Genomic DNA, 144,179 nt, shown 5'->3' on the forward strand with positions numbered 1-144,179 from the left:
CTCTCAATTGAAGACTCTTTCGATACATATTGATCATCCCGGCTAAATGAAGAAGAGTTGTTTGATTAAGTTTATTAGCAAAAGCTACCATTTGGCAGTAGCATATCACTGACCAAGCATCGAAATTCAATAATTCCTTGAGTGGCCAAATGGTTAACCAGCGATTCTGTCCAAGAAACGAACATTTCGACCATTCCCAATTTACCAGCGAACATCATTCCATATTTTGGAGATGGGCCATCAAACCAAAGATCATTAGCTTCCATTCATGCTAATAGGACAACCTGCTCCAAAATTATACTTATTCTTCATAACACCAACCATAAATTAACAAAACCAATCAAATCTAGATAAAAAATGTATATTATAATCTAAAATAAAAAGAATATATAAATATCTCAGATTGGTACAAAAAGCTGCAATAATGAATGAGATAAGGTTCGTTTAATAAGCCAAAAACAATCTTTATTTATTTATTTAAGAATAAAGTTTGTTTTCTTTTGCTGTTTATTTATGGCCGAGGATGTAGGCAAAAGTAGCAAGTTGTATTAAAGAAGGCTTTTGTAGTAATTTCTGACATGTATTGATTAATTTGTAGTAATACAGTATTAATTACTATACAATGTTGTAAATATGTATACTCATAACCTTTATTCCAAACTTTTGCTTAAAATCTTCGATGAAATCGCATACGGAAATTGTTACTAAACATAATTATAAGTTACATTAAAAAGAAAAGAAACAAATAGTAAATTAATTTTAAAAAAGAATAATTTATTTTAATCAGAAACAACAAATTAAAAATTGAAAAAATGAACATCATAACCTAAATTTACCTAAGGACCAAAATTAATGAATCTTGTTCCTCAAAAATCAAAAATTTTAAATTCGCCTAATAAATAAATTTTGCTCCTAAAGGAAATAAAATCTTAAAAGCATGCAGGTGCATTGAAATCTCTTATGGTTACAAATGCGATTGAATGAGCAACGATGTTAATGGGTTTCAACCCATCAACAAGCTTTGGATTCAATTCTGGTATCTCCAACGAGTCTGAAAGTTCTAGTGGCGTTCCGTTCAACAATACAACATTGCTTAAGATGTTTCCATCTTTTGGAGTCAAATGATACTCTTCTCGCTCTTTATGTCCTTTAAATTCAAAATTTGGACTCCCACCATTTAAATTTAGATCTTGGAAAAGATCGATTTCAAAAGAGGTATTTTTCGATAAGTTGATGAAAACGAAAGAAACCCCAGGCTGCAATAAAAAAAAAATTAATAAATGAAAAATTAAAATTAAAGTTAATCGAGACGACCAAAATAATAAAAATTACCTCCTTTTTGGAACAATGAGAATATACACGTAAATATGGAGAACCCTTATGCGTGACTGAAAGAACTTTGCTCCCCATAATTTTATGCCACAAAAGAGCACTGCAAAAGATATTTTAACAAATAAAATTAAAACAAATGAAATTAACAACAAATATAGTGGAAAATATATGAAAGGTACCTGTAATAATCTGGATTAGGAACAAATGTGGTAGTATTAAGAAGAGCATAATTGCCCCCGGTCAAAGCCTGTCTACAATAAACTTTGTGGTTATAAACTGATGTCATTCCCAATTGGTTCAAATACTTGTTGGAGTCATAAGTTAATCATTAGATTTTAACAGGGACTCCAAAACAATCAACAAATAAAAGATTTAAAAAACACTTACCAAAAGCCAAATGCAAATGTATACGACACTAATTGGCCACCACTGTTATAAGCTCCACCCGATTCACTAACCCATGCACCAGACCATGGTGCAAATTTGTCAATAGCATTTGAAACATCTTTAAATGTTTGAGCAATTTGAGTCAAGAAAAATGGATCTTGAATACGACGAACCACATCCGGGTTATTACTTGTATTATTCACCAATAAAATTAAACAAATCATGGGAACGCAAATTAATAAAAAATATATTTTTTTTTAATTGATATGTAGATAAATACCAGGTCCAAGATTATAAATATGATGTGTAACTCCATCAATAACATCATGTCCTGAAGCATCCAAAAAAGTATCGAACCATTTCTTGTCATAGAAACCTCCCGGGCCTAAAATCTTTGGTTGAGTTTTAGGATTTGGATACATCTCTTTTACAAGATTTTTAAGTGTTGCCATATCTTTTGCATATTGTTTAGCTTCAATCTTAGCACTAACTCCTGATCCACACAATTCATTTCCTAAAAAAAAAAATGAAAATTGCATTTGATGAAAGTCAATCGTATATAAACTAATTTGAAAACATATAAAATAAAAATATTAATATTAATCAAATACCTAATTCATAAGAGTCAATTTTATATCCTTTGGAAATTGTATAACTCATGAGATCTCGAGTATTATGTGAATACCAATCACCAACCCAAAGAGTCTTTTCAGTTTTAGACTCTGTTCTTCCGATAAGAGCATTTAAACCAAATGTAACTTTGGCTCTGCAACATAAAAATAACATTAATAACTCATATCATAATTACTATTTAAAAATAACATAGATGTCTTAAATTTATACCTAGTTTGATTGAAAAACTCATTGAGTTCATCCCATCTCTTCATGTCAAGACATCCAGTGAAGAAACCAAATAAGAATCCCTTATCTTGTTTTTGGAATGGTTGACAATTCTCAATATTGTTTCGAACGTTGTACACCACTTCATCTTGCAAAGAACCTCCAACTCTATTTCTCAAAGGATGAAATGCTGAAGCCATAATTTATTCACCAACCTTAATTAGCATATTAGTAAACAAAACATTCATTAGAATAACTCCAATACTCACCTTTTACAGCCTTTTTAAAAATCTTTTCTTCAAATCCTACAAATAGAATATAGAATACAAATTAATAAACATCTAAGTAAATAAATCATCTTTATCAATGTATACTCAAAATATAAAATAAAATCACCAAATTAAAAAGTCCAGCTTGACCCCACGGCATTGATCGTAATCACACTTGTTTGTAGGCCACCAATTAAGGGTAACACAAATAAAATCTTCATCCGTTTGAGCAATGGAAGTTGCTCCTTCAACCACAACTTCAACTTTTTCAGCTTTTGAGACCAAAAGACATGACAAAAGCACAACGAAAAACATTATACTTTTGAAATTCATCATTGGAAATAGCAAACAAAACTTGAATAACTTGATATGATAAAAAAATATATATATTGAATCAATTGGCTATTTATAGATTAATAGTACACTTAGAAATTAATTCAAATAGGTTAGGGTTAAGATTAAATTGAAACAATTAAAAGATTTATTTGTATTATAACATTTGGAAGCGATAAACAATATCAGCAATCTGATTAAGATGAAAGTTGTTTGATTATTTTAACTAAAATTATCCTAAGCTTTTTAGTTGGGTTTGTGTTTTATTTTAATTAAAATTGTCCGAACAGGATAGAGTTTTAGTTGGATTTTATAGATGAGAAAAAGTTCAAATTGATTAGGGAAAATAAACCCACGTCGGCATGTTAAAATCCATGCGGCTGAGCTAAAGCAGCCATGTCTTGCCTTGATTCAGAAAACCTGCGTAATTTATTTCTTGGATTCTTTTGCTTATTTTTTATTCTGTCGAAAAAAGAACATTTCCACCATTCCCAATCTACCAGCCAACATCATCCCAGATTTTGGAGATGGACCATCAAACCAAACACCATTGGCTTCCATTCATGCTAATAGGACAACCTTCTCCAAAATTTTACTTATTCTTCATAACCTCAGCTGTCGCAAGCCCAATCCACCATAGTGTTTCGGCTTGCAGCGGTCAATCCATATATTTAAGACCAATTTTAAATTAATTAATAATTTCCATCAAATTATTTAGGGTAAATTTCACTAATCACCCTAAACTTTATTTTAAATAATATTTTGGTCACTCAACTTTCACATCTTACAAAGCAATCACTACTGTCATCAGATTGTTACAAAATGCTTATTCAACCATTAAGTGTCATTAATGGACTTGACGTGGCGTGTCAATTTTGTTAAATAGTGGCATATTTAGCATGAAAGTTGAGTGGCCAAAACATTATTTTAATCATAATTTAAAGATAGTTGGTGTACCCTGTAAAAACAGATGTGCAATGCTAGATAAACGTTAGTCCATTAATGACAATTAATGGTTGGTTAACCATTTTATAACAACCCGATAACATTAGTGATAGTTTTGTAAGATGTGATATTTGGGTGACTGAAATGTTATTCAAATCAAAGTTCAAGGATGGTCAGTGCAATTTACCCTATATAATTTTGATCACTTTGTTGGAAATTATTAGTTAATTCAAGTCTATTTTAAATATTAATTTTTTTCTTTCTTTTAGTTCTAAAATTAAGCATTTGTGTTTTAGTATTTTATTTTCACAATTATAATATTTATGAAATGTTACAAAATTTGTATCAAAATTTTAACAAATAAATAAAATGTATTTAAGTTAATAGATACATCAACTAGTACATCACATAGAAAGAAAGAACTAGTTTGCATCTATATCTTTCATCTTATTATCTATTTAAAAGTAATAAATAGTATTATGAGTGGAATGTTTTATACATTTATATATATATATATATATATGTTTATACAAAATAAAGAACAATGTAAACTTAGAATATATCCAAAAATGTGGGAGTTGAACATCGAGATCCTCAAAACTTCAGTTTTGCCGTTTCAGCAAACTTTGCATCATCTTTCTTGGAATTTTTGTCTTTTTTTTTTCATTCATATTATTAGTGTTACTTGTAAAAATTGTTTAATAAAGTTAATGTGAGAAATTAATTAGACGATAATTCAATTAGAAAGAGACAAAAACTAAAATTTCTATATTACGGATGCTCTTATGTATTTGAATAAATTTATAATTATTATTAAATAGCTGAAACTATAGATAATATCACTTTTTTTAATCAATAATCATTTTCAAAGATGATTATTAGTTATTATTTTACTTCATATCCACTTCTTTATTTTCTTCCGCATACTGGGTGCAAAAGACTCGTATTTTTTATTTCCATATATTACAAAATTTATATCAAATAAAAAAATGCTCGAATAAATATTAATTATGAATTTGTAATTGTAAAGTTGTTGGTGCTTACAATTTTAATAAATAGATATGTAATTATTAATTATGAACTTTTCTTTTGTATAAATATATATCCGAATAACCCTTAAAAGCATACATATAGACTAAAAACTGGAAGAAAAGTGTAGAATCAACTCACTATAGCACAAATCGGCTAAGAAAGTAATATATAAACAAACAAAAGAAACGGCTTGTTACAGTGAAAAAGGATAAATAAAATTAGATATGTGACAAGTTATGAAAAACTAAAATCCAATTTTTGAAAAAATACCATTATTCTAAAAATTTTGATATTTTAAAATAACCATTTAACATTTCTATTTTTTAATTCTTTTACAAAATAAATATGAGATAATAAAAAACTCACTCACAGAAGTAATCAGATGAATATGACATATATTGTATGTGCCTAACATCCATGCAAGCAATAGATAAAACAATCCCAGCCATTGGATTCAAACTTTACTTTCCCTTTTCTTTCACACAAAATCATGAAATTGTATTTTTTTCCAACTATAACAAGCAACAACGAGGCAAACATAGGTACAGAAAAAACGATAAGGTCTTGGTTTAGTAAAACAAAAATCGAGAGAGAATCACACATATTGGGAGTCATCCACCGCAGGTGGCTGTTCGTCATCGTCCGACGCTTCCTTCTTGGATCCCATCTCTTTCCTTTCGTTCCATCTAGCCCAAATCCATTTCAGTAAAAAGAAACCACCAATGGCATATACCTGACGGTAAACCAACTAATTTAATTGCAGAAACACCAAATGAAGTAATATGGTGTTTAAGAATGAAAGATAAAACAATGTTTTCAAGCTTAACATACAACATTCACAGCAATTTATGTAAATAAATGAAGCATCGCCAACATGAATGTCAGAAGGAACAGTTAGGGATTTGCCTAAACCCGAATGGACAAAATCTACATAACTTGCAGTTCCAAAATATGGGATCGTGGGGAGGATTCCTCCAATGAATCAATGAAAGAGCCACCCAACTATTATGGTAGTTTGAAATGCATTGTTCCGAAACCTCCGAATACATGAAAAGAACTTGATAAAAATTGAGCAAACTTGTATCAAACACATACCTAATTCTCACATCCGAGTCTATTTAACATATGTACAGAATCAATACAGGCCTATTAATTTAGAGTTCAAATAGCATGTAATAAACCATCGAAGTCACAAATTTCAGCCAAACAATTTATTTATGCAGTTTTTGGTTTGTAATAATAGCAAAGAATTCTGGAAAATGATGAAAGAAAGGTGGAAGAGAAGAAAATAAAAACAATGCACAAAAGGGTGCGAAAAAAGGAAGACCAAAAAGCATTTATAAATAAATAAAAGATTGGAGATCAATTTCAGAAGTATAATCGCTACCTCAAGATAAAGCCAAGATTGCTAAACAGAAATGGAAGATCAATATCAATAAGCAAACCTATAAAATTATGGTAAAAGGTAAAGAAAACCATAACTGCAACTTAGGATTTTACTAATCTATTCTGGATCTTATTTTTCTCGAAATACTAAAGTCCACTCATGTGTGACACTTGTACCAAATGCATATCTAGACATTTATATGGGGATATGACACTCCGAGAACCCTCCAAATACATGAAAAAACTAGAAAAAATTCGAACATATCTGTGGCACATACACATACCCAAAACATACACTTGACTCCAAGTAACATAGAAACTAACAATATTAGACAAAATGTACATCGAGAAACAACCAGAGCACAGGTAAAATAGAAACAGGGAAATGTTATAGAAACGTAAAAATAGTTAGAATCCCTCATAATTGGATCTTAGCTCCCACTAGAAACAACTAAGGTTGAATATCATATACAGCCTCTTACATGTCACATCTTGACACCTCCAAGGAAATAAAATACCTAAGAACCCAGAGATGAGGAACAGTGTAGCAACCGAAAAAGTGCCTAGGCAGTTTAGATCGAATCATCACAGTCAAGGACGTAGGGCACACTCTAGTACTAGAACCCTCACATTGCCTAGGCACAAGGTAGCACTCGCCTAAGTGAAGTAATCCGTATGTGTGTAATTTTTTTATGCGTGTCAGTATATATATAATAAGCATAAGATATATAATTATGATAATAAAAGCTGAATAGCTATCCTTTTTACCCTACAAAACATGCAAAACACATCTCGTTGGAATTTTATTGGCCAATATGCATGATTTCCTCATGCTCCCACGTCTATAGTTAAAAGACAACATTGAAAAGTAGAGAAATAAATATTTTTATTTTACACTACTAGAAAAACTAAAAGCTAATGAAATTATTGAGGTTCAATCAGGCAGATGTTTTCTGCATCTACCAACATAGAAAAGAGCATGCCTAGGTGCATCAAATGTGTAGGTCAAATGTGGCTCACCCAAAATGATTAACAACGTTTTTGTTGCACACACAAAGACAGCAGTTAAAAAGCACCTAGGTGCACATCTTCACAGATCCAAAAAAATGTCTTGAAATATTATATTTGCAATGGTGTGCGCTTAGCATTGCTTCTTAGCACCAAACAAGATTTTTTCCAATGAGACGCATTTGGTCAAACGCAGACTGTGTGCCTAGGCAGGTTTTTTGGTAATGTGATAGGCGTAAAAGAAAAAAGAAAGACAGAAAACTGTCTAATCATAATTCTCTTTTATTTCTTCAATTTTCTTCTCATTACTTGTACCTTTATTAGTAAGAAAGGGGATTATGTCAAACTCTTCACTTCTCAATATTTGAATATTCAGCTATAGACATGAAACTTTAAGAAAATCATGCTTCAATGGAAAGTGTTCAGTTGGAGCATGACAAAGAGACTAAATTTGTCCTAGTTACTCTTCGGGCAGAGTGGAAGAGGGGAGAAGATTCTTGAACGAGGGAAAAACCCAATGACTTCGAAAGAATTGAATGAGAGCCTCATGTACGGTTCTGTAGAGTGGCAGTAAGGCTGACTTACCTATCAACTCTTCCACTATCACTCAAAAACCCAAACGAAAAGTTGCCAGAGTACCACAAAAAAGACGGAACTTTAAATGTTTTGTAGGGTAAATTGAAGCACTCTTCAGGGTTCATTATTACAATCGTTTATCTCAAGCTAATTTTATTTATATGCACAGACATGTAAAAAAGTATGCAGATACTCGTACTGACAGTACTCTACTCAGGCAGGTGCCTATTTAGTGCCTTGCGCTTAAAGCAATATAAAAGAGTTCTTGCACCTAAAGTGCATCTTGTGCTTTTCACAACACTGAATAATATATTAAAAGAATATCATAGATATATGCTCTTTCTAGGATACACTATTAAACTTCAAAGGTTCTAGAGACTACAGTGCTCACCCTCAATTGCTTTCATCTTATTCCACAGTCGACATTCTTAAAATTTCATAATCTATCATCAGCAATATACTCCTGAATGCAATCATAAATTTACTCTTTTTGTGATTACAAACGAAATAATAATGTCAACCAAATTATTAAATAAAAACTTATGGCTTCAGATTTTAAGCACTGGAAAATACTTCAAAATTTCCATTTACCCTATTATGTTTACTTTCTATTCCCAACAAAGATTGGCATATAAATCACTACCACACTCTTTGAAACGACTCTTTTCCAATGAAACTATAATTATAATGAGATGGAAAAGTCTGGTTCACTGGCATTTCATAGAAGAATCATACAACACAACAGAACCAATAATAATAATAAACAACTAATTATGACATTTGAAAAAATCTGCAAACGTTTGTTTCTTTTAACTACATTTTTAGTTACCTAGAACACCCAAAAACAGAAACTATACAAAAAAGACAGTATACCTGCCAGAGAACTATAGGATTAGAAGTTCTCCCAAGGCACTCCTCCGCCTCGAATTCCAACGGCGGAGGATTTTTCCGGCGGTTTCCCATGAAAACAGATGGTGGTTTCGCAATTTCAATTTGCTCCTCTTTTTCAACCGAAGCATCTGGTTTTTCCGATTGTTGGTCAAAGGAAGGGAATTTGAACTCAACTCTGGGTAACATTGAGAAAAAATTTCTGGGTTCTAAAGGATTTTTACTTTTGCTCTGAGCTTCTTTGTTATTTGCGTCTGCCATTGCTTAACTTGGACTTGTTTCTGACTCCAGAATCCATACATCAAGGTTTTCATTTATTTATTGTATCGGCGGAGAGCACGGAGAGGTCACGTGTCTATTGCGTGCTCTTTTGAATTTTTTTTTTGGTACAAAATATTTTAGACTTTTTAAATTTTAATGAATTTGATTTAAAAAGAATTTTCAACAATTTTTTTTATCTTTAATATATATTGGTCAACACCTTTACAGTATTTCACTTCCACAAATATTTGCTATGATGTTGTTTGATTAAGTGGCAAAAATTAAATAAAATTATATTATAAAGTTATTTGATATATTTGTCAAAATTAATTATTTAATATAATTATATTTTTTATAATAATTTTTATTTTAAAATTTATTTAATTTATAATTTTACTCTTATCAATCTAATATTTTATGTTAATTATTTACTTTTTATCCCATTCAACAGTTTTTACTGTTTTATTAAAAATTCTTTATTATTGAACTAGATGGTATGTAGTTAATAATTAAAATATAATTTATTTTTAATTTAATACTAAATGTTATAAAAGAATTGATGATGCATAAAAATTAAAAATAACAACATAGAAAAAGCAAAGTTAAAAATAAAAAATTTTATTCTTTAAAATAGTTTTATAAAATAGTCGTAAAGAGTTGTAGATTTTTTTAACTTTTAGAAGTTAAATAGTACACATTTTAGAATTTTTAAAATTAAAAGTTCATATATCTAGTAATCTTAAATTTAAAATTTAAAATTTAAAATAAATAATACATATTTTATGATAATTTTAAATTTAATAAAATAATAAAATGAAATTTTAAGCAAAATTTAAATTAAATTAAATAATAATGATAATTTTAAAAAATCTAATAATAATAAATTTAAATATTAAGATAAATTGTCATTAAATAATATTTATATTTATGACAATATTACTTATTTTATGATAATTTAATATATTTTTATTTTCTTACATAAAAATTATATAAAATTTTCAAAATTTATCTAACCTTTTCAAATTTTAGATAAGATTTTAAATTTTATTTATTTAAAATTTTAAATAATATAATTATAAGTTGTCTATCTTATAGTATATAATATATATATAATAGGCTTATGAAACATATTTTGTATTATAAGTTACAAGAAAAATTTTAAGCATAATTGATTATCACAATTATTATTAAAACAAACCAAATAAATACAACCAAAATCAATATTATTATAAAGCACAATTGAAGAATAAACAAAAATAAAATCTAAACTCACATTTACGCATTTAAGATCTCAAAATCCTAGGTTTTATTTATTATTTTTGGCCATAGGTTTGATTAAACAAACGAGATTAATTAGGAGATATTTATTAAATAAATTATAATCTAAATATTTTAACTTATGCTATCTTTAATGAAGAGGATAATCATCCTTTTGGTTAAATAAATACATCAAATGACAACTATCAATCAATACGTTGATGATCACAATAAATACGATAGGTTTAAATTCCAACTCATTTCGCACAATCCTTGCTCTAAAATCATCGGAAAATGCAGAATAAAGGCTTCGTCATTAAAAAAAAAAAAAAAGGACAACTGACCTGCCAGAGAATTACACGATTGGAAGTCCTTCCTGTCTGGTCGGCCTCAAGGGTCAAAGGCGGTGGAACAGCCGGCCGAGGCTCCGAAAACTTCACCTCATCAGCTGGCTTATTAATTGTTTTCTTCTCCTCGCTCAACTGTTTTCCGTTGGGTTTCTTTTCAATCACAACTTCAACACTGCGTTTTCTGTTGAAGGGAAGTTTGGGTAACAATAGCCACAAGTTCCTAGGGAATTTTGAGTTCTTATCTTCGATCTGGATTTCAAGGTTTCTAGCCATATTTTTGAAGAGGAAAGCAAAACAATGCGTTTGGAGTTGAAGGGTAGCTATATAGCGGTGAATTTTGGAGTTTTTTGCAAAGGGTTTTAAGCTTCTTGAAGATACCAGGCAAAGAGTCTAGAAAATTTCGAGCCTCTTTTTGAGTGTAGCACATGGAATGAAATAAAAAATATAGTACTGGATTGACGCTTGGAAGGGATTATGATTTGGTTGTCTGTGCGGTTCAGGTATGAAACAGAATTGGTAAACAAAAGGTAAAATTCTGTTATTAGTCCCTATATTTTACATGAATGATTTCGTATTTTTAATTTATGTATTTTTCAAATTTTAAAATTTCATAATGGTTAAATTTATTAAATTTTACTATTTTCAAAATTTGATGTGACAAAACATATTATTATATGTGTAATGTCATATCAACTTGTTATTTTCACATATTATTTAATAAAAATCTAATTAATAGATAAATGGTAATTATTTACGTCAAGATTGAAATTCCAATATTTGAAAAGCACATCAACTTAAAATGATTCAGTTAGAGAATATAAATTAAATCTACAATTATAAACTCATTAATTGAATTTAACCAAGCAGATTTAATCGCTTATGTTTAAAGGCAAGATTAAAATTTCAAATTTCAAAAGTACATTAACTAAAATTGATCAATTCGAAAAATATAAAAACTAAATTGAATTAAATTAAAATAGAAAGATTATATTCACAACTTTTATAAATTATAAAGATTAATAGAATATTTTAACCTAAATTGATTTAGAAAGAAAGTTTTGTGGAAACTTATTTATAGTATAATGAGATTATATGTTAATTTTGACTTATATCATCGTTATGTGTATCAACTACAAATTTTTATTTTGATGGTTAAATTTTTATTTAAAATATTATTTTGTTAATCTAATTCTTTAAAATTTTTAAAATGAAAGTGATAATTTCAATCAATGATAATGCATCACTTAAAATTTCTTTACATGTGTCATACTATAATCAATCAATATTGGTCAATGATCGGTGAATGATTCATATCATTGTTGATATAAAAAGAAGTCATGTAACATGTTTTCATTGATAAGATATGCCACTTATTTTTTTTAATATCATTAAATTTTTGGGCCAAAATCTATAATGAAAAGATAGTTTAAATACAAAATTAAGATAAAAAAGTTTAAATATCAAAATTAAAAAAAATGGTATTTCTTAGGGTCAAATAGTGACTTAAGCAGTTAATTCTTTTATTAAAGATATTATTATTATTATTATTATTATTACTACTAGTAGTAGATTACAAATTTACAACACACCCATGACACGCGAGTGAAAAAAATCTGTAAAAATATGTTATTTAAAGTTATATAAAAATTAAATCATGCAATGGTAAAATTAGAATGTTTAAAATTATGGTGCTTACTATGTATTAGTTTTTATTGGTTTTGTATAAAATATAAAAAGAATACGTTTACTAAAAGCAATAGACGAGTTCCATATAGACTAGACCTACTAATGGAGCAAGTAAGACTGACTGTTTCCAGTTGCGCTTATTCAATTGACTCGTTCTTGTACGGTTCCTGCTGTTTCGGGTCTTTTGAAGGGGAAGAGGGAAGAACGGTCCTATATTGGGATTTTGAGGAGACACTGCGCTGGTGCCATTTCATTTCACTTCCCGACTCAACCCGGAAGGGTAATAGCATCGGGGAGGAGAGAATGAGACAAGATTCAACCCCCTTATCTATCTATCTATGGCGAGCACGGGACGAGCGAGCAGAAAAAGTGTAACGAATCCATCCCACCAGACCTTTTGGATGGGACCCGTGTTGCTGGCACGAGAGGGATCAAGGGACCGATCGCCCTGAATTAGATGTTCCTCTATCCAATCCCACGGAGAGAGGTATTAGTCTCAGCCACCAATATGGAACACCGATGAATCTTAGAAACCACCTCATAATAATATAATTTTGTAAAAAATAAAAATTTTAATCATTTACCAATTAAATTTATACTTAATTAATTTGTAACACTAACTCAATTAGAGTTTTAAATAATAGTATAAATTAAATTATTAAGCTAATTAATTGATCGTTAAATCCTAGTTGTTCGAATGACATGTCTTTAAACAACATTTTAATGAGATGGTACTCGTATAATGATGCACACGTGGTGTTATTTTATGTCTCTATGAATATTAATTAAGTTCATTATTGCTCTACATTACTCAGCGTTTGCTTTACTCATTCTTTTACTAATAAATTTTAATTTAATATTATATAGTAAGTTATAATTTATTTATTAAGATAATTTTAGTATATTTATGAGATGCACATATATAAAGTATATATGTGATATTCATCTTTATATGATTTTGGTGTATGTTTGGTATAAAAATTAAATATAATTCTTAATTTCATTCTTCTATTTTTACTTTAATTTGTCAAAATTTGATCCTCGTACTTTACAAAATTGATAAATGAATCCAAGTAGTAATGCTATTCAACCTTACTGTTAAATTGTTGATTTAGGAATTAATAGGTTAATAATTTGTATGTAAAAACAAAAATTAATATTTCAACGATTTATATGCAACAAAGTAGTAGAAATCAACAGTTAAAGTTCATGTATTTATCAACAACTAGGCTAACTTCTCGCCTCTCGGTTATCATAAAATACAATTATCAAATTCTAACAAATTAAAGTAAAGAGACTAACTTTTGATTTTCATAAAATAAAGGGATGGAATTCATAATTAAACTAGAAAGAAAAACTTAGTGACTTAAAACTAAATTCTGAATAAAGCCATATCTGTTATGAATATCTTATTAAGTAGATGTCCATCATATCAAGATAAAGTTTTAATATACTTTAAATTCTAATAGTTTTTAGAATTAGATCTCTACTTCTTTTATACTTCTTATGCCTATAAATAGAGACTCTGATGAAGCATTGTAATCATCCCGTTTGATCAATAAAGTTCATACTCTGTTGATTTGATATTTTTTTTGTTCTTTATTCTCCCCATCTCTTTATTTTATAACAATATCAAATATGTATAACATAATTTAAATTTAAATTGATTCACAAGTTAATAATCTTACACAACATTAACGATTGAAATACAAACAAATTCTGCAACAAATCAAATAAATTTAATTAACAAATCATTAACAAAATTGTGGTAACTAAATGTTCTATTTTATGTTTGAAACTTGGAATCAATGGAGTATTGTAACACCCCAAACCCGGCCCAGACGTTATGACCGAATCCGGCGTGTCACATTGAGGCGTTACTAGAAAAGTAAAGTCTTTCTTAGTGTTTAAAGAATATATTCGTTATAGATTAAAGTGAATAGAAGCTGTGCACCAGGTACGATGCCAGAAAAGAGGAGGTGAATCAATTAGACTGCTTAAGTACCCAGCTCTCCACGAATCCAATCCTAGACATGCACACAACCATTGCCACACTTTAACTGAGTGATTGTTCATGGAAAACCAATTCGTTTAAAACCATTTGAAAAGGTTATTAATTTTGAAAATGTTTTCGTTGCGGAAGCTTTATAAAAGTTCGTAGTTTGCGAAAACGTGTTGATAAAAAAAATAATTAATGTTTTTAGAAAACCGAGTTCTACTTAAAGCAGATAATAAACGTAACAACTAAAAATCCCCAAACTAAAACAAAATCCAAAGAAGCCTTATTACAAAATTTAAAACCCAAATCAGAATTTAAAACATAATTAGAGTCCAAGTAATCGTATGGCCATCTCCGAGTCCCTCGTAGCACCGATCCACTAACTCTGGGGATTACCTGAAAAAAATAAAAGACGGGGTGAGTTTGGAAAACTCAGTGTGTAAAGTATCCCAACCAGAGCCTAAATCAGTTCAAGCTTTACTGGGCCTAAGCCCTATTCAGAAATCAGAGTTAATTGGGCCTTAGCCCATATCAATATTAATCTGGGCCATAGCCCCTTCCAGTATCAGAGTATACTAGGCCTAGCCCATATTAGTATCAATCTTGGCCGTAGCCCTATTACAAGTTGAGATATATTAGGCCTTGCCCATATTAACACAGTTGGGCCCATTTCAATACAGTTGGCCCATAACAAAATAATCTCATACAATTAATGCATTATAACCCCATCTAACCCTGCACTTACCTCCGTCCATCCCTACACTTCCTGTGGGGAATAAATCACCCACGCCATCCCTACACTTACAGTGTTAGCACCGGTTACGACACTAACTATAATCCGCAGCAAAGCTACTTATATCAGAATATGTGGCACAACCACCAGAATGGGTTCTTCCTCCATAACAAAACCCAACCCCATGCAGTATGACATGTATGCAGAATATATATATAATTAACAAGGCATGCTTCAGAAAGACAGTCAGATTATAGCGTAAGAACAGTTATTTACCCTCGAGGGGCATAATCGTAAACTTACCCCTTTAGGGGTATTACAGTAATTATACCTTACCAAGGTATTTCAGTAATTTTATCAGTCTTTTTAGGGTTTCATGCTCATTACAGTTATTAACGTGTCTTCAGAATACTTACCGGACGTTTTCATCAAAATAGACCCGTTGCCCATTACCCAATTTCATCCCATCGAAGCCCAAATTCACCGAGGTGCACGAAATTGCGCACTTTGCAATCTTACCGTTGAAGATACCAAAATTATCAATACAAACAATCCCACGAGTGCTCGCACGCTCACAAGTTCTCGAAATGTCAGCTTTTCGGCATTTCGGCATTTCGGCTTTTCGGTTTTTGCTGAACTAATCTACTAGTGGGTGTCGTTTACACACCTATTTTTTTATGAAACGTTGACGAGTTCCACACACGAGCAGCCTACAATCGGTTACTATAACATTAGATTAAAACTCGATAACAACTTAACACATCAAACCCTCACCATATTCGGCCATAGTCCATATCTTTAACTCTTACCTTTATCGATCTCCAACTACCAAATCTAGATGCTCCAACAGTGTCAACCCTCTATGCTTCTTGATTGATTGTCTTTAAATCCACACTAAATACATATGAAACCAAAAGAAGAGGTTATTAAAGCCTTTAGTCTAAAACGACAGTCTCCCTAAGTGATTAAGGACTTGTCGGCTTTTCATAATAAACCCTAAATAACGAATAGACAGAAAGATCTGATCACTTATCGAGGATCTACTTGCCAGAAACGTTCCGAAGTACCTTCCTATTCCAGATTTGTTGTAGATCAAATCCCCAAAATACAAAGAGAGAACAGATCTAATGATTCGGCTTCTAGAACCTATTCTGAGGTATGCTTAATTCGGTTTAGGAAGAAAATAGAAGAATAACGAAGAAAAAGAATAGAGGATTCGGTTAAGAAGCAAAGTCGGCTATCACGTAATATGGTTAGACTTTTCGAAGGGTAATCGGTTAGCAATAGTTTGAGAGAGATCGGTGGAAGAAAAAGAAAAGGGAAAGAATTTTAAAAATAGCAATAGAAGATTTAGGCTTCGGCGAAGAAAAGACAGATGGATCAAAAGGAATGAAAGTTGATAAAATAAAATAAAAAAATATGATAAGAGAATTTGAGCTGAAAAAAATAAACAAACAATTCATCCTAGCCAAAATTTGAGAGCTATTTCGGCATCTAATTGTCCAAAGCCGAATGAGTTCTATTTCGGCACCACCGTCCTTCTCATATTCAAATTCATTATTTTGCTCCTTAATTTTAGCCTTTACCACAGTTTGAATTTCATTCAAACTCCTGCCCACCGTTTAGTAGCCTTATCCACCCCTTGCACCGCTTCAGTAAGCTGCTAAGAGAGTCCTGATCAGACTCCAACTCTTTTACCATGCGAGCAGCAAAATTGGTCCTTCGCGCGCACAGCAGCTCAAACTCTAGACCTCCTCCTGTCCTTGTGCTCTACATCCTGCTGCTGGCCACTGTACCAATCTTTCTTTTATACCATAATAGGGTCACAATTAATCTTAATCTATTCTTGCTGAAGCTTCGGTTACTTGATAAATAAAAAGGAAATTTCGCCTGCTATATATCTCGAACCTGTGACCTTCTAAACACACACATACGCTGCTTGCCACAACACCGAAGTTCCTTTCATGACATAATCTTCTCACAATTAATTTTAAGGCTTTACTGCTGCAGTCACGGCTACTTAAAAATAAATCAAAATTTCGCCTTCCCCTGGAATCGAACCCACATCCTCTCAGCATGCCTAGCACGCTGCTGCTACTACGCCACAGGCGCTCCTTGTGGTATACTCCATTCGCGAATTCTTTTAAAGCCTATTTTAGTGCAACCCGTTTACTTAAAAAAAATAAACGTCTCGCGCGCCCCGTGCCTTGAACTGGGGTCCCCTTCAGCCTTCTAACGTCCCTTGCCACTAGGCTGAGTTCCTTATTGTGACATGAGTTAGCCCCAACAACTCTTAAGGCCTGCCTGCGACAGCCTTTGACTTAAAAACATGTTTGCGCACGCTAGGAATCGAACCCCAGCCTTCCATCCTGCTGCCTAACGTGCCTAACCACTGGACCAGGCGTTCCTTTATGCCCAGCTTCTGCCCAACTTATTTTTAAGGCCTTATGCCCAGAGTTCCTTAAGAGGCAAAATTTAATAATGTTGCTAAAGCTATGGGCCGAGCCCCAAACTTTTTCCCACACCATAAACCCTTCGTAATTTATTTTCTTACTAACTAAACATACTAAATAATAATAATAATAATTAAATTATCCCATTTATTCGAGCCGTCTTTTACCCGAACTCAGACTCTAAACCCAATATTTCTAGGCCCAATTTTTGGGGCGTTACAACTTTACCCCCCTTAAAAAAATTTCGTCCTCGAAATTTTTCATCTAGCTATCAGTTGTCTAATACCGACTATTGCGCTATGCTACCGCTGCGCACTCTAGCTCTAATTTTAAATTAAGTAAATAATACACCATGAGAGAAGTACGTACCAGTATCTGCTTCCGGAGCGTCTTCGTCCTCACGGAGACATGCTGCATAGACCAAAGCTGGCTATCTCGCCTCAGCATGTCCATACCCCTGTCTAATGCTCCACGACCACGACCCATTCCATTGCTATGGCCTCTTGCTGGTTGCTGACCACCCCTCGGCGGCTGTATATTACCCATACCAGTAGTTTGTCTATAATCTGGTCTCCAGGGACACTATCTGAAACGATGCTCCATGATCCGTATCTTAAACAGGCTCCAATCCTTTTCCAGCATTCGCCATAATGGCTTTTTCCGCAATCAACACAAGGTTACAATCTAACAACAACAACAGGGGCTTCAGCTCGGACCGGCCCATCTATCCTGGCACTTTTCGTATGCCTCTGATTAGAATTGGAGGGCCCTAAATCTCTTTTGTTTTTACTTTTTTTCTTTTCCCAGCTTTGGCTCTCAGCGCGCTTCACATCCTCAACTATCTTAGCTTTCTCTACCAATGCTGCAAAATCTCACTCCCCCTGAGGAGCTATTAATACCTGTAGACTATCCCGGAGGCCATCCTCAAACCGAACACAACGTTCGTGCTCTGTTGCTACTATTCCAAGGGCATATCGGCTAAGTCGTAAAAATTCTGCCTCATACTCAGCCACAGACCGATCTCCTTGAGTTAAGTTTAAGAATTCCTTCCTCCGGGCATCTACATAGCTTGCCCCAATGTACTTCCCTTGAAATGCGGATTTAAAGAATTCCCAGGTAATCCGTTCAAGTTGGGTGCCCTCTTTCACAGTCAACCACCACTGGTAAGCTTCCTCCCTAAGTAGTGATATCGCCCTTATCAGCTTTTGTTCAGTCGTGCAATCCAAGTTATCCATTATTCTCTCCGTGGCTTCCAACCAATATTCAGTCACATTCGGGGCTACTCCAGAAATGCCCCTAAATACTTCTACTCCATTCGATTAGAGACGTTCCGAAACTGACCCACGGCCTCCGGTACCAGTGTTGGGTCTAGCGACCCTCTCCAGAATACGAAGCATAGCTTAGGACAGTGCGTTATCCTCAGCCGTACGATCATACGTCCTGTCCCACTATCTATCGTAGGCGATGCCGGTGTCTCACTAGGGTCCACCACAGGTATAGTATTAGAAGCAAGGGACTCAGCTCGAGCCCCTCTACAACCTCTACCACGACCTCTAGTACCCCGTCCACGAGTACCACGTGTGCTCATCGTATCTATTAAATTGTCTGTATTAAGAGTTTTATGCAAATTATTTTACAGTTTCAGTAACTAAGCAGATGTTTTATGAAGAGCAAACATTTAGAGTCTGTTTTCGCCACCGCAGGCTTTCTACAATCTTAATCCCATGGGGTTTTTTTTTTTCAGTTTACTCTAACTAGAGAGTTTTGGTATAACTACAGTAGTCTCAGTATTCTATCTACTGTATTTCAATGTAAATAAGTAACAGTTTCAGAGTGACTTAAAAAATCGGCACCGGAGACTCGAAATGCCACACTTTTCAGAAAGAACATCTTAGAACTCATTACATATTCAATAAAAATCCAAAAATTTAGAAACCCATTCCACAACTGAGTTGTTGCAACCTGGCTCTAATAGCACTAAATGTAACACCTCAAACCCGGCCCAGATGTTATGACTGAATCCAGCGTGTCACATTGAGGTGTTACTAGAAAAGTCATATTTTATTTAAAGTCTTTCTTAGTATTTAAAGAATATTTTCGTTATAGATTAAAGTGAATAGAAGCTGTGCACCAGGTAGGATGCAAAAAAGAGGAGGTGAGTCAATTAGACTGCTTAAGTACCCAGCTATCTACGGATCCAATCCTAGACATGCACACAACTATTGCCACACTTTAACTGAGTGATTGTTCATGGAAAACCAATTCGTTTAAAATCATTTGAAAAGGTTATTAATTTTGAAAACGTTTTCATTGCGGAAGCTTTATAAAAGTTCGTAGTTTGCGAAAATATATTGATAAAAAAAATTAATTAATGTTTTTAGAAAATCGAGTTCTACTTAAAGCAGATAATAAACGAAACAACTAAAAATCCCCAAACTAAAACAAAATCCAAAGAGGCCTTATTACAAAATTTAAAACCCAAATCAGAATTTAAAACAGAATTAGAGTCCAAGTAATCGTATGGCCATCTCCGAGTCCCTCGCAGCACCGATCCACTAACGCTGGGGATTACCTAAAAAAAATAAAAGACGGGGTGAGTTTGGAAAACTCAGTGTGTAAAGTATCCCAACCAGAGCCCAAATCAGTTCAAGCTTTACTGGGCCTAAGCCCTATTCAGAAATCAGAGTTAACTGGGCCTTAGCCCATATCAATATTAATCTGGGCCATAGCCCCTTACAGTATCAGAGTATACTAGGCCTAGCCCATATCAGTATCAATCTTGGTCGTAGCCCTATTACAAGTTGAGATATATTGGACCTTGCCCAAATTAACACAGTTGGGCCCATTTCAATATAGTTGGCCCATAACAAAATAGTCTCATGCGATTAATGCATGATAACCCCATCCAACCCTACACTTACCTCCGTCCATCCCTACACTTTTTGTGGGGAATAAATCACCACGCCATCCCTACACTTACGATTATTGTTAGCCGATTCTTGCACTAACTATAATCGCATGACAAAGTGCTTATATCGAAATATGTGGCACGACCACCGAGCAGTTCTTCCTCCATAACAAAACTCAACCCCATGTAGTATGACATGTATGCAGAATATATATATAATTAACAAGGCATGCTTCAGAAAGACAGTCAGATTTTAGCGTAAGAACAGTTATTTACCCTCGAAGGGCGTAATCGTAAACTTACCCCTTTAGGGGTATTACGGTAATTCTACTTTACAGAGGTATTTCAGTAATTTTATCAGTCTTTCTAGGGTTTCATGCTCATTACAGTTATTAACGTGTCTTCAGAATACTTACCGGACATTTTTACCGAAATAGACCTGTTGCCCATTACCCAATTTCGGCCCATCGAAGCCCAAATTCACCGAGGTGCACGAAATTGTGCACTTTGCAATCTTACTCTTGAAGATACCAAAATTATCAATACAAACAATTCCACGAGCACTCGCACGCTTGTAAGTTCTCGAAATACCGGCTTTTCGGCATTTCGACTTTCCAGCTTTTACCGATCTAGTCTACTAGTAGGTGTTGTTTACACACCTATTTTTTGACGAAATGTTGACGAGTTCTACACACGAGCAGCCTACAATCGGTTACTATAACATTAGATTAAAACTCGATAACAACTTAACACATCAAACCCTCACCATATTCGGCCATAGTCCATATCTTTAACCCTTACCTTTATCGATCTCCAACTATCAGATCTAGATGCTCCAACAGTGTCAACCCTCTATGCTTCTTGATTGCTTATCTTTAAATCCACACTAAATACATATAAAACCAAAAGAAGAGGCTATTAAAGCCTTTAGTCTAAAACGACAGTCTTCCTAAGTGATTAAGGACTTGTCAGCTTTTCATAATAAACCCGAAATAACAAATAGACAGAAAGATCTGATCACTTACCGAGGATCTACTTGCCAGAAATGTTTCGAAGTACCTTCCTATTCCAGATTTGTTGTAGATCAGATCCCCAAAATACAAGAAGAGAACAGATCTAATTATTCGACTTCTAGAACCTATTCTGAGGTATGCTTAATTCGATTTAAGAAGAAAATAGAAGAATAACGAGGAAAAAGAATAGAGGATTCGGCTAAGGAGTAAAGTCGGCTATCACGTAGTGTGGTTCGACTTTTCGAAGGGTAATCAATTAGCAATGGTTTGAGAGAGATCGGTGGAAGAAAAAGAAAAGGGAAAGAATTTTAAGAATAGCAATAGAAGATTTAGGCTTCGGCGAGGAAAAAAAAGATGGATCAAAAGGAATGAAAGTTGATAAAATAAAATAAATAAAATATGATAAGAGAATTTGACCTGAAAAAAAATAAACAAACAATTCATCCTAACTAAAATTTGAGAGCTATTTCGGCATCTAATTGCCCAAAGCCGAATGAGTTCTATTTTGGCACCACCGTCCTTCCCATATTCAAATTCATTGTTTTGCTCCTTAATTTTAGCCCTTAGCACAGTTTGAATTTCATTCAAACTCCTTCCCACCGTTTAGTAGCCTTATCCACCCCTTGCACCGCTTCAGTAAGCTGCTAAGAGAGTCCTGATCAGACTCCAACTCTTTCCCTACGCGAGCAACAAAATTGGTCCTTCGTATGCACAGAGCTCGAACTCCATACCTCCTCCTGTCCTTGCGCTCCACATCTTGCTACTGGCCACTGCACCAATCTTTCATTTATATAATAATAGGGTCATAATTAATCTTAATCTATTCCTGCTGAAGCTTCGGTTACTTGCAAAATAAAAAGGAAATTTTGCCTGCTATACATCTTGAACCTGCGACCTTCTAAACACACACATACGCTGTTTGCCACTGCACCGAAGTTCCTTTCATGACATAATCTTCTCACAATTAATTTTAAGGCTTAACTGCTGCAGTCACGGCTACTTACAAATAAATCAAAATTTCGCCTTCCCCTAGAATCGAACCCACATCCTCTCGGCATGCCTAGCACGCTGCTGCCACTGCGTCACAGGCGCTCCTTGTGGCATACTCCGTTCGCGAATTTTTTTAAAGCCTATTTTAGTGCAACCCGTTTACTTAAAAAAAAAAACATCTCGTGCGGCTTGTGCCTCGAACTGGGGTCCTTTCAGCCTTTTAACGTCCCTTGCCACTGGCTGAGTTTCTTATTGTGACATGAGTTAGCCCCAATAACTCTTAAGGCCTGACTGCGACAGCCCTTAACTTAAAAACATGTTTGTGCACGTTGAGAATTGAACCCCAGCCTTCCTTCCTGCTGCCTAGCGTACCTAACCACTGGGCCAGGCTTTCCTTTATGCCCAGCTTTTGCCAACTTATTTTTAAAGCCTTATGCCCAGATTTCCTTAAGAGGCAAAATTTAAGAATGTTGCTAAAGCTATGGGCCGAGCCCCGGACTTTTTCCCACACCATAAACCCTTCGTAATTTATTTTCTTACTAACTAAATATACTAAATATTAATAATAAAAATTAAATCATCCCATTTGTTTGAGCCGTCTTCTACCCGAACTCAGACTCCAAACCCAATATTTCTAGGCCCAATTTTTGGGGCGTTACAAGTATTGTTCTTTTTATCTTTTTTACTAATCATCATATACATACATAGTTGATAATATGCAAAGTTGTAAAAAAGAAAAAAAATTTGGTCAAATCATCTTTTTTCTATTCAACCAGTTGAACTTTCATTTTAATCATAGAAAAATAAAAAATTTCAAAATTTTTTCTTGAAAATTCATTGTTATAGTTTTTTTTTTTGCTACTCGTTCCATGTAATATTATGATTAAATTGTTTCTCTATTTAGGCCATCGTCTTGGGCCTTGAATAAGTTTCGTGTAATATACTGATACATATCCTGATCGTCGGATCCAAGTTATAAGGTGTTACATTCGTTATCGGAGTAACTACGATCTAATGACATTTGTTTTGTACCATTAAATAATTAATTTCAAGTATTACGTGCATATGATACGATAAACATTCATTTTCAGGTTTTATACGAGCTTAAGAAGCTTTATTGCAAACCCGAGGTTGAGTTGAAACCAAATTGTAAAGAATTCGAAATGTCGAGTTGACGTCTCAACATAAGAGGGTTTCTCGTCATGACGCAACATATTGACTAGGTCTCGTCGCAACAATCAATACTCCATGTCGCGTCGTGACATGACAACTTAATTTTCTCACAATAGCAAGCGCTCGATGTCACAACGTGATATACTATTTCTAAATGGTACCATTTTGAAACCAATAAGCTCCACCTAAAAACAAGTTTACTTCAATTACATACCATTTCAACTCAATCATACCATTCTCACTCTACATTTCTAACTCATCTTATCATTTATGCAATAGGATTCATAAAATACATGCCAAAATTCTACACTTATTACAATTCTTAACTTCTACCGCATTAACATATTCATTCATATAGATAGATTACTAATAAGGCAACATTTTAAACAATTCTATTAAATATCAATCTCTAGTACAAGAATTCAAGCCAGTTGACACCCTTAAGTTATCATTTTAGACATTGAATATTCACAAGTTCACATTTTATACCAAAATTGACTCCATCTAGGTACATGTCGTATAATGAATAAAAAGAGACTTTACAAACAATTAAATTTTTTATATAAAAATAAAATAAAAAATTTTAATGGGGTAGGTTAGGCTCGGGTTTTAGTATTTTTATTCGGGCCAAGCTTAAGCAAAAATTTAAGCCCATTTTTCGGGCCAAGCTAGGCCCAGGCCTACCAATCGAGCCTAGAATTTTGTTAGGGCCCTGGCCATGGACATCTCTAGCTTAGATAAACATAAAGTATATTAATATCATATATAAGCTTAGCTTGAACTTGACCAGACTCAACCCATGAACACCTTTAATATAAATTGTTGAACAATTTATTCTCATATAAACAATTTAATAGTAAGGTTCAATAGCAATACCAATTAGACTAATTTATCAATTTTAAGTAAAGTATAATGATCAAATTTTAACAAATTAAAGTAAAGAAATTAACTTAGAAAGTTAAGGGATGAAGTTAAGAATTATACCAATTGTTTAGACCTAAATTATATAGATAAATATCATATATACTTTATATATATATCTCATGAACATACTAGAATTATGTTAATGAATAAATTATAATATATTATATAATATAAAATTTAAAAAAATATTAGTAAAAAAGAGCATAGCAAACGTTGTGTAATGTAGAGCAATAATGAATATAACCAACATCAATAGTGATAGAACTAATGTAAAGCAATATAGTTTTATTCAAATTTTTTATCAACAAATTTTAATATTAATATTAATAAAATATTTTATAATAATAATAATAATAATAATAATGATTAAATGCCATGTTTGTTTTGTTTTAATTATTTTATTGGAAAAATTGCACTCTTACGTGGTTTTAGATGATGGAATTTTACAAATATTTAAGAAAAAATTGTTTGGAATTATTGAAATTTGTAAAATAATTTTGGAAATGGATGTGATGTTAATACATAGAGAGAAGAAAGCAATTTTCTGGTGGGTATGAAGGAGATGATCCAAGAATTGAGGGCTTCATACATGCGGCCCACGCTTCTGATGTCAAATTGTGAGTTTCATATGTAGTCCTTACATTTTAATTTCACATCATATAAATAGCAATTTCAGTTACTATGTTCAAGTAGGTTTTTCCTTAAAATTATCATTCCAACAACAACAACAACAGTAATTGTATTAGTCTGATAATTAAAAGGTACGCATCATTATTTTAACTAGAATAGTTAAAAGTGTTAGCTATTTGAATTAATTAATGATATTATAAAATAGAGACTAAATTATGTCAAAAATTAAAATATAAGGACTTAATCCTAAATTTGAGGATAATAGAGGACCAACACTATAATTTGACCAAGAGAAGAGAAAAAGGGTAGAAAAAGAATAAATAGAAGAAATTTTACCTTATTAATTTTATTTTTAGGATAAGTCTCATAACTATGATTTTGTGCAAATGTATGCATGAAATTATGATTTGACTTCAATTTTGACAAATCACTAAAATAATTATTGATATAGCGTCATTCTACATTGATATATTGCATATACAGATAATTATAGTTATATAATTGAAAAGAAATTTGATGTATTTATTTTTTAAATATGTATGGTTGAATCACAATCAAAATTTATATATACATGTGAACCATGATCAAAGTTTCATATGTATACTTGCATCAACTCAAAATACATGTATCAAATTATACAATAGATCAAAGTTTCTTGTTCAATTTTGAGATTTAACCTTTTTAAAAATTAAAGTATGTATTTACCTTTTATATATGTTATAAATAATTTTTATATTCGAAATAATGATCATCGTATATTTTTATATTGTATTTAAATTGTTTTCCTATGTTACATTTCAGAAAAATATAAAAAAATTATTCAGTGTTTTCATTATATATCTCCATAATTTAATTTATAGAAAATATTCATTGATAATTTTTAATATAAACTATTTGTGTTATTTTTATAGGTTCATATATTTGTGTAATATTTTAAAGCTATTTAAAATAATTATTGAATAAATTTAAATTTAAATTTATTAAATTTTAATTATTTAATCCTAAAATAATTGGCGTGTACATTGGCTCAGAAATTAATTTAATATCCGAAATTGTCTTTAAATAATTAGCACAAAATATATTTTTAATAGTTGACAAATATAATATATTAGTACTAACATTTTAATTTTTAGGAGGATAATACGCATCAACAGTACTCAAATTCACGTCAACTTTGTATTAGTAATAATGTTCATACCAATTGAAGTAAAGCTCAATCGACGTACTAATATTTTAATTTAATTTAAAAGGGTTTGATTAGAATATTAAATTACGGGTCAGTTTGTTTACATGTAAAAAGTTTTACGGAAAATGGTTTTTGCATTTTCCTGTGTTTATTTTAGAGAAAATAGTTTAGTCAACGGAAAATGACTTACAGGTCAAGGTAAAATAAGCCATTTTCCTATAAAATGAGTTACCCTTTTGAAACGTATAAGTCATTTTCCGGAAAAGAGTTCCTCTATAGATAATTTTATTTTATATAAAAATTAACTTAAATCAAGCTTAATATTATTATATTAATAATAAATTTTATTTTATTTTAAAAATATTTAAAATATTATATTTTTCAATATTATTAAACATACATATTTAATTATTTATATTTAATCATATAATAAATTATTAATATAATAAGTATAATTTATTATTTTAATAAATTATTTAATATTTTAATTTTATTTTAATAATAAATTTTAAAAATAATAATATTAAATAATATTATTCACATATTATTGAAAATATTCAACATTAATATTTTAATAATAAATATTTATTACAATTATAAATATATTAATAATAAATGTTTTGTAGTATAGACACTTCACAGATTTGTAAGTTAGTCATTGTACTTTTATTTTCAAAAATTTAGTCCCTTTACTTTTTGTCGATTTTTATTAACATAATATTTTTAATATATGCAAAAACAATATAAAATATAAATTATATATAAAAATAAATTCAATTAAACAATGAAAAATAAGAAAATCTCAAATGTATGTTTGTTTAATTGAAAACAATTTTATGAAATATTTTAAGAAATCTACCAAACAATGAAAATATTTTACATGATTCATCCAAACACCGAAAATATTAGCTTTTTGAGAAAAGTAAATTATTTTTCGTAAATCATTTTCGAAAATCATTTTAGTGAAACAAACGGACCTACAAATTAATTTATGCTAATGCATATTTTACATGTAAAATTATTTTTTAATGATGTATTTAAAAAGCCTTTCCATCATTTATAAATATAATTAATATTTATAATTAATCCATTAAAGAATAAAATATTAATTGGCTTAATATACATAAATGATTCTAAAGTATATTCATAAATTAAATATCATGATTGAAATGCTATAATATTTTTCTAACATCATAAAGGAAATAAATATTTATTTATTAAAATTTAATTTGAAAATAACTTTCATTATAAAAATAAAATAATTTTAGAAAGAGATTGCAAATCTCCGAGTAAGCGTGGAGATAAAACTGGTTTAAAATAAATTAAAAATCTTTAGTACGGGTGATGTGATTGTGTTGAATTTGTCGTATCTCAGTCCATAATGCACTTCTTCAATTCTAATCATTCTTAAAAGGATAAACATATTCCTTAATTAGTTTTAATAAAATAAGTAACATTCTCCAATTAACTAATATCAATGCACTCCAAAAAGAAACTAAACACGATGAGAATATTTTTAGTTTTTGTCATTATATTAAATTTACATTTAAAAATAATTATAATATTTAATTTAAATGTTTAAAGTAAAATAGTAGTTGTCATAATTATATATTTAAAATAATTATAATTTAGAATCCTACATGATGATTTAATGGTTAAGGGTGTTCACCGTTTTAGGTATGGCCTAAGTTTAAGTTACATTAATTGCATTAGTTGTTCAGACTTTACCTTATTATTGTGTTAATTAATTATTATTTTGAAGGATGATACTTTTCTTTTTACATTAAAGTAAAATTAGATTACATGTTGAATATATTAAAATTATCGCAAATAAAAATATAATATTTTAAAAATTAATATTAAACGCGTAAAATCATATATAACGCATATGATATTAAAAGTTAGTAATTATTAAAGTATCAATTTTAAGTGTTATAAGTACCATAATCTCTGTCTCCCTTTCATGAATCGTACACGACTCTCCGAGGAGTGAGAGATAAAGCCCTCCCTGAAAGACAATACATTTCATTGTTGAGGGACCGGGTTGGCATCCCCAAAGATGGTACTTCGAAGACTTCTTTTGAAAGAGTCGGCCCCCCTCAACATTGTTCAAAAGGTAATAATATAATATAATATTATGTGAATGTAATAATATAATAAACAATAAATGTTTTCATTTATCTTCTTCGAAATCATATTTATATATATACACACATTAGATTTACATTATATATAATGTAGACTAATTTTGAAAAACAATTTAATCCCCCACAAAAAATCATTCTAATCTCTATAAAGGAAAATTTAACAACTGATTTCGATGCTTATCTATAAGAAAAGGAGATCGAACCATAATTATTAAAAATAAACTGTATATTGTGGGGAGGAAGGTAGCATCATAAAGCAAGGCACAAGAAGGGTGCATTGGTAGTATTATACGCTGGTGTGAATATGATATTATTATATATATAATCTTTTGTGTTGGGGATTATCTTGATTAAATAACCAACAAATTAAAGAAAATAAAAATTAAAAAGATCGAACACGTAAATTTTATGTAAACAAACTCTTTAAAGGAGGATTAAAAAATTATAAGTAAAATGAGATTTAATCATAGTAAAAGAGAGTACAAAAGATAAGAGAGTTAAAAAAAACCCTTCGAAACAAAAAATAAAATTTTCTCAATCTAAATATTTTCGTTGCGTAAAACCTAGAGTAACTAAAGCTTATTTATAAGTTGAAATTCATAGCATATCTGCAATAACTCTAGGTTAATTAGAGTTTTAAGTGAGAAACTAAAAATAAAGTTTAACTAAAAGAAGAAAAGCCAAATAAATTTTGGTCAAAATAAGAGCCATCCTCCCGCACTTTATTTGTTCGTTTGAATTATGTAACTTCACTATTTTTTTTTTTTTGGTTTTGGAAAAGGATTAATGTATAATTTGATACTTCGGTTTGACTTTTTTTTTTAATGTGGTAAATGTGTTAGCTTTTAGTCTAACGTGGTATTGTATTTGATAAAATGTATATTTTAGTCTAACATGGTATTGTATTTGATAAAATGTATATTTTTAATATCTAAAAATAACAATGTTAACTTTTAATCTTTAATTCCAATTTTAGAGTTGATTTGATGAAGTTTTACAATTAGTTAATAATATTAGCAATTAACTTTCATCAATTCAACCTCAAATCTATTGAACTATTTTTGACAAATTAAATGCAATTCACCATTTTAACCTTTTAATCAATTGTTGTACAAGCCCAATTTTGGGCCCAATACTCAAAACCCACTAAACCCAATTACAAACCAACCCCTAACTCAGCCCTAGCCCACCCTCCTAAACTCCTCCAAGAAACCCTAGCCGTCAGCACATGCTCCCCACCCCTCTGCTCCACCACCGACGCCTGCAAGTGGCCTCTGCTCCACTACCGCTTGCCTGCGACAACAATAGGAGAATAGACAAAATATTAAAAGAGAAAAACATGTAATGGCTATATATAAGGCCGAATCAAAAAAGAAAAGGGGGTTTTTTTTCGGTTTTGGAATGAAAAACAATATTGGATCTTAAAAAATCCAAAGCAAGAATAGAAATCCTAGCAATATCAGAAAGCATAAACAGTCCAAATCGAGGGAAGAGGTTAATAACCTAAGGTGATCGTGTTATTATTTTCGCTTTTTCATTTATTTTTTACCCTTTTTTATCTTTTCGAATATATTGACAGACTAATGCATATATACATATATATATAACGTAGATAATATATAAAAAAGGAAAACAAAAAAAAAAGGACGAACCTTACCTTTTTCGGCCACCGTGCGCGGTGGCCGGCGCCGACGACGACGGTGGCGCGCGGAGGCTCTCCTGGCCGAACCCCCTGACCAGTTCCGATTTTCTCCAGAGAGAAAATCCCTCTCTCTCTTCTTTTTTTTTAAACCTCAGCAAGAATGAGAAACCAAAAATTTTTGATTCTTATAAGGCTAGCATACGGCGCCGTTTTGGGCATCAACCCTCAGCCTTAAAAACGACGCCGTTTAGGCGCGACCCGAAGACCCGACCCATCTCACCCTGGGATCCGCGTGTTTTGCTCTTAAGGGCTAATTGCGTGCCCAGTCCTTCCGCTTTTATATGTTTTGCAATCAGGTTTTAATTTCTTTTAAATCGGCCTTGGAATCTATTGTGTTTGCGATCCGGTCCTCATTTCTACGATGTCGTTTTAAGGACTTGGGAAAATTTCCCTTTTGGCCCTCTGTAGTCGCACGCGTGTTCAAATAGGTCCCCCTTTTCATATTTCCCTTCGAATTGGGCCCAAAACTCTGTTTTAGTTTCGGATTTGATCCTTTTTAGATTTAATCTAATTTTTTTTTATATATTATTTTTACCATATTTTCTATTTTGTAGCATTATTTATTATTATATTAACTGTTATTATTATTACTATTATCATATTCATTAATATATTATTATCATTTTTACTATACCATTATTATTATATATATATATACCTTTTATTGTTATTCATGTACATATATTTTAAATATTATTACCATTATTATTTTTATCACTTACATGGTTATTATTATTCTATTAATATATACTTTATTGCACATGTACATATATATATATTATAAATAGCATATTGCCCATACATTCTATTATATATATTTTTATAACTATTATGAGCTCATTTTATATATATCCCGTATATTTTAATATATCATATATTTTTTTTCGTTTCTATTATTATATATATTTTAATACCATATGTATTATTGTCGTCTTATACTATTATTATTATTTTCGTCATCATCGTCATTTTTCTTTTGTCATTTTTATGCATCTTTATTATTTCATGTATTCGAGGGTTTTATTTTCTTCATGCATTTGTTTATATTTACACATTACTAGACACGCTATCATTTCATTTTAATTGCTCACATTATTATTTTTGTTATAAATCACGTTCATTATTATACATTATTATTAATACCAAAATTCTTCTTTATAAATCACGTTATATTTTGTCACTCAATATATTCAAACAATTCTTTCATAAATGTAATATACTATATTAGGCAATTCGAGATAATCGTGCCCTAACTTCTTGGGTTTCGACTTTTCTCATTTAACCTAAATAACGGAATATATTCTTTTAAATCATTATCGAGTTTTGAAAAATGCTTATTCTCGAAGATGTGAAGTGTTGTGCCCTAACTTACGGGTATGATATTTTGTCATCTCGAAATAAGAATTTTGTTTAGAAATAAAGGCAATATTCGGTGTTTGAGAATTGAGAAAACGTACCCTAACTTACTGGGTTTCGACTTTCTCGTTATTCTAAATAATCGAATACCCTTTTAATAAAATGCAGATTTCATAAAAGGCAAGCTCGCTCTCGAAAATTTAAGATGTCGTGTCCTAACTTCTTGGGTGTGACATTTTACATTTTGAGGCGAGAGAGTCTTTAACACTTGAGCTTTTTATAAAGAAGGATCGTATTTTAAAATTCTTTCAAGTTTTTTTAATTTTTGACACTAAGACACTAATTAATCAACTAGGTACCAATTTTGGGCGTGTCGAGGTGCTAATCATTCCTCGTGCATAACCGACTCGAACTGTTTTCTCGATTCTCGTAGACCAAAATTGTTGTTTAAATAAACCAAACTATTTATTAAAACAACCACTTTTATGAGGTGACCTGATCACACCTCGTCAAAAGGATCGGTGGCGACTCCGTTCTTTTATTTTCAAAATCCAAGTCGATTCCGTTTTTTAAAAAAATGGTTCTGACGACTTAGCGACTCATTGGGGACACGAATGAGAGAGTCAAGCCACAAGTTGATTAACTCTTGTCTTTTTATCGAAAATTAAAATTTGGTTTTGAAATACGATCCTTTCATCGCATTTCATCGCTATTTTGTGGTCTAAATAATACCTTTCGTTGGTCCGATTCTTTAAATAGTGTTGCATATTGCATCGCATGACCGTTGTGGTCACACCCTCTTAAGTGGGGCGAAACTATTCCTTCGTGAGGTTTTCACCTCCATGCGGGATAGTGGATTGCTTTGGGATACATCCGTACCTATGTCTTCGTGAGATTTTCATCTCCGTGCACCATAGGGAAATGTATTCCCGAATCGAACTTCGATGCATATGAGCCTATAATGGGTGAAGATCGAGGAATCTGCTGGTTCAGTACCCTTATTCTAGAATCAAACCCCATGTAGCGAGCCTTAATAACCCACCCTAGGTAGAGCCACTCCAAACCCTAGTGGTTACACGAGCAAGTGTTATATGTATTATTCTTCGTTTGCTTTGAGCGTGCATAAACTCTTGACTTGCTTTGTTTTACTTTCATTTGTATTTGCATGGCATTTTCATCATAAAAGGTGTTGATTCGTGTTCGGTTCCTAAATAGATAGCTTATCATGGAAAAGGGGTTTTTTGATAAAGTAGAAGACAACGCGGTGTTTGTTCGGGTAAATTTGAGACAACACAACAAGAGAAAGGTGATAGTCTTACCAAGGGGTATGTGTCAGAGCTATGGAATTTCACTCGGATCAGCGTAACCCAAAATAATCTCCAAGAATTGAAAGAAATATGGAACCGATGGGACGACAAGTTCAAACAATTATTCTATTGTCATTACGGTGATTTACCTTATCGCTTTCGATGTCAAGGTGAGCGAGCACTGTTTGAGCCCTTGCCCAATATTGGAATTCCGCTTACGGTTGCTTCACTTTCGGAAGGTAGATTTGGTACCTACTATAGAAGAATACACCTTACTCCGTTGCTCAAAAATTCAAATAGCGAAATTTATACCGGACACATAGCGTCCGGCATTTTTAAAAAGCGATGAACATCACGGGATGAGCGAGCGATGGGTGACAACCGGATCAAACAAAAAGGAGATTGTAAATGCATCTCATGGAGGAACACGAGGATCTAATCTTAGCACACCCGACGTGAAAAAAGGGTAGATGTCTTCGCCTTAAGCATCTATGGATGGTCATCTTCCCAAGGCTTTGGGGAATGTAAACGAGGGCTGTTGTTGACCTTTTGATAGGCTTAGTAAAGGAACCACACTGCACCCGCAATCTTGGCGAAACTTTCAGATCATTAAATGCTTGTAGAAGAAGCGGTGAAGGAGATTTATTGGATGTGCTGACTTTTGCTATCCCGGTTCCTGACCATTTTGGAAAGTGGAAAAGGTCTCATATCGTATCTTCTCGAAAATTACTCTCCATTGAAAGAGTTAGTGGCTACACCGAGGCGAGATGATGTAAGAAGAAAATTGGATGAATGTTCTCCAAAATCTGCAAGAAGAAGATGTTGAATGGAGAGCCCGTGGATGGTCCCCGATGAAATATTATATCGATCGCGGAGATTTTGATTGGGTTCCTTGTTGGGAGTATGGGGAGCCGTCGGACACGCTCCTCGCTTGCATTGCGACAATATAGATCCAGACGGTTTACACCACCAATATACGGGTTGGCCGGTCGAGTTCACGTTCACAGGAATAATTACAAAAAGAAAGTTCGCGAGATATCGAATGCACGGAACGGACTCGTAAAATGAAGAAGTTTGCTGCAAATCCATGACTACTCCCGAGTACGACCGATGGTGGAATCGGAGGATTAACGACAACATCCCTACATCGGATCAAGGGAATCCTCGATCGGTAGAAGAGCACTTGAAAGTAATCCCATCCGAAATGGAAATCATCGAGCAAGATTTGAGAGAAAGAGTCTAGAGCTAGAAAAAGGATCGAGCATTTGGAAGAAGAAAAGATGCGATTAGGGTTAGAGCGTCGATGCCCGAAATTAGAAGTGAAAGACTCGAAAGGGAAGAACAAGTAGAAGAGGACTTAGGCGGTTTAAAACGGACTATAAGAAGCTGCGTAGATCAATGAGAACATTGGGTTAGGAAAAACATCCGAACAATGGCGACATGAAGTTAGAAAAGAGCAAAGCAAAGCCAACCGTGGGAGGAAAAATTTCGCGATACTCAAGCTCGAGAAGGTGCTCTAAAGAGAAGTTTGGTAGAAAGTCAAAATGAGAAAGAAGGGTTAAAGATCCGGTATCGAGTTAGAGAGGTTATTATATCGAAGACGCTCGCGTAACTCTGCAATCGAGTTGAAAGCTAGTCGAGTAGAATCGAAGAATTAAAAAGAATATAGAGGAACTCAAAGCAATACGCAAAATCGTGAACTTCAGATAGAGCTCCTCAAGTAAATAACGAGCGATGGAAGGACAACTTCATCAATCCCAAGACCAAGTCGAGTAGGGACTACATCATGGGCGAGGCTTTGACTCAAAATCATGAAGTGGTGACCACTTGCAAGCGTTAGCAGTACAAGCCGATGTCTTTGAGTTTAAAATCTGAGTTAGAGACGGATCGAGGCCAAAAGCTAGCTTGGCTTCTTAGGCGAGTTAAGGCCTTAAGTATCGGGCCAAGCCTTATATGTAATCTATTTTATGTAAAGAAACTTGTTTTCTAGAAAAGTTACTCTAATGAAATCGAATTGGAATCAACTGTTTTGCATCCATCTCATTCATTGCATTCATGCATCAACATTGCATCATCGCACTAAAACTTACAAGAAACCCTAAAATCATGGCGATTACCACGGAACATCGTTCACGGTACAAGAGGAAAACAAAAGCAATGGATCAAAGGTTAGAAAGATTGGAACAAATGCAAAAGAGATGCAGGATCAACTACAAATACGTTATGCAGAACGGTGGCCAAAATCCAAAGAAGATGTAAGGGACCGGATCTTTGGAGTCCCAAAGGAGTATGATGGATCAATTAATGCGTCTATTGGTGGTGGATTAGAAAAGGAAAAGCCCCATAATCAATAATGGAGATGACAACGAAGATCCGTCTACCCTCCGGGTTTGTCCCGTGGACGTTCGGACACAACGATGTGTACCCAAGAAGGCCATCGATCACTATCGGGCCTCAACCATTTCAAACCGGTGTCTCGACACGGATGAATTATCGGTGGTTCGGGCTCTAATCCGAGGATAATCCGACCAACCCCGTGGTCCTCAATCTCGATGAAGTAATAGAAGCGAGAAAAGACAAGGGTAGAACTCCAGAGAGCTTGAGGAAAGATGTAGATGGTTGGAAGAAAATTTAAAGAAAAGGAAAACACCGACTATCGTGGTGGAATCGACGCTAAGGAATTAAGTTTGGTTCCAGACCTGGTACTCCCTCCCAAGTTCAAGACCCCAGAATTTGAGAAATACAACGGGACTAGCTGTCCCGAAGCCCACATCACTATGTTCTGCAGACGCATGGCAGGCTATGTCAATAATGACCAACTATTGATCCATCTGTTCCGTGAAAGTCTAGTTGGAGCCGCTTCAGGTGGTACAACCAACTGAGTCGTAACCATATCAGTTCATGGAGGATTTAGCGCGAGCTTTCATGAAGCGATCTGATCACGTGATGACATGGCCCCGATAGAGTCACATTACGAACATGGAGAAGAAACAAAATGAGAGTTTTAGGCAATCGCCCAAAGATGGAGAGAGGTAGCAACGCAAGTTCAACCACCTCTTACGGAGAAAAAACGACCATGCTCTTTATCAATACCGTTGAAGGCTCCATTCATTAACCACATGCTAGGGAGCGCTACTAAAGCTTCTCGGACATAGTAATGTCCGGAGAAATGATAGAGAACGCGATAAGATGTGGAAGGATTGAAGCGAGGGAAAGTGCTAAGAGATCAACCCCAGAAGGAAAGAGAACGATGTGAACAACATGAGTATGTATAATAAGCCGGTCACCATGAGCCAACCAAAGGTGGTGACTACCACCATCATGGCTCGCAAGAGCGGGACTTCAACCCGAGGCCTAGCACGGAAAGAGTCCGGTTTACTCCTATCCCGATGTCCTACAAGGAATTGTACGAGCTTATTCGATGCCCATGTAGTGTCGCCTTCTATCTAAAGCCAATGCAACCCCATTCCCCAAATGGTACGCACGCAAACACCCAATGCGAATACCATGCAGAGCCACAGGCACTCGATAGAAAAGCGCACCACTTTCAAGAAGCTAGTTGAAAGACTCATCAACATTGGCATCGTGAAATTTGATGATACACCTAGTCGAAAACCCATTACCGAATCATGGGGATAAGGGTATAAATGCCATAATCAAGAGTTCAGGAAGGAAATTAAGATGAATGTTGCGAAGTGAATACCCGTTGAAAGAAGTGTGGAAGAAAATGGTGGAAAGAGGTTTGATGGCGCAGAATTCGGGGTTAAGCCTCGAAGCGAAGAATTATTGTGAGTTCCACGACCAAGAGGACTATGAGATCGTAAATGCAGCCAATTCAGGGCTTTAGTACAAGGATTGATGGATAATAAGGAGCTGGAATTCTTGAATATGTCGGAACCGAAAAAAAAGCGTGTATACCCTCGAAGAAGAATCGACGAGAAGCGCTTGCAAAATCAACCACCCATTGGTTATCATATCACGCTTAAGAACTAATGAAGATGGGACCCAAGTCGCACCCAAAGTCATGATCCAGAAGCCCGTTGCTTTCCCTTATAAAGATAGCAAGAGGGTACCATGGAATTACAGCTGCAATGTGACGATCCCAGGAAAGAAGAGCCCGGCCAGTGCTTCACAAGAAAACCAAGACGTAGGTTTTTTTACACGCAGTGGGAGACGTTATGTTCCCGAAGGCATAGGAACCAAAATTGCCAAAGAAAAGGTCCCGACAGTAGAGCAAAGGAAAGAAAAGATGGTCGAGTTTGAATCGTCAGTCAATGAGTCAGTAACCGAGAATGAAGCCAGGAAATTCTTAAAATTTTTAAAACACGGTGAAACGGCGTCGTTGAACGACTACATAAGCAACCAGCTCGCATTTCGGTCTTGGCCTTACTCTTGAGCTCGAAGCGCGTCGGAGCGCGTTAATAAAAGTCTTTGAACGAGACATACGTCGCGCATGACATCTCTGTCAACAAACTAGACCGCCGGTCAACAATATCGCCACGACAATTTTATTTTCTTTAACGACGACGAAATACCACTAGGAGGCATGGGGTCCACAAAGGCCACGCACATTACCACAGCGTTGCAAGGGATACACATTACGAAGTCTTGATCGATAATGGATCAGCACTAAGCGTCTTACCCTATCCACACTGAAAATGTTGCCCGTGGATAGTTCCCATATGAAGACATGCCTAAATGTAGTAAGGGCGTTTGACGGTCTTGAAAGAAGCGTAATGGGGAGGATTGAATTACCCTTCAAATCGGTCCTAGCACGTCTGAGATAGACTTCTTAGTGATGGACATTAAACCCTCTTACAATTGCCTATTGGGAAGACCTTGGATCCACTCGGCGAGGCGGTCGTCATCATTACATCGAAGCTTAAACTTATAACGGAAGGTCGATTGGTGACCATAAATGCGGAGGAAGACATCATTGCATCTGTTACCAAGAACGCACCATATGTGGGGACGAGATGATGAAGCCATGGAATATTCTTTTCGATCGTTGGAATTGTAAATCGACCTTTGTTGTCGAAGGAAATAAAGTCCCAACACCGGACTTTCCAAAACCACAAGAATGGGACTACAACCGATGGTTGGGAAGGAGCCTTGCGTGGAAAGGACTTGGAAGAAGCCTACAAGGAAGGGTCAAAGTACCTATGCTCACGGACAAGCGGACCGCTTTGGCTTAGGATTCAAGCCGGATGCAAGACAAAAGAAAGAGGAGCAAGAGAAGAAAGCGAGAAAGGAGAAGAGCGCGTTTGAGCGGGAAGAGATTAAATGGAAACCAATGACCTTTCCCCATATATCCGAACATTTGTGTCGGGAGGAACTATTTATGCGAAGGAAGATTGGCGAGCCAAGAGTCCTTGAAGAAATGAGGAAAACTTGACATTAATGCCACGTTGAAGGAGGCGGAGAAGAGAATGGGATGGCATTCGCCCTTATGAGCGAAAGTGTTTTAAATAATTGGATTGCGGAAGAGATTCACGTAGTCTTTAAAACTAACACGAGTAATGCCCAAAACACGCTTATTACCCTAGGCCTAGGAGTAATAAGTGTCTTTTTGTGAAATAGGCCTATGTTCAAATCGTTATTTCAATAAAATGCATCCTTTCGCCTTATTGATTGCAAATATTCTTTCATACTCATACCGTACATGCCATTGTTCTTAGATTCTTTTGTTCTTTGCATCTTCCTTTACGCCCAAAACAGTCTCCAGATATCAACGATGTGAGTGACCTTACTATTAATTCGAGTCTCCCTTTGGAGCGATATGTGTCTAGAGGATCCGAGGATTTTGGAGATGACGATGATTGTAACTTATCCCCGATTTGTTGAGGATGGTAGAACGCAAGGAGAAAGCAGATTCTACCCCACAAAGAGACCGTAGAAGTCGTGAACTTGGGAGATGAACTAGAAAGAAGAGAAGTAAAGATCGGAACTTGCATCGCTACTGAGACAAAGCGGGACCTTATTGAGTTACTCCAAGAGTTCAAGGATGTCTTTGCATGGTCATATCGGGATATGCACAGGCTAAATCTTGACCTTGTGGTACAGAGCTCCCCATCAAAGAAGAATGCGAGCCGATTCAAACCAAAAGCTTGAAGGATGCGGCCCGATGTTTCGTTAAAAATAAAGAGGAGGTCAAGAAGCAATTTGATTTGGTTTCTTACAAGTAGTTAAGTACTCGAATGGGTAGCCAACATCGCCCCCGATCCTAAAAAAGATGGGAAAATACGGATGTGTGTAGACTACAGAGACTTAAACAAGGCCGGCCCGAAAGATAATTTCCCATTGCCTCATATCGACACCTTAGTGGACAACACGGCGAGTTACTCACTTTTCTCCTTCATGGATGGTTTCTCGGGTACAATCGGATCAAAATGCATCACGAAGACATGAATAAAACCACATTTGTGACCATGTGGGGAACCTTTTGCTATAAAGTAATGCCGTTTGGATTGAAAAATGCGGGAGCAACATATCAGAGAGCCATGGTTACCCTATTTCATGATATGATGCATAAAGAAATTGAAGTTTATGTCGACGACATGATCGCCAAATCTCGGACTGAAGAAGAACATGTGCAAGTCTTAAGAAAATTATTTTTGAGGTTGAGAAAATTCCAGTTGAAGCTCAATCCTGCAAAATGTACCTTGAACCGGTCGGAAAAGCTGCTAGGATTCGTGGTCGATGGAAAAGGATTGAGATCGACCCGGACAAAGTCAAGGCCATACAAGAATTACCTCCACCACGCACTCAAAAGGAAGTCCGAGGATTCCTAGGAAGATTAAATTACATCGCTCGGTTTATTTCACAACTAACGAAAAATGTGACCCCATATTCCGTCTCCTTAAGAAACACAACCACGGTGGTTGGGACGAGGAATGCCGAAGACTTTCGACAAGGTTAAGCAATATTTGTCCAATGCCCCAAGATTGACACCACCTAATCCAGATAAGCCATTGATATGTATTTGGCGGTATTTGAAAATTCTATGGGATGCGTGCTTGGCCAACACGATGAATCGGGAAGGAAAGAAAAGCGATATATTACCTCGGTAAAAAGTTTCTTGAGTGTGAGACGAGATACTCGTTCATTGAAAAGTTGTCTTTGTGCCTTGATTTGGACAACCAAGATCGAGACAATACATGTTGTACCATACAACTTGGTGATCTCTAAAATGGATCCTCTGAAGTACTTGATGGAGTCAAGCGCCTTGAGCGGAGAATGGCCCGATGGCAAATTCTACTTTCGAATTCGATATAGTCTATGTGAACCGAAAGTAGTAAAAGGGAGTGCAATAGCGATTTCTTAGCCACAGAGCCCTAGAGGACTACGAGCCTCTGAACTTTGATTTCCCAAATGAAGATCTAATGTGCATAGCAACCATCAAGAAGACCCTCAAGAGGGTCACCCTTGGAAGCTAAACTTTGACGGAGCATCAAATGCCATGGGTAGCGGAATCAGGCGATTCTGGTGTCCCCAGTGGAGATCATTATCCATTCACTAGTAAATTAGATTTATTGCACAAACAATATGGCGAATCACGAGGCATGCATCATGGGAATACGTGCGGCCATAGAGCGTAAAATCAATGTGTTAGAGGTATATGGAGATTACGCCCTAGTAATTTATCAACTCAAAGGTGAATGGGAGACAAGAGACCCCAAATTGATCAATTACCGGAGGTTAATCCTTGAGTTAATTAAAGAGTTCGATAATATTGTCTTCTACTACCTCCAACGAGAAGAAAATTAGATGGCTGACGCCCTAGCAACTTTGGCTTCTATGATCAAGGTGAACCAGCCAGAAGATGTGAAACCGATCCAAATGAGCATTTACGAGGCCCCGGCTCATTGTTACAACCTTGAAGAAGAAGAGGAAAATGATGATCACCCTTAGTACCACGACATCCTACGATATGTGAAGAATCGTAAGTACCCTAACCAAGCTACCGAGAATGACAAGAGAACATTGAGAAGGCGGCGGTGACTATGTCTTAGATGGGGAGATCTGTACAAAGAAGGAAGGATCGGTACTATTAAGGTGTGTAGGCGCCATTGAGGCCGAGAAAATCTTGAAAGAAGTCCATGAGGGCATCTGCGGGACACACGCTAATGGTTTTACAATGGCCGTGCAAATTATGAGGTTCGGTTATTATTGGTCCACCATGGAAGGAGCGTATTAACTACGCCAAAAGATGTCATAAGTGCCAAATCTATGGAGACAAGATTAATGTGCCTCCTCACATCGCATGTCATGACCTCGCCATGGCCTTTCTCGATGTGGGGCATGGATGTGATTGGGCCAATTTTGCCAAAAGCTTCAAATGGGCATCGTTTCATCTTTGTGGTCATCGATTATTTCACCAAATGGGTGGAGGCCTCTTCATACGCCAATGTCACTAAATCGTGAGTTAGCAAGTTCCTAAAAAGGAAATCATCTGTCGATATGGAATGCCGAAAGGATCATATCTGACAACACATTGAATTTAAATAATAGCACGATAGCGGATGTCTGCAGTCAGTTCAAGATCAGACACCACAATTCGTCACCGTATCGCCCGAAGATGAACGGTGCAGTCGAAGCAGCCAATAAAAACATCAAGAAGATTGTAGGAAAGATGACGGAAACTTATAAAGATTGGCATGAGAAGCTACCATTTGCCCTCTATGCTTATCGAGCGTCATCGAACTTCTCTTTGGGCAACGCCTTTCTCATTAGTTTATGGAATGGAGGTAATTTTACCTATCGAGGTCGAGATCCCTTCCCTTAGAGTTTTGTCGAGGTAAAGTTGGATGAAGCGAATGGATCCGATCCGTCGATCGGTTGAATTTGATTGAAGAAAAGAGGCTACGGGCTATTCGCCATGGTCGATGTACCAAAAGCGAATGATGCGAGCTTACGACAAAAGGTTCGTCAGAGAATTTCACGAGGAGACCTAATCTTGAAAAAGATCCCGCCCATACAAAAAGACTTGAGAGGAAAATGGATGCGAATTGGGAAGGGCCTTATGTGGTGAAGAAAGCCTTTTCGGCGGAGCATTGATATTGGTGAAATGGATGGCAAGACCTTATCCAATCCCGTGAATTCGGATTCGGTTAAGAAATACTTCGCCTAAAAAAAAAAAAAAAAAAAAGGAGAGAGGCGGGGTGAAAACTCGAAAGAGCATCTTAAGACCAAAGGGATTTTGAATTGAAAACCCATAAAGGGCAATTCAAATTTTGATCAAAGGTGGGGCATGCGATGGTCTTATGGTACCTAAATTAACAAGGAAGAGAGATGTTACATCTTGGGGCATCAGCAAGAGTACTCTAGATCCCTAAACGCATATTGGGCAAAAAAGGAGCCTTCAAGAAGTCGATCTGAGAGAAACTCACGCTGCGATATCTGGGCACCTATTCCCTTTTATCCATTTTGTATTCCAGCAATGTTTGTTGTTGTAATTAATATATTCCCTTCAAATGTTGTTTCTAATAAGTTTCAGGTTTGTCATGATCTTTTTCAAGCATTTTGCATTGAAATGATGATTAATGGACTAAAGCCATTTTCACAAAAGAGTTACGCATATTACTCGAAAGTTTCTAAATAGTACAGAACACGAAACAGGACTATTATTTAGAACTAACCAAACTCAAAGATTGGAAGCATCGATAAGAAAGAGTTTAAATTGGGACTACCCTTCGGTTTTCTATTCAAAATTTAAATTTGAACAAGAAGGCAGGATACCATTTCAGTAAAGGAACCTTGATTAACTAAGAGCAATGGCAACCTAGCGAGGATTCATGCTCACAACATCTGCACTCATACATTCATAGAACATTCATAAGTGCATCTAATTAGGCACATTTGATTCATTTTGATCATAACATCCTAATTCTTTGACATAAGCATATATACAGGGAACTGATTCTACAGGTCATGTCCCTAGAATCAGTGAATTCATAAGCCTTAACCCCTAAGCAGTAGGGTAGCAGGCTGAAGATTTACAAATCTTAACCCCCAAAGCAGTAGGGAAACAGATCGAAGACGAAGGGTCTTAAACCCCTAATCGGTAGGGTAACAGATCAATTGCAGATCTTATCTCCTAGGCGGAGGGAAACAGATCGAAGATGAAGATCTTAACCTCCTAAGCAGTAGGGAAACAGATCAAAGAAGATGGGCCTTAACCCCCTAAGCAGTAGGGTAATAGGCTGAAAATTACAGATTTTGTCTCCTTGAAGTTGCAGTGGAACAAATCGAATCCAGCGAATCTTGTCTTCCTGAAGTTGCAGTGAAGCAGATTGAAGATTTATAGATCTTAATCCCTAGCGGAGGGAAACAGATCGAAGATAATGAGCTTTAACCCCTAAGTAGTAGGGTTATAAGCTGAAAATTACGATTTTGTCTCCCGAAGTTGCGTGGAACAAATCGAATCAGTGAATCTTGTCTTCCGAAGTTGCAAATGAAGCGATTGAAGATTTATAGATCTTAATCCCTAAGCAAGAGGGAAACAGATCGAAGATAATGAGCTTTAACCCCCTAAGTAGTAGGGTAATAAGCTGAAAATTACAGATTTTGTCTCCCTGAAGTTGCAGTGGAACAAATCGAATCCAGCGAATCTTGTCTTCCTGAAGTTGCAGTGAAGCAGATTGAAGATTTATAGATCTTAATCCCTAAGCAAGAGGGAAGCAGATCGAAGATAATGAGCTTTAACCCCAAGTAGTAGGGTAATAAGTTGAAAATTACAGATCTTGCCTCCTCGAATGCAAGTGAAGCGATTCAAACCACCAAACTCTAACCCCTAGCGGAAGGGTAACAAGTCGATGTTCATAGGATCTTAAACCCTAAGCGGTAGGGAAGCAGACCAAATTGTAGATCTTATCCCCTAGCGGTAGTGGTGTAGATCGAAGAAGAAGAACCTTAAACCCCAAGCGGTAGGGTAACAGGTTAAATTGCGATCTTATCTCCCTAGCAAGAGTGGAGCAGATCGAAGACGAAGAACCTTAAACCCCAAGCGGTAGGGTAATAGGTTGAGTATCTGAGATCTAAAACCCTAGCAAGAGGGAAATAGATCAAAGATGACAAGCCTTAATCCCTTAGCGGTAGGGTAACAGTGAAAATTAAATATCTTCTTCCGAAGCAAAGGTGGAGTTGATCGAAGCCACAATGATTTCCTTGAAGTTTCAATGAAGCGATTGAAATCACATGTCTTAGCTCCATAGAGTTGCGGTGGAGCAGATCAAAACAAACCTTACCTTCTTGAAGGCTGCGGTAGAAGCGGTGAAGCGGAGTGAAGCAACAAGATTGGAATGAAGCTACACAGGGAAAAGGAGCTAGACAAGTCCGGACATAGTGAGATCGGGCAAAATTAGTCTTTCTCAAGTCTTTGCTCTGTTCTCGTTACACGACAACAAGCAAAGAGGGGCAGCTGTACAAGCCCAATTTTGGGCCCAATACTCAAAACCCACTAAACCCAATTACAAACCAACCCCTAACTCAGCCCTAGCCCACCCTCCTAAACTCCTCCAAGAAACCCTAGCGTCAAGACATGCTCCCCACCCTCTGCTCCACCACCGACGCTGCAAGTGGCCTCTGCTCCACTACCGCACTGCGACAACAATAGGAGAATAGACAAAATATTAAAAGAGAAAAACATGTAATGGCTATATATAAGGCGAATCAAAAAGAAAAGGGGGATTTTTTTCGGTTTTGGAATGAAAAACAATATTGGATCTTAAAAATCCAAAGCAAGAATAGAAATCCTAGCAATATCGTAAAGCATAAACAAAGTCAAATCGAGGGAAGAGGTTAATAACCTAAGGTGATCGTGTTATTATTTTCGCTTTTTCATTTATTTTTTACCCTTTTTTATCTTTTCGAATATATTGACAGACTAATGCATATATACATATATATATAACGTAGATAATATATAAAAAAGGAAAACAAAAAAAAAGGACGAACCTTACCTTTTTCGCCACCTTGTGCGGTGGTGGCACGACGACGACGGTGGCGGAGGCTCTCTGGCGAACCCCTAACGATCCGATTTTCTCCAGAGAGAAAATCCCTCTCTCTCTTCTTTTTTTTTTTAAACCTCAGCAAGAATGAGAAACCAAAAAAATTTTTGATTCTTATAAGGCTAGCATACGGCGCCGTTTTGGGCATCAACCTCACCTTAAAACGACGCCGTTTAGGCGCGACCAAGACCGACCCATCTCACCACAGGATCCGCGTGTTTTTGCTCTTAAGGGCTAATTATGTGCCCGATCCTTCCGCTTTTATATGTTTTGCAATCGGGTTTTAATTTCTTTTAAATCGGCCTTGGAATCTATTGTGTTTGCGATCCGGTCCTCATTTCTACGATGTCGTTTTAAGGACTTGGGAAAATTTCCTTTTGGCCCTCTGTGTCGCAGCAGCGTGTTCAAATAGGTCCCCTTTTCATATTTCCTTGAATTGGGCCCAAAACTCGCTTTTAGTTTGGATTTGATCCTTTTAGATTTAATCTAATTTTTTTATATATTATTTTTACCATATTTTCTATTTTGTAGCATTATTTATTATTATATTAACTGTTATTATTATTACTATTATCATATTCATTAATATATTATTATCATTTTACTATACCATTATTATTATATATATATATACCTTTTATTGTTATTCATGTACATATATTTTAAATATTATTACCATTATTATTTTTATCACTTACATGGTTATTATTATTCTATTAATATATACTTTATTGCACATGTACATATATATATATTATAAATAGCATATTGCCCATACATTCTATTATATATATTTTTATAACTATTATGAGCTCATTTTATATATATCCCGTATATTTTAATATATCATATATTTTTTTCGTTTCTATTATTATATATATTTTAATACCATATGTATTATTGTCGTCTTATACTATTATTATTATTTTCGTCATCATCGTCATTTTTCTTTTGTCATTTTTTATGCATCTTTATTATTTCATGTATTCGAGGGTTTTATTTTCTTCATGCATTTGTTTATATTTACACATTACTAGACCTGCTATCATTTCATTTTTAATTGCTCACATTATTATTTTTGTTATCGTCACGTTCATTATTATACATTATTATTAATACCAAAATTCTTCTTTATAAATCACGTTATATTTTGTCACTCAATATATTCAAACAATTCTTTCATAAATGTAATATACTATATTAGGCAATTCGAGATAATCGTGCCCTAACTTACTGGGTTTCGACTTTTCTCATTTAACCTAAATAACGGAATATATTCTTTTTAAATCATTATACGAGTTTTGAAAAATGCTTATTCTCGAAGATGTGAAGTGTTGTGCCCTAACTTACCGGGTATGATATTTTGTCATCTCGAAATAAGAATTTTGTTTAGAAATAAAGGCAATATTCGGTGTTTGAGAATTCGAGAAAACGTACCCTAACTTACTGGGTTTCGACTTCTCTCGTTATTCTAAATAATCGAATACCCTTTTAATAAAATGCACAGATTTCATAAAAGGCAAGCTCGCTCTCGAAAATTTAAGATGTCGTGTCCTAACTTACTGGGTGTGACATTTTACATTTTGAGACGAGAGAGTCTTTAACACTTGAGCTTTTTTATAAAGAAGGATCGTATTTTAAAATTCTTTCAAGTTTTTTTTTTAATTTTTGACACTAAGACACTAATTAATCAACTAGTTACCAATTTTGGGCGTGTCGAGGTGCTAATCCTTCCTCGTATGTAGACTCCGAACTGTTTTCTCGATTCTCGAGACCAAAATTGTTGTTTAAATAAACCAAACTATTTATTAAAAACAACCACTTTTATGAGGTGACTGATCACACCTCGTCAAAAAGATCGCATGGCGACTCCGTTCTTTTATTTTCAAAATCCAAGTCAATTCCCGTTTTTTTAAAAAAAATAGTTACGACAATTGTTATTTAAGTCCCCAAGCCTTTGGTCAATCAGAATTCTATAGTGATAAAACTTTTGCAATTTAATCATTAAGCCTCCATTAATTATAAATTTGACAAAATTACTAGACCAATTTTAATATATTTTTAATTTTTCCGGCAAATATTTATATTTAATATTTATAAATTCGGTTTACAAAATAAGATTTTAAAACTACATTTTTAGTACCAATAAAAATTGACTCATTACGAAAAATTTAACTTTCTTTATATATTCTTTAGATTTAAAAAAATTATAAATTTAAACTCGTCTGCTACCCTAGCATTCTTAAGTCTGCCACCGCTGGCATGATCGTTTAGGTCTTACTTGTTTTCTTGTCTTTTTTGTCCCATATTTTCATCTTTTTGCAAGTCTGTGTTTCGTCAAGTCACCATTAACCTGCATCAATGGTAAACAAGTTAGCAGATCCGTCACTCAATGAAGAAGAAGATGAAATTTTGCAGATCCATTTAGATCCTGGCTCGGGTAATGAAAGGGGTGAATTTCAATTAGTAGGTTTTTTTTAACAGCAATTATTATTCACTTTCCAGCTATAAAAAGTACAATGACAAATCTGTGGCATCTGGTTCGTGGGGTTTAGATCCGAGATTTGGGAGAAAAATGGTATTTATTTCAATTTTTTCATGTTATGGACATAGAAAGGGTTCTTAAGGATTTTCCATGGACTTTCAACAATCATCTGTTAGTCCTTTATAGGTTACAATGGGGGGGAAGATCCGCTTAAAGTTCCATTAAATTATTCTCCTTTTTGGATTCAAATTCATGATGTTCCAGTTGGTTTATATTCAAAAAAATTAGCCTCACAATTGGGTAATTTTTTTGGGGATATTTTTGGAATACGATCGAGCAAACTTGGTAAAGGAAAATCGAAATTATATGCGTATAAGGGCTCAGATTGATATTAGAAAACCGTTAAAAAGGAAAAAACAGGTCCTATTTAATGGAAGATGTTCATATGTCAAATTTAGATATGAACGATTATCTTTATTTTGCTTCTATTATGGTCAGTTGGGTCATAATGATTCATTTTGTGAAGCTAAAATGCTGATTAGGGTGGAGGTTGCTGAACAAGGTTGAGATCTTTCCCTACGCGCTCAATCACGTACAGCCTTATCAATAAATAGTATCTGGCTTAGGGAGGATGACAATGGTAAAAGTGAAGGGGAAAAGTGGTATATTCGAGGTTCAACGAATAGAATATGGGGTGCTGATAATACTATAAGGGCAGGAAAGGTTATTGGTCCAATCTTAGGTTTTAATCTGGAAGGGGGGTCATCAAATCTTTATCTACAAAAAGAAAATAAGACATCGGATTGGATGAATACAGTTATGGAGCATGATCTAGAGGAGGGAGTAATAATTGGTGAAGAAGGGAAGAAGATAGCTAGAGGAGCTTTAGAAGATGTAGCGGTAGGAAAGGAAACTGACAACTTATTGGTAAGGAATAGAAGACTAGTGGAGATCAATCACTCAATATCAATGGTTGCCAAGAGGCAAACTGACAGGTCACAATGAAAATTCTAAGTTGGAATGTCCGTGGTTTGGGGAGACCACGGACAATTCGACGACTGCAGCATACGCTGAAAATGCATAATCCCCAAATTGTCTTCTTTATGGAGACTAAGTTGGAAAAAAGAAAGATGGAACAGGTGCGGCGGAAATGAGGATTTTTCTATGGTTTGGAGGTTGATTCAGAGGGTAATCGAGGAGGCTTATGTATGGCATAGAGAACAGATGTCTCGATTTAACTTTGATCTTTCTCAAAAAGACATTGATGTGGAGACTGAGGACGCTGACATATGAGAAAAATAGAGATTCACGGGTTTCTATCGGTCTCCTTATGCACACGATAAGAACGATTCATGAGAAGTATTGAAATGCCTAGATCCTGATAATTACATACCGTGGTTGGTTTGTGGGGACTTTAATGAAATAATGTATGGTTCTGAGAAGAAAGGCGGCTTATCTAGGGATGAACAAAGAATGGATCTATTCTGGAGAACTTTGGAGGAATGTCAGTTGATTGATGTAGGATATTCTGGAGAAATTTTTTGAAAAGCTATGGAATCTACAACCACCATCTAAGATTACAATTATCATCTGGCGCATTGCCTGGAATTACATCCCTACTTTAGCAAATCTTAGACAGAGAAGAATAGTGACGAATGTTGTTTGTCCTCGATGTGGTTTTGGGGAAGAAGACTGCTATACATTTTTAGGCAATGTCCTGCAAGCATGGAAGTCTGGCATTTATTAGATATGGCTTGGACCACAAATATTATGCAACCAAATTTTTGGGAGTGGCTTACCATGGTCTTCGAACAAGGAACAGATGAACAGTGCAGATATTTTTGCTATGCTTCATGGTTGCTTTGGTACGCGAGAAATCAGGTCGTGCATGAAAGAGTTTATTCAAAAGGTGTTGATCTTACACAAAAAGTCCAGAACCTCGTCGTAGAATATGAAGGGGTCAGAGCCAAGAAGAGTCTATTGAATATGGTGTGTCATCAAAGAACTAAGGAGAACTTACCGATTATAAAGATCCAGTTTGATGCTGTGTTTGACTCTAGAAATTACAGATCGGCGACTGGGCTGGTGGTTTGGGGAAAAACGAACGAATATTTGGCTTCAAAATCATTCATTCATTATGATATTGCTTCTCCGTTTGCAGCAGAAGCATATGCGGGTTTAGAAGCAGTTAAGTTAGGAATCGAGATAGGCTTCCAGGAGATATAAATACAGGGAGATTCATTAACAGTAGTAAAGAAATGCCAGTTAACCACAATCAATTATTCAGTTATTGGAGCAATTATCAGAGATATTCAGGCTAAGAAATTGGGCTTTCAGAAGATAGAGTTCAAGCACATTCCAAAAATGAAGAACACGAGTGCTCACAACATTGCGAAGACAACATTAAAGAGAAGTGAAAGAACTTACCTCGAGGATGGAGAGTTGAACCGCCTGAATGGGGGGGGGGGGTAACAGAACTATGGGCAAGAAATCCAGATTGAAAAGATAAGGGAAGATTCTGATGTACAAGTAGATAGCAAAGAGAGCAAATTTTGGGAAGAGCTATCGTCAGACGGATGGAAGTGATGGGATAGGTGATTTGAAAAGACGAGAAGATAATGACTTCCAACCGTTGAAAGTTTGACTAAGGGTAATTTAGGAGTCTTTACGCTTTAATAGTTCCCTTTTAATATGAAGTAGGCTTGGTCTGATTTGCTGTTGGGCTTGTTAAAACAAGCCTGAATACTTTGTTTCTTTAATTTTTCAAATAAATACCCAGTCAATCATTAATAAAAAAAATCGACTCATTACAAATATAATATTTAATTAACTTATTAACAAACAATATCTACGAAGAAGCAGGTAGAAAGGTTAGATTTAAAGCTTGAAACTATAAACTATCGCAATAATACCATGTGCTTTTCCCATCTTAACAATATTAGCTGTAGGCATGATTACTTATTTGGTCATTCAATTTTATAAAAATATTATATTAATTCTTTATTTAATTATTCATTTTATTTAATTCTTAAATTTGTATTTTTGTTAAATTATTTAAAATGAATAGAAAAATTAACATTTATTAACTTTCATAATATAGTAGTCCACGTGTATCCCACGCTAACAATTAATTAATTTTAAAAAAATTAATTTTAAATATTATTTTATAATTTTTTAAATAACAAAATATCCATGTGTATGTCACTCCAAAGAAAGCGAAGAAATATTAACTTTTCAATCCACTTTTATATAATTTGATAAATAATACAAATTTAAAAATTAAAAAATAAAAAAATTAATATTTTATAACATTAAAAACCAAAGAAATCATTATATCTAATCAAAACCATTTACAGCTAACAATTAAGTCTAAAGACTTGCATTACATGTATCAACTACGCAATCTATTAAATCTCTAGATTCTAAATTATATCAACTACGCAATTAGAGTTGTTAAAACTATCATGCACTACATAAAATAATTAAAATACGGAATATAGCACGATATGGTTTATGAATGTTTTACATTTTAAAATACATAATTTAAAAACAATATATAATAAATAATTAATAATAATATATTTAATATGTACGAAATTAAAATGAAAAAATAAATTAAATTGTAAGCAAAATAAAATTTAAACATGTAAATACTTCATATTAAAATATTAAATTTATTATATTTGTTTATCATGGTGTTATCATTAATCTTGAGATAGTGTTGAGTTGATTTATGATACTAACTCAATCAACAACATTATCAACATTATCATTAATCTTAGATTTTCATCTATATTATCACTTCAAAAGTTTATCTAAATTGTTTTATATATATATATATATATATATATATATTAGTTTTAATATCCACCGAGTTATATATGATTTGAGGTTTTTCTTTTCAAAAATAATGTATGTTTATTCTTTTAATTAATTAAATTATTATTAATTAAATTATTTAATATAAATAAATATTATTTATAATATATATAAAAGCATGATTGGAAAAACTTTTAAACCGATAAAAATCTCTTTTATTATTAATTATATTACGAAATTTACATTAAAATAATAATTTATTAATATCATTGTGTAATAATAATAAAATTAATATTAATTAAATATTAATTAATATGATAATTGTAACGATCGATTATTAGTGGTGTTAGAAAATATAATTTTTGGGATCCTGTTTTCACAAATCGAGTCCGTAAATATTGAATAGGAATGGAGCTAATGTAATGATGAATTTAATTTTGAATAAACACTTTAGTTAAATTATTGATTTATTGTGGCTCGGGACTAAATCGTAAAATTCTAATTACTATATATTTTTAATCATAAAATGATTTAGGGGCTTAAATTGTAATTAACCAAAGGTTTAAGATGGTTATTAAACCATTGTTTTCATGCTATTAGTGGATGAAAATAATGTTGGTGGATTAATTAAATTAATAAAGGTTAATTAAAACTAAATCATGATTAATTAAAAATAATTAAACTATAATATATGTATAAAAACAAAAATGGGTGGATGGAGAGATAATCACCATCTTACCCAACCGGCCATAGGTGAAAGGAAGAAACTTGAAGCTTTTTTTTTTTTTTTTAAGCTTTTGGTCTTCAATTTCAAGTTAGTCTTTAGTCATATTTTTTTATTTTCATGGATTTTTTTTATTGTGGGAGTTTGATTTAGCTAGCCTACTTACTAATTTTTAAAATTATTAAAGTTTTGAAAGTTGTCATTGTTGAGAATTGAATGATTTAGGTGTTAAATTGATAGGAATTAAGCTTAGTTTAAGAAAAAAACTAAATTGTAAAGCTCAATAGTGAATTTTGTACATTAAGGAAAAAATTGAATAAAATAAAATTTTTTATGAAATTTTCATAGAAATAGCAAGTAGAGGGTCCCTAGTGAATATAAGTCAAATAATATTTTAATTCGAATATCTAGATTGAAAGTTATACTTGTCTTGATTTTAGGGACTAAAATAAATAATTTGTAAAATATGTGTAAATTGATAAATGATTGTGAATTTGCTAGACAATGATAGTGTGATGTGTTTTATGATTATTCGTAGCTAACACGATGTGGATCCGTCAAGAGGGAAAGTGTAACACCCCAAACCCAGTCTATAGACGTTATGGCCAGATCTGAAGATGTTACCGTAAAATGATTTGAAAATCTAGATTTTGTATATTTTGAAAATGTCATAAACTCTATCAAACAATAACCCGGTTTATCTAAAAACACATCTTACTTAGTTGTTTTATTGAAAATGTTATTTGTTTACATTTTCCAAAACCATATAATCTTTGCAGTAGAAATTCTTTAAAAAGTGATCTTTTAGAAAACATTGTTCGTTATTTGAAAACCATTAATTTTATAGAAAAGTGAATATTTTCGATAAAAACATTTAAACAGTATTAAGCAAAATACATAGATAAAGTTTTAAACCCAAAATAGTCCAAAATGTCTAGAGAGTCCAAAATTTACAAAACTCTTAAACCCAAATTTGAATAAGTCAAATTTACAGAAATATGATTATAACCGAGCTCCAATCGCACCGACCTGCCTAAGTCTGATGGTTACCTGAAAGTGACAGACAAACAGAAAGTGAGTTTTCATAATTTAGTGTGTAACTTTTTGTAACACCTTAAATAATTTATTTCTATTCCTGTAAAATCTAATATAATTGTGTATTTACTTCAGTGGTTAAGTGTTTGGGTATGTGTAAGAGGTCTTGGGTTCAAGTCTCATCTTTGCTAAATTTTGTGATTTTTTTTGGAATTAAGCCTTATCTTTGTTAAGTGAGCTTATATTAAATTATCTATAAATTCATATCAGAATAAGCCTACTGGTTTGAGTGGAAAGGGTGTTGGTATGTTGGAGGTTTTGTGTTTGAATCTCTGAACGAATGTGGGTATTATTTTTGCTTGGTTTTGTAGGTGGAATTAAAATTTTGAAGTGGTTGAGATTGAGATGTTAATGGGAAGTTGGGGAATATCAAATTAGTTTTATTTTATTTTGTTTTGCCCAAAATCATTTTTCCTTTTGACGTTACTGTTTCCCATCTCGTCTGATCAATTTTCTTCTTTTTCCTATCCTTTTTTGGCTTTTCCAATTTGATTCTTTTTGTACAAATCCTGGATTTGTTCGTTCGGTAAGTTCTGCTTTCTTTAATCTTAATGCTTTTGACTAAGGTTTTGATGAGTGGTTTGTTTTGTTATTTTTGGTTAGGTGAAGGACAAGAGTTGGCTGGGGCTTTTGTAGAAATTTAAGTGTTCGGGGTTTTTGCTCGGTAGCGGTAAGTTTTCGCCTGCGTTGAGTGTTGTAAGGCTTCGATTGTGATATTTTCGGTTGAGTTTCTGTTAATGTTACTAAATTCGGGATCTGGAATGTCGATTTTTAGGTATTAGGTGTGTGGGCCCACAAGAGCATTCCATACGGGCGTGTAGGTTTTTGGGCCAGGCCGTGTGGGAGACACAGGCAAGGCCAATCTGCGCGTATGGGCGTGTGGCCCACACAAGCATGTAGGCTCATAATTATGAAAGTTTCCCTAAGGTCGCACGGGTCACTCTGATCGACTGTGGGCCTACTGTAGGGTCGATAAGGGCTAATTAGACTCTAATCTATATGCTATGATATTCTGATAGACTGATCTGAGTAGGATACTGAATGTATGTCGGACTGTACTGCTATGAGTATATCTGTTTTCTATATATAAGCATGTTGAGCATGTTTAGTCTATTATATCTGTATCTGATTTCTGCATCTGTTTATTGAGGTGGGTTTATATATGAAGAGGAAGTGTACTGAATGGCGATCATCGCCTATTTTCTAGCAACTTGGCTATACATTAACTGATATGTGTTGTAATAGCATGATATGATATGTAAGGTTGGGTGGGTGTTTTTAACCCCACATGGTGTGATGGGATGGTCGAAGTTGATGTGTAGAGGATAGGGGTAGAATTTTGATTATTTGATCAATATATCTCATTCTATTGACTGTATCTGAAATGGGCATGGGCCCAAATCTGTATCTAACTGTTTACGTGATAATCTATATGTTTGCATGTTTAATTCTATTAGGTTACACACTGAGTTTATGAAAACTCACATTTGTCTGTTTTTTCTGTTCAGGTAATCCATAGAGTTTGGCGGATCGGTGCGGCAAAGACTCAACAGTGACCACCTAACTGTAAAACTGTTTAAACTTGGTTATTTATGATTTTGGTTTTTCATTTGAGAGTTTGTAATTTCTAAAACTCTCTGGACTTTATAGTTTTTAACTGTTGATTTTGGTTTGTTGATACTCTGCATGTTTTGATAAGACGTGTTATGAAATCGACGGTTTTTTATGCAAAAAGAGGTTTTTCTAAAAATAACAAATCGAGTTTCTAAAATTTATCACATTTACTAAACTTCCACTATAGTAAGTGTTTTGAAAAACAAATTAAATAAATAACATTTTCAGTATAATTATGAACGAACACAACGTATAAAAATTGAATGGTTTATCAAGATAACACCGTTTTCAAAACCCATTCCTTGTGATGTCACCAAATTTGGCCATAACGTCTAGGTCGTGTTTGGGATGTTATATTTAGTGGGATCAGAGTTAGGTTGCAAAACTCGGGCTATGAATTTTGGGTTGATAATACTCTAAAATGAGATATTTTTATGTATTAATTATATGTTTATTTTGAGTATGATCTTACTAATTTGAGCTATTTATGGTTTTTTATCTTATAGGTACTAAATTGAAGGCAAAATGGAATTTGGGCGCTAAAAGCGTGAATTTGAAGTTAAATTGGGCCAACAGGCTAAGTAGGAGAGAAGTGGTGCCAAAAATGCAAAGTGTGGAAGATTTTGGGAGCAAAAATGCAAAAGAAGAGATTTTATAGCACAATGCTTTATTTATTGTTTAATTATATTAGGATAATTACCAACGATTATTATTTAGATTTAATTTTAGGATTTATTTTCATTTATCTTTAATTATCTTTATTTATTTGTATTTATATTTTAGAATTTAATTAGGAATAGGCTAGGTTTCTTAGTACTATAAATAAGGGATGGAGTGACACAAGTTTTACTTATCTTTTCTGTAAACACTCTCTCTACATAAAGTTTAGCCTTTTGTTCTTTCCACATTTTTAAATAAAAATTCTATTTCCATTACACCTATTTCCTTTTCCCCAAAAATCATGAGCCACTAAACTTATCTAGCCAAAAGTTGTCAAAAATCCCTAAAAAGGGTTCATGAGGCTTAAAATCCGCGCTTAGCTTTCTCAAAAGAGTATTCATCGTTTTTCGCATTACGGGATCGTCATGTCCCTTAAAAAGTGATCTTTTCAACGTGTGCAAGAAACGACCGCTTTGTATATTTTGGAAAGGTTGCATAGTCGGTTCGTTAGCTTACTGCCTCAGAGGTTGGCGAGCCCAAGACACAAAGTGGCGTGGTATTCGCCATTGAGAAATAATGATCTAGCATAAGATGATCCTACAAAAACGATTGTTGGTTAGAGTCAGGTTTTGCTAAATTGTAAGTCTAAAATCTTGGAGCTAGTGGTCGTAGGCATGCTCTTCCACTATAACTGGCTTATTCAATTTGAGAAAGATCACTTAAAAGTCGAAGATTGAACTTAAGGTGGATCGAGACAACTGGAGGCTGGAATCTCTCCATAAGAATTCTTTTTCCTCAACTCTATTTATTTCTATTATTTTTGGAATTTCAATCAAAACTTTTAATTCTGTTTTTTTTTTCCAGGTACGCAGGTTTTCTTGGGCATAATTTTGACCAAGATTTCGAGAAACAAGCAATTATGCAAATCCGATCCTTGAAGATTTGACCCTACTTCCCTTATACTATTATTTTTATTATTTTCAATATTTTATAGGGATAGGATATTTTTGGTACTCTCAATGACAGCATCATGAGTTCCAAAATTGTGTTAAAAAATAATCGGTTTTTTTATTTGAAAAAATTAAGAAAGTAAGTGATACATCGAGTCTCCGACGCCCATCCTGTAAGTATTTCTGAAACTTAGATAGAACTGCTCTGAAACACTGTAAATAATACCTTCTGAAATTATACTAAGTTAGCTAAAGACTGAAACCTTTTAAAATAATTCTGAACTTTTGATAATTTGTGTATAAAATATCTGCTAATAAATACTGAAACTGATGCATAAAATTTTATAATGTTGATAAAACTCGAATTATACAATGAGCACTCGTGAAACTAATGGACGTGGTATTCGTAGCCGTGGAAAAAGCTGTAGGGGGCTCGAGCTGAGTCTTCCTCTATTGGTAGTATGCCACACTTAGATATGAGTGAGACACCAATTTCTCCTACTATTAAGACTGGGTTTTAAAACCGTTCGGTTGGTGACGACGTACTGTACCAAGCAATGCTGATGATTTTGGAAAGGGTCACAGGACATCATTCTAGAATTGGGGGCTAGGGTTGATAACTGAACTATTCCGGTCTAATGGTGTTGAGTTGTTTAGATGTGTCACTGGAGTCGCCCCTAATGTGGCCGAGTATTGGTTGGAGGCCATCGAGAGGATCATGAATGATCTAGACTGCACTCCCGAACAGAAACTGAAGGGTACAGTCTCTTTGCTTCTCGATGAGGCTTATCAGTTGTGGTTAACTGTTAAGGAGGGCACTCAGCCTTATCGTCTGAACTGAGATTTCTTTAAGACTACCTTCCAAAGGAAGCATGTGGGGGTGAGTTATGTGGATGCTCGTAAGTAAGGGTGAGCAAAATCCGATTTGATTCGAAAAACTCGATAAAAAATTCAAATTTTGAATTAAATAGTTCGAGTTGTTTGAGTTAATCAAGTTATTCAGATCAACTTGAATAAAAAATTAAGTTTTTTGGTTTAACTCGAATATGAATTACACAATTCGAGTTATCCGAAAATCCGAATAAGAAAATACAAAACTACATAGTTTTGATAAATGTTTACTTTATTAAAAGTTAAAATTCAAAATAATTAAGTTAAAAGGTAAAACTACGTCGTTTTGATAAATGTTTACTCATTAAGTTAAAAGACTAAATCATTATATTGTTCATGTAGTTAAATAACTTGTACTTTATCTACTAGTTAAATAATTGGTCCATTTAAACACAACATTAAGTATAAATAATAGGATTCGTTAACTTGACTCGATTTGACTCGAAATTTTTTTACTCGATTCGATTTGATTCGAAAAAATTTCAAATTGAGTTCGGTTGCTAAAATAAGATTTGTCAACTCAACTAACTCGAAAATTTTTTACTCGATTCGACTCGACTCTATCGAATACTCACCCCTACTTGTAAGCGTGAGTTCATGAATCTCACGCAAGGTGATAGATCTGTGGCCAAGTATGGGGTAGAGTTTCTAAGGTTGAGTCGCTACGCTCGAGGCATGGTGGCGTCTGAGTATTAGAGGTGCGTCCAGTTTGAGGTCGATTTGAGAGACAGTCTAAGATTACTGAATGCTCTACAGAGGGAGCGAGAGTTCACGGTCTTAGTTGAGCAAGCGAAGATCGCTGAAGAAGTTAAGCACGTGGAGTGCCAGAATAGGGACCGAGAGGGGGGGTAAGAATAAGAGAGATTCAGAGCCCTCTAATTCTATTCAGAGGCCTAAGAAAAAGGCCAAACCTAATGGGCTCCTGTTGATCCTACTAGGATTCAGCCGTGTAGAGATTGTAGTAGGAGCTATCTAGGCGAGTATTGAATGAGGATTGGGGCTTGTTTGAGGTGTCGATCTTTGGAACACCGTATTAGAGATTGCCCACAATGGTTAGATCAGATGAAAGTTTTGAGACCAGGTTCTGTGCAGCTTTAGAGGGCAGTTCAGCAGTCACCTAGGGGCCGTGGACCGGCTAAGGTTGGTAATGGTATGAGCTGAGGGCAGAGAGCACTAGGCAGAGGTGCTGGTCAGACGGAGGCGAGGCAACCTACATTGGTTTATGCTACTCGACGCCGAGAGGAAGAGATTCTCCATATCTTATCATCGGTACGTTCTTAATTTTTAATGTACCTTATACTACCCTGATAGACATAGGTTCAACACATTCCTATGTAGCTAGTTCTGTTTCTGAAAACCTGGGGATATCTGTTAAGAGCACTTTTAGTGAGGTTGCTGTATTAAGTCCATTGAGGCAGTCTATTCAAGTTAGTAAACTCTATAGGGATGTCCCGTTAGTGGTGCAAGGGGCTATTTTTTTTGGCAAATCTGATGGAGTTTCCGTTTAAGGAGTTCGATTTAATTTTGGGTATGGACTAGTTGGTTGAGTACCGAGTCAATTTCGACTGCGCATCTAATAGGGTCATTCTGAAGACCAAGGTTGAAATAGAGGTAGTTGTGATCGGTGAGTGTCGAGATTATTTATCCAATGTGATCTCCGCTCTTGTGGCTGAGAAACTAGTTCGGAAAGGATGTGAGGCGTATTTGGCTTACGTCAATGTTTCTGCTTCTAGGGACTCTATTATCAGGGATATTAAAACTATAAGGGATTTTTCAGATGTTATTCCTGAGGAGTTACCGGGTTTACCTCCGAGTTGAAAAGTTAAGTTTGGAATTGAGCTTCTACCGGTTACAGCGTCGATACCTATCGTTTCCTACCGAAAGAGCTTACAGAGCTTAAGCCTCAACTTTAAGAGCTTTTGGATCGTGGTTTCATCTGCACTAATGTGTCTCCATGGGGGGCACTGGTTCTATTTGTGATGAAAAATGATGACACCATGAGGATGTGCATTGACTATCGGTAATTAAATAAATTGACTGTGAAGAATAAGTATCCACTTCTAAGGATTGACAATTTGTTTGATAAATTCCGAAGGGCTTCTGTGTTTTTGAAGATTGAACTCCGTTTTGGGTATTATCAATCAAGGGTTAAGGAAGTAGATGTTCATAATACTGCATTTAGGACTCGTTATGGACACTATAAGTTCCTAGTTATACCTTTTGGTCTGACGAATGCTTCTGTTGTATTCATGGATTTGATGAACCGAGTCTTTCAACTATCTCTAGATCAGTTCGTCGTAGTTTTTATCGACGATATTCTAGTTTACTCTAAGATTGGGATGAGTATAATGAACATCTTAGGGTAGTGCTTCAAATCCTCCGTGAGAAAAAACTCTACACTAAGTTGAGCAAATGTGAGTTTTGGTTGCGTGAGGTAACTTTTCTAGGGCACGTGATTTCTACTAAGGAAGTTCGAGTTGATTCAAGAAAGATTGAGGCTATGCTCAATTGGAAACAGCCTAAGAATGTATCTGAAATTCGCAGTTTTCTGGGTCTAGCGTGGTATTATCGACGTTTTGTTGAGGGGTTCTTGTTGATTGCAGCGCCTTTGACTAAACTTTTGCGTAAGGGTGTTCCTTTTTTTTTGGACTCATGTGCAGCAATCGAGCTTCGAGAAGCTCAAGTTTGTTTTGACTCAAGCTTCTGTTCTGATACAGCCTGAATCTGGTAAGGAGTTTATGGTGTACAATGATGCATCACACGTCGGTTTGGTATGTGTACTGATGCAATATGGTAAGGATATGGCTTATCCGTCCCGAGAGCTTAGGACACACGTGGGAAATTATCTGACATATGATCTAGAGTTAGCTGCTGTAATTTTTGCGTTGAGAATCTGGAGGCATTATCTATATGGTGAGAGGTGTATTATCTACACTGATCACAACAGCCTCAAGTATCTCATTACTCAGAAGGAGTTGAATCTTAGGCAGCACCGTTGGATTAAACTGCTTAAAAATTATTACTGCACGATAGAGTATCATCTTGGTAAGGCCAATGTGGTGACGGATGCTCTAAGTCGTAGAATGATGACTGATTTGAGAGCGATGTTCACTTGACTTAGTCTGTTTGATGATGAGAGTCTGTTAGCTAAATTGCAAGTTAAATTATTTGGATTGATCAGATTCGAGTTAAGCAGTTGGGGGATGAATCTCTGGGTTTGTGGTTTAGTCAAGTTGAGAGTGGCAGTACTTCAAAATTTTAGCTAAATAATGATGGCATTCTGTGTTTTTGAGGTCGGATCTGTGGGCTGAATGATTTTGACTTGAGGCAGTCGATTCTAAAGGAGGCACATAGTAGCTCTTATGCTATGCATCCCTGTGGGAATAAGATGTATCGCAATATTCGTGAGATGTACTGGTGGCCAGGTTTGAAATGAGAGGTTATAGATTTCGTTACTCATTGTCTAACGTGTCAGCAAGTTATGGTTGAGCACCAATTGCCTTTCGGTTTGCTACAACCCGTTAAGATTTATTTATAGAAATGAGAACGAGTAATGATGGACTTCATTTGCAGGTTACCTTTGACACCCACTAAGAAGGATTCTATTTGGGTTATTATGGATCGATTGACAAAGGCTGCTAACTTTATTCCAATTCCAGTTCGGACCAATTATTCTCTGCAGAAGTTGGCGAAGCTCTATATCTCCGAGATAGTTAGATTTCATGGTGTTTCTGTGTCGATTATTTCTAATAGATATCCTCGCTCCACTTCTCGATTCTGGAAGAAATTACACGAAGCTTTAGGTTCAAGATTGGACTTTAGTACTGCGTTCCATCCTCAGACCGATGGTCAATATGAGAGGGTGATTCAGATACTGGAGGATATGCTTCGATATTGTGTGATTGATTTTCGAGTTAGTTTGGAGGATTATCTGTTCCTAGCTGAGTTCGTCTACAAGAATAATTTTCAGTCTAGCATCCAAATGGCACCTTATGAGGCTTTGTATGGTCGTAAGTGTCGTACTTTACTGTGTTGGACTAAGTTGGGTGAACGTCGGGTTTTGGGTTCTGAGTTGGTTTCTGAGATCGATGATAAAGTTTGATTGATTCAAGATTGTCTGAAAGCGGATAAACAGAAATCTTATGCAGATCTGAAGAGGTGGATATTAAGTAGTTTGCGAGGGACTTCGTGTTTCTTAAGGTTTCTCCATAGAAAAAAGTTATGAGATTCGATCGTAAAGGCAAGTTGAACCTTAGGTTAATTAGGCCGTATTAGATTCTAAAGCATGTGAGACCAGTTGCTTATCAATTGGAGCTTCCTCCTGTGCTGAACTGTATTCAAGATGTGTTTCACGTTTCGATGTTGAAGCGGTATCGGTCTGATCCATTTCACGTTGTCTCTATTGGGGAGATCGAGGTTAGACATGATTTGACTTTTGAGAAGGAGCAAGTTCAGATTCTAGATCGAAATGTTAAAGTTCTGAGAAGCAAGTCTATTCCTTTAGTGAATGTTCTATAGCGGAATCATGGCACTGATGAACTGTGTTCAGAACAAGGTACAGAAATTATCAGTTGCGAGTTAAAGATTCAGATGTGCCAAAGAGTGCATTCAGAACAAGGTACAGACATTATGAGTTTCTTGTTATGCCATTCAGATTAACTAACGGTCCTGCAGTTTTTATGGATTTGATAAATAGAATTTTCAGATCATATTTGGACAGATTTATTGTTGTATTCGTTGATGACATTCTGATCTATTCTCGAGACGAATCTAAATATGCCGAGCATTTGAGAATTATATTACAAACATTGATAGATAAGAAATTGTTTTCTAAATTCAGCAAAAGTAAGTTTTGGCTCAGAGAGGTTAGATTCTTGGGACATATTATTTCAGTGAAAGGCATTCGAGTTGACCTGAGTAAGATTTCAGTAGTTGTTAACTGAAGCACCAGTTTTAATTCAGCCTGAGTCGGGTAAATAGTTTGTGATTTTCAGTGATGCGTCATTGAATGGTTTGGGATGTGTTTTGATACAAGAAGGTAAAGTAATAGCTTATGCTTCCAGAAAATTGAAGCCGCATGAAAAAAATTATCCAACACATGACTTAAAGTTGGTCGTTATTGTTTTTACATTGAAAATTTGGCGACATCATTTATTTGATGAGAAGTGCCATATTTTTACCGATCACAAAAGCTTGAAATATCTAATGTCTCAAAAATATTTGAATTTGCAACAAGGAAGATTGCTCGAGTTATTGAAAGATTATGAGTTAGTAGTTGATTATCATCCGGGGAAAGAGAATGTAGTTGCGGATGCTCTGAGCAGAAAATCTTTATTTGTTTTACGGGCGATGAATACGCAACTAACTTTGTCTAATGATGGTTCAATTTTAGCTGAGTTAAAAGCTAATAAAAGTATTTCTTAAGCAAATCTGTAAAGCTTAGAAATGTGACAATAAATTGTAAGCTAAAAGAGTACAGTGTGAGTCGATTACTGATTCAGAATATCAGATTAGATCCGATGATTATTTGTTGTTTCAAGGTAGAATTTGTGTACCGAGAAATTTCAAGCTTATTCAGAAAATTCTACATGAAGCACATAGTAGTTGTTTATCTGCTCATCTTGGAAGTACTAAGATGTATAATTATTTGAAACAGCTGTATTGGTGGTTGGGCATGAAACGAGACACTTCAGAATTTGTGTCGAAATGTTTAGTTTGTCAACAAGTTAAATTTGAACGTCAAGTACCTTCGGGATTACTACAACCAGTGATGATAGCAGAATGGAAATGGGATAGAGTCACGATGGATTTCGTATCGGGATTACCCCTATCTCCGAAAAAGAAAAATGTTATTTGGGTTGTTGTTGATCGAATGACGAAATCTGCACATTTCATTCCGGTACATACAGACTTTTCATTTGATAGATTAGCTGAATTGTACATCTCAGAGATTGTTAGATTGCACGGAGTGCCAGTCTCAATTATTTTGGATAGAGATCTAAGGTTAACGTCGTGATTTTGGATGAAATTGCAAGAAGCCTTAGGTACGCGGTTGCACTTTAGTACTGCATTTCATCCCCAAACTAATGGTCAGTCCGAGAGAATTATACAGATTCTCGAAGATATGATTTGTTGTTATGTTTTAGAGTTTGAGGGCAACTGGGAAAAATTTTACCATTGGTTGAAATTACGTATGACAATAGTTTTCAATCGAGCATAAATATAGCACCGTATAAAGCTTTATATGGTCGTAAATATCAAACTCCATTGTATTAGATCGAATTTAGTGAGAAAAATATTCATGGGGTTGATTTAGTTAGAGAGACCAAAGATAAAGTGAAAGTAATTCGCGACAGTTTGAATGCAGCTTTAGATCGACAGAAATCATATAAGGATATGAAACGTAAAGACATTGAATTTCAAATTAGTGACAGAGTGTTTCTAAAAGTATTATCATGGAAGAAGATTCTTCGATTCGGTTGTAAAGGAAAATTGAGTCTGCGATTTATCGGACTGTACTAGATTATCGAGAGAATAGGGTCAGTGGCATATTAATTAGTTTTACCGTAAGAACTAGAAAAGATTCACAATGTGTTTCATGTGTCAATGTTACGACGGTATCGGTTGGACCCATCGCATATAATTTCTCCAACAGAGATTGAAATTCAACTTGATATATCGTATAGTGAAGAACCGATCAGAATTCTAGCTCGAGAAGTTAAAGAGTTGAAAAACAAGAGTATAGCTTTAGTGAAGGTTCTATGGCAACATCACGGTGTTGAAGAGGCTACGTGGGAACCCAAAGAAGCTATGAGAAAACAGAACCCTAACCTATTTTCTCGTAAGATTTTCGGGGACGAAAATTCCTAAGGGGGGAGAGTTGTAACAACCTGTTTTTAGTTAAATTGGAACAGTGGTTTTGGGACCACAAATTCGAGGTTGAAATATTTATTTTATTATTATTATGATGTCTACAACATGATAGTATGATTGTGTAAAAATTTCGTTAAGAAATTTTATCGTTTGAATACTTAATTTGATAAAAAAGACTAAATCACGTAAAGTGTAAAACTTGAGTTCTATTAGCAATATCTATATAACTTTAAAATGAAAGTCCTTATATGGTAATTATCCCATTAATGAGTCAGTGGATGATAATGACTTGGTATTTTTTGTGATTATTAATGTTTATAAAGGTTAATTTTGTAATTTGGTTAATAACGATACAATAAGTTAAAACAAAATGAAAAGCTATCATATTCCTTTTTGTTCACCATTGAAAAATTCAAAGAATAAGAAGCCATGAGAGCTTGCTAGGTTTCAGCTACTTTAATGTTTAATTGATGAATGATTTTTGTCAATTTTTTTAACAATTTCTATGTTTTTAGAGTCGTTGCAACTTAATCTAGCTAGCCGAGGGACTAATTTGTAAAACTGTTAAAAGTATAGGGTTTTACCATTGATGAATGTATATGTGTTTTGATGTTTTATGATATAAAATGGATGGTTGTTGTTAAATAAACAACGTTTGTTAAGTGATTTTTGATAAAATTGTCAATTAGGGATTTAATTGAGAAATGTGTAAAATTGATGGTGAAATGTATGAAATAATAAAAATTTAGGGTTGTTATGAGTTTATAGGAAATTCGGCTAGCATGGGTGTGGACTTAATTGCATGAGTTTAGATTTTTATGAGCTAGGGACTAAACTGTAAAAAAGTTAAAATATTATAGGCAAAGTGTAAAATTACCATTACATGAAATTTGGATTAAATTGAATAGAATGATAATTAAATAAATTAAATTTGATTATATAGATCAAGAAAAGCAATGTACGGAACTAGATTGGGGGAAAAATAAAGTATTGGACTCGTCGATCTTGTTTAGACGTTTTTGTGATCGAGGTAAGTTTGTATGTTAATAAGAATTAATGTAGTTGTGTTTTAAATGCTTTATAATTGTATTGTTGATGAATACAACCTTACAGAAATGTTCGACGAAGATTTGACAATGTGAAATCCTGGTCGAACCTTAGGAATAGATAGGATACAAATGACATGTCATTAGGGGTTATTGCGTTTTAGGTGCAGGTCCTTACGTTTTATCGGTTGCTGAGTTTTTTGGCATGTGTTGTAGATTCTCTTCAGTTTGTGTGAGCAGCACCGTGTAGTTACGTCTTGACCGTCAGTTTGTGTGAGTAGACCCGGTGATAGCTCAAGAATGAGCATTATATGATATTTGAGATTGAGATGGTTTCGACCATGCACTTAAGGTGCAAGATTCCCAAGTATCTGATATTTTTCCAAATGTTTCAAAGGGTATATTGAAGATATGAAAGGGTAAGAGATTGATACGTATCAGTGCAGGTATGTACGTAAACAGTATAAGCATTGAAATCTATGAAGTTTGTGAGTTATATGATCTACTATGTGGATGAACATATATTGGCCCTTTGATTAAGTTAAAGTGTAGTGTTTTATGATATAACTTAATTTGTAAATTAATGATAAGTTATATGTATTAATCATACAAGCTTACTAAGTTTTATAGCTTACTATGTTTACTTTTCCGTATTTTATAGTGATTTCGAAACCTACTCGGACTGAGAGTTGTCGGAGAGCTCATCACACTATCAAGCTGTCATTTTGGTACTTTTGAACTTATGTATTTTGGTTATATAGCATGTATAGGTCATTTGGCTAATGAAAACCTATATGTTTGGTTATGTAATTAGTCATGTAATATGACTTGATTTGGCATATGTTGGTATATGTATGTATATATGTGATTATTTTCATCTTGTGTGCATTTGGGTTGCCATGGATTATGTTTGAATATGTGAATGTGTAAATGGCCTTTTGTTATGTGGTTTATAATTACTATTTGAATGCCTTGTTGTGAATTGGTATTTTGAGCATCAAATGGTTGAATTTTGAGATACGGTATGCATGTTGATTTAGGCACAAAGTCTACTTAGTAAGTTTGATCATTTAGGTAATTTTGGATGTAAAATAGATATGAAATTGAATGGATAATTGTGATACTTATGTGCCTTGTGTTATTGGTATTGATATAACATGAGTTAAACTTGGTCTAGATGGGTTTAAATGCCTATTGAAGATATGGTCATATGTATTTTGGTTTGTCTAGGTGAATGCAAGATTTGGATGAGAAAGATGACTTGGAAAATATCCTATTTTTGTTCACACGGGCAGAGCCACTGGTGTGTGTCTCATTCATGTGTGACACACGGTCAAGTGACACGGCCGTGTGTCCTCTGATGTTTATTTAAAAACCAAGTTAGTATGCTCCACACGGCCTAGCACACGGGCATGTGACTTGGCCGTATGGCATAAATCAGTATACTTTACAAGTTTGGCATGGCCTAGTACACGGCCTGACACACGAGTGTGTGAGGCAATTATAATGGTATATGAGCTAGTCACACGGGCGTGTGGTTGGCCGTGTGACTCAAGTCAAAGAGTTACACGGGGTAAGACACGGACTGTGACATGGCCATGTGATTTCATTTCGAATGTCCACACAGCTTGTGACACAGGCATGTCTTTGGCAGTGTGAGACACATGGCCAAGCCACACGGGCATATGTCGCTTGTATTTTGAAAATTTTCTATGTTTTCCAAAATTTTTCCTAAGTTCTCGGTTTAGTCCCGAACCACTTCTAATGTTTGATTTGAGCCTCAAGGGCTCGTGTTAGAGACAATATGATTGATTGTGAATGACTTTTATTTGGATATGAAAAATGTATGAGAAATGTATGTTTGTTTAAGTTATAAGCCCGGTAATGTTTCGTAACCCTATTCTAGCGATGAATACGGGTTAAGGGTGTTACATTTTTAGCTTTTCCAATTCGATTCTTTTTGTGCAAATCCTTGTTGTGTTTGTTCGGTAAGTTCTACTTTGTTTAATCTTAACGCTTTTGACTAAGTGTTTGATGAGGGGTTTGTTTTGTTATTCTCGGTTAGGTGAAGGACAAAAGTTAGCTAGGGCTTCTACAGCGATTCAAGCGTCCGGGGTCTCTGCTCGGTAACGGTAAGTTTTCACGTAAGTTGAGTGTTGTAAGGCTTCGATTGTGATATTTTCGGTTGAGTTTTCATTAGTGTTACTAAATTCAGGCTCTAGAATGTCAATTTTTAGGTCTTAGAAGGGCCGAGATAGTTTTCGCATCAAATTGATTCCAGGTGTGTTCCCGAAACGCAAAAAAATTGAGTTTCGACGAAAGCCAAAAATGGCCACTGTCGACATCACACGGGCGTGTGGCCAGCTATGTGGATGACTGTGTACGAGACATGGTCGTGTGATCGACGAAGACATGGCTGTGTGGGCAAAACGGGCCAGGTAAAGTTGGGTGTGTAGACCTACATGAGCATTCCACAAGGGTGTGTGGGTTTTTGGACCAGGCCGTGTGGGCCACACGGGCAAGGCCAATCTGGGCGTGTGGCCCACACGAGCATGTGGGCCCATAATTCTAAAATTTTCCCTAGGGTCGCACGAGTCACTCTAATCGACTGTAGGCCTACTTAGGGTCGATAAGGGCTAATTAAACCCTAATTTGTATGCTATGATATCCTGATAGATTAATCTGAGTAGGATACTGAATGTATGTCAGACTGTACTGCTATGAGTATATCTGTTATCAGTATATAAGCATGTTGAGCATGTTTAATCTGTTATATCTATTTTTGATTTCTGTATCTATTTGTTGGGGTGGGGTTTATATATAAGGAGGAAGTGTTCTGAATGACGATCATTGTTTATTTTCTGTCAGCTTGGCTACACATTATTTGATATGTGTCATAATGACACGATATGGTGTGTAGGGTTGGGCGGGTGTTTTTAACCCTACATGGTGTGATGGGATAGTCGGAATTGGTGTGTAGAGGATGGGGTAGGATTCTGGTTATCTTATTTGTATGTCTGATTCTGTTGACTGTATCTGAAATGAACTTGGGCTCGAATCCGTTTCTGACTGTTTATGTGATAATCTGTATGTTTGCATGCTTAATTCTGTTGGGTTACACATTGAGTTTACGAAAACTCACATCTGTCTGTCAGTTCTGTTCAGGTAATCCACAGAGTTAGGCAGATCGGTGCAGCAGAGACTTAGCGGTGACCACCTAACCTTAAATCTTTTTAAACTTGGCTATTTATGATTTTGGTTTTTCATTTGAAAGTTTGTAATTTCTGGGATTCTCTGGACTTTATGGTTTTTAACTGGTGATTTTTGGTTTGTTGATATTCTGCATGTTTTGATAAGATGTGTTATGGTTTTTTACGCAAAAATAGGTTTTTCTAAAAATAAAAAATTGGGTTTCTAAAATTTATCGCATTTACTAAACTTTCGATGTAGTAAGTGTTTTGGCAAACAAATTAAATAAATAACATTTTCAGTATAATTATGAACGAACACAAGGTATAAAAATTGAATGGTTTATCAAGACAACACTGTTTTCAAAACCCATTCCTTGTAATATCACCAGATTCGGCCATAACGTCTAGGTCGAGTTTAGGATGTTACACTTTTAACGAAACAGAATTACAGATTCAATTTCAGTTTTATAACATAACAGAGTAGATACATAATGTATATTTAATACAGAATCAAAATCAGATGCAAATTTATAATTTTACCCCCATCCGCTACACACCATCTCCGACCATCACTACACATCATATAAGGTATTAAATGCCCATCCAACCCTGCACACCATTTAGTGTCAGTATGACACTTTTCAGAATGTTTACAGCTAAGCTGGCTGTTCATTAGGCAAGTTATCGCCATTACAGAATCATAAATACGACAGGTTATTATACTGCCTATACTTTCTCCATATATCATATCCCATCCCGGATGCAAATGCAATACTAACAGATATCAAATATATATTTATGATGTACATGCTCAGAATACCAAATACAGATCATACATAACATTTTTCAGATTTCACATAGCATGTTACAATTTTAATTATCTCATATTTATCTCAAATTTGATTTGATTTTGAATATTATAATAATTAATAATGTCAAAACCAACTTTTTATAATTAATAAAAATTAAATGTGTGAGATTAAAATTATATATAAGATAATATCAAATCATCAACATTTGATATCCTAATTTATCTGATACAAATCTATTTATTAATAATCTTTCCATTATTAATGTAATAATTATTATCGCTAATTAGACTTTGAATTCATATTAAGCATACTTTTTATTTTACATTAATTATCACTTTAATTATTACTTAATTAGTATTATAATTATATAGTAATTAAAATTAATATTTAACACTATAAATATATGCATCATAGTAATGCATTTTCATTCAAAATAAAATTACTAGAAAAATTATATTTTTAAATAGGTTTTGTTTGTATCTCCAAAAAGTGTATAATTTTCGTTATGATTCGAGATGCATAGTTATTATTATTTAATATTTGATTACATTAAAATTAAGCGGGTTTGACCATTTGAATAATTTCTATTTCATGTCGAATTTTAGGTAAAAACTTTTAAGTTTGACCATTAGTTTTAAATTTATAATAATGTTTAGTAAATATTAATTTAAATAAAAAAAAGAGCCCAAACTTTTAAAAAGATTACGAAATGGTGTTTTAAAATAGTTTATTTAGGAAGCCATTATGAAAAATAAAAGACATCAAAGATACTTTTAATTTAACCAAAAAGAACACTGCTTTCCTAGTGGCTAGCCACCATATAGCCTGACAGCACAGGCTTGCCAGCTCCTCTGCCAGATCTCCCAATCCCCCTTTATAACTAGTATTGTCACAACCCTCCCTCATCTCCATTACAAAACCCTCCACTATTCTATTAACCCATCCACCTCCCATTACCATCCAACCTTAGATCTTTCCCAGCCATTCCTTTGATCCGAAAGACGAGAGAAGGAGAACATCCGGTTTAGCAGGACTTATCATCTCAGTCTCCATCAGCGTCGGATAAGTTGCAGCGGCCGCGGCTGGGGCATTTTAACGTGCTTGAGGCTGCTTAAAGAATGCAAATGAAGCTTCTCGTATGATAACAACACTTAATAAAAAAAAGAGGGGGGCCAGTGATAGTTCCAAGTATTAAGGGCTTGACGCCACCTACGGTCTCCATCTACTTGGGTACAAATTGCCTCTCTTCACTTGCACTTCTTTTCATAACCTATTTCGTGAATATTTTGTTTATATGATTAGACATGTATGTGGGTCTACATCCATAAAATAAACTTGCATGCCTATGACCCTAATGAAGAACTTAAAGTTATCTATATATATATAAAATTCAAGAGTCATGTGATTGTGTTGCATTTGTAATCTCATTCACATGCACTTATTTAATTCATTAAAGTCTGAGCATATTTAATCAAATAGACAATATTCTCCAAATAATGTATGAAAAGAATTTCTTAAATTAGACTAAGGGAATGTATTCTTTCAGGTGGAATTTCATTGACTTATTAGTAAGGGAATGTGTTCTTCCAAACCTAGTGATTTCATTATTTTTTGAAATCTTTAACACGAAATTGATTTCCCAAAAAATCTATTTTAATCTGTAAAAACAGTGGCTTTGGATGCTTATCTATAATAAAAAGAGAAGACATAGTCATGATTTAAAAGTAATGATTTGGAAAATTTAGTTGAAACCATGAGTGGGTTAAAGTAAAAGTATTGTCCTCACACTGCTTCCAAAAGCGTGCCCATGAGTGGTCAGTTAATAATAATTTTAGGCCGGAAACTTAATACGAGGGACAATCGTGACGTATTTATTATAAATAATCCTTTCTCACAATTTTAATTGCATTATATTTCTAATACCATTACGATCAACATCTATCAAACTCATCGCCTGCTATATCTTTGGAATCAGTAATTTCCGAAGCTTTATTTTTTTTCAAGTACAAAATTAAATAAATAGCCTGTCAATGTATATGCATAGATTTTGTGCAGGAGAGTTACGTTTTTGTTGAAAAGTTTGAATTAATCATCTGATTCTTTGTTGTGTGAATGCAATATCAGTGGCATTGACGATAGATGGAAGTTGTTAAATCAAGTCTTTTAGGACTTTGAATATTGATTGTTTATTGGATGTACAAGTGGAATAATCAAGTTGAAGATCAGGTGTGAGTATAGGCTAATGGGATTCCTTGATCTACTCCTTGTGGCACTGATTCCGGTTATAAAAGTGCTTTTCATTACCGGAGTTGGCTTGTTTCTTGCTTTAGATCGTGTCAATCTGTTGGGACCAGACGCCAGAAACCATTTGAACAAAGTAAGTTTATGCTATTTTACTCAGCCTAGGGTTTACTGGTTTGTTCAGTTGTGTTTTTAATATTTTCATCTCTCTCGTCGGCTGACAGATTGTATTCTATGTGTTTGGCCCTGCACTTGTGGCAACGAACTTGGCTCAAACCATAACCTATGAAAGCTTAGTGACATTGTAAGTTTCCCCTACTGGTATTTTCATATCCAGAGTTACACAATTGAGTTTTATTTAAACTATTGCATATTCAATATATTAAACTAATAAATCTTTAGTAATTTGATTTATTGAGTCAATTAATTTTGTAGGTGGTTCATGCCGGTGAATATTTTGCTCACATTCATGATTGGGTCAGCACTTGCTTGGCTTCTTATAAAAATCACTAGAACTCCTAAACACCTCCAAGGCATGGTCATTGGTTGTTGTTCTGCTGGTAATTTCTCCTCCCTTAAATTTTTTTTTTATATATAACTGTTGTAATATGATTATTAATTTATAAATTGAATGTATGAATAGGGAATTTAGGAAATTTGCCACTCATTATAGTTCCTTCAGTCTGTGAGGAATCAAATAATCCATTTGGAGAATCATCCACTTGTTTTTCAAATGCCCAGGCCTATGCTTCACTGTCTATGGCGGTATCAACTTATCGCTTACAACAATCTTTCCTTCATCAAATTCATCTTATGTTTTACGGATTTGGGTTTGAATGTTGTATAATTCTGTCACCTACAGACAGGAGCCATCTTTATATGGTCATATGTGTATGGCATTATGCGTTCATACGCAAACAACTACAAAGAAGCTGGGTTAACCATCAACATCAACTCTTCACAAAAAAATTCCTACTCGGAATCAGATTTGGAAACTTGCCGAGAACCTTTACTACCCTCAAAGGATTGGATTGCTGCTTCAGATGAATATTCAGTACAACAACAGCCTCACGGCAATTTTGAAACACAAGAAAAGGTTACCTCATCCTTTTCCTTTCTCTAATATTATTTTATGGATCATTCATCGATTAAAATAGCGGCTGCAACGTGATTACGGTATTCAAACTTTTCGTATAGTTCTTTAAATGATTATGATATTAGTTTTTTTTTTTTTTATTATCAGATTTCAGCTTTGAGGAAGAGATTTCAATGCATAACTATGACCATGAAGAAGATTAACCTAAAGGAAGTGTTTGCACCATCAGCAATTGCAGGAGTATGCCAAAATGCTAACATTCTATATATAGTCTTCAAATATTTATATTATAGAGCAAATATTGCTCATTAGCCTTAACCAATAACTGAGAATCGCCTCTCATTTGCATCATTTTGGCCCTCAGATGGTTGGATTCTTCATCGGGACAGTCTCACCAATCCGACAAATACTAATTGGTGCCGATGCTCCTCTTCGTGTTATCGAGAATTCTATAAATTTGCTTGGGTATGTATTTTGCTTCTCATATTTTGTAACTTCAACCCACACTAAAAGTGTGGGTTAATACATAAATTTAGATATTCGATTAAAAGATATATAATTCAGAATCTATTAATTAGAAAATGTTAAGGACTAAAACCAAAAACCTCATGCACACAGGGACCCAACAGTTGCATGTATGACCTTGCTGGTGGGAGCAAATCTTCTAAAAGGTGATTCATATGTGAAAATTAAATTAAAATTTATGTATTGCCTTACACGTTAGATCAATTTATAATTTTAAGCTTGATTTGCAGGTTTAACAAGATCAGATATTCGTCCTTCAATCATTATAGGGATAATAGCTGTGAGGAACGTATTCATGCCTCTCTTGGGCATCGGTGTTGTTAAAGCTGCACAGCATTTGGGCTTGGTTGGAACAGACGCCTTGTTCCAGTTTGTTCTAATGCTTCAGTATGCCCTTCCGCCTGCCATGGCTGTAGGTATGTATGATAACCATATGCTACATTAATTGTTTTGCTTAAACCATAAAAAATTGTCTGCAAAATCTTACTGTTTTTAATCAACTACCGAAGATAATACATTTCAAACTCCATGGCAAATACAAATCTTTGATTCATTGATTTATGATGTCTTATTCATGGGCTTATTCTGATGATAATGGCACAGGCACAATGACACAACTATTTCAGATGGGTCAAAGTGAAAGTTCAGTAATAATGCTATGGACATATGTTGTAGCAGCATTCTCCCTCACCCTTTGGTCAACGGTTTTCATGTGGCTTTTATTTTGATTTGGTTTGGAAATTATTGGTTCACATATACATGTTTCTCTATTGACGAATTTAATATTTTACTTTTTCTCAAGTACTGAATCTCATTGACATGGAAATCAAATTCCTTCTCTCTTCCTACCATCTCCTATAGGTAGATTTATTCCGATTATTATTTTGAAATGGAGTATTTATCAAAATATATGTATTTATTAAACCTCAAAATATGGGTTTTAAATTTTATTCAAAATCACATATATTTATATTTTATTTTTAACCAAAATTTAATTTTAAATTAAAATAGAAATACGAATAAATATAATCAAATTTGAATTTAAATATATAACATGAAAAATAGATACATATAGTCAAACCAACTATCTAACTTCCAATTCTGAGGGAACAAGAGTTTGTGAGTAATGGGGTTGATTAGAGGTAGACAAAATCATGATGGAGGAAGATGTGTCGTCACTCGTCCACACTCACATACCTCAATTACTTCTTCACCAACTCCATGAAGAGGATTGAGACTGGAAGAGCCTTGATTTTCGCACTTCAAATGTCGCTTTTGCCACCTCAACTCCTAAGATTTTCCAATCATTTTTTGTTTCAATAATTTTGCGCTTTTTCGTTTTTAATTACCGTATTTTTTCAATCAATATCTATTATTAACCAATATAGTAACACTTTGCTTGAAAAGTATCTTTTAACCCAAATCTTGATTTTAAATAAAAATTAATAAATAAGTAATTTTTAAATTAAACTTCAATTCTAAATTGGACTCTTAATTAAATTAAAAGTTAAAATTTTAACTTTCTATTTTAAAAAATATTTCTCAATATTTTTATCCTCATTTAATCTTTTACTTTATAATATAAATTAAACTAATCAATTCAACTTCAAAACTGAAAACCCCTAGGTAGTTGGTCTTCTCTTCTCCCTTCTCCTTTCTTGGTTTTGCATGGATGAAATGGATAAAATAATGTTTGTTTCTACCTTAAAAGTCCACTACCTATGTTTAGTTATTTTATTTATTAATTTATTATAAATTTTATCACATTTTTCTTCAATTATAACACAGGTCTAAAATTAACATTTTATTTTCTTAAACGGTAGCAAACGCCATCAAACTTTTCAAAAGTTCTTTTTCACCAAATTTTTAAAAAACACTTTTCAACCTCAATGGTAAACTAATCCTAATTGTTTTTTTACCTACCACATTTTGCAAATCATTTAAATATTTATTATTATAATAAAAAATCTTTATATATTACTAAATTTATTTAACAAATATATTTATAAAAATAATATAAATAATAAAGAGGAGAAATTATTTTATGGACCGTTATATCACATCATTCATGGTCCATTTTCAATTATTTAATGACATTTTAACATTTTTTTCATGTCAATGATACATAATTTTGATAAATTTTTTTATTTGAGCCTTGACTCGTAGACCTTAAAATCTAAACCCCAAATTTTAAACCCAAATTTGAGCCCTAAACCATAAACCTCAAACCCAAAACTTCAAACCATGAACCATAAACCTTAAACATTGAACCTTGAGTTCAAGATTCAATGTTTGGGGTTTATGATTTGAGGTTCAAGATTTGGGTTCTGAGTTCAGGGTTAGGATAAAAAATACCAAAATTATGTATTAATGACATGAAAAAAATTGTTGAAATGTCATTAAATAATTGGAAAGAGACCATAGATGATGTGGTGGGAAGGGGATCCATAAAATAATTTCTTATAAAATAAGCTTTAGTTTAATGGTAAAGTATAATTGTGAAAAATTAAAGACACATGAATTCAAATCCTATTGTGCTCATTTTTTTCTAAATAAAAGATATAAAATGATAAAATAACCTTAAAATAATACAATTTACTATGTAAAGTGAAGGTATTTTTATTTTTTAGCTAAGTTGGTACCAAACAGATTAACCAAACACACCAACATAGTTAGAAGTTTTATAATAAGTATAGATTTATAATAATCAATGCAAGTAAATAGCAAATTAAAATTTTCAAGAAGTTTTTTTTTCCTCCAAGATGTTTACTTCTTCACTTTTGTTTTGCACTACGGCATGCTAGCCTCTGGGCTAGCTTTTGCTTGCCTTTTTCTCCCTTCATCCCACTAAACCTCTTTTTCTTTCTTTTCCTCATTTTCTTCATGTGCCTTCTCTCTTTTCAGTTTACGAATATATTTTGTGGGTCTCTTTTCTATATTCACAAGTTGTAATGGACAAATGACAGTGCTTTTCGTCGTTAAAACTCTACTGATTACCAATAGTTTCTCTTGGTATGTAGGTGACTTTTCGTCGGCTTTTTAATTTGTTTTCATTTTGAGAGTATTTTAGAATAATAAATGATTTCATGAGTCAGTTTCAACCCATATTATCTTAAATTTTATATGTTTTTTTTTGTTTGCATTCCATTGTTTAACAAGTATTAACTTTTTGAAGTTTTTGTTAGCATGTTTTTTAGTTTTGTTAATGCATGTAGTCTTACTTTTGTAAGTAATTTTAGGGATGGTTTTGTCATTGTCATCTCCAGTTTGGTGGATGTTTAATTCTCTTGTCAATTTTTATCCGTCGCTTTGAACCATCCGATGTTGATTTCATTGTCGTATTAAGTGCTTGCAATCACTTTAAATATGTCGTGTTTGAGTTGTGACAAAGCTAATTGTCAATGCGCGATAATGATGTATTGATACTGAGGTTGAAGCCTTTATTGTGTTATTGGAGCTTGCTCTTCACCACTTACGACGAGTGTTTGTTGTTTCCTTCACCCTCCCGAATTTTATGGTCTCATTCATGTAATGAATTAATAGATTTCCCTTTCAAAAATTTCTTTTAGAGAAACAAATAATTTACAATAAGATACTACTATTGGAGTGATAATATTATTGTATATTGACATTAAATGTGGATTTTGAAAGGTACTCAATAATTGAATTTTGGTGTAATTGCTTATAATTATAAATATATTATTTTTTGATAAAATTGTAATTAGTAAATTCTACTGAATTTAGGGTGCATTTGGTTCACTAAATATTAGATTATGCTCGGTAATAGGATTACGGGAGTGAAAGATTATGGGTGGAATGTGGTATTACCTTACTTGGTTTATTTGGCTAGAATGTATGACTCATATATTTAGTTTATGGAATGTAAGATTATTTAGAAGCGCATTTTACCCAATTATCTTTGTTATGAAATGTAAAATTATCTAAAAGCACATTTAAAAAAAATCTAAATTGATTAACATAATAAAAACAAAAATAAATTAATTCAAAATTTAAGATTATGTCCATAATCTAAAATAAGTCGAGAAATGAGTTATAAGAGATTAAAAATATAAAATTACAAAATAGCTAAAATGTTGACAATACTCTTATTTTGAAATATTATATTTAGCAAACTAAAGCGTGATAAATATATTTGCTATATTTCTTCAAAGCTGAAAATTGAAATAATCACGTGAAAGTAATAATTAATCATGATAATTTTCAAGTTTTATCTTTTTATTCTTTTAATTGCATATTGTGGACTAAATATGAGAACTATTACCTTAATAAATATTAAGATATTGAAATTTTCTTATCAAAACCACATATTTTTTGTGGTATGTAAAGTTGGGTAAGATTCGATTCGAAAAATTTAATAAAAGATTTAAATTTTAAATTAAATAGTTCGAGTTATTTGAGTTAATCGAGTTATTCAGATAAATTCAAATAAAAATAAAAATTTCAGTTTAATTCGAATATAAATTGCAACATTTGAGTTATCCGAAAATTTGAAAAGAAAAGACAAAACTACATTATTTTGATAAATGCTTATTTATCAAGCATACTTATGTAATTAAATAATCTTATACTTCGTCTACTAATTAAATAATTAGTCTATATAAATATAATATATTTATAAATAATATGATTCGTTAATTCGATTCTATTCCCTCCCCTATTGGTATGTATTATAAGTTTATTATTATTCAATTTTGATAATTAGCGGTGGGGATATGGTTGGTTGAATTTAAACTCAAGCTTCATCCATATTGACGCCTATAAATTTGGGTTTAGAGCAACTTTCATATTTGAACACCTCCTTTTAATCACCACCGTCCATTTCCCCATCACAACCGTCAATGTTCCTCTTCACTCTCCTCCTTGCACCTTTCCTGCTCCTCCCCCTATACTTCATCGTCCGGCCAGAACCGGTCACCATACCAATAAAAAAGCGTCACGTGTTCATAACCGGCGGTTCGAGTGGCATAGGCTTGGCCTTGGCTCAACAAGCCGTGTCAGAAGGAGCTCGTGTCTCTCTCCTGTCTCGCTCCCTCCAAAAACTGGAGGAGCCCACGGCGTCGACGTAGCAATCTTCGCTGCCGACGTCCGCGACTACGACGTCGTGGAAGGAGCGGTGGTGGAATCTGGGCCCATTGACGTGCTGGTGGTTAACCAGGGAATATTTGTACCGCAAGCATTGGAGAAGCAGGGACTGGATGAGATAAAGTTGATGATAGATGTAGATTTGATGGGGAGCTTTAACGTTATCAAAGCGGCTTTGCCATTGATGAAGTACAGGGAAGATGGTGCGCCAGCTGCCATTGCTCTCATCACAAGTCGGTCAAGTAGGTTCATCACTCTTGTCTACTCATATCTCCATTTTTTTTCTTACTTCATACTATTTATAAAATTTTAAAACATTAATTTTTTATATTAATATGTATAGATCGTATAATTAAATTTAAATAAAATTTATTATTTATTTATTGTTATAAAATGGCAGATTGAATTTAGTATTGCCAATTAGAAAAAATTAGTGATATGGAAGAAGCCATACTAATTCAATTAATAAATTAATAATTAATTACAATATTAATGTTTTTATTAGTTGTGTATAAATTTAATTAATATAATAAAATTTTAACCCTCAACATGTACACATTTACATTTTGTTGACTTAGTCTTGATTTAACAAAAATTAGCTGTAACATTTGTGTAAATTAATATGTAAATATTGAGGCTAAATTAGTTGAATTATTTAGTATCAAAATTAATTTGATAAAATATATAAACTTGAAGGTTAAATTTTTATTATATTAATCAAAATTATGTGTAATTGGCAGAAATTAACACTATGACAAATTGCCCTTAGTTGTTCATTTTCAAATTTGACAAGGAAAAATTACTTTGATTCTTTTTAAAAGGACCAATTTATTTAATATCAAAATTGAGAAAGACCAAAGAGATACTTTTACCCAAAATTTTGATACGACATTAAACACATTTTTGTATAAAATAATAGAATTTGTAGTTTATAAAAAAAATCCAAGGACATTAGGAGCTAAGCTAGAAATTTTGTTTAAGGGTTAAAGTTAAAAATAATGTATTAAAATATTTAAATTAAATTATTAATTATTTAAAAAGTTAAAATTATAATTATTCCATTTAATTAAAAGTTAAAAAACCTAAATTAAATTTTTTAATTTTAGAAGGAGCTAAATAACAATTTAGTCATTTATCCAATTATATCTAGATCCGTTTGTTATTAAGTAAGTTACTCAGACAATGACAAAAAGAAAAGAAAAATAGTAAGAAATGCCATGTTCAAGGCACCTAACTCGGGCATGTCTATATACAAATTTGAAGTTTATTTTAGTTTCGTTTTAGCAATTTGAGATTAATAGATATAAATATAAATTGGATTATAGTAATGGTAACATTATTGTAATAAAGTAGGAGTTATTTATTGTTGTAATAATTTGCTATAAATTATATTTTCCTTGATTGATTTTCTTTTTTTGGGGTAAAAAAATAGGTAGGCATTTATGGATACACTACTTATTCAGCAACAAAATTTGGGCTGCGAGGGCTAGCAGAAGCATTGCAACAGGAGCTCATTTCTGATAACATTCATGTCTCCCTAATTTTCCCTCCTGACACTGAAAATCCTGGTCTTCAGGAAGGTATCACATTTCTTTTTTCTTTTACTACTACATTTATATGATAATTAATCCCAACTCCTGGTCTTTGTTTAATTAAAGTGTTGTTTGCGGCATTTGATCTCTTTGTAATTAATCATTCAGCTCTTACAGGGTCTTTATACATTACCTATGTTTTTCAGTAGACTTCATTGTGTCTGCTCTGCTTGTCTTAATATCACAATTCACAAGCTTCACATCCTTTTTTTCACTAATAAAACTACGATTTTTGGCTGAGAAAAGAAGTCAATTTGGGTGTTAGAATGCATGATAGTAAATTTCATTTTTAGACTTCTACTTGTGTCAGTTCATTGTTTCAGTAATAAATAAATTATGTGTAACCCACGTAGTAATTCATATGTATGTAACGACGATAAGTTAAAAGCATTAATTTTTTCATTTATTTTGAGGTAATTTGATAAAAATATAAATTTAAAGTATAAAAAATAAAAAATAAAATGAATGACAAATAATTTTTTTTATAAAATTAGAGGGCTAAATAAATTATTATGCCTTAAAATTATGAATTTTAACTTAGAAAAAAAATCAATTTGGGTGTTAGATTGAATTATAGTCAATTTGAATTTAGAGTTCTAGTTGTATCACTTGCCGTTAGATCTGACTATGGGTCGGGCTGAGTCAATGCAAAATTTTAGATTTATTTTCTAAGTCTGACTTGATTGTAATACATTTTTAATAAGAAAAAATTATAATTTTTTTCACAATATGTAATATATCAATTACACTAAAATATTAAAATAAATATTTTCCAACCAATTGAAAATACAAAAAAAGAAAAAGATATAGACATATGATTCAAGCCGGGCGGAGTTCGAGCAAAAAAAAAAAAAGTTAGCTTGAGGTTGACAAAATAAGTCTTATTTTTTGTCTAATCCTATTTTTCGAACCTATATTTTTATCTAAACTTTTCCACTTTTCAAACGAGCTTCAAACCTGGATAGATAACCTGACCCGTAATTAGTTCTAGCAACTTGTTACACACTGATTCATTAATAAATCAAACACCAAATTCTTTTTTCGCACTAGTAAAAATTTCGATATATAATAATTGCATTGTTTTATTTTGCCCGATTATGTAGACGAAACAATATGCACCTATTGATACATGAATAAGGTTGAAAAAAGGTATTTTTTTTACCATTTAAACTTTAAAATTTAAAGATAAGAAATAAATAATAATATTTTTATATAATTTATGAATATATTTTATATTTGTAAACGGTTAATTTTAATTTGTAAAGTTTATTGATATAATTTTATATAATTAATAAATATTTTATATTTAAAATTGATTTAATTTTATTTTTTAATAGAAAAAAGAATCAAATGAGAGGCCAAATTGATTGGACCTCTGGTCTACTGTTGAACTTGTTAAATCATAAAAAATGAAAAGAAAAAAAAGTTTAGTTTCACCCCAAGAATTTTCATACATGTTTATATTTATTATCAAAACTCTTCAATTTCCGTAACATATTCATATCTAGTAGTGAAAATAAATGGTTCCAACTTCTAATATCCTATACATTAAAACCTTGACATACACAAAGCTAGAAATATTCTACCCCATTTAGGAAAGTTAACCCCTTTTTCTTTTTGTTTTTGTGTGTTAACAAATAATAGTTAAGCCAGAATCCACATGAAGAAGGTAGACCAAAGTGTGAGGGAGAATGCTGCTACTACATAAGTCCAAAGCATTATCACTGATGTTTCACATTGACCAAGCTGAAAAAATTGTGTCATGGTACCTGCCAATGTGTTCGTTACACTACCCAATTAGCATCCACATATATATAATTATGTATAAATCGTATATCATTGTCATTACCTACGGCCATTGCAGGTGGAACAGCAAATTGAAGCATAAGAACGAATTGATATAACTTATTCTCTGATCCAATCAACCCCCAATTGCGAGCAGCCATAACCACACCGATCCCCAACGCCGGCAACAATATGCTCCTCACTGCTATTATCCCTATTATCACACTTCGACTCACCTCCGATCCTTTTAGACCTGCACCAACACCCACCATTTTACAGATATCAGTTGATTGATAATGAATAAACTCTTATTGTTAGAAAAACAAAGATAAAAACAGTAACCTCTCAAAAGGTTTGCTCCCATTATCAAGGTCATACATGGAATTGCTGCCTCCCTGCATTTAACATCATCATTTTTATTATTAAAAACAATGAAATAAATATATAGGATGTGGAACAAAGGATTCATACCCGAACATATATGCAGTGCTGTCAATTACACGAAGTGGAGCTTTGTTTCCAATCATTAGTTTTCGGATTGGAGACACTATCCCGATTATAAACCCAACAATCTGTTTAACAAATCCAAAAATAATTAAGTTCTAATATAAAAACATTATTATATATATATATATATAACATGAACCATTAATGTATTGAAATGAAAGGTATATAAATATATTATAGATTAAATATGATCATTATACGTAAAATATATGAATTTTCGGATTTATTTTGTGGCATACCGCAGCTACTGCTGTAGGTGCAAATACTTTCTTTAGGTCAACCTTTTTGGAAATGGTCTTCATCTGCTGCATTATTTTCTTCCAAGCTGACATCTATATTCCGAAATCTTTATGAGACACTTAGCTAATACTTCAATCGTGTAAGTAAAATAGTATGGTAGAGGTGTTAATGAGTCAGTGAAATCTCGTTTCAATTTTTGAAAGTTTTTATTTATTGTTGCCCATTTATATAAACAAAAAATAATGAAAATCGGAATTAAAGCTAAAAAATTAGATGAAAAAGGGAGCAAAGATAATACACCTTTACGATTTTGGCATCGAAAGGGGTAGGATGCATTGAAATGGTATGGGCATTAGTTGAAGGAAGAACAGCTAATTCAGTGGAACTCACTGCAACTGTTTCAGAAGGGGTGTCATTTTCAGTGCCTTCATTTGTATACAGCCGCATCATACCAAACACGTATGACCATATTAATATCCCTCCCATCTGTACAATTCAACCCCAATTTTATTATATGACATAAACACCTATCTCTCTATCTATCTAAAACTCTCATATAATATATAAAGAAAAACAACTTAAAATGGATATTGAAAAATAATTAGACATCTATACCGCTAAAGATAGTGAAGCATATGGCCTAGCAAGTAAGGAACAAACAGATGGATCTCCAAATGGATTATTTGCCTCCTCGCACACTGCTGGAACCATAATCAAGGGCAGATTCCCTAGATTTCCTGTTCAATATTAAAGGACAATTTAATTACCAAAACAAAATAAAAAATTTGAAAACAGATATTTGGCTTTGAAACTACATAATTATTTTAAAATTTAAATTCATCTATTATTCACATTAAATCCGATTATCACTATTCGAATTTGATTTGAGATAATAAATTTAGATAACAAGCGTAACAACATTCACTTTAAATCCATTACTCCATAAAAAGCGAGAAATCTATAACTATCTATAGTTATCAATAACAAATGTACCGGCAGAACAGCAACCAATGACAATGCCCCGCAAATGTTTAGGAGTTTTAGTGATTTTGATGAGAAGCCAAGCCAGTATTGAACCGAAGACGAATGTGAGCAGAATATTCAATGGCATGAACCACCTGTTAAGCCAAAAATGAACTCCTTACTCTACAAAATTTACCATACATCTATCAGATATATAAGTTGTGATCTCCAATGTGTTTTAAGATGCATCTTGCTCGGGAAAAAAAAGTCAAAACCGTAAAATAATTAACGATCTTAAACCCCTGATATCTGTATATCCATGGACCAAGTAATTTAAGGAAAGACCAAAGAATAATCTTAACAAGGTATGGAAAGGAATGGAACTAACAATGTAATGAAACTTTGGAACGTGATAGTTTCAGCTAAGCTGGATGCGGCAATTGCAGGACTTAACACATAGAATACAATCTACAAAGAGAGTAAAATATGAATTAGTAAGTAAATAAATAGAAGAAATAAAGAAGAAAGGGTTGATTTAAGTGTAATTTACATTGTTCAAATGGTGGTTTGCTTCAGGCCCCAAGAGCTTTATGTGATCCAAAGCAATGAAGAGGCCAATTCCAGTCATCAATATTACCTTAAGAACTGGCATCAGCGCTACAATGAAGATATTTAGAAACCCCATTGGCCTATGTTATTAGCTCGCTTTATTTTTTTGGCCTGAAAATGGAGAATAAATTTATATGATTTCTCAATTCTCTAAGCAGCCCAAACAGATCATTATCGCAACTTCGAAAACTCAAATCTTTGACAATTTATAGTTTTATTCTAAGAAATTGCTGCGCAACTAGGAAACAACAAAATGGGTTTAAAGCTAAGATATGTGTTCTAATGAGTAGATAATCATTTATATAAAATTAAAGTTTTAAATTACTTGATAGGTATGAAATTAATAAACTGATTCGAAATTATTAAATTTATATTTTTTTCCAAATTTCAATGATAAATAACTGAAAACTTATAAAATGATAAATATATAAAATAGTATTTTATTAAATAGAATTATTTACTTATTTATTTATTTTATAATACCAACATTTAGCGATAATCTTTTCCAACTCTTAAATCGGAGAAAAAATGCCCTTTCAAATTGTAATAATAATGGTGTCAACTGAACTAAAGTTCAATAATAATTATTTTATTTTAATTAACTAATATTTTGTACTAAATTACGGCACACCATAAATAAATTTATAAAAGATTAATATAAATAACAAATAATTTTTGGTCGAATAATTAAGTATAAAATCTAAAAATCATAGAGGCTTGAGTTTAAATATTATTGTGTATATATATTATTTTTATATAAAGTATATAAAACAATAAAATACTCTAAAAAAGCGACTAAATTCCTAAAAGGCCCATTTCAAGCATATTTACAAAATGGGCCGATTACACCATTATTTACCGGAAAGGGCCACTTTTTGCAAAACGCGTCTACATGGCCGCGTTTAAGGGGGAAATTGCCAGAAAAGCGCTCTTAAGGGAGCGTTTTTTGCCACGTCAGCAAAATGCTTCCACGTCAACACGTTTTGCTAACGTGGCAAAAAACGCTCTCTTGGGGACGCGCTTTGCTGGCAAATTTTGAACCCCAACGGCTATTTTTTTTTACCGTTGGGAGGGTCCAACGGAAAAAAAAGAGTATAAAATCACTCCTTCTATTATTTCACACATATTTTCTTTACAATTTAGCAAAAAATCTTTATAATTTCTCCTTAAAGCTCTTAAATTTCTCATTAAATTTCTCAAAGCTCTTTATAATTAGTTATTTACTTTAATTTTTTTCTAAATTAGTATTAATTTTTTATAATTTCAAAAATATTTGATCGTGTTAGCAATGGCTGGGAGATTAATTCGTCTTGATCATAAACATATCTCTGTCGAACAAATGAAAATGGTAACGATTTATTTTAAATTTTGAATTTTTTTTCATTTATGTAATTTTAATTAATTTGTATTTTATAATTTTTTATAACAGTCTGTAGATCGGGTGTTACAATGTTATATTCGTAATATATCTGGTCTACCATCACCGTTGATAGAAAATTACTTGAGGGAAGCGGGTTTTTGGCACGCGGCAACTATAGGCCGAGGGTGCAAGTTGGACTCGAAACTCATTAGCGTGTTAATAGAGAGGTGGAGATCAGAGATGCACACATTCCATCTTTCATGCGAAAAGTGTACTATCATATTGGAGGACGTTCAGTTATGATTAGGATTGCCGGTGGATGGGACCGCACTCACCGGGTCGGTTCAATCTGCTGATTGGGGTTATGATTCTGGATAATATCACGGAGGTTGGATCGAGATGGGCTGGTTACGAGACACATTCTCGGAGCCGGAGAATGATTCAACTGAAGTAGAAAGAATACGATATGCTCTAGCATATATCCTTGAGATGATTGGAGGTTATCTGATGCCGTAATTGTCACGAAACCTCGTACATCTTAGGTGGCTGTTGAAACTCGTTGGTTTTAAAGTAGCTGGCGAGCTTAGTTGGGGGTCTGCTATGTTGGCAACATTGTACTGGGAGATGTGCGAGGCGATGCCACCAAATAAAGCCAAAATTAGATGTTGTCTATCACTACTACAATCATGGGCTCGGTTTCGCTTTCTATTTTTACTTCTTCGAGTGAACCACCCATATACATTCCCACTCATAACGAGGTAAAATTTTTATTTGATTTTACAATTATTCCATAGATTTAAAATAAAATTGTATGCTGGAAATTTATTTAATTAGGTGGAACCATCCGACGAGTTATGTTGGAATGCCTACCGCTCTTGAAGATATACGGCTTCTATTAGACCAATGGTCGAAAGCACAAGTAAGTATTAAATAAAATATATATACATAAAATAGTCATTTCATATTTAGTATTTAGTATTTTGTATTATGTACATAACTAATACCTTTATCCCGTTTATATAGTTTCAATGGACACCATACAAGGATCCGGTAATACGGGCTGTAATTCCAGAAGAATTCTTTTAAAATTCGAACATTTAGCATGTTAAGGTTCCATTGGTTAACTATGTTACCGTCGAGATGCATCAGACGGATAAAGTGTTGTGACAATTTAGATTCCGACAACCAATTCTTGAGGAACCTGCGGTGCTCGATGACCAACACAGAATCGACTTACGGAAAACGAATATGGATTGACTGTTATTTTGGTCAAAATATATCGATATTTGGGAAAACCAATATAATCATATAACTGATCGCGAATTGATCATCGTCCGAGAGTTAGCGTGCACCCCGAATTACATGTCATGGTTTAGAATCCATGGTAAGCCATATTTACTGTTTGAAGAGCAGAGGCGTATGCAAATCCGCGTGGAAAGGGAATGATAGGGCCTTTTAAATCCAATGAGAAGGAATGACGGTACGGGCCCATCAACAGCGCCCACACAATCACTGAGCCAAATGATTCAACCGGAGACACCTACACCACAGCCCTTTCAGATTATGCCAGATGCGTATCCTAGCCTTTATATGTATCTTAACCCTTATATGTTTCATTTTTCCAATCATATATCAGGTTGGAATGCATGGCCCGGTGCATCTCCTTTCTCAATTACTCCGACTCAACCGATGATATATAGGCCATCATCACTGCAGGGATCGCATGAGGCACCGTCATCGAGCTTATTTCATTACCATTTCCTATTGCCTTATGGGATTCAAACATCTCCACTGTGGGTGATGCAAACACATCCACATTCTTTATCATACCAAAGTGGGTCATCCTCCCAACACCCACAACTGGAGCAACCACAACCCCCTGCCGAAGCAACCAAGGAGGAATCCAGTGCGTAATCATCATGCACCCCCATGTGGCACTGATTCTGGCTGGCATATACATTGATTTTTTTTAATATATATGTCGAAGTTGTTTCTATATTGTTTCATTTAATAAAAAAGAAGTTTTTAATATTTTAATAGTAAATTATTTTATATTTTGAATAAAATATAAGTTCTTTTGAATAAGGCTGAATAGAAATAATGCAACATCGTTTCATAACAGTAATTATTAACTATTTCGGTTTGGACATGATCGAATTGTATGACCTGGGTTCCTACACCATCCACATAACTTTTGTTGGTTCGTTCTTTCCCGGATATCCATATTATTACGTATTCTACTCGAGCAAGGTTGAACTTTTGGTTTGCCATGCAATTCTCTATTTGGTAATAACTTAAACAGAGAAAGCGATACAGACGACCACTTACGTTCATCTGAGACTGGTGGGAATACGTGTCTTCACACATTGTACATGTATTCTATTTTGTACACATCGTCGACATATCTCATGAGATCCAAACGGAGATTCTGACAAGCTAAAAGGATGAGCGCATGAATAATAAAGTGCGTTAAACGTCCCACAGTCGTAAGTTCTATTTATCAAGTGTACACGATATTGCCCGCCGGTAATACATTAGCTCGGTCTGTCAAACTCTGTCACACGAAACCATAGGTTTTCGGGATCGTGATACACAGTATGCATTGTATTGGCTCACACCTTTGCCTTGTTAATTTCTTACAATACCTTCTGTAACCATACATGGCCTCCCTGCATTTGGCCTTTATAACTCGCTGGTCACTTTGAAAATGGTGCCGAGAAACAAAAATATGTCTCTCGCACAATTGAGGTTATCGGTAAATAACGCATTCCTTTTAAAACATAATTTATGTGTTCAGCCAGGTTTGTGGTCATATGACCATATCATAGGCCGCTGTTGTATGCTTGGATCCACTATTTGAAATGTATATTACAAAGGTAGTCTGCACCTTGATCGTTAACTGAACGCAAATTCCCTAACATCTCATGAAAACAATCCTTATTGATCTTGTACACTGCCAATATAAGTTGATAGCGAAAATTGCATACCAATAATCCATTCAGAATAAATTGAATATTACAACCGAAAGTATTTTAATAGAGATTAAATATCCATGTTGGTCACTTACTTTCATTCAGTCATAGATCGATATTACCCGTAGTAATTGGACGCAACGTATCTTAGACAATACCGATGGTGTGTAATCCCATAGGCTTCCATGTCTCTCAATTGCAATTAGTATTCCAGTGCCCTGATCCGATATAACGTAGATATTACGTTGGGGGCATACATGCCTCCTTAACCTAAAAAGAAAGAAATCTAAGTCATCAGCTAACTCCCCCGGTGTTATTGCAAACACAATTGGAAGGATTCTCCCACCGTCATCCTGTGCCATAGCTAGCAATAGCCAATAGGTATATCTACCATACATAAAGGTACCTTCAATTTGTACCAATGGCTTGCAGTACACAAATGCATCCCGACATTGTTAAAGCTCCAGAATAGACGCTTGAACACTTGGCATCCATAGAGCAATCAGTCGTTGTAGTACGCAGGGACCGTTTCAAGGTCTGTTATACAACCTGAGACGTGCCTCTCCAGCACTTAGCATCACTGTTAAACCTCATTATATGAAGCGTCCCATCCACTATGCATATTTTCCAACGCCTTTTACTTAGCTATCCAAGCCTTGCGGTAAGAGGGGGTGTACCTCAATTGGTTACAAATACTGACAATTATGCATAATACAGAAGTTCTAGGATCCGCCTTCAACATCGGTAGTATTAAGCTAGCTATCATGCCTAAATCCATTTTGGGATGATATTGTTAAACACCTGTCAACGAAGTACATTAAATAATGCAACATTAAGTAATAACATTATTATTCAAAACTCTAAACACCCAATGAAACTGTACCGGTAACATAAGTATGTGGACCTTTGTACTTTTTTATCTCCCACAAGTCTGTCTTTTTCCTAAAAGAAGCCATGATTTTCCAAGAACATGTACCATTTTGCACTGCACATTTGGCCTCGAACTTTTTGGATTTGGATTTAACCACATTATAGTTAACCCCATGATTGATGCTATGTTGTTTCAACGTACCAAGAAAATTGTCCTTACTAGAAAACTCCTTACCAACTTCCAAATCACCCGAATCCAATGTGAAACATGTACGGTCACGCGTTCTGTGTGGTAAATCTGGAAACTCTTAACACATTATCTACCGATATATATATTATTATGTATGTGAGCTAGAGGCAAGTACGCCCTGAATCGCAGATCTTTTTCTTATTCATCTGAACCCCTTTCAACATCTTAAAGTTTTAATGGAACAGACTCCGATTCAGAAAATAATATAACTTTTGCACTATCGGGGATGAGCTCTCGAGGTGGATCCATATCGGACTCATCATCCAACCCATCATCATCTACAACATACGAGGTCCCCTCGCCGGTAAACGTCGTAGGGAGTACATCATCCCTTCTTTTGGACGTTTCGTAACATCTTCAATCAGATATGGATTGCCGACCGTTAGAAGTTGGTGTCATTCCCCAATATGTATTTCCAGTATTGAACATTGACCCACTGATGTGCATGTCTCATCCACTGACCGAGTGTCGTGTAGGAGTTGTATTTTTCATACTGCCACCAAACACGGGCACTTCCATGTTCTACCTCTCACTAACAGAGTGTTGGCTACGGGTCGTGTATTCTTCTTGAATAGTAGTTGATGTTGAAGTCGCAAATGTTTCATTTGGCGATGAAAATTGAACATATAACTCAAGATAGGGTGATCCATTAGTGAGATGAGTCTACACTATTGCTTCAAAGCTACAGAAACCTTTTATATCAAATGAGTCATATGTCACGGGATCAATCGAAGCACAAAATTGATACTTAATAGAAGAAACCCTACTTGGCATCGTTCCGAAGATTTTGCACCTAATTCTTTTACGAAATTCTGTAAATCTATAATCTGGTTAAAAACCATTTGTGCTATGTTCTCTGATAAGAAAAAGCGTCGTTCTCGGTGTCACGGGCCTCACCATCATAGTAAATAATAGCACTAGTATGTTCACTCATCTTCAATTTCTATTTTACTTAACCTTTCTAATTTTACTTGTTGTAACTTATGCATCCTGAGAATGAAATTTGCCTCGTTTATAGCCTAAGGTCAATCATGAACTACTGTAGAAAAAGAGCATCCACGTGGGAGCTTTTTTCAGAAATTTTGCTGACATTGCATCTTGCTTGAAGAGTTTTTGACATTATTTGTTTAGAAACATCTTATCAAAATTATTTTTTCTGGAACTACTGTAGAAAAAGAGTGTCCACGTGGGAGCTTTTTTCTGTAATTTTGCTGACAGTGCATCCTGTTTGAAGCATTTTTTACACTATTTATTTAGAAACGTCTTCTCAAGATTATTTTTTCATGAACTACTGTAGAAAAAGAGCGTCCACGTGGGAGCTTTTTTATTTTTATTTTTGCTGACAGTGCATCCTACTTGAAGCGTTTTTGACACTATTTGTTCAAAAACGTCTTCTCAAAATTATGTTTTCAGGAACTACTATAGAAAAAGAGCATCCACGTGGGAGCTTTTTTTTTGTATTTTTACTGACAGTGCATCCTGCTTGAAGCGTTTTTGACACTATTTGTTCAAAAATGTCATCTCAAAATTATTTTTTCAGGGTACAAAATAATCAATTTTGTTAAAAAAATAAACACAATGTTATTTTTAAAAAAACTGAACCCTAATTTAATTAAATTTAACCCTAAACCCTAATTTAATTTATTTAAAACCCTAGTTTACTTAATTTATTGAAAACCCTAGAATTCTAATTTACTTAATTTATTTAAAACCTAATTTAATTTATTTAAGACCCTAATAGTTACTTAATTTATTTAAAACCATAAACCCTAAATTTATTTATTTAATACCATAAATCCTAATTTATTTAAAACCCTAAAACTCTAATTTATTTAACTTATTTAAAAACCCTAAATCTTAAACCCTAATTTATTTAAAACCCTAACTTAATTTATTTAAAACCCTAAAACCCTAATTTACTTAATTTATTTAAAAATCCTAAAACTTAATTTAAATAATTTTTATAAAACAACACTAAATCTTGATTTATTTTAAAATCTACTAAAACTCTAAACCCTAACTTGTTTTAACAAAAATCTAAACACTAAACCTTAACTTATTTTAGCAAAACCCTAACCCTAAAAACCCTAACAAAACATATGAACCAAACATGCAAATATCCCTAACATATAAAAAAAGGGAGCAAAGTGTGCCCCCAACTGGGCGTTTTTTGCCATGTCTGCAAAACACGCTGATGTGGAAGCGTTTTGTTAACATGGCAAAAAACGCTCCTTGGGGGTGCGCTTTGCTAGCAATTTCCCCCTTAAATGCGGCCATGTAGGCGCGTTTTGCAAAAAGTGACCCTTTCCGATAAATAATGGTGTAATCGGCCCATTTTTGTAAATATGCTTAGAAATGGGCCTTTTTAGATAATTTAGTAAAAAATAACATAATTTAATTTATAAAATAATGATATTTTGTTATTATCTAAGTGAATTGCTATTCGAATGACTGTTGATATTAACATATCAAGTGCTTAATATATGGTATAGATAATAATATTTGTATGATTATTAGTTAATATATCAAAGAATCATTTATTATATTGAATTAAAAATAATTTAGATTTGTAGGGTTATTATTAGCTGCACTATAAGTGGAAAATAGTTGTGCGTAAAAGCCACCTACTTGCGTCGAAAATGGTCCAAACGGACTTGAAAATATAATTAATTGGGACTTTGAGTCATGCCCATAATAAATTAATTATTTGGTGAAAAGACACCAAAAAGAAAACATTTAAAGAAGTTTTAAAATTTTGAGTTGGAATTTCATCATACTGAAATATAAGGGGTTGGTTATTAGTTTTGTTGAGACAGTAAATCAATAACAACAAGGGGCGGTGAAAAAGAATGTCAGTTCAGTTGCAATAATTGAAGAGTTGGAGCTAAGGAAAGGAGGAGGAGAAGGAGATAGTTGGGGTTGTTATTTAGGTTTCCCAAGAGAAAATGAGTCGATATTTGGTTTCTCGTGTATTAAGATTTATTTTGGGAGTCACCCCTTGTCATGTAGTGTCATGTAGTCGACAGTGTGAGGGTTTACATGATCGTGTGTAGTCAGCTAGGTGGTATGACTATTATAGGTCAGTTGTTGCCATATAATATATAACGTGATCCTAGTTTGACACTCTAGTCCTTAAGGTTATACAAGATTGTTATGCTTTAATGGTCCTTGCAAAGGGTGTGTAGCACGCTCTTTCCAAGCTGGTTCGGACAAGATGTGCAAGAGATTATCTGCGATTCGTCCTAACTCCTACATGAAGGGTCATTACAGACGATTTCTAGTAGACGGTTGTATATAGATCACTCCCAGCAGAGGGTCATCTGCAAGTTGCCTTATGTTTTACCATAAGTCATGTTGAGGTGAGGGTATAACAAGTTCAAATTTGAACCTAAACTATTCTTAGAGAAGATGAACATGTACATGCCTTATTTGGATTTATTTGGCTTAAGTTCGGATATTATTTTGATTATCAATCTAATTATATTTTATAATGATTAATTTTGATAAAATTATTTAAATATGTATTATTTATATTTATAATTATATTAATTAAACTTATAATTATATTTTTTGATACAACTGTGATTTGAACCTAAATTCTTTTTAGAAAAATAACACTCGACCAATAAGAAGCATCTTAAATTCAACTTATAAATATATTTAATTATAATTTGAAAAAAAGGTTATAATTAATTAATTAGTTGGTTAACCTACTAGAAGTAAGAGGCTCTTGAAAGTAGGGGATGGAAGAGAGGGTCTTCTCAATTAGATTAAGGAAAATTATTTTATATATCATGAGTTCACAAGCAGGTTTAAAGCATGTGAAATATTTTATAAGGTATAATAAAAAATTAATATATAAATAAATGTGACATTTATTACACTTAAAATCTAAAACATTCCATAAATGATATATCAAATAATTACTTTTAACAATTTTAGCTAATGGATGTGTCTAAACGAATACAATAATTAATATATTTCAATTCCAGCTTTTAATTTTACTACAATTAACCCATCTTCATTAAGGTTTTGTTTTTCTTAATTTGTCTAGTTTTAATTAAACTTTATTAAATAAGAGGAAAACTAAATTCATAATTATTTATTTTAGTTTTATGTATTACAAAATTATATTATTTTTATGAATATATAAAATATATTTAAATATTAATGTTTAACATAAAAATAAAAAAAATAAATATTTTTCATACGTAGTAAGTATGTTTGATCTTTCTTCCCTTTCTTTTTAGATTCTTTTGGGGTTAAACTCATTAACAATTTCCATCTACTTGGTACTTAATCATCTTTTACTTGCCTAAACTTAGCCATAAATGTTATTTTAATAAGGATTATTATTCAGTATTTTAGCAATAGAGTTTTTAAAATTCTGCAAGTGGAGTATAGGGAAGGTAGAAAAGAATTTTAAGGATTAAATTTAAATTATAAATATTTGAGGATCAAAAATAAATTTTCTATTTTACTAATTTATAATTTTATTATTTTTCAAAAAATCTTAAAAGCAATTTTACTATTTTTGGAAGGCTAATGCCCTTACTTGTCTCTTTGCATTTTCCCTACAATTTGATCTATTGCATAAATAACTCATATTTGAAATGTTAAAAAGTAAAGAGTGTGAATAAAATTTATAAAATTTATAAAAATTATAGGAATTCTATTTCTATTTTTTAAAAAAATAAATATGTACAAGATATCTATTTAGCATCTAAAAGACTTGTTGGATCGGACTATCTTAAAATTTGCCAGGATTTGTATAAAAACATTAAGCTAAAAAGATGGGTTTATGCAAAAATTAGGTTCATTTAAAATATAGCTTACCTCATGTTTGAACATTTAATGAATGAGCCTGGCCCGACCCAACTCATTTTCTAATTTGTAATGTAATGTAATATATTATATTATATTTATATAGTATATTATTTATAACACATAAAAATTAAATCTATAATGATATATAATACTATAATGTAAATATTAAAAAATAGTTAAGATTCTTATATATAAAATTTTAATAAATGAAAAGTATATAAAATTATTAAATACTAAGTTAAAAACAATATGGGTGGGTTCGGATAAAATTTTAGGCTCATATTTCAACCCAAGCTTGAGCAAACATAAAATGTATTAATATTATGTTTACATCCGGTCCGACTCATGAGCACCTATTGCAATTACACATATGTTTAGAATTTTAGTTTGATCGACATACTTTAAATATGCTCTACAACAAATTTGAATTGACTTTTAACTTTCAAACTAATGGTTAAGTTGACAAAAAGATATGATTGATACTATATTGATACTTTGAGAATTAAATTAAAATATTTTACAACTCTTATTATCTTTACTGTTCTTAATAGCAATGTTATATTATTTTTAATTATTCAAGTATATTAAATATTTTGAGAATTAAAATATCACAGAAATAATAAAAATTGAAGTCATGAAAGTTGAATGAAAATAATAATGAAATACTATCATCTTTTAGAGATTTTAATTTTTGATTGAATGAAAATACTTAAATGTTAAATGCTAATGCATTGGTAAGTTAAATGAAAAAAAAAAACCTTAACTTGAATGGAGCGGTGGTTAAAGCTTTGGTTAGACATCTGTTTTACATGGGTACAAACTATGTTACCTCATTCTCTACTCCTAATATTGTATAAAAAAATTTAGTAAAAAAATATTATTCATTTCAAAAGTTTCTCCAAAGGATATTCTGTCATTATTGTGAGTAGGAGTGAGCGTTTGATCAAATTGAATTAAAAAATTTTGAGTTAATCGAGTTGGCGAATCCGATTTTATCGTCCTAACTCGATTTGAAATTTTCTCGAATCAAGTTGAGTGAGATGAAATTCGCATCGAATCGAATATAATTGTTTGAGTTATATTAAAAAAATTGATTTTGGGTCCTTGTAATCACTGTCACCCACCGTAGTCAAATTTGTTATTAACTTTCATCCTCTCATAATTTATTTATTAATATTTTATATGTGAGTTAGCTGCTTATTTGTTTGCGTAGTTGCTTCGATTATTTCTAATTCTTGTCACTATATATTTTGAAATTAAAAAATATATTAAATATAAAAATGTGATTTTTTAATAAAAGTTATCTTAAAGATAAAATGTGAAATTGATACTAACATAAAATTTTAACACAAATATTTTATAGCATCATCAATAATTCAATTTTAACAAAAAATTATAAAGATTCAATATGATTAAATAATTCAATAATATAAATAGTACAAAATGTGAAATTTAATTTAATAATGTAAATAGTAGATATAAATAAAATTATTACTATTTAGGTTTAAGGATTTTTTGAATGATTTTAATTTTTGATTTGGAGGTAAAAGGTGAGAAGTAAAAGTTTTGGGGAAAATAAAAAAAAAAAGTTTTGGGGGGAATATTCAAAAAGAAATGGGGGTGGGGGGGGGGGAGGAATGTGTTTGGGGTAGAAGGAGGGTGAGATGGGAAGGGAGTAAAAGTTTTAGGGGAAAGTAAAGAGGTTTGGGAGTTTGGGTAAAAATGTAAAATATTATAGTTTGGTATTCAATTTATTTGAATTGTTCGAATTCGAAACCTAAACTCGATTCGAACTCAAAATTCGAAAAAAATTCGAGTTGACTCGAATAATTCGATTAATTCGAATAACTCAATTCGTTTAACTTGAAATTTAATTTTTTTTGATATTTTCGAGTCGAATCGAGTTTTGCACACCCCTAATTGTGGGAAAGTTGAACATGTTAAACCCATTATTTTAAGATGATGTGAAATTGGAAGAAGTTTAACTTAGTTGCAAAACCTATTAGAACAGTGAAAGGAACATAGAGACCACAACATAGATAGATTTGGACGAGAAAAGATCGAGTACATTTGAGTTATAAAGATCAACAATTTATTGAGGCCCATGTGAAGCATGAAGTTGCAACACATGAAGATCATATTGAAGATTTATTGAGCATTGAACAAACTTCATCTAGATTTCGTGAAAAAGGTTATTGTTGTTCCACGAGCTACAACCCTTATTACTGATGAGGTAGCTTTTAATTTCATCTCCTCTAAACAACATGATACAAGCTAATAGAGGATGAATAGAGTAAAGGGGAGTAATGATGTTGATTTGATGATATTGTCTACTTTGGTTTATAATTATGGTCGGTGTAAATTGTACTTTTGAAATGATTTTGATATGGTTACTTAATTTGTTTTGACAAATTTTTTAAATGGTTTCTAGTAGGATCTAGTGGTGAATGAAAGTACATGTTAAAGGAAATATGAATATGAGTCAATCGATGAAGAAAATCCTTCTATCCCAAATTCTGTTATAATAAAAAGTGGAACAGAGCATAATGTAACAAACAAGCCATCTTTGGTTGAAAAATCGACTTGATAAATGAAGATTTCTTAGCAAGGGGGAGCACTTTTGACATATTTGTCAAAAGGTGAGAGACTTATATGGCTAGCAAATGTTAATGGTCGATGTCGCTGTTGGTTGGTTGTTTCGATTAAAATTCAATTTATTTGCTATAGATGCCTTGATTTTGGTATGAAAATTTTGTTTGCATGACTTGGTATATAATGCAAAAGAATGACTTGGTGTGAGTACTTGAAGGGAGGCATGTATTCATCTGCTAATTGGTTTTTTCAAAATTTCATGTTTAAACAACAGATAGAATAACAATTTTGGTTGGCATGTTTGATTGTCACATGGGATTTGATTACATCTAATTAAACTAGAAATGAGGAGCATTTCGTACAAAATAGGGAGTCTAAGATTATCCATTCGATAACCTTTGTTAAGGAAAGAGAAGAGTTTAAAATATGGAAGGACTTCATCTTATCTCTTAAGAGAGTGTTGAAGTTGTTAGAAGACTTGTTTATGAAGTCTTTTGTGTGATAAATACTAAATATAATTCATGAGATAATTTTAGCTTTTAAATGAGAGTTTAAAGCTTATCAAAACACTGTTAGACGATCAGGCTCATAAATAGGCAGTAGTGTAGCATCCCTACTAATGAGTTTTGAAGTGTCTTTGTCAAGTTCTTTGTTCTGTTTTTCTTGTTGTTATGTTGGACATTCTTTTAGGTGTTGTTTGAATATTTTTATTGAATGTAAAGTAAGGATTTTTTGGAGAGTGATTTATAACAATTTGGGTTCAACTTTGGGGTTGCAATTATCAATTATGAGAAGGTAGATTGAGCTTAAGCCAATAGTTGTATTGAATAAATTGTTGAGTGAAAATCATTATCTTAACAATGCTCCACAAATGTAGGATTGATGGTTATTAATTAGATTCTTAAAAATATTGAAATTAATTATTTTTAAATATATATATTAAAGTTTAAGCACTAACTTTAAATATATAAATGAATATTTGATTTGAATATCCGAAACTTTAATTGTTATGAATAACTCAAATTTTAGTAATGAGATCAAATATCTAAACTATTTGAATTCAAAACATAACTAATTTGGATAAGTGATATCCTTTTGCTCATATATATATATATATATATATATATATATATGTTAAGTATGGATTGTTTTAAGCATAAATTTTTTTTGAAAACACTTATTTCAACTTATCATGTTGAAATAATTTTTTCTATATAAATAATATTTTAAAAAATTCATGTTAGCATTTTAAACTAGAATAGTTAATTATCTTGACTATTGAATTAACTAGTAATATTCTAAAAGTTGAAAAATTAAAGTATGTGAAATTAAAGTATAAAGAATATAGTAAAGAGATGGAAATTGAAATTAATTTCACTAAATGAAGAAGGGATATTTGCTTCTTTAGAAATTACGGTATCTTAGGTTGATGTCCCACCCCCAATAGGCTGATGACGTCATCGTCTTTTGGGAGGCAGATGAAGGTCAAATTGTAAATATGAAGAGAATCTTGAAGTGCTTTCATGTAGTCCTCAAATTGGGCTTCGATCATTTATTGCTCAACCGATCAACTTCTGGGTCTTTCACTTGGCTCAAAAAATATGTCCATAGCAATGTGAGATCCAATCCTTGAGAAATAAGAAAAAAAAGGTTGGCATCGTAGAAGGCCTCGGTGCAGTCTTACGGTGGTAGATTAACTTTGTTAAACTCCACTTTAGCCAATCTACCACTACTCAAGGCGCCTGTTGTAGTGTGCAATAAGGTGTGGTTTTTTCTTGTCTGGGTCTTCACTTTATGACTTTTGCATATGGTCAATAAGGTGTGATTTTTGGAACCTAGCTGTTCAAAATGATCTTCCTGCTGTGTGTCGACAGCTTTGCCTGCAGGAATCCTGGACCTGCGGGTGTTGAAAGTCTACTTGACAATGCACAAGGTGTGATGCTTTCCTCTTTATCCAAGTCTACTTGGACTGGCTAATGCTAATCTTACAATACTGGAGGAGAGAGAAGGGGATGATAGGATTTAAATGTGTCATTTAGATGTCAGACAATAGCTTTAACAAATGTTTCAAATAATTCTTGGCTAATGGTGACCTGGGTTATGATAGCTTTTTTGATTTTATCACCTAACCTGATTGTTGACATGGTTGGGCTGTTCTTATGGGTGGTGTTGATGTTTTTGTTGGTTTGCAGTCTAGTCGCATGGCTTTGATCCGTAACTGTAGCTGATGGTTCTGCCATCTTGTCTACTGCTTGATCATGATTCAATAATTGAAGAGTTTATAATGCTTTAATAATGATAACTTTTTATGATAAAAATAAATGATATTGTGCTTATTTATTATTTTGAATAATATTGTTTTGTATTAATTATATGACATAAAATTATATACTATATTGAATTCGGAAAAAATATTTAAATTAATATTTAAATTGTTAAATAAATTAATATATTTTAATTATATTTCATAATTTAAATAAAATATTATTTAAAGTAATTGAAAATACATTATTTTAAAAATTAATTAAATAAAAATACGTAGAAACAGCTAGAATTTATATATCAACGGATATAGTGGCGGCAAACGCAGATGGGATGCACTAAGAATCACGGTTTATTAAGATTATGCTATTCTTATTCGCAAAGTAGTTGATATTTTCGAATCATTTATTTTTATTTTGGGTGTTTAATCTAATGACAATAGAGGAAAGTGGAGGATGTTGTTCAATTCACAACCGTTCCACAATTAGTATGTTTGCTACACCACATGCTTCACTCTACTATATAAGTATATAATTTTAAAAATTATTTTCACTTTTATGAATATTATATGCATTTATCCCGCTCCACCTTATCTTATCTTGCTCCAATTTAATTTAATTTTGCTACATATCTTTAATACTTTAAAGTCAAATAAATATTTAAACATAAAATATATGAATTTTTATAATGCATTTTATTCTTTTAATAGTTTTATATATATAAGGATAAAATGATAATTTAATAAATTGAAGTGCGATAGGGGAAGTCATTACTATAATCGTTCCATACCCACTGTCCAGAAGAAAAAAAATCCACCCATCCCACCCCACACCCACTTTTCAAAAAAAAAAAAATTACTCCATTCGAAATATATCAGATCAAAATTCCATTGGACGGTTTAAATTTTACAATCTCTAGTTTAATCAAATCAATAATGTTGAATTAAGATATAAATTATAGTATTGATGAGCATATTATTTTTTAATATATTATTTTGAATTTATTGATATTTTCAAAATATTGTTGATATTATTTATTTCTTAACTTTAAGTTAATAAATATATATGTTGTATGCATAAGCAAATATATTTTAGTCACGTATGTATAAATATGTTAAATATAAATATTAAAGTTATTAATAAGGTTCAATAACTTTGCGAGGCAAATATATTTCGATAGAAATATTATATTATTCATGATATATATGATTATATTGATAAATTTATTATGAGAGAGACTCTATCCTACATACTGGATTCATAAATTTATTAATTAGAATTACAAATCTAAAGAAAAAGAGAGTAGAATGAAAGAACACCTATCCTAATTAAATGCACATAAATAGCTTTGGTAGGGCAAATATATTCCAATAAAAATATTACATTAAATATAATTATATTGGTAAATTTATAAATCTAAAGAAGAAAGGAGTAGATTGAAATAACATCTATCTTTAATTAAATGCACATACATACCTTTGGTAAAGTTGTGAAGCCAAGAATTCCAGGGACCTTTGATCATATAGCAATGCGTTTGGAGGCAGGGTTAGAATATATAGGAAACCAAAGCACAATTTCTCATGCATTTCAAATACCAACAACTTATTCCATTAGCTAAAACAGCAGAAAGTTGAGCATTTATAGATACTTGCTTAAAACTGTAAAATAAAATGGATGGTTTGTGTAATCTGTCATACTATAATCATGTCTACGATATTTCATATAATGTTAATAATTTACATTTAATATATACTTTTTTTATGGAATTCAAGAAAAATATTCTAGTAACTTTAGTTATATTTTATATGGATTACTTTAATAAGTGCCATGTCACATTCACTAGCATTATAAAATCATATTATACTCAACTTGAATTTCTAAAACAGTAATTTAATAGAAATATTTCACTATGCAACGCATTAATTTCTTTTATATAATCATATTTAATTATAAAATATATCAATATATTATTTGGTAAATTCTAACTTATATATATATATATTTATAAAAGTGAATTTTAACATAAAAGTAAAGTAAAATGATGAATTTAAATCTAGAATATCAAAAACTTTCACAAACCCCATCATCATGATCACTAATCCAAAATTTTAATGGTCACTTAGTGGAAATACAACGAAGCTCAATGTCACCCGTTTTGCTTTTCTGGTTTCAAAAGGAAAAGGACAAATAAGAGAGTTTTAGTTTGACTTCGATTACTTAATGAATCTTGTAATATTTGATAGTATTATGGGGCTTTGAGATTGTAGTGTCTATGTTGAACATGTGTAATCTTTATCAGTTTTATTTGAGTTTTACCATCAAACTTGTGATTCCATAGGAAAGCTAATACAAATCAAGAAAGAAGAAGGCAAAGTTTAGAAAACAAGTATATTCATCCATGCTTCACCTACTGTTGTTATATAATAACTACTTATATCAGGAAATCAAATGTAAACTAATTAATCTTTTCCTGCCAATCTTCGTGAATCTGACTAATTCTAACAAATACTAGCAATTTTCCTTCAAACAATAAATCCCTCTCAAACCAAGCTTGACCTCAAGGCTGAAAATCTTTGAAAGCTTTTTTGCAACTCAAACAAGTACTCCCAAGTGGCATTATCTCGGAAGGAATTATTCCAAGGACTTGGGTTGTTCATCAATTCTCGGCCTGAAATCTAGTAAAACTAAATTTTCATTTGTAGATAGTAGTGAATAGAGTCAAATTAACGAAGATTGATGATAATTTTATTTTTTAAATAAAGATAAACACAATAAAAATGACGGGGATATTTAAAAAATTCTATTTAAAACTTAGCAAGAAAGCAACAATTAAAAGTTGATGAAAAATCAATATGACGAAGTTCTCGCCAAAAAGTAAAATCTCTGTTTTGATCCAAAAGTTTGATCATTAATGTAAAGATAATTTTTAGTGTTGCAGCCGTATTAGCACCTAGCAATCAATTTCTTCTTACCTCGTTGATAATTAAGAGGTAGCTTGTTGAAATTATCTCTTATCAATAAACAACCCTATAACTTAGCGCTAATGATTTAGATTACCGATAGTATTAATAACTTGAAAGACCTAATTCTAACCAACAAACACACGAGGTTTATTTAAGATAGATCGCATGTCCACACAACATAAATTGCATACGTCAACATACACAATCATGCTATTTGCCACAAGTATTTGAATCAATTAAACAATCATGGGATTTAACATTTCTAATTGACAAGGCAAATATTTTAAGTTATCAAATATGAGCTCTATATTCAACAAACCTAAATATTTGTAATTAAAATAAAAGACATGCAAATACCAAAGAACAAAGAAAAGATTAAGAACAAATAGATCTCACAAACTATTTGAATTAAACTTTGAAGTTCCTCGTGACTAGAAAAATAGTTTAACAATCTATAAAATAAAGTAAACACAAAAAAGTAATACTAAGAGCAGCTGTCCCCTAGGTATTAACCTAATATTGTCTATTTATAAGGTAAAACTCACATATTGGAGAAAATAAAAAAAGTACAATTAATTAAATAAAAAAAATTTTTGGTAGATTTTTGCGTCAGACTTCTAGGTCATTTTTAGACACCTTCTTGACATTTTTTGGGCTTCAGTCATAAAGCTACTTTAGATAGATCTTTCAATTACCTTCAAAATGGTATATTATGGGCCTAAAATAAAGTTTTGTAGCTCAAGTTATGACCAAAATATTAAAACAGTATTTGATACGATCTCGAGTTGCGGCAAGTGTTCGAGTCGTAGTTGTGCCCGATCGTTAAGATGGAAAAGTATTTCTTTTGTTGGAGCTGATGGATATTCGGCTAAGTTTATATGCAAAAACAAAAGGTTCAATGGCTTAGGACTAAGGGTATTAGTTTGGCTGGGGAATAGAAACAAATAAAATAAGGTGATGAATAAACGGATAAACGAACTTAAGGTCAAGAATAAACCAATACTATGAAGAGTATTGACCCGAGACTTATACTATACTTAAGGTGATGGAATCTATTAAAATAACCTTGACCCACTATCTATATCGAGATAGGAACCAGAGGTATGTTGGATGAACGCCACACTCGGTTTAAGAGTGATAAGTTCAAAGAAATAAGAATGACACCACTAGTAAGCTAGATAAGCCAAGTTCAGTCTTAAATGAAATTTGAGAGTTGAATTAAACTCACAAAGTTATAAAAATTCATTCAAGTATCAAAAGTCCCTATTACAACTTAGGAGCCTCATATTTATAGGCTCAAATACTAGGCTAGTCGAATAGTCAAATAGGAAACTAAATGCGCAGCTTGTGTGTAGCTTAAATGAGCTGAATATTCCATGAAGTTTCCAAGCAAGTTCCATGAAGCTTCTCCAACATTGGTGACGCCAATGGACAAGTCCTTTGCTGATTCCAATCAACTGGAATTAAATAAAAATTAATTGAGGAGCTGAATAGAGCTGATTGGACTAGCTAGGTTCGGCCAAGGGGTGTGAAAGGCTTTAATTGAGCTGTTTTAATCAGTTGAATGGTCTTGAAGATTTTAATGGTATCTTGAGTACTCCAATGGCCATTAGGTATGAAAGCCGAATGTGAGCAGCCCCATGTGTGTGAATGCCCAAAGCCAAACAACCATAACATGTGAAAAGAACCTCCAAGAATGTGAAAACAATTAAGCATTTAGATGGTCAGCTTGGGAAGAGAAATCAGCAACTCTTTTTGCCCTTGGCATACACGAAGAGGTGCTTGGAAGAGCTGAACCATCAGCACACCATATTCATGTCGTCCAATGTATGTAGCTGCACCAATTTAATTCAGCAATTAATTAGTCTTAAGACATATTAAATTCGGCAGCAGCTGGGACACATTAAAAACAATTATAAAATTTAGCTAGACAAATTAAATTGTAACATGAAATAAATTCATCCTAAAATTAGACACAATAAAATAGCTAATAAATAAGTATTAAACTAGGACACATTTAAAACATAATTAAAAAGTCCAGATTTTTGACACATTAAAACGTAACTTAACTATTTGAGCTGAACTAACTAAATTAACTAAAACATTTAATTTATTCCAGCAACTAAAGAAATGCACAAATTAAACCGATCTGGAATTGAGCTCATGGAGCTAAGTTTGAGCTTAGTTCATCTTGCAAAAGATTGCAAACCACACTTGGTGAGCTGGTCCAAGAGCGTTCTCGGGGCGTGGCCGTATCAGTATTTTGTTGAAAGTCTAACCCGTAAAAACTTGCCAAAAGTAAACTTTAAGTTTACTTTTCTCCAATTATTCACCTAAACTGATAATAAATAAAATATAAGTTTAAATAATATAATTAATAACTTAAATAACATGATTAAATAAGAGAAATATCTCAAATAATTATGAATTTACGCTCTTATCATTTAACCATCATCCTATCTAATCACCTTAAATGGTTTCAACCCATGAATGGAGCCAAGAATAGGAAATTGAGATCCAAAGCCATGAGCCATAATCATTCATTTCAGTTGAGAAACATGAAAGACTAGATGTGAGTGATATCTAACAGATAACTAGTTTACAAGAAACAACTCTTACCTTACCAATAACCTTGTAGGGTTCAAAATACTTAAAAGACAACTCTTGGTACCGCTTGTTTAGAAAAGAATTTTGCCTATAAACCTATAACTTCAAGTAAATGATATCATCACTTTGAAATGATTTTTGAGACTTGTGTTTGTCAGCTTGACTTTTGTCCTTCTTTAAGCCTTCTCCAGATGATATTTCAATAGTTGCAACATGTCATTCTAACTCTCCACTGTACATTAACTTGGTTTACTTGAGAACCACTAGAACTATAGGGCATATGTAATGGAGGTGCATATGTTAGTGAGGGCCATTTACACCAAGTTTTAGGATGATTCCTAGGCATGCATCTCAATAATCCTCTAAGCATCTATTTACAACATATTTTTACCCACTAGTTTCAAGATGACAGGCAATTGAGAGATGTAATGTAATCCTTTGAATATTAAAAATGTCTTACCAAAAGTTGCTTGTAAAGATATCATTTCTATCACTCAACATGTCAATAGGTAATCTGTGCAGTTTAATGACATTGTCTATATAAGTATAAGCCATATCAGTTGCAGTATAGGACTTTCTACAAAATCCATGCTAACACGAGATTAAGTTTAATCATGTATTGACAAGGTTTGTAACAGTCTTAGTAAACGTGAGTTGTCAAATTTGAACCTTTGACGAATATCACAAGGCTTGATAAACTTGTTCACATCCTTCTCTAATCATTTTCAGAAAATCACCTTTGAAACACTTTTAATAATAACTAGCATACCCCACTACAACAAAACAGGTCTACAGTAACACATTTTTTTACTTAGGATGACGCAAAAAAGGTTGACATAGGCATTTTTGACATTTCTCACGACGCTTCTGAAAAATTCGTTGTTAGCATCGTTGGCATGGTACTACGACGATTTTGAAAAAGCATCGGCATAATTCAACCTAGGTCGACCTTTATTCAAGGGTTGACAAAAACTTAGCCAAGGCCAACCTTTAAAAAAGGTTTGGATAAGAAGAAATAGGCGACCCAAAAAAAGTTAGAATAAATCATTCATATGCCGACTTTTAAAACTGTTGGCTCATGCCCCTATCAAAGGCAACTTAAAAATGTCGAGTTAGGTCGTGCGTGGTCCAACTTTTAAAGAGTTGGCTTATGTGCCAACCTAAAAAACTCAGGTTAGTGTACGTTTATGTCGACATAAGAAGGGTTGATTCAATGTCAATCAAGACATCAAGTTAGATCGTGCTATGCCAACTTTATAAAGGTTGTACTAGATGAAATCAAAATTGACTCAAAAAAGGTTGGGATAGGCCATAATATGGCAACCTTAAAAAGGATGAGATGGACTTGTCTAAGGCAACCTTAAAAAGGTTAGGATAAACCTTGTTTGCACCAACACCTTACATAGTTAGCTCAGGTCCCATATTTTTTTACAATTTTTCTTGACTTTTGAAGAGCTTATTTTGGCAAAATATGAGCAACTTTGTATGTGTTGGGTTTGGACAAGTTTGAGACAATATTAATTTAACAGCTAATTAACATAAACTGATCATATTAATACAAAATTACCATTGAATAATGTAGTTAACAAAATCTTAATAGAACTAGTCAACACATTGGCAACATGTTGTTAGTTTGTTGTCCATTATATCACTTGGTAACTGCATTCAATGAATACATTTCCAACATGTTGTCAACCTGTTTCCCAATGCATTCAGCAACTACTATAACATATATATACACAAATATAATATGCAAAAAGCCTCATTTATCATCATTCGAACTGAAGGCCTCATCATTAAGTCTTCTAGTCTAAAATTTAACTGCAAAAATAACAATGTACCTTTTCTATTTATATGAGTTAGATGTGAAACAACATGAATACGTGGGAAGAATATTTCAATAGTAGCCAAAGAACTATAAATTGAAGCTAAATAAAAAATTTTCATCAGTATAACCATTCATTATTGGTTGAACAAACAATGAAGACAACAAATAAGAAACTAAAATTCTGTAACACCTTATACCTAGCCCAGCCGCCAAGCCCGAATATTAGGATGTCACACCACCATCACACATTATACACAATACAAATGATCTCATTATTAAGCAAACATCTTCCATTTTAACATTTGTAAAAATCTTAAGTCAAACACATTCTAATCATCATTAAAACATGCTAAACATTTGTCAAGCGAACTTAAAACAAGAGTTAAACATGCTTTTAAACCACTAAACAAAAATTCTAAATTATTTACATAGGTATCAGTAATTTCCTTAGATGGTATTGATACCGCCTAAAAAATCAATACCAAAACAACATTCTATTTCATGCTTAAAATTAAAACCTCAGAAAATATCGGTACATTTCAAGAAGTATCGATTTTATTATTCTGAGTATCGATACTTGTGATATGGTATCAATACCAAATTGAGTTACTGACTTTCTGCACATTAGAAATATCAAGGAGGTATCGATATTAAAACCTGAATATCGATACCTTTACTCCAGGCAACAAAAACACAACATATTAAGGCATTTAGCCCATTCAAACTTGTATCAAATCAATATGCATCTATTACTTTGTCAACATTCATCAAACCAACTATATGTGCAATTCAGAACATCGTAAATGTCCAAACAAGCAATCAATATACTAAGCTTGATATCCATAAACCCTAAGAGTAATAAAGTCATGTAAACATCCCAAACATCATGGCATCGATTAGCTAAAAGTCTACCACATTTCCTTATTTTCACAATTCAAAGAATAATAATATCACCTACACAAAAACTAAAGCCTAACTTGGATCACTTCCTTGGTATCCCTGCATTGCTCACACTATAAACGCTAAATATCTGCAATGGTTAAAGAGAGAAGGTAAACTTAAACAAGCTCAATGAATGTCAAAATTACCACGAAGTATGCACAATATTAAAGGTTAAACAAGAGCATACTACAACACGTTCACAACCATATTCTAATCGAATCAAAATTACGTGTTCATGCTACATTAATTCATAAAACTAGCATATACTCACATGTAATTACATTTGACTCATATATAAATATAATTCATTTTACGATAATTCATCAAGACAAAACAATGTATACATGTTTTAATAACTCACAAGTCTAGCTTATATATTCACATGCATTCACAAGTTAAATGGAAAAGACCCAAACCACAATTACATACACAATTTACTATGAGAACATACTAGCATTTTCATGAAACTTAAATAAACTCATTTAGCATACTATCCACATGTTTATGCATCCATCTCACATTGTATTATCACAATATATAAGTTCACATTTAAACGAAACTTTGACACTTGAAGCTATGAAATATAAAAGTGGGCTTTACCACCACACATTGGATACACGGATCTCCATTACACCAATGACTCAAAGAGTCTAACATATCCCAAAGTGTAGCATAAAGCTAAACACTCTCCAACACACCAACATATCCCGGTGAATGGATTTTAGCTTGACATTCCCTTATCTTTCTGATCTGTCCCAAGGCCTCATTGTCCAAAATACAAAACACAAATGTGAGTACTTACAATCCTATGGAATGCCAACTATATCTAACAGTTTCAAGAAATCGCAAGGTCAAAATATTCACAAATATACACATTTAATTATTGTTTAAATGCACATAATCTCTGTTCATATTCATCAATTCATATCACAATCTCATACACAATACACACTTATCGGATTCACATTTAATTGCACTTTAAGTGCCACAATATTGCTCATTAAGCCATCACATATTCGACCACATATGTGTGCATTAAAATCATAACATCATATATCACATACAAGTATTCTCACATTTTACCTATCATAATAATATTACATTCCAAAATTCAACAAATATATACTTACCGAAATTTCGCTCACTTCCGGTGCATATTTGCATTATTAGCATATTATTATCACTGTCATTTGGCATGTATATCATGCCCACATCATAATTCAATTCACAATAGTCATCACATATGTTTCATATCACATTTCACATCATGGTAATCAATCCACAATTATTTAAATACTCACATAATTTGCCAAAATAAAACAAGGGAAATAGAATGCTTACACTCGGAACTTAGGATAGGGTTTTAGCCTAAACTAACGTGGTATAGAGTCTTTAACCCTCTTGCATGCTTCATCCTATAGTTCTTTTTCATTAGAAAAAAATATTTTAAAAAATAGTAAATTTGATGTCAAAATAAAATAAAATAATACGAATTGTTTCTTACATAAACTTGTTTTGTAGCCTCACTATTCAATTTGTTACTCCCTTCTTTCCACAAATGTTAGAATCTAAATTGCTCTAAATGCGAGGGTTTATGGCCTTCCTTCTTAGCCTATTATACAACAAAACAATAATTGTTAAAAATGTATTCACCAATGAACGTAGAACAATTAAGATAGGTTACACATTGATTAATATGTAATACTTATAAATTTTGCATTAAGGGTCGTGTATCCTATGTTACCAGCGGTGTGTGCATAACGCATGTTTGTTTGGGATCCTTTTGCCTTTTTTGATTGTGCCTGTCGTTAAAATTGATGAAAAATATTAGAGTAATACGAAAGCTAAGTTTATTCTCGATGGGCATGATATCTAAGTTATGTAGAAGAAGATTGTAACGCCAATAAGGCAAGTCAAAAAATATGCTCCTCTTATTCCATAAAGCCTCATCTTGATTTATGAGATTTGCTTAATCTCCCTCTACCGTCAAATTTTCAAAGTCGTTAGACAAATCATACCCATCGTCTACATTGAGTTTTACTAACCCTTCATCAAATTCTTCTCTATCCCTCTTTTGGGCTTTTCCATAAATGAAATTGATACATTAAATTTCCCTTAAAATATATTCCCCGGATTGTGGTATAAGAGTTTCCTCATACTCTATAGTGTTATCAAATTCACGACTCAATTTTTGAAATGGGCGTTCAGCCAATAACCATCAATGATGACTCATATAACAGAACTTTTAACTATATTGTAGCAATCAGGATTGATTTTTTCCAGCACATATCTGGTAAGCAACACGACCTTTTGTACTCCACCCAAAAAGTTTAGCGTAAGCTGAGAAATAATTAATTGTCCAAAGAAGATAAGCCTGTAAAGTGAAAGATTTGAAAGTTAAGGCATTAAAAGCATCAACTCTTGTCCATGTTGCTTTAACTCATTAATTAAAGGCTACATATAGACATTAATATCGTTATTGAGTCCTTTCTCACCAGGGATAACCATTGATAATATCATCGATGATTACTTTATACAAGCCTAAAGTTCCAAATTATAAGGAGAAGTACATGCCATGTATTGTGACTTGTACTCATTGTTCGAAATGGATTGAATCTATTGCTAGCCAAACCTAGCCTAACATTATGAGGATTAGCTGCAAAATCAAGAAACCTCTTATCAAACGTATCCTAAGCAGAACCATCAATTAAATGTCTCAATACACTATATTTGGTTTGTCATTCTTTATGCCATCTCATATCTTTTAAGTCTAAGAATCAATGGAAAGTATCGTAATACCTTAGCAAGCTTAGGATGACGACAAATACCATTAACATGTTTATCTGCATCTAACTCTTTAGAAGACTGCTACCTTGAGCTTTTTCACACATTACAGCTGACCTTTTTACTAGCGTTGCCCTAGTATAACATACAATCATTCGGGCATTCATCAATCTTAACATAACCAAGATTTAGTGCGGAAATCTTTTTATTCACTTTATAGTATGTAGTCAGATTATGTTTTCATCTGGAAATGCCTCATTTAAAACTCCAATAAACATGTAAAAAAATTTGCTAACTATCTAAAAATTACTTTGAAGTGGTAAAGTGGAAGTAGGAATGAGACGCATGAGAACTTGATGCAACCGGGATAGAGCAGAATATTGTAATCATCTAGTTATTGATTATCACCCGGGAAAGGCTAATGTAATTGTGGATGCACTTAGTCGAAAGTCATCATTTTTTACACTTCGAGCGTTGAACGTTCATTTAGCTCTTAATGAAGATGGTTCTGTATTAGAGAAGTTGAGAACGAAACCCCTGTTTCTACAATGAATTCAAGAATTGCAAGATGACAATCCGAAGTTGGTGTTGAAATGACAGATGGTTTATAATAATTTGAGTTTAGAGTACAGTGTTGATGATAGTGGTACATTGCGTTATCATGATAGAATTTGTGTTCCCAGTAATTTAGATTTGAAAAATGATATTCTTTCTGAAGCTTACAGTAGTACGTACTCTATTCATCCAGGTAGCATGAAAATGTATTGTGATTTGAAATAGATGTATTGATGGCCGGGTATGAAACAGGAAATTTGTGAATTTGTAGCTAAATGTTTGATTTGTCAGTAGGTGAAAGAAGAACATTAGGTATCGTCAAGTTTACTACAATCTGTTATGATTCTTGAATGGAAGTGGGAACGAGTCACGATGGATTTCATATCTGGTTTACTTGTAACTCCGAGAAAGAAAGATTTGATCTGGGTAATTATCGACAGATTGACTAAATTGGCACATTTTATTTCAGTCAGAATAGATTTTACACTTGAGAGATTAACAGAACTATATGTATCTGAAATTGTGAGAATACACGGAGTTTCAACATCTATTATTTCAAATAAAGATCCGAGATTTACATCAAGATTTTGGAGCAAACTTCATGAGGCTTTAGGCACTAAGCTTAATTTCAGCACGACATTTCATCCTCAAACTGACATGTAATTAGAATGAGTAATTCAAATTCTGGAAGATATGTTGAGATGTTGTATACTTGAATTTGAAGGTAGCTAGGAAAAGTATCTACTGTTAGCTGAATTCGCATATAATAACAGTTATCAATCTAGTATAAGAATGGCACCGTTTGATGCTCTTTACGAGAGAAAATGTAAAGCACCGTTGTATTGGTCTGAGTTGAGTGAATCCAAAATGGTGGGAGTTGATTTGATCCGAGAAACTGAAGATAAAGTTTGGATTATTCGGGATAGTTTGAAAGCTACATCTAATTGTCAAAAATTGTACAAAAATCTGAAAAGAAAATATATAGAATTTGTTATTGATGATCAGGTATTTTTAAAAGTCTCTCCGTGGAAGAAAGTGTTACAATTCAGCAAGAAAGGAAAGCTGAGTCCGAGATTTATCGGACCGTATGAAATTGTTGAAAGAATCAACCTTGTAGCTTATAGATTAGTTTTGTCCTTTGAACTCGAGAAAATCCATAATGTGTTGCATGTATCGATGCTATGATGGTACAAATATGATCTTTTACATGTGATTACCCATAGTGAGATTGAGCAACAGTCAGATTTGACATATTCGGAGGAACCAGTAAGAATTTTAGTTCGAAAAGTCAAAGAATTACAGAATAAACGAGTTCTGTTAGTAAAAGTATTATGGCATCTCCATGGTTTAGAAGAAGCTACTTGGGAAACCGAAGGATAAATGAGATTACAATATCCGGATCTATTTTCAGGTAACAATTTTGAGGATGAAATTTCCTAAGAGGGAAGAGTTGTAACGGCCCGATTTTCATTGGTGAAGGAATAGTGGTTTCAGGATCATAAAATTCTATCGTATCAACTTATAAAAATTATTTTTAAAATATTTATAAGATCATTATAGTCATATTAAAATTTGGTTAAGAAATATTAATGTTTAGTTAGTTAATTAAAGAAAAGGACTAAATTGAAAAAGGTGCAAAACTTTCTAATTATAAAAATTAGGTGATGAAATGGTGTAATTATTAATTGAGGAAGGATTTAAGTGATAATTGAGCCCTAAATAATATAGTGGGATGTCAAATTGATGGATAAGGACAAAATAATGAAATTATAATGGTAAAATTATAATTTAGTTGAAACTAAAACAAAATTAAGTAAGAAGAAATAGGTTTTCTTCTTTATTTTCTTCTTTTGTCATTGCTGAAACACCATAGAAATAGCTTGGAGAATCGGTTCGGCATTGGAGCTTCCATGTGAGTTCCATTCTTACCCGTTTCTTGTAATTTTTATGTTTTGAGATCGTTGCAACTAGGTCCAACTAGCTCGTACCTTCATGTTCAATTCTATTACAAATTTTAGAATTTTCCATTGATAAATATTATATGTTTATAATGAATAACATGGATTTGGAACTTTGATTGTGTTGTGTGATGATTTTATAAAGTGATTTTTGTTAAATACTGATTTTAGGATTTAATAGTGAATTTTAGGTTTATTAGGGGCTGTATGAGGGCCTAGAATATTTGGATAGATTATTGATTTGAGAAAATTAGTTAATTTGATAGATTAACTAACTAAGGGATTAAATTACAAAAATTGTAAAAGTTTGGGGTAATTGCATAAATTCAAAAAGATAAAAGGGTATTAATTGTGAAATGGATTGGAAATGAAATATATGTTAATAAATGAGTAATTTTATATTTTAGATCAAGACCCCGTAGATACTCGTGGAAAAAGAAAAAAATAGTGGAATAGTTCCTGAACTTCTGCAATTACTACAATCCAGTCCAGGTAAGTTCGTACGGTTAAAATTTAACATTTGTATAAATTGATGATTGGTATTATGCATATATTCTATTTTTGGAAATAAATTATTGCTTGAATTATAATATTGACTTGGATATTCGGTTTGAATTGAATGTATGATTTGAGTACGTTTGTGATTTAGTGTATGACATGGGTTTGGAGTGGAGATGGCATTGGATGGAGATATCGACATTTTTAACCAAGTATATTGGGGTTTAGAATTTGTTGTGAACTCTCATGTTTTACTTTCTGTTCAGCTTCTGTTCAGAACTTATGAGCTTTTGTTTACTTTTCGAGCTTCTGTTGGTGTATTCGGGAGGACCAGCTCTTATGAGCTTCTGTTGACGATGTACTTTTACTTTAAGTCATTCTTCGAATGGAAAAATCTCGGTAAGGTGATTTATTTAATGAATTTGAAAGACATGTTATTTATTTTTATATCAATTTGAATACGTATATATTTATTGATTGAAGTTGTGAATGTTCGGGAGTTGTCTTGGATGATTTTTATTATTTGATTTATTGTAGTTAGTTTAGTAAGATTTTCATTTAACTTATCGAACTTACTAAACTTCATTAAGCTTACTTGTGTTGTTTAATGTCATTGTAGATTTTCGGAAGGTTGAATGATCGGATCAGCACTCAAGTCACACTATCCAGTTTATCTCGGTAGTTTTTGAAACATTAAATTTGGATTATATGGCATGTATAGGCTCTTGTGCTATTTTGGTTAATGTTTGGCTTATGTAAATGTGGTGAATGATATTTTGTGCAAATAACCAATTTGCAAATGTTATGAGAATGAAGTATAGTTGTTATGCTAGTATGTGTGGCTTACATATATTTGAATTGTTGTGATTGTGGTAACTATTTTGGTATTGCTTGAATGAGTTGATGAATTGAATTAATGTGTATTTTGAGGTAAATTGGATATAATTGTGGTACTAATAATGGTACATTGGTTAGGCACATATTAGGTTGGTTTTGATGTGTTTTTGAACCTATTAATGTCATTTTAATTTGGTATTTTGGTTAGTATTTGAGTTTATTAAGGTTAAAGCAATTTGAAATGGTAAACTTGTGTTTTAAGGTTCATTTTGAGGCCACACAGCCTGACACACAGGCGTGTGTCTCAACCTTGTGAGTCATACAGCCATGTGACCCCTACAGCCCAAATTTTTTAGCTTTTTCCTAAAATTTTCTAATGTTTCCGATTTAGTCTCGAACGGTTTCTATAGTATTTTTAGGGCCTCGAGGGTTCAATTAAAGGACATTTGTGAATGTATTTGAATCAAATTTGGTTATGTTTGTATTAATGTATGATTTGAATGATTTACTATTCCATTTGTTCGGTAATGCTCCGTAACCTTGTTTCAGCAACAGATACGGCTTAGGAGTATTACAAATGTCCTTTCAATGGATTCTCTATGAAAAATTCAATGCTCATATTCTTTTATTATACCATGAAGATGAAGATACTCACGCACAATATGTGGTTCATGCAATATCCCATTATTGCAACAACGGCACGGACAATATATTTTTTTGTTAAAGAGTGATATTCCAATTGCAAATGGTAAAAATCTTTTTATTCCAGCCTGGTGATTGGTACTAAATCTCAGAGCATCCATCCAATTTTTATCTAGCACTTGTTAAAGTGATTAATATGAAACAACATGAGTATTTAAACTTGCAAATACTCACTTAGACATTTCATTGACAACATACAAGGCAACAACCCAACTATTTAAACTTGCAAATACTCACTTAGACATTTCATTGACAACATACAAGGCAACAACCCAACTATTTAAACTTGCAAATGCCATTTAGACATTTCATCGAGTATATGTAAGGCAAATGCCCAACTTCAAACTAAGACCTCATCCAATGGAGATCCACACAAATCAATAATAAGATTGTGTACATGCACATATACCATATTTGACGAGTAGCACAAAGTCAAGTTTGATATAACTAAATGAAAATTCCTAAAAACCATGAACATAAACAAATAACTCAAATATAAAGAGTTTTAAGAAAATCATTTTTACCTCCAACACACACTTTTCGGTGTAAAGCCTTCTTTTTCTGTGAATACTCAAAGGGATCCTCTTTGCTGAGTCGAATTTTGATTACTCAAAGCCTTTTCCTTCTTTGATTTTTAAGCCTCGACCACCCATTTTGTTTCTCTTTTCATAACCTGAATTCTGATTTTTAGAGTGCTAAGCCTATTGATATGCAGAACACTGTTGGGATTTAGGCTAATAACTCATAACATGTTTATTTGTGTAATAGTACTTCCAAATAAGGGCGCATTAGAAAACATATTTAATTTATTGAATAAACATATAGTTCATGCCAATCATTTCAGCTTTGGGATTAAATTAGGATTAAACATATTTAATTATTTATTGAATAAACATATTTAATTAGGATTAAATTGAAAATTTAGGTTTGAATTGAATAGAAATTTAATTATTTATTGTAAATTATTATACTAATAGTACAAAATGTTTAATTTCCATAGCTAACGTAGTACCGGAGATGTCGACAAAGAAAGGAAAAGAGAAAGTTGACGAGGAGTAATCTGAAAAATATACGGTTTGTATTTCTATAAATCAAACTCAATAATTATTTTTGCATTTATTATACATATATATATGGTAATTGGTATAGAGGTAAGTATTGTTATTATTGTAATGAATTGATTTGAGTTGTGAATATCTAAATTGAAATGTATATTGATTGTTATCTGAAAATTAAAGTGAAATGAATATCCTTTTAACAGTGTCGGACTAAGTTGGATATAATTGGCATGCCATAGGATTGGAAATGTACATGGATACTTCGATCTTGAGTCGATAAGGCACTAATAGTGTCGTACTGTTACTTCGACTTTGTGTCGATGAGGCACTTCATGTGTCATACTGTTTTTGTTACTTTGGTTTAATTCGATGAGGTACTATGTACCGTACTACTACCGTTTACTTCGGCAAAGCCGATGAGGCACAATGTGCCGTACTGGTGTGTAGGTTGTATCCGTGTATCCACCAAAGTCCGAATTATATTAATAGGGGTAAATTTACTGTACTGGACAACTAAATGACTGTACTACTATACAGAAAATCTACTGTTATTGATTGATATATTATTGAACTGAATGTTTCATTGTGATAGAACTTTGAATATAAGTTGTGCTATTAGATTTGAATATAATAGCTTAAATGTAACGTCCCCCTACCCGAGACCGTTGCCGGAGTCAAGCAGGAGACATTACAAAACTTATCATAGCACTTAAACAGTTTTCGTAGTAAACTATCCATCTGCGTCACGGTCGCTAAAAAAATCATATCTCGAGTTACGAAACTCGAAATCCAATTCCGTAAATTTTCCCTGAAACTAGACTCATATATCTACTTACTAATTTTTTTCTAGAATTTTTGGGCAGGCCAATTAGTACAGTTTATTAGAAGAAGTCTCCCCTGTTTCAGGGTTTGGCTACTCTGACCCTTGTGCACTACGAATCAAATTTCTTCCTTTACAGAAATCCAATGACTATGCCATTTGTTTCAATTAAAAATAGACTCAATAAGGAATCTATACAAATAAAGTTTGAGTCCTAATTCTTAATACACAATTTATGGTGAATTTCTAAATTCAGAACAAGGAATCCAGAAATTGTTCTAACCCTGTTTCACCAAAACGTAAATATCTCATAAAATAAAACTCTTTTACCTATTTTGTTTCTTCCATATAAAAATAGATTCATTAAGATTCAATTACATATTTTATTCATCATCTAATTCACTTTATACTATTTTTGGTATATTTTCAAAGTTGGACTACTGTTACTGTCCAAATCTGTTTTAGTATAAAATGTTGATAACTAAGTTTATAACATCTTCATTTCTTCTCTCTACAACATTTACCAACAATTCCTCTTATTACTCTTCACTAACATATCAAAACATACAATACTTAAGGTTTTGGTAACATTTACAAAACATACCAAAATATCATTTAACAACTTAGATACTTTCAAAATAACCAAAAGACATCCTAGGTACAATGCCATTTTCCAAAAGATAGAAACTTCACCAATTTGAGTTTGGGGATCGGCTTGTATGCTGAGTCCTTATACTTTCGTACCTAGCCTGCGCACGGAAACAAACCGTACGCTGAGAATACTCTCAGTGGTATTTCTATAAACAATAGCTTAATCAACTTTAAGACATGGTAATTCAAACACATTATTGCTATTATTCAATATCAATCAGTACTTTAATAACCTTTACTTTATTTACCCTTATTAACATAACTCGGACACTAACGGATACACGGATCCAACCCACACTCCGGGATAAGCACATAGTGCTTCATCGGAACAAATCCGGAACTTTAACATTATAGTACACAAAGTACTTCATCGGAACAAATCCGGAACTTTAACGATGAGTCGACACATAGTGTCTCATCGACTCAATGCGGAATATCCCAATACTTCCAATTCCTATGACATGTCAACTATATCCGACTAGCCCGACACTGTTAATAGGGTATTCAAAATCACATTCATTTCAATATGGTAAAAATACTTACCTCATTCACATTTTCATACAATATAAATATCAAATATAGCAATAACGATTAAGCTCGGTTTATAGAAATACAAACCACTATTTATCGAATTTAATCGATATCTTCGTTCACTTTCTCTTTTCCTTCTTTGATGACGTATCCGTGCTACGTTTGCTACTAACAATCATACAATTAAAAATCATCAATATACTAATTCATAAAACACATTTTCACTTTCTATCAAACTTTTACAAAATTCCAATTTCGTCCTTTTCCATTACTAATCTTTTTTTTCTTTAACTTAAGCTTCATATTCTCTTTTAATCAACTCATTAACAATTTCTAACTCATAAAATTCATTATAAAACATAAATTTTGAGCTCTATTCAACTTAATCCCTATTTAAACCTAACTTAGAATTCTTTTAATAAATCACTCAATTTTCACTTCTAACTTCAATTCCTATCAATTTAACCCATAAAACCTCAATTTATTCAACTAAATAAATATCTAAAAATTTTCTATTTTTCTTCATTTTAACCTCATACATGTAGAACTTTGAATTAGGCATCCATAAACATAAAAATCATAAGAAAATGAGCTAAAACAACTTACCAATTAAACTTTAGGGCCTTAATCCTCAAATTTCCCTTTTCTATTTCTTTCTTTCTTTCTCACGTTTGCTCTCTGTAACTCTTTCTATGTTTCTTTACTCATTATTCTTTATTCATTATACTATATTATATTATTATTAACCTATAATAAATATAAAATTAACATGTGTAATAGCTATAACATAAAATATCTTATAGCTATTATACATATATACCAACTATTACACATGTTATATCATACATTCACACACATGGCACTTAGGGTCTAATTGCTAGATTAGTCCCTTTTACTAATCTTTAATCTATAATTAAACTTTTATACCGTATGCAATTTAGTCATTATTCTAAATTCAAGCTACTTAACTTAATCAAACATTAAATAACCATTCAACTATAATTCATAAATATTTCTAATAAATATTCATGAATAAATTTCACGGAAACAGTACTCAAGACTCAATTTCCGATACCGTAACTTTCGGTTCATTACATTAAATGCATTTTGTGTTAATAATGATTTAAGTGTTGGTTTATAGAAATACCGTTGAGAGTATACTCAACGTACGATTTGTTTCCGTTTGCAGGTTAGGCACGAAAGCAACAAACAACTCAGCATCCAAGCCAAGTCCGAACTCAAATACTTGGTGATATATTTTTTTTTGAGAAATGGCATGTACCTAAGTTATCTTTTGATGTTATTTTGAGTAGGAGTGTTTTTAGTGTAAAAATAATAATAGTTAACCCATGAATGCAAAGTTTATGTTTATAATATGGCCAATTATATAGTTTAATTTACTGTCTGGAAGATTTATGTTAAACACTTATTGATACATTCGAGTTAGATCGTAACATTGATGATTTTAATATGAAATGGATGTATTTAATCATATTTTGGATTGGTTGAAAGATTGAATTTTAAATTGCTTGTTATTGAAGTTTGCAGGGTTAGTGAACTTGAACTATAAAGTTCATTTTGAGTCCACACGGCCTAGCACACAGGCGTGTGATCAGACCCTGTGAGACACATGGCCCTTACATGAGCATGTGAGCAGGCTGTGTGTCCCCTGCATCTAAAATAATGTAAATAGAATGCTCAGGTATGACCACACGGGCAGAGACACGGGCGAGTGTCTCAGCCGTGTACTTCCAGCCGTGTGAAGCACACGGCCATAGTACATGGGCATGTGCCTGGCCGTGTGAAAACTATACTAGATTCGAATTGAAAATAATTCTACAAGGGCTAAGCATACGGGCGTGTGTTTTGACCATGTATAACTAGTTTATTCATAAGCAATAAGTCAGAGAAGTACACGGGTAAAGAGCATGGACATGTCCTAGCCGTGTGAGTCACACGAGGTGACAACGCGGGTGTGTCATAGAGGCACACATGCGTGTCTCTAAACCACACAGACGTGTGGTACTGTTCATTAAAGAAAATTTTATAAGCTTCTGTTTAGGTATCGATTTATTTCTAATATCTTCGTTGGGCCTCGAATGTCCGTTTAAGAGTCAATAAGATAAATGACTAAATTTTATAATGATTAATTTATATGATTCGTGATATAAATTGTAGTGACAGGTAATGTTTCGTAATCCTATTCTGATGTCGAAAAAGGGTTAGGGGGTGTTACATTTAGTGGTATCAGAGTTATTCAGGTTTAGCTGATTCTCGGACTAAATCGAGCTTGAAATTGTGTCTAGAGGTACATGCCATTAATGAGTTAAAATTGAGTCAGGATTGGATCCTGATATATATATACTGAATTATTGTTATTCATGTTTTATAATTAAAGATGTTTGGTGAAAATATTGAAGAAACTGATCAAGAAATGCATAGTGAAGATGTGTAACTGTATGATATGAATGAATCAGAATCTGCAACACCTAGTGTAAATCCGGTAGGTAATCAACCGCCAAATGTTGAAAGGAGTGATACTAGAGAAAGGGATAATACAGAAATACTCCGAGTGATTGCTGATTCTCTTTAAAGAGTAGTAGGAACTATACCTACTATAACTTCTACCCCTCCAACTTGACGAGCTCTGATTAAAGAGTTACGAAAGTATTGTGCTACTGAATTCTTAGGATCAAAGGGAGTTGACTCGTCTGTAGCTAAAAATTGGATAGAAACTACAAAGAGAATCTTGAAGCAACTTGAATGTACCCCCACAAGAAAGTTTATTGTATGCTGTTTCTTTGTTATAAGGAGAAGCGTATGTATGGTGGGAATTTGTAACTCAACATGTACGGAAGAACAGATAGCTTGGGAATTCTTTCTAAGAGAATTTCAAAAGAAATATTTGGGAGAATTATACATAGAAGAAAAAAATAGGAGTCCTTGATGCTGAAACAAGGTGAGATGTCCGTAGCAGATTATGAACGAGAATTTTTAAGATTCAGCAGATATGCAACTAAATTTGTAGATTTAATTGAGAGAGCCAAAATGGTTGAACAAGTGTTGGGGTTAGACAAAAAGTCTTAAATTTCTCATTCACTTGGGAAATGTCCTGGAACTACTAACTCTAATCCACAACCTAAGAGATCAAAAGAATTTTAGAACAGTGGAAGATTTGGTCCTAGATCAGATAGAAGTAATAGAAATTGTGGCAAACAGACGACAGTTTCCACTAGTAGTGTCAGAAGGCCATCTAAAAATACTGGAATTCCAGAATGCCAACATTGTGGGAATAAACATCGGGTGAGTGCTGGAGATTAACAGGAGGTTGTTTCCGATGTGGATCCACTGATCATTTTGTAAAAGACTGTCCAAAGATTGATAAAGCAGCACCGACGGTATTACAGAGATCTAAACCTACTTTTAGAGGTCCAGGGTCAGGCAGAAGTGGTTCAGTCAGTAGAGGAGGTGCTAGAAGAACAAGTGAGGTTGCCACTCAATAATCGGAAGTTAGAGCTTTAGCCCGGGCATATGTTGTAAGAACTTGAAAAGAAAGAGATGCACACGATGTGGTGATAGTATATTTCTATTACATTTAGAACCCGTTTATGCTTTAATAGATCCAGGTTCGTCACATTCTAATGTTAATACAAAACTACTTGAGATAGAAAAATTAAAACCTGAGCAGTCTAGAGTAACAGTGGAGGTGTCGAGTCCTTTAGGGCAAACAATATTAGTGAATCAAATATGTCGAAGAAGTTCATTAATGATTTATTGATTCAAGATAGAACTTTTCCTGTTGATTTATTGATTATACCATTTGGCGACTTTGATATTATACTAGGTATGGACTGGCTATCAGAACATGGAGTAATATTGGACTGTTATAAAAAGAAGTTTAAAGTTCAGAATGAAAACGGAGACTAGATTGAAGTAAATGGTATTTGGACCAGTGGAACAGTTCGTATAATCTCAGCAATTAAAGCTAGTAAGCTTCTTTATCAAGGTTGTGCTGCTTTTCTAGCATATGTTATTAATTCAGATTAGGTAGAAAGTAAATGTAGTAAAATCCGAACTGTATGTGAATTTCCTGATGTATTCCCTGAAGAGTTACCTGGGTTACCACCTGATCAGGAAGTTGAAATTATGATTAAAGTATACCCAAGCATAGATCCAGTGTCAATACCTATATCGAATGTCACCAATTGAGTTGAAAGAGTTGAAGGTACAACTGCAAGATTTATTGGATCGAGGTTTTATACGACCTAGTACAGTAGGGACCTCCAGTATTATTTGTTAAGAAGAAAGATGGTTCGTTGCGGTTATGTATTGATTATCGACAGTTGAACAAGGTGACCGTTAAGAATAAATACTCGTTACCTCTCATTGATGATTTATTTGATCAATTGAAATGAGCTTTTGTGTTTTCGAAGATTGATTTAAGATCGGGTTATTATTAGTTAAAGGTGAAGGAAAGTGACATACCAAATACAGCGTTTCGAACACGGTATGGACATTATGAATTCTTGGTGATGCCATTTGGGTTAACAAATACTCTAGTTGTTTTTATGGACCTTATGAACCAAATTTTTCAGTCGTACTTGGACCAATTTGTAGTAGTCTTCATTGATGATATTTTGGTATATTCAAAGTCTGAATCTGAACATGATCAACATTTTTGAGTTGTTTTGCAAATATTACGGGAGAAAAAATTGTATGGGAAATTGAGTAAGTGCAAATTTTAGCTGTCAGATGTAGTATTTCTTGGTCATGTGGTATCAGTAGAAGGAATTACAATGGATCCAAAGAAAATAGAAGCTATTGTTCAGTGGAAAACTCCTAAAAATGTGACTGAGGTACGTAGTTTCCTTGGATTGGCTGGGTACTATCGAAGGTTCGTGAATGGATTTTCGAAAATAGCTTTACCAATGACGAAATTATTGCAAAAGAATATTCCATTTGTTTAGAATGAGCAGTTTCAGAAAAGTTTTGAAACACTGAAGCAAATTTTAAGAGAAGCACCGGTGTTGACTTTACCGGAGTCGGGAAAAGATTTTATTGTATATAGTGATGCTTCTTTAAATAGTCTCGGATGTGTATTGATGCAAAGTGGGAAAGTGATAGCTTATGCTTCCCGACAATTAAAACCACATGAATGTAATTATCTGACTCATGATTTGGAACTAGCAACTGTGGTTTTTGCTCTGAAAATCTGGAGACATTATTTATATAGTGAGAAATGCTACATCTACATTGATCATAAAAGTCTCAAATATCTTCTATCACAGAAAGAGTTAAATTTGAGACAGCGTCGATGGATAAAACTTTTAAAAGATTATGATTGTTTTATTGACTATCATCCGGGTAAAGCTAACGTGGTAGCTGATGCATTAAGTAGAAAAGCTACAATTGAATTGCAAGCAATGTTTGCACAGCTCAGTATTAATGATGATGGAGTCTTATTGGCTGAATTAAGAATTAAACCAGTAATGTTCGAACAAATCAAGTCAGCTCAGTTAAAAAATGACAAGCTAATGAAAAGGAAAGAAATGGTTCAGAGTGGTGTAGCAGAGAATTTTAGCATTGATGAACATGATTGTCTGAGATTTCATAAACAGATTTGTGTTTCGAATGCTTTAGAATTGAAAAAGTTAATATTCCGAGAAGCACATGATAGTCCATGCACATTACATCCTGGAGGAACAAAAATGTAACGAGATTTACGGGAATTGTATTGGTGGCCAGGTATGAAGAGGGATATAGTGGAATTTGTGGCTAAATATTTGACATGTCAGCGAGTTAAAGCTGAAGATCAGGTTCCAACTGGTTTACTTTAGCCTATTAAAATTCCTGAATGGAAATAGAATTGCATCACAACGGATTTTGTAACAGGATTACCATTGTCATCAAGTAAGAAAAATGCTATTTGGGTGATTGTTGATCGGCTTACAAAGTCAACTCATTTTATAGTAGTCAGACAGTTTACATCAAGGTTTTGGAAACATTTGCATGAGTCTCTTTGTACTCGACTTCATTTTAGTACAGTTTTCCATCCACAGATTGATGGCCAGTCAGAAAGAGTTATCCAAATTTTAGAATATATGCTTCGAGCTTGTATTATTAATTTTGAATCAGGTTGGGAACATTATTTACCGTTAGCTGAATTTGTATATAATAATAGTTTCCAATCAAGTATTCAAATGGAACCGTATGAAGCTTTATATGGTCGAAGATGTCGATCACCAGTGTGTTGGAAAGAATTGAATGAGAAGAAAGTAATTGGACCAGAATTGATTCGAGAGACAGAGGGTACTGTTAAGAAGATTCGAGAAAGACTGAAAGCAGCTTTTGACAGACAAAAATTGTATGCAGATTTAAAATGTCGGGACATTGAGTATTTAGTTAGGGATAAAGTGTTTCTCAAAGTTTCCCCTTGGAAGAAAATTTTGAGATTTGGTCGAAAAGGTAAATTGAGTCCAGGTTATATCGGACCATACGAGATTGTGAAAAGAGTTAGACTAGTTGCCTATCGATTGGCTTTACCTTCAGAATTACAGAAGATTCATGATGTTTTTCATGTTTCAATGCTCAGAAGATATCGATCAGATCCATCTCATATAATTTCTACTGAGGATGTTGAAATTTAACCTGATTTGTCATATGAAGGAGAACCGGTTAAAATACTAGCCCGAGAAGTGAAAGAATTGCGTAACAAACGGGTTTCCTTAGTGAAAGTATTATGGAAAAGTCATAATATTGAAGAGGCAACATGGGAACCAGAAGATACAATGAGATCCCAATACCCCCATCTCTTTTCAGGTAAATTTCGAGGACGAAATTTACAAAGGAGGGAGAAATGTAAAGACCTGAAATTGACGGGTATTAGAAATCAAGTTTCTGGCCTACTATTTCAGAAAATTGGGTTCGTAAATATTTATTATATTTACGAAGCTAGTTAAGTGATCAATTAGATTTTAGTTAAGTGAATTAGCTTGAATTAAGGTTAATTTAGTGTAAGGACTAGATTGAATATAGTGTAAAAGTTTAATTATAGACTAAAGAAAAATTAAGGGATTAAATTAGCAAATAACCCATAAAAGGGATAGTGCCAAATGTATGGAAAATATTATTCCATGTGTATGTATTATATACATATATTTATACTTAATACTTAAGTATATAATATAATAATATATTAATAATATAATATAAAAATAAATAAAATAAAGAAACAAAAAGAAAAGAAATAGAGAAAGAAACGAAAAAGAGGGAAAGAAACAAGGAAAGAAAAAGAAAAGGAAAATTTCGGGTTTTAAAGTCTCAAGCTTAATTTGGTAAGTCAATTAAGTCTCTTTCTTTATAATTTTGATGTTTTTGGAGTCCTAGAGACAAATATTACTTGATGTAAGTGGAAATTGTTAAAGTTAGATGATTTTTAGACATGGGTTATGTTGAATAAATTGTTGAATTAGGGATTTAATTGAATAAATATCAAGTTAGAATTGATTAAGGGATTAAATTGTAAAAGAAGTTATAAGTTTTATGTTTGAGGGACTAAATTGAAAGAAATTTGAGATTAGAGTTTTAACATGAATATTTAATGGTTAATGTGAATAAGATAGAAAATTGAATAAAGATAAAGTATGAATTGAGTGATAAAAGTAAAAGTGTTAATTAGGATTAAATTGAAAATTTAGGTTTGAATTGAATAGAAATTTAATTATTTCTTGTAAATTGTTATTGTATTATTAGTACAAATTGTTTAATTTCCGTAGCTAACGTAGTACCGGAGACATCGACAAAGAAAGGAAAAAAGAAAGTTAACGAGGAGTAATCCAAAAAATATACGGTTTGTATTTCTATAAATCAAACTTAATAATTATTTTTGCATTTATTGTAGATATATATGGTAACTGGTATAGAGGTAAGTATTGTTATTATTGTATTGAATTGATTTGAATTGTAAATATCTAAACTGAAATGTATATTCATTGTTATCTGAAAATTAAAGTGAAATGAATATCCTCTTAATAGTGTCGGGCTAAGTTGAATATAATTGGCATGCCATAGGATTGGAAGTGTACAGGAATACTTCGACCTTGAGTCGATGAGGCAGTAATAGTGTTGTACTGTTACTTCGACTTTGTGTCGATGAAGCACTTCGTGTGTCATACTGTTTCTGTTACTTTGGTTTAATCCGATGAAGAACTATGTACTGTACTACTACCGTTTACTTCGGCAAAGCCGATGAGGCACAATGTGTTGTACTGGTGTGTTGGTTGGATCCGTGTATCCACCAAAGTCCAAATTATGTTAATAAGGGTAAATTTATTGTACTGGACAACTGAATGACTGTACTACTGTACTGAAAATCTGCTGTTATTGATTGATATATTATTGAACTGAATGTTTCATTGTGAGAGAACTTTTATATAAGTTGTGCTATTAGATTTGAAGATCATAGCTTAAATGCATTTTGTGTTAATAATGATTTAAGTGTTGGTTTATAGAAATACCACTGAGAGTATACTCAGCGTACGGTTTGTTTCTGTGCACATGTTAGGTACGAAAGCAACTAACAACTCAACATCCAAGCCAAGTCCGAACTCAAATACTTGGTGATGTATTTTATTTTGAGAAATGACATGTACTTAGGTTATCTTTTGATGTTATTTTGTGTAGGAGTGTTGTTAGTATAAAAATGATAATAGTTAACCCATGAATGCAAAGTTTATATTTATAATATATAGTTTAATTTGAATTGATTCAATTGGTACCAAAGTATACTGTCTGGAAGATTTATGTTAAACACCTATTGATACATTCGAGTTAAATCGTAACATTGATGATTTTAATATGAAATGGATGTATTTAATCATATTTTGGATTGGTTGAAAGATTGAATTTTAAATTGTTTGTTATTAAAGTTTGCAGGGTTGGTAAACTTCAACTATAAGGTTCATTTTGAGTCCGCACGACCTTTACACGGGCATGTGAGCAGGCTGTGTGTCCCCTACATCTAAAATAATATACACAGAATGCTCAGGTATGACCACACAGGCAGAGACACGGGCGTATGTCTCAGCCGTGTGAAGCACACAGCCACAGTACACGGGCATGTACCTGACCGTGTGAAAACTGCACTAGATTCGAATTGAAAATAATTCCACATGGGCTAAGCACACGAACGTGTGTCTTGGCCATGTGTAACTAGTTTATTCATAAGTAATAAGTCAGACAAGTACACAGGTAAAGAGTACGGGCGTGTCCTAGTCGTGTGAGTCACACGAGATGATAACACGGACGTGTCATAGAGGCACACGGGCATGTGGCACTGTTCATTAAAGAAAATTTTATAAGCTTTTATTTAGGTATCGATTTATTTCTAATATCTTCATTGGGCCCCGAATGTCCGTTTAAGAGTCAATAAGATAAATTACTGAATTTTATATCAATTAATTTATATGATTCATGATATAAACTGTAGTGACCAGTAATGCTCCGTAATCATATTCCGATGTTGGAAAAGGGTTTGGGGGTGTTACAATCCATCTCATCGATTCAAATGCAAACTATCAAGGTTGTACCGAGCTAGTGGAGGGACCAATTGGACATATATAAGTAGGGATCAAATAATTTGTAATTAAATTTTGACTCTTCATCTATTAATTACAACATTATTTAGTTATGGAATAATTCCACTAAAGTACCATGACTAAGGTCTCCTTATTTAAATACCATCATGAAAATAACTAATCAAGTGCTTGTTTAATGACTTTGTCTTATATGTTACCTTATAGGATATCCTTAATCTCTTTGGGTTAAATCTGTTTACCCAATATGATTCTATTTTATCTCGTGATAACTATTACAACGTCCTTCATGAAAAAGTCAATTACGAATAGATAGTAATTAAATAATCCATCCTAGGAAATTGAGTTATGGTCATGTTACTTTTCCATTTATCATGTAATGTCAATGAGAGGATATTATTTACCATTTATTGGAATATGAATTCCACAATTATAAGTGAAACTATGTCATGCAGAAGTCGTATACCGAACATACCAACTTTCGATTCTATTACTAATTGAACTTACACTTTTAATACATCAAAGTATACGAGTTACACACACATAGTCCATGACTTATACAGGATTGAGATAAGCCACATTATGAAAGTCATAAGTGAATAAATCCATAAACAGATGTAGGATTTATTTTACTTGGTTCTTGTTCGATGTATTGTCAGTCCAGACAATCACAACTATTTCTTTATCTTTCAGGAGTCATTTGCTCCATACCCAAGGCATGGTATCTCCCGATTTGGACTTGATAGATGATATAATAGTCTTTTAATCCGTTTGCTCATTTTTTATTCATCAAACTATGAACCATTTAGATAACCTAGTAATATAAGTTGTCTTCTTGCATTATGATCTTCCAACATAATGCAACCTAATATTAATTAAATGATAGGTAATCAATGAGGTAATATTTGCTTATACATTTTCTTTACGTGCAAAGACCATTGAGGACAAATACAAACATTATTAATGTGAATGATGAAATTTTATTAAATCAATCTATTCGAAAAATTACAAGTGTATATATCAAAAAGCTACACCAAAAGCACTAAATCCCAACAAATTTTGGTTTTGGTTGAGTATTACCCTTATACCTATAGTTATTTTTGTTTATCTTATTGGTTTGTTAGTTTCTTATGGTAGATAACTGAAAATCTCCATGCACAGGTAGGTATTACCTTCCTAAGGGGACGAGTGGTATCTCTTTTTTTTTAAGTATTTGGGTAGATTTAGGGTTTCTTTTAAATCAAGCCTTTGCGTTCTCTAATGTGTCTAACAAATATCAACATGGCACAAAAATATGATGCATTAGGAAAAGTTACTCCAACATAATATAAATATATAAATATAGTTTTTTAAATAAAGAATCTATAAATATATTAAAACACACTACACATATTCATGACCTCTAGCTAAACTCTTTATTTTTTGTTGTTGATTATCTGGATAGCAAATTGCATAACGTGATTCATTTTATATCTTTAGGAATACACAAGTCCAGTTTTAGTGGTTTGGTGGAGTATCTAAAATGCTTCACTATCTAAATTCCAAAAATTTCCAGCCATTATTTCAGGTATGTTATGAGTGCATTTAAAAGTAAAAAAGAAAAGAAAAAAAAGAAAGAAGAAAATACCAAATTTGTCGGCCACTATTTCATACACTTTGATAATGAAAAATGATGCTTCAATAATTCTGGTTCGTACATTCATCGAGTGGGATTCGATTAATAAAATAATCTCTCGTCCAAATATTATTTAAAAATAATTTGTTTATTAAAACTTATATGTTTTTAGAATTAAATTTAAATATAATATTTTATTATTTCAATAAAAATGCAAACCTTAACGATGGACCGAATTATAAATAATTTATTCCAAATCGCGCTGCTCTTAATGACCATTACTCGTGAATAAGTTCAATTTTTTGTATGATAATTGTTTTTTTTTTTTCTCAATCATTAATTATTATAGAAAAAAGGTCATAGAGAATTCAAGTAATTCCAGTCTCAAAAACTTGCAGCATGCAATAAACTCTACCAAAGCCAATAAAATTAACCCTCCAAAATCCTCTTAACTGAATACATAGCAGCAGAAATAAAACAACTAATTAAAGAAAGACCAATACTCCCATTGTCGCCATCATGCTTTAAAGGTATATTAATGCTTGTATGATAATTGTATCCAACGTAACTTGTAATATTAGACTATTAGTTAGAGAAGTTTTATTGTAAAATGTATTTAAGAATGTTGAAATATAAAATAATAAATTTTATATATACATCCATGAGAAGCAAACTATTTGCAACATTTGTTTTAATCAATTCATATAGGTTTGGGATTTTGTTCAATAGTTATTGGCTGAATAAGAAAAAATTAGTAATCAGCATGATAAAAGTAGGGAATGATTCTTATACTTTAAATCCGGAACTCACAAAGTGGGTGTTTGTGAAAAGGTGATGTAAGAATGTTGGAAGTTCTTTATTTGGTAAATTTTCTTTGGTTTTGAAACAACACAATTCCCCTTCACAATCTTTCTTTTAATGAGAGGTTTGCCGCGTAACCTCCTTTTATTATTCATTTCCTAAAATAGAAAATAATGTGCTTTAAAAAAAAAAAAACTCGTACTTATATTATAGAGTAAGGGTTAAGTGCATCGGACTCCAATTAAATATTTCGATTGCTCATTCCATTACTCATTATCATGTTTTGGATAGTTAAAATTAGTGAAATATTTGGTAAAAGTAATTTTAATAATATTTATTTGTATAAACACAAGAAAGGAAAGAAAACAAATAATTATAATAAATTTTTACTCTTTTATAAAACTACTTATATATTACATCTTAAATTTTGTATTGCCTTTTCTTTCCTATAATTTTTAAAGGAAAGTAGGATCCACCTCCAATCCAAACATATAGGCTTAACTTTTCTATTATATGTCTGTTGTGCTATACATCTCCCTTTTCAAACTCCTCTTTTCTAATTTATTCATTGCTTTTTTCATAATCAATACAAAATTTATGTTATAATTCAAATCATTTTATTACTTTTATAATAATATTTTTAATTCTTATATAAATAAATATAAAAAGTAATCCATATTTTATATTTTAAAAATATTATATTACAAATAATTTATAAAATACTAAACTAATTTGTACTTAATATAATAGTTTGTCTTTTCTTTTCTTATTTACTTTTTGGTAAATTTATTTCTTTTAACTACAAACAAATACGTTAAATTTTAATGGCTCATAAACGTACTTAAAATCTATTTTTTCTTCTTCTTCTTCTTCTTCTTATTATTGTGTTACCTATTTATACATAAATATAAAAATGATAACATTTTACATTAATTAGTATAACATTTATTTGCAATAATTTCCTTATCAAAAATAAGATTATATATATATTTGCTTAATTAAGTAAGGTAAACAAGCTTTTATATTCCATAAATAATTTATGCTTTATAGAATTATTTTATTCGTACATTATTAAAAATAAAAAGAACTTTTATAAAATGAATATACTTTAATAAATTATTTACTAAAAAATTTAAATTAGTATAAAATTATTATTTATGTATTTATTTATATCAAGTAAAAATGAAATAATTTTTTATAAAATTAATACAAATAAATAAATTTTAAAATTAATTTAATTATAATATAAATTATTACTTCTACTCGTATTTATTTATCCATCACCCAAATGTGTTAATTGAAATAAATTCACTCAAGCAACATAGCTCATCCAATTTTGGTTAGGATACTCAACGCAAAATTTGCTACGCGTTTCCAGTAATCTACTTCTAACTTGCGACATTGGAAACAATTCCCAATCTCTAGTGTCAAAAACATGGCAACTCCTCTTCTTTAGTTGATTTAAGAAGGTCGAATATGATTCCCAATTGTATACTATCATTGGAAAATCTTTTCTCAACTCTCATATCTTTGGACATACCTGCATGATTGTATAACTTGTAGGCTCCATCTCGTCTAAGTTTTGATCCAATCTATGTGTTAAATAAAAAAATATTTTTATTTTGAATAATTTTTATCTATATTAGTCAAGTCGTGATATATAATTCAGACCAAATCTGAACTTGTACAATTAAACATTTCAATTACAACTTTAAATTAAAAATTTTATCAATTAAGTCAAACTTATTATAATCTCAAGTTTAACTCACATTCTTCAATCACTAGGCATAAAATTACTCAATTAAGAGTAATTCACATCTAGTGTTCAAGAGTAGGATTTAACAATCCATTATGACAACTAAAGTTATTGTGAAGTCAAGGTGACATCAATTAAACCTTTCAAGGCAATATGATTTTTGTTCCAAAATATCCCAAATTGTTGCATAAGGTTTAGTGTAGTGACACTTATGCGATAACTCATATTGGAACTTGCAACTCATGGTAACTCTTGGACTTGGAGAAATAATCTCTCTCAATTCACAATGCTTTTGGCTAAAGTCTTGAACAATCAACTTTAGTAAACATAAATTAAGAATATCTTTAATCACTTAGGGCTAGCTAGCATTACTTTTGAGAATTGTTTTTAAAAAATACTTTAGAAAATTGATTTTCAGAAATATTTTTGAAAAGTTTGGTTTAAGATTTAATGTTTAGTATTATTGTCAAAAATACTTTTGAGAAATAAAATATCAATTTTAGACATGGTGTTATAAAGTAACAAATAAGCATTTAAATAATGTTTAAATTAGTTAATATTATGATCTCAATAAGAATATAGAAAATAATTTATTATAATTTGTTAATATTTTAATATATGAAAAATAAATTTAAAATATTTTTTAAGCAATTAACCAAAGAAGGAAATATCATTTGTCGGAGGGGTGAAAACATTATTAAGCTATCTAAAGTGCTTTTGGGAGAGAAAAGCTAAAAAATTTTAACTTCTCCATTTGGGGAAAAGTTCTTTTGAAAAATAAAAACTCTCATCCAAAAGTTGCTTGTTTAGCATTCCTTTTGTTTCAAAAGTGTTTTTCATGTCAAAAGTACTTTTAAAAAGTACTACTAAACATAATCTTAGAGTGATAGATTCTCTTTGGATTGCTCATCCTCCATATGATATGTGTTATGCTTAAAACATCATACCTTAAGCATTTATCTAACACTGACTCATTTTATGATGAATCAAAGCATAATATTTTTAATAGAAGATAATATGGCATCACAAGTTATAGGAATAATTTACACGACAATCACAAAAAAACATGTTCTAAGACACTTAAAATAGTATCAAGTAAAATTCTCACTAAATTTTATAGACTTATTTTCAAAACAAAAACTCATTGTTATCCTCATAATTCAACCTATGAAATTCCTTTGCAAACTCTTATTTATTCCATGAGTTCTGTCCTATTAGTAAACAACTTGGTAGTTATTCATAGTAACATCAAAGAAAACCTTTACAATTTGCGGTTTTTTTGCTTTATTATCTGATAAGTCACATGTGCTATCCCTTCATCTTTGGGGCATATATTCTTTGATGGCAGGCAGGGTTAAGGGTTGCTATAAGGTTGAGAAAAAAATCGACCAAAATGAAAATTGACCCGAATTAAGGTAATTGGACGATTTATAGAATGTAAGTTTAAAAATTATGGTTACTCAAAATCGAATTAATTTTATTTTGTATTTAATATATAATTAATTTTAATTATTTTATAATATAAAAATAAATATTTGTATTTAAAATAATTTAAAATTTCTTGAAAAATTATTGCTTTTAGAAATATTTGATGAAAAAACTTTGAAGTTTTGCCAAATATTACTCAAAAATTATAAAATAAAATTTATTTTATCAATATGAAAAAATAAAAATTGAATCAAATCGAACCGAATTATGATGTACATTTAAAAATTCTAAAAAAGCCTATTAAACCGAACCAATATAACCTTAGGCTGCTAACATTAGCAGTGCATGGGTGGTTAAGTGGGGAAGGGGTCGCCTGCTAGGGCCGGTAAATGTCGAAGGGGGCTTAGGGCGATGCAAGTGGGCTGGGCTTGGTGGCCTAGGCTAGTGTTAGGCTGAGGAGGTTGCTAATGTGCTAGGCTAGGGCCTGGATAAGTTGCTATAGGTGGTGGCCATGGTGCACTGCAGTGGCAGTGATTACAGGAGTTGTGGGCAAGTGGGCTCAATCTGCTGATATTGGTGGCCTGTTAGGCAGATATTCGTGTTTAAACTTTTAGGCCCAACAATTCAAAAAAAAAAAAGTAAAATAAATTGAAAATAAAATTAAAGCTAAGATCGAAAGTAGAAGACAAAGCCACCAAATGGACTTTAAATTTTAAAATTAAAAATAAAATAAGTCAAATATGGGAATCAATTCAAATCCAAATTCAATATAAAATCTAAAATTGAGTTTATCTGGAAAAAATTTGGTTATTATACATTTTTAGGTAAAGAAAATTATTTTTGAAAGGTAATTTGGAAAATGAAAATCCATTAAAAAAAATAAGTTAGAATAGTAAGAATGCAATGGTAATTCTTTTAGGAATTTGGTAAAAGATAAAATTTGGTAAAAAGATAAAAATAACTTTCAAATCATCATGCTATTATTTAAGTTAATTTTGATTTTGATATAAGCTTAGATAACAATGTCGATAATTAAAAATTGGAATGCAAGCAACAGTTAACTTGCATTATATAGTCTTATTTGGTGGAGGAATTAGAGACAAGAGACATGTACAGTGTTGACCAAAGCGTTAGAGAGATGGAAGCTACAGAATATGACCATAACAAAATCACAGATGTTTCACCTTGTCCACTTTTAAATAGTTGTGTCATTGTACCTGCATATTTACTTCATTACATTAGACCATCAACCATATTAACTATCATAATTCTCAAACCGTATATGTAGCACTTGCTTTCAAATGAATTGAATATTGGATCAAAACATGTTGGGTATGGGTTCAGATCAACAGATTTAGATATGAATATGGAGATATGTTTGGGTAAAATAGAAAATATATATATATATATATATATATATATATTATGAAGATTGTATTAGGTGGTAATCTTACCGACATTGATTGCAGGGGGAACAGCATATTGAAACATTAGAACAAATCGATATAAAGCATCTGATCCAACCACCCCCAAATGGTGTGCAGCTTGAACAACACCGATCCCCAACAATGGCAAGCAAATGTTCCGAACTGCAACTACCCCTAAAATCACCACCAAACTCATTTCTGATCTTTTTAGACCTGCCAAAAACCAATACCATCTCTTCATTAAGATTTTAATTCAAGCAAGGTAAGACAGATCTACTCTTTGTCATGAAATCCAACATTATTAAACTTTTCAAAACAAGTTAAAACATTGAAACAACCTTTTAAAAGGTTTGCCCCCATTATCAAGGTCATTGATGGAATGGCTGCCTGCCTGTAAATCAAATGGAATTGCAAATCCTTTTTAGTTTAAGACATCTCAAGTTCCCTGCATTAGAATCCGGAAGAGTTATGGACTAGAACATGCCCTATCAAAGCTGCTGAACTATTGATTACTCGAAGAGGTGCATTGTCTGCTATTAGTACTTTCCGGAACGGAGAGACTATCCCGATGATTAACCCGGCTATCTGAAGAGAGAATATGATAATGATTGGTAAGAAAGATATGCAAAGAGCCTGGTGCAGATGTTGTTAACCGATGTAACTACATACCGATGCAATAGTCGATGGTACGAACACCTTCTCTAAGTCGATCTTACTCGTAATGCACTTTATACACCGAACAATCTTCTCTTTGAATGGCATCTACTCGAAAAGAATACCATTTTCATGATTTGAGGGATAAATGCATCAGCTATCAGTATGATATGGTAAGAAAATAAATAAATTGAATACACTTCTTAAGGCTCAATGGCTTTACAGAAACCTATTTCGCAACCGCTAGCTGAGCCTCATGACAAATTGAGCTGGATATTAGTTAATTTCAAAATAGAAATAGAGTAAACCTTTTTTCCGTCCTGCATATTAGTTAGAGGCAGTTCGAGTACCACCGAGTTGTCTTCAGAAATTTGGCTATAACTAGGTGATAGTAGCGGTTCCATGCAACTGTCGGGTGATGGTTCGGAGGACTGGATAGAGCTGTGCTCCGTATTCTTAATAACATAAGAGCTCACCAAAGGATACGCATATGCCCAAGTAAAAATGGCTCCTACCTACAAATGGAAAGGTTTCATAACAGAAAAAGAAGATTCGAGATCGCTAGAATGCACGACTCAAAAATGGAAAAGATTCGAATCCGAGATCATACTGCCATGGATAGTGAAGCATATGCCTCGGCATCGGTAGAGCAAGTAGATAACTTTGAAAATGGACTATTTGACTCATCGCATATGTCTGGAAAAACAATGAGAAGCAAGTTTCCCAAGTTTCCTGCACATACAACATACATGTACTTTCATTGACAATAGCAACAGCTACAAACGGAACTAGATTTTGGACTGCGCCGCATTACAAATTATTGTCCACTTCGGAGGGTGAATATCGTCTTCACTGTTTTTCTGTCGAGAAAACTGTGTCTTACGAAGTGACCCTTGTTTTATGTAGCCACAGTCTAATCATTGGTTTTGAAAGAAAAACGAACCTGTGGAACAACAACCGATGACGATTCCTTGAAGGTGTCTAGGAGTTTTAGTTAGTTTTGCAAGAATCCAACCAAGAGCTGAGCCAACGAGAAATGTTAGAAGAACATTGACTGGCATGAACCATCTTGAAAGAAACAAGAAACAGATTGAGAAAATTAGCTTCAAGTAGAGAAAAAAAAAAACCAATAAATCATCTGAATGGAATTGGATTTATTACAAGGTAACCAAACTTTTGTAAGTGATCGTCTCGGCCAAGTTGCTGAGTAAGAGGCAAGGACTTAATACATAGAATACAATCTGTACATCAGCAAAGAAAAAATGTAGTTGTAAAACATTATTTTAACTCTTAATATAATACATTAATTTTAATTTGGTATAATTATACATAAAAATTAATTTTAATTTAATTTTATACATGAAATTTTAATTTTGATCCAATTACATATCTTTAGAAAAACAAATAAATTCAATTACTTCATATTTGATAAATATAATTTTTATGTATACATCGAGTAAATGTAAAATTATTGATAATAATATCAGTAATTTATGAAAATGAATCAAAATTAAAATTTTACATATACAATTATATCTAATAAGAGTTAATCCAATAAAAAAAAAAAACCATTGAAATACAAGAATTTAAGACTTATAGTGAAGGTAAATTTGGACATGAGTATAGAGGAAAAAAACCCATAATCAACACTCAGCCCGGAATTCGGGTAATATAGGTTTTAACGTAAATGTTTTTCCAAGTTTATGGGAGTAATAAAATGGATTTACTTACTTTATTCAGGTAGTCTCTTGCCTCCGGCCCCAACAGGTTGATCTTTTCTATGCCAAGAAACAAACCAACACCAGTTACCAGTAACACTTTTAGAATTGGCACCAATGCCACAACTAACAGATCCAAGAATCCCATTGCGAACTCAAAACTTGTTATAATAAGATTGCCTGAGCCAAAAATAAATAAGATAAAATGAAGCAATCTATTAAGATGGAACAAGCACTTGATTTTTCCCAGAAATGGTATAAGAGTATATGTTCAATTATGACTAATAAATATAATCAAAAGAGCAAGTTGACATTAAGACAAACCTTTTAAAAGTCTAGAACTTGCTTCTTTCAAACTATCCCACCTACAAAATGATCAAATGGGATGATGCATACGGAGAAAAATTAACCAAAACAATTTCACAATTCCTATATGTGTATGTATGGAAACTCACTTGAAAAACAGGAAAGGGTAAGCAAATTAAAAAAAAATGTATTTCTTACGTAAATATTATAAACTTTAACTTAAAGAAAGAAAACACTATTATAAGCAATGGAAATTTCATTAAAGAAATGGCAGGGAAGATGAGTATAGAATACCTGTTGGCAACTTTCTAGAAAAATCTGAAGATGAATTTTCTAGGATCTGGGTTTTGCTGTATTAGTTGATTGAAGAAGTACCAATAAATGGAAAAAAAAAAAGTATCACAGTCGAGGACGCAATCGAGGATGTAAATTTGATTATTGACTAATGGTTCAATTCTAGCTTCAAGTGAGAAGAACAAATGAAAAACGCAAGTCTACATTTATTTTGTATAAGTCATTTTCTCTTGCATCTTTATGATTCTGATGCAGTAGGTTCATGAAAAATACGTCAAAAATACAAAAAAAAAGTAGAAAGGATTGAAACACCATTAAAATACGGGTGAACATGCCCAACACAAGATGTTGTTTTTCATTTTCCCTCCGATATGAAATCCAATAACAGGTTTTTTCAACATTCAAGTCATTTTAGAAAATCATAAAGCTATTTGCGTCTCAATATTGAATAGGAACATGTACGGGTTTATAATTCTATCGAATAATATTATAAAAAAATAAAAAAAATTGTTTTGCTGTATTTTATGATACCCATGTCCCAAGATTTTGAAGAAAATTGTCTTAATCGTGTCGGTATATTTGTAAGAGGGACCACGTAGTGGAGATTTGGTGTATCTACTGCATTTAGGCGCGATTGATGTGGCCGCATTTATTTGAGGTTTTACATCTACCGCTTGAGTGAAAAGAAGAAAACTTATGACATTTGTTACTTTATTAAAAATAAATTCATATACTATTATTATATTAAATATCACCTTAATTTTTAATTTACAAATTTGAGTTGAGGGAGAGATGGAATTATAAACTCATAATATTAATATTAATATTTTATTCAAATTTTAGAATTAATATTGTGCTCAAACCATATCTTCCTATAAGACTAATGAAATGGACTAGTTGTTGTAGACAAGGTGGTAGGTGGAGAATAGTTGGTTAACTCCAACCTTGTGTTCCTAGTTGTTGGCATATGTGTTTTAAATGGTTTGAGCTTCAGAAAACTTGTCTACGTAGATATATATATATATATATATATATATATATATATATATATATATATATATATATATATATATATTATAGTGTATTTTCAAAGAAATAGATGTTTTCTTATTTATCTTATACCTTAATATATATTGACAAAGAAGAGCAAAAATAAGTAAAAGTATTGCAAATATCTTTTATTAAGAGTTAGATTGCATTTTACTTCTTTAATAAAAAATAGACAAATTAATTCTGTATAGTCATTTTTGTTAAAATTTCCATCTATTTCTACTATTAAAAGCTAGTGTAATAGACAAAATAGCCAAGCAATTGTACGTGGTGAGCTTACTGTGTCTCATGTTGGTATCGTGAACAAATTTTTAACAGTTAAAATAGATGCAATTTTAAAAAATTAATTTATATTTTGATTTAACGATATAATTTTTTCTATTTTTTAATAAAAACGACCAAATAAAATCTAATTTTAATACAAAGATCATTATGATTTTTTATAGGAAAATATATATAATATATAAGAAAGGATGGTATAAAACTGTGATTTCACGTAATCCTTATTCTTTTCTAATATAAGAATGAAAAATTATATTTTTACTCTTGATTTTTAGTATTTTTAGTTAAATTTAAAATTTTTAAGAAGAAAAAATTTAAAATCAAGAAAAAAATCTAATTTATTATTCATTATTGAAAAGAAATAATAATAATGTTAAATCTATAATTTAAATTGAAAGAGGTTAGAGACAACAAAATTAAGGAGGTGAGCAATGGAGTAGGACAATTACTTTATTGGACAATAAAGAGCAGGACAAGTGATGCGGTCGTTGAGAGCACCAAAAATATCCTATTCCCTGTAAAATAATGAAAAAGAAATAGTAAAGGGGAAGTAGGGTCGAATCCTCAGGGACCGGATTATACGAATGCTTGTCTCTCAAAATCTCAGGCGTAATCGTGCCCAAGAAAACTGCGTTCTGGAAAAAAAAAAGAATTTAAGAATTGATTTTGGAAGCGAAAATAAAATAAAAACAGAATTTAAAGTTTACTGAAATTATGATTACGAAAATAATAAAAATAATAAAGAGAGTTTTAAGAGAAAAGAAATTCTTATAGGAAAGTTCCAACCTCCGGTTGTCTCATTCCGCCTTGGGCTCAATCCTTGGCTTTTGGATGATCCTTCTCGACTCAAGTAAGCCAGTTATAGTGGAAGAGGACGCCTACAACCACCAGCTCCAAAGATTAGATTTACGATTTTTAGGGAACCTGACTCTAGCCAGTAATCTATGCTAGATCAACGCTTCTCAATGGCGAATCGCACGCCATTTTGTCTCTTTGGCTCGCCAACCTCGACGATGATAAGTTAACGAACCGACTATGCGATCCTTCCAAAACATACAAAGCGGCCGCCTTTGCATATCTTGAAAAGCTTACTTAAGGGCCATGGACGGAAGCGTCACCAGAAAAGTGAGAAACGATGAATACTTGGCGAGAAGGTTAAGTACGGATTCTAGGCCTCAAGACCCTTTTGGGGAAATATTGACAACTTTTGGCTAGAAAGGTTTTAGTTGTTCATGATAATGGAGGAAAGCAAATAAATAAAAATATGGAAAAAGAAATTTTATTGAAAAGAAATATGAAAGAACAAAAGACTTTTGGGGGAGAGTGTTTACAGAAAAAGATCCTCAAATAGAGTCACTTCACCCCATATTTATAGTGCTAGGGAGATAGTCTAATTGAACTTAAATTCTAAAAAGATAAATACATTTAATTAAAGATAAACAAAGATAATTAAAATAAAATCCTAAATTTGAATAATCCTAATAATTATCTTAATATTAATTATCCTAATAGAATAAAAGAAAATAAAGTCTTCCAAAATAAAATCTCTTCTATTTGCTTTTAAGTCCTTGTGCCTTCCATGTTCGCACTTTTGGCACCATATTTGTCCCACGTTGCATATTGGCCCATTTAATCTCCAAATTGACGCTTTTTCCCTTGAATTTACTTTTCGCCTCCAATTTAGTCCCTAAAAGATAAAAAGACATAAATAGCTCAAATTAGTAGGCTCAAGCTCAAAATAAACACATGATTAATATATAAAAATACGTCATTTTAGAGTATTATCAAATTCCCCCTACTTAGCCCATGCTTGCCCTCAAGTATGGTTCCTATCGACTGTGAAAGCTAGATTCTGCCATAAAAGAAATACCACTCCAAAGTTTCATAAAAATTAGTTAAAAACGCATATGAAAAATAAAGAGACCTCTAAGCTTGCTTTAAGTAAAACAGAAAAAGTATTCCAATTATTTCACACAAAAATTAAGATCGACTTGAGTTATGCCATTTAGGTAAATTACCAAACCTACTAAGACACCTTAATTATTTCCTCCTTTAGTCCCCGAAGTGCAACTTTATTAGTACATCTTTCTTTTCTTCTCTTTTTTTTCTTCCTTTTTTGATTTTTTGATTTTTTTTAAAATTTATTATTATTTATTTACTTAGGAATATATTAAACCTTTTGACGCGAAGAGAGATGACAACCCAAGCACCCCACCCCGGTTACTCAGCCCAACATACTCCTAAAATTATTTATTTCCGGTTAGCGGAGTTTTACCCAACACGTCACACAACCTTTTGACACAAAGTAGAATGACAACCCAAGCACCCTACCCCGGTTACTCAGTCAGTCACGATTTGAGCCATACTCATAACCTCGGCTAGCGGAGTTTTACTTGTCACGTCACACAACCTTTTGACGCGAAGTAGAATGACAACCCAAGCACCCTACCCCGGTTACTCAGTCAGTCACGATCTAAGCTGTACTCATAACCATGGAAAACATTTATTAAAAATTAAACGATATTTAAAATTCTTGAGAACTCAGGAAAGAAAAAAATTTAAGTGTCAAAAATAAGTTTCAATAATCACCTAATAGCCATGAACATTAATTAAGCATGCAATCATTTTAAGTGTTCACTTTATATTAAACTTGATCAATTTTACTGAAAAGCAAGATAGAATTAACCTATTAATCACAATTATTTTTAGCCTAATAAAAATAAAACAGTGGAGATGGAATCAATTATGGGAAAAATCATAACTTCCTTAGAAGGTAAGAATCATGCATGAAAGTCAAACAATATGACAGCGAAAATAGCAGATAATAACAGTAACAACGAAGAATGCCTCCCCCCCACTTAAAACACATAGTCCTCGATGTGAAAGTAAAAGGAAAACAAATAAGTGGAGAAAAAAAAAGTTTAGAAAAACTCCCCATGTAGTTACCGTCGGTTGGCGCACACGGTGGAGAAGAAGATGGCGGAGCGGCAAGAGGTGGAGACGGGGTGAGTGATGTGTGCAATGTTGGTTTGGCTTCGGGTTCTCACCATGGTGGCTAAGAAATCGGCGGTGGGTGGTGGAGGAGAAAGGAGTCGGCGGTTATGGAAAAATTTAGGGGAAAAAAAAATGTAAGGTTTGGGGGTTTTATTTGCTGAAAAGGGGTGTTTGGCTGCAGGTTTTGGGGATTCTAAGGCTAAAATAAGACTGTTTGGCTGCAGAGATATAGCATTCTGGGCTAGAATAGAACTGTTTGGCAGCAGGGATATGGCATTTTGGGTTGGAATAGAACTGTTTGGTACCATGGATAGGGTTGTTTTGGTGCGTATTTTCGCTCTATTTCACCTAGATGGAAGAAGAGAAATTTATTAATATTTAAATAAAATAAAATAAAATAAAATAATAAATAATAAATAATAAATAATAAAAGAAAATAAAGGAAAATAATAAATAAAAATAAAAATAAAGATTGGGTTGCCTCCCAACAAGCGCTTGTTTAACGTCGCTAGCTTGACGCCTCAACTAGTATTGGGGCTGTTCCATTGAATTCTTTTGTTCTTATGAGCTTGAAATTCTCATTTTTAACACGTCCACCATATTTGGGTTTAATTGTCCTTGCGCCTCTTTCTTTGGTTCCGTATTTTCCTCCAAGGGTGATCCTTTTAAGTTGGCAATGGTCTCATCATTCTCCAAAATGTGCATTTGAGATGTTCAGAAGTGGATTTAATTTCAGATCCGGTGCCCGCACAACAAGAGGTAGAAGTTTAGTATTCATGAGAGCCAATAATTTATTAACAGATTCAAAATCATCAAACATCATTTTTGGTTTATCTCCATAAGATGACTCAAAAGTTTTTTCTACTGATGAGTCAATTATGTCGACACGGTTTACGTCCAAGACTTCACTTGGGTGACTAATAGTACCATAAACGTTAAACTTCACAATCTCCCCGTCAAACTCCATCGTGAGGGTTCCGCTTCGTACATCAATCTTAGTATTCGCAGTACTAAGGAAAGGTCGCCCCAACAAGATGTCTGAAGACCCAGGAGTGTTGTCCTCCTCCATCTTAATTACGTAGAAATCTGCAGGGAAAATAAGTTCATTAACTTTTACCAAGACGTCCTCGAGGACTCCTTCGGGATGCACAATAGACCTGTCTGCCAATTGAATAATAACACCTGTCTTTGTCAAAAAACCCGCGTTAAGTGACTCATAAATAGAATAAGGCATTACATTTATTGAGGCCCCTAGATCACACATAGCCTTCTTAATTCCCAAATGGCCAATTTTGCATGGAATAGCGAACATACCCCTATCTTTGCATTTAACCGGCATTTTTCACTGTAGAACTGCGGAAACATTCTCACCAACACTTACCTTTTCATTACCTGTTAGTTTTCGTTTGTTGGTGCAAAGTTCTTTGAGGAACTTGGCATACCGCGGAATCTGTCTAATGGCATCTAACAGTGGTAAGTTGATTTCAACATTCCTGAATGTTTCAAGGATCTCTTTGTCTTCCTTACTTTTTCGACACTGATTTAATCGTCCTGGGAATGAAGGTTGGATTTTTGGCAATGGGGGTTTCGCTTGGATCTGTTCGTCGTTTCCTGGAGTTTCCTGGGTGATTTCTTGACCAAGATTCTTGCCAGGAACTGGTTCCAGGATCTTTCCGCTTCGTAACGTTACTGCATTCGCATTCTGCCTCGGGTTTGGTTCTATTTGTGATGGCAGTTTCCCTTGAAAGTTTAATTTCTCAATTGATGTGGTCAACTCCCTTATGGATGCTTCAGTTTTCTGCTGAAAACCCTTCATTTCTCTTTGGAAATTGAGAGTTTGCTGTTGAAAATCAAGGACATTAGTTGCTAATTTATTGACCAAAGTTTCTAAAGAATTACCTGAATCTTGCGACTGTTGTGGGGCTCGATTTTGGTATGGCTGGTTATATCGTGGATTAGCCCCATAACTAAAATTAGGGTGATCCCTCCATCCTGGGTTGTAGGTATTGGCGTAAGGGTCGTATCGTCTTTGTGGTGGCCCAGGAAAATTTCCCACAGCATCTAAATGGACCATAGAATCGTCACACAGACTAGGGCACGCATCAGTCGTATGTTCAGGTGTAGCACATATTCCACATACTCGGGCTGGTTTCGATTTTTCTGTAACAAGGGAATTCACAATATTAGTAAGTCTATCAAGTCTATCTTCAATTGTAGAATTACTTAGCTGGTGAACCCTTCTAGGGGGTTCAGGATTAGCTCGAAATTGCTGGAAATTTGCAGCCATTGTAGAGATTAAGTCCCTTGCTTGTTGTGGAGTCATGTTGACTAACGCTCCTCCACTCGCGGCATCTACCATATTCATCTCCATGGGTTTCAAGCCTTCATAAAAGTACTGGAGCAAAGACTGTTCCGTTATACCGTGTTGTGGGCAACTTGCATACAACTTCTTAAATCGCTCCCAATAGTCGATAGAGTCTCTACGTCTTTTGCCT

The 144,179-nt window shown here is 32.8% G+C and overlaps 4 protein-coding genes, 2 long non-coding RNA genes and 2 pseudogenes across 11 annotated transcripts; 3 read left to right on the top strand and 5 right to left on the bottom strand.

The window, feature by feature from the left end:
* Positions 1-929: 929 nt before the first annotated feature.
* On the bottom strand, positions 930-3,143 carry LOC108451343 (heparanase-like protein 2; annotated as a pseudogene).
* A 2,443-nt stretch (positions 3,144-5,586) lies between these two features.
* On the bottom strand, positions 5,587-11,349 carry LOC108449930 (uncharacterized). 2 transcript variants are annotated; one of them, XM_017747317.2, is made up of 2 exons: positions 10,859-11,349; positions 5,587-5,871 (listed from the first exon to the last, which is right to left on the bottom strand). In XM_017747317.2, the coding sequence occupies exons 1-2, from the start codon at positions 11,135-11,137 to the stop codon at positions 5,734-5,736; spliced, it is 417 nt and encodes a 138-aa protein (XP_017602806.1). In that variant the 5' UTR covers positions 11,138-11,349; the 3' UTR covers positions 5,587-5,733. The 2 variants fall into 2 exon arrangements, with proteins under 2 accessions (XP_017602806.1, XP_017602807.1); XM_017747318.2 differs by lacking the exon at positions 10,859-11,349 and adding an exon at positions 8,982-9,316.
* A 35,890-nt stretch (positions 11,350-47,239) lies between these two features.
* On the bottom strand, positions 47,240-50,210 carry LOC108450818 (uncharacterized). 4 transcript variants are annotated; one of them, XR_008283271.1, is made up of 3 exons: positions 49,992-50,210; positions 49,364-49,646; positions 49,058-49,281 (listed from the first exon to the last, which is right to left on the bottom strand). It is a non-coding gene; the product is annotated as an uncharacterized LOC108450818 (long non-coding RNA). The 4 variants fall into 4 exon arrangements; XR_008283270.1 differs by having other exon boundaries at positions 49,364-49,680; XR_008283269.1 differs by lacking the exon at positions 49,992-50,210 and having other exon boundaries at positions 49,364-49,502; positions 49,585-49,982.
* A 20,830-nt stretch (positions 50,211-71,040) lies between these two features.
* LOC108452372 (protein PIN-LIKES 3-like) lies at positions 71,041-74,010 on the top strand. 2 transcript variants are annotated; one of them, XM_053028911.1, is made up of 11 exons: positions 71,041-71,213; positions 71,364-71,616; positions 71,705-71,784; positions 71,916-72,040; positions 72,124-72,245; positions 72,343-72,576; positions 72,724-72,816; positions 72,941-73,041; positions 73,195-73,247; positions 73,332-73,517; positions 73,705-74,010. In XM_053028911.1, the coding sequence occupies exons 2-11, from the start codon at positions 71,482-71,484 to the stop codon at positions 73,827-73,829; spliced, it is 1,254 nt and encodes a 417-aa protein (XP_052884871.1). In that variant the 5' UTR covers positions 71,041-71,213; positions 71,364-71,481; the 3' UTR covers positions 73,830-74,010. The 2 variants fall into 2 exon arrangements, with proteins under 2 accessions (XP_052884871.1, XP_017605642.1); XM_017750153.2 differs by having other exon boundaries at positions 71,041-71,616.
* Positions 74,011-77,828: 3,818 nt separating this feature from the next.
* On the top strand, positions 77,829-79,945 carry LOC108451344 (3-dehydrosphinganine reductase TSC10B-like; annotated as a pseudogene).
* Positions 79,946-81,241: 1,296 nt separating this feature from the next.
* Positions 81,242-100,748, bottom strand: LOC108452147 (protein PIN-LIKES 3-like). Its single transcript, XM_017749902.2, has 11 exons — positions 100,509-100,748; positions 83,842-84,011; positions 83,680-83,759; positions 83,322-83,446; positions 82,944-83,065; positions 82,629-82,814; positions 82,328-82,420; positions 82,053-82,153; positions 81,924-81,976; positions 81,646-81,834; positions 81,242-81,565 (listed from the first exon to the last, which is right to left on the bottom strand). Exons 2-11 carry the CDS (start codon positions 83,974-83,976, stop codon positions 81,441-81,443), a joined length of 1,209 nt encoding a protein of 402 aa, XP_017605391.1. The 5' UTR covers positions 83,977-84,011; positions 100,509-100,748; the 3' UTR covers positions 81,242-81,440.
* LOC128292923 (uncharacterized) lies at positions 98,305-99,067 on the top strand. Its single transcript, XR_008282912.1, has 2 exons — positions 98,305-98,533; positions 98,646-99,067. It is a non-coding gene; the product is annotated as an uncharacterized LOC128292923 (long non-coding RNA).
* A 33,191-nt stretch (positions 100,749-133,939) lies between the features above and the next one.
* Positions 133,940-137,974, bottom strand: LOC108452084 (protein PIN-LIKES 3-like). The gene is made up of 12 exons (XM_053028703.1): positions 137,359-137,974; positions 137,083-137,123; positions 136,772-136,938; positions 136,202-136,281; positions 135,984-136,108; positions 135,651-135,772; positions 135,349-135,555; positions 135,056-135,148; positions 134,867-134,971; positions 134,725-134,773; positions 134,414-134,599; positions 133,940-134,176 (listed from the first exon to the last, which is right to left on the bottom strand). The coding sequence occupies exons 3-12, from the start codon at positions 136,904-136,906 to the stop codon at positions 134,037-134,039; spliced, it is 1,242 nt and encodes a 413-aa protein (XP_052884663.1). The 5' UTR covers positions 136,907-136,938; positions 137,083-137,123; positions 137,359-137,974; the 3' UTR covers positions 133,940-134,036.
* Positions 137,975-144,179: the final 6,205 nt, after the last annotated feature.

Source organism: Gossypium arboreum, chromosome 5 (assembly GCF_025698485.1).
Source record: "Gossypium arboreum isolate Shixiya-1 chromosome 5, ASM2569848v2, whole genome shotgun sequence".
Taxonomy (NCBI): domain Eukaryota; kingdom Viridiplantae; phylum Streptophyta; class Magnoliopsida; order Malvales; family Malvaceae; genus Gossypium; species Gossypium arboreum.

What these genes read in the sequence shown, in the direction of transcription:
- LOC108449930 (XM_017747317.2), bottom strand. Translation starts at nt 11,137, where the DNA reads ATGGCTAGAAACCTTGAAATCCAGATCGAAGATAAGAACTCAAAATTC. An exon ending in ATCGTGTAATTCTCTGGCAG is followed by an intron (nt 5,872 to 10,858) that starts GTCAGTTGTCCT and finishes GTTTACCGTCAG; the next exon opens with GTATATGCCATTGGTGGTTT.
- LOC108452372 (XM_017750153.2), top strand. Translation starts at nt 71,482, where the DNA reads ATGGGATTCCTTGATCTACTCCTTGTGGCACTGATTCCGGTTATAAAA. An exon ending in CATTGGTTGTTGTTCTGCTG is followed by an intron (nt 72,041 to 72,123) that starts GTAATTTCTCCT and finishes ATGTATGAATAG; the next exon opens with GGAATTTAGGAAATTTGCCA. An exon ending in ATTTTGAAACACAAGAAAAG is followed by an intron (nt 72,577 to 72,723) that starts GTTACCTCATCC and finishes TTTTATTATCAG; the next exon opens with ATTTCAGCTTTGAGGAAGAG.
- LOC108452147 (XM_017749902.2), bottom strand. Translation starts at nt 83,976, where the DNA reads ATGGGGTTTCTAAATATCTTCATTGTAGCGCTGATGCCAGTTCTTAAG. An exon ending in AGCACTGCATATATGTTCGG is followed by an intron (nt 81,977 to 82,052) that starts GTATGAATCCTT and finishes TGTTAAATGCAG; the next exon opens with GGAGGCAGCAATTCCATGTA. An exon ending in TCCACCTGCAATGGCCGTAG is followed by an intron (nt 81,566 to 81,645) that starts GTAATGACAATG and finishes ACACATTGGCAG; the next exon opens with GTACCATGACACAATTTTTT.
- LOC108452084 (XM_053028703.1), bottom strand. Translation starts at nt 136,906, where the DNA reads ATGGGATTCTTGGATCTGTTAGTTGTGGCATTGGTGCCAATTCTAAAA. An exon ending in TACAAAAGTTTGGTTACCTT is followed by an intron (nt 136,109 to 136,201) that starts GTAATAAATCCA and finishes GTTTCTTTCAAG; the next exon opens with ATGGTTCATGCCAGTCAATG. An exon ending in CAGCAGCTTTGATAGGGCAT is followed by an intron (nt 134,774 to 134,866) that starts GTTCTAGTCCAT and finishes ATTTACAGGCAG; the next exon opens with GCAGCCATTCCATCAATGAC.